At 43.1% G+C, this 143,359-nt stretch overlaps 5 protein-coding genes across 11 annotated transcripts in view; 3 read left to right on the top strand and 2 right to left on the bottom strand.

Annotated features, from left to right (window-relative positions):
* NMT2 (N-myristoyltransferase 2) overlaps nt 1-51,289 on the top strand; it is a 53,492-nt gene extending 2,203 nt beyond the window's left edge. The window contains exons 2-13 of one of the 5 annotated variants that reach the window (XM_075922441.1): nt 132-204; nt 13,212-13,347; nt 29,602-29,746; nt 33,118-33,236; nt 33,333-33,424; nt 33,509-33,625; nt 34,989-35,159; nt 36,506-36,614; nt 41,027-41,197; nt 44,011-44,178; nt 50,304-50,441; nt 50,622-51,289. In XM_075922441.1, coding sequence (XP_075778556.1) covers nt 197-204; nt 13,212-13,347; nt 29,602-29,746; nt 33,118-33,236; nt 33,333-33,424; nt 33,509-33,625; nt 34,989-35,159; nt 36,506-36,614; nt 41,027-41,197; nt 44,011-44,178; nt 50,304-50,441; nt 50,622-50,642 — 1,395 coding nt within the window. In that variant the 5' untranslated portion in view covers nt 132-196 and the 3' untranslated portion in view covers nt 50,643-51,289. Of the gene's footprint in view, nt 1-131; nt 205-2,504; nt 2,632-13,211; nt 13,348-29,601; nt 29,747-33,117; nt 33,237-33,332; nt 33,425-33,508; nt 33,626-34,988; nt 35,160-36,505; nt 36,615-41,026; nt 41,198-44,010; nt 44,179-50,303; nt 50,442-50,621 lie in introns of all 5 variants that reach the window. The other 4 variants (XM_075922440.1, XM_075922437.1, XM_075922443.1 and 1 more) reach the window with 4 other exon arrangements.
* Nucleotides 51,290-55,880: 4,591 nt separating this feature from the next.
* RPP38 (ribonuclease P/MRP subunit p38) lies at nt 55,881-58,950 on the bottom strand. The gene is made up of 3 exons (XM_075922444.1): nt 58,771-58,950; nt 58,390-58,471; nt 55,881-56,970 (listed from the first exon to the last, which is right to left on the bottom strand). Exon 3 carries the CDS (start codon nt 56,935-56,937, stop codon nt 56,089-56,091), a length of 849 nt encoding a protein of 282 aa, XP_075778559.1. The 5' UTR covers nt 56,938-56,970; nt 58,390-58,471; nt 58,771-58,950; the 3' UTR covers nt 55,881-56,088.
* Nucleotides 58,951-59,229: 279 nt separating this feature from the next.
* ACBD7 (acyl-CoA binding domain containing 7) lies at nt 59,230-78,741 on the top strand. 2 transcript variants are annotated; one of them, XM_025182825.2, is made up of 4 exons: nt 59,230-59,515; nt 78,062-78,179; nt 78,302-78,364; nt 78,454-78,741. In XM_025182825.2, exons 1-4 carry the CDS (start codon nt 59,483-59,485, stop codon nt 78,525-78,527), a joined length of 288 nt encoding a protein of 95 aa, XP_025038610.1. In that variant the 5' UTR covers nt 59,230-59,482; the 3' UTR covers nt 78,528-78,741. The 2 variants fall into 2 exon arrangements, with proteins under 2 accessions (XP_025038610.1, XP_006119543.1); XM_006119481.4 differs by lacking the exon at nt 59,230-59,515 and adding an exon at nt 66,815-66,964.
* A 2,078-nt stretch (nt 78,742-80,819) lies between these two features.
* Nucleotides 80,820-102,531, bottom strand: OLAH (oleoyl-ACP hydrolase). Its single transcript, XM_075922436.1, is given in 9 exon segments — nt 80,820-82,297; nt 82,719-82,799; nt 83,188-83,364; nt 85,281-85,376; nt 89,686-89,823; nt 91,917-91,969; nt 95,103-95,237; nt 101,253-101,917; nt 102,188-102,531. Coding segments are annotated over 7 exon segments (780 nt in total). The 5' UTR covers nt 95,204-95,237; nt 101,253-101,917; nt 102,188-102,531; the 3' UTR covers nt 80,820-82,163.
* Nucleotides 102,532-111,690: 9,159 nt separating this feature from the next.
* On the top strand, nt 111,691-141,569 carry CROT (carnitine O-octanoyltransferase). Of its 2 annotated transcripts, XM_075922435.1 has the most exons (17): nt 111,691-111,853; nt 112,542-112,665; nt 118,360-118,484; nt 121,651-121,832; nt 122,038-122,162; nt 125,879-125,987; nt 129,040-129,133; nt 129,224-129,349; nt 129,972-130,073; nt 131,167-131,250; nt 131,339-131,446; nt 131,721-131,851; nt 133,798-133,921; nt 138,592-138,670; nt 139,987-140,080; nt 140,265-140,384; nt 140,860-141,569. In XM_075922435.1, the coding sequence occupies exons 2-17, from the start codon at nt 112,551-112,553 to the stop codon at nt 140,978-140,980; spliced, it is 1,839 nt and encodes a 612-aa protein (XP_075778550.1). In that variant the 5' UTR covers nt 111,691-111,853; nt 112,542-112,550; the 3' UTR covers nt 140,981-141,569. The 2 variants fall into 2 exon arrangements, with proteins under 2 accessions (XP_075778550.1, XP_006119542.2); XM_006119480.3 differs by lacking the exons at nt 111,691-111,853; nt 118,360-118,484.
* The last annotated feature ends 1,790 nt before the right edge of the window (nt 141,570-143,359 follow it).

Below are 143,359 nucleotides of genomic sequence, written 5' to 3'. Positions count from 1 at the left end.
TATTGTCACCAGTGGATCACGCTGACATTCGGAGCCAGTTCAGTAGCCTGCTAATGCTTATTTAGAATTCATGCTTGGTAACTTAATGTCTGTGGTCCAAGTTCTCTTCTTGTCTTCTGTTTTTACTACAGGTTGGACCTCCTTGGTCTAGCACCCTTGGGCCCTGAACTGTGCCAAACCAGAGAGTTTGCTGGACATGGGGAGGTCAGTGCTCCCCTGCTGGCTGCCCCGCTCCTGGGCTCTTCTTCCTGGGGCTTCCTGCCTTGCCACAGCCCTGCTAACACTGGCCCAGGAGGTGCTCTCCATCCTGCTGCCTCCCGCTGCCCCAGGGTCCCCGGGATTCCTGGCTGGGGGCATCCCGCTGCCGCTGGGGATCCCCCAACCGGGAAAACTTGGCAGCCCTGCTGCCAAAAGGGGTTTCCTGGGGTTCCTTGGCCAGGTCACCTGCCGCTGGCAGCCCTGCTGCAGCTGGGGGTTCGCTGGCTCAGGCTGGGACTCCCTGGCCCAGCTGACATCAGGTTTCCCCAGGGAGTGTGGGAGCTCCCCAGTTGGCATCTAGCCCCTTTGATACCAGAGGTTCCTCAGCCAGATTGGGAGTTCCCCATCTACTGTTTGGCCCAGCTGCTGCTGGCCCAGCCGGGGCTCCCCAGTGCCCCCACTTCTCTCAGCTGGCTCCTGCTCCTACCTTCAGGGCTCTTTGGTCCAGCAACATCCATGGCCCTGCCAGACCATGGATGTTGCTGGACGGGAGAGTCCCAGATATGGATGGTTCAGCCTTGATTGATCTGTATCAGCCCTATAGTAGAAGCCTAGCCTTCCAAGCCATTTAACTAGGCATTTAATAGGTATACTGAGTGCAAGAACCAACGTTTAAGTAGGAGCAAGGATAGGATTACATACCCCTATGTGTTGATACTTAACTTGCAGCGGTACTTCCAGTCTTTAATTGAGAAGTAATATGGCCCTCCATGATTCTCTACACAGTCTGTTAGGTATTATGAATTTTCCACAGAAGCTAGTTTTTAATGGGTGAGCAATAGATGAAAAATAGCATACTTTCACATACTAGAAAGGATAACAAAAAGTGAGTGACTGGATCACTTCTGTATAACAAACAAATGATGGATGTCATTAACTTCATAGGACTTACAATACAATAAAGTCAGGTATGAAATTCTGATTTACTGCTGTGTTTTCACATCATTTTTAGCACAGTATCTGCTAATAATGGGAAATATTGTGTAAGGTTGGCCCTTTTGTCAATTGAGGTATACAGTCAAATATTCCAACAGATATTATAGTGAAAAGCCATTTCAGAAACTAGTAACTGAAAGCCCATGCTATTGCCTAGGTGTAATTTTTTAAGTTATGTATGTAAAAACTGAAAATTGCTCAGAACTTAACAATTGGATTGTATTAGAAAGTGATAATTAAACCTGAAGATACTCTAAACAGAGTTCTCAGCCAAGCTTGTAGTTATTTTCTTTGCCTCCTTTGCCTCTGTGATTCAATAGGCATTCTAGGCTTCAAAGCAATGTTTAGGGTAGTTGTGTTGATTTGTATATAGGTTGTGTTGTGCTGGGTGATTTATGTGGGTGGTGAATGACGGGTGTATGTTGTGAGGTTCTGCATACATTTTGGGGTTATTGTGTATGCTGATTGTGCTTGCTGTTGTGTGGGTCGTTTTGAAGAATTGTGGCAGTTGAGCCAAGTAATTCACCATCTGTGCAATGTCACTCAGCCAATGACAGTGCTACTCTACACCTTATTTGAATGTATGGGTGATGGTTGGTTGATTTACCTCAGATATCACAAAGGTCCAGGATTCCTGGCATGACATAGATACATGCCTTACTGTCCCTTGAATGTAATTTGTAAAGTCAACATGGCTGAGAACTGAAAAATTGGACAGTAAATACCATGAATCCCAGTGATTGAAGCTGGTGATATTCTGAACAAAATGGGCTAACAGCCATGCTTGTAGCTGTTTCCATAGTGTCACACTGACTCTACAGAATTTATAGGATTCTAAATGACAATCCTGGAATCTCATTATCTAGATTACAGCAAAACATAACTGCATCTTAGCATTCTGCTCCAGAACTGGAAAATTCAATATTCCCACACACATACCCTCCTTCCTCCTATTATGATGTTTTTTTCTTTTGATTTTACTCTAAATTTGCTTTAAGATTTCAGATTAGTTATTATTACACAGCTGTGCTCTAGAGTATTTACAAGCTAGCTTGGTGCTTTAAAATATGGTCAAGTGTCTTGCTGAGTTTGGAATAGTCTGCATTAGTGGTAATGAATATTTTATTCTGTCTCAGGCTTCACTTTTCTAATAGGGAGGGGTATTGTTTATCATGTGGCAGTCTTTGGTGTGAATGCTATGTAAATTAAATGACTTCTTCAAACTGTAGCTTGACATTTTACATTGGATCATATACTGTTGACCATAAACAACTCTGTGGCATGGTGACAGTGGTTTTTTTGTGTTTTAGTGTGCTGTGGACAGCAGAAGACAGTATAAATATTCAATGGAAAATAATACAGCACTCTCTGGGATTCAAGTGTCTGTGCCCTACACATCTGGTCCCATTTTCAGGATGCAAGATTTATGTATATTGTGTGAGTCATATGTGCTTGTCTCCTTACTCTCCTCATCTCTGAAATTTGTTCCTGTTAGTTTGCTGTCTGCTGCACTCTGTTCCACTTCATAGGAAAAGAGTGTTTATATAAAACGGCTCCATTAAGACATATAGTTTAAAATGGGAATAAATAAATTAAGGTTGTGTTTTTCAAATAATGTATTTGACCCCACCCTCTCATTGCCCTTTCTCTGTAAGGCTTTTTAGTCTATTATCAATGGCTCTTTGCATAGGAATTCTGTATAAAGGGCACAGAGATTTTTCAATAGAGAAGTTCACAAAGATTGTAAATTTCAATATTGAAATGCTTTTCAGATTTTTTTAAACACTCTAATAAAGGGGTGGGGAACCCAAGGTGTGTATGGGGGTGGGGCAGATGCAGGACCCTGCTTGCCTGAATCCAGCCCCCAAAGCTTGGGGCTTCCTCCCAGCATTGGGGAGCTGCCAATGGCACTCCAGCCCCTCTGCTGTCCTCCCACAGGGCTGGAACACACAACTTCTACTAACCTGGGCCCCCCGGTCTCTGGTGTGCAAGGGAAACATGGGGAGTGTCTTTTTCCTCCTCAGTCAGGGACCATACCAGTGAGGCTTTTGTTTAATTTTGTTTTGCTTCTCACAGTAAACATTAAAGGAGGGTTTCTGATTCAAAATATTTTCTCTCTTGAAATAGTTATGATTAGGGATGTTAGCATATAGTTAATTACACGATTAACCAATAAGCCTGGGCTTTTGATTAATCATATTGACTACATGCACTCCCCGGCCCCAGAGGTAGTGGGTGGTGGGGTGGGGGGACATATGGCTCTCACAGAGCCAGCATGTGTGGAGAGCCAGCTTTTAAGGCTCCCCACGTGTACTGGTTTCCGAAGAGTCGTCTCCCCCTCCACAGAAGCAGCAGCACAGGGAGGAGCAGGCAGGAGCCGGTGTTGGGGAGAATTGACTTAAAAGCAGGCTCCCCACAAGCACTGTCTCTCGCCGGCTCCTCATGCATGTAAATGTGTAACCACTAGAATTTCCAGCGGTTACACATTTACATGTAAATGATAGTTAACATCCCTAGTTATGGGAAAAGGGAAAGTCCAAGAATCTTTATTTTTTTTCAAATATATAAACTCTAAATCAAATATAGTTCTGGTATAAATATTATAAATCTTCAGTTCCATGAAATCACATCCATTTGCATATGATCTGAATTTAGGCTTATATAATGAGATTAAAAAAATTTGCAGCCCCCTCAAAAAATGATTTTGTACCCTATTATTGGCTGATGCAGAGCCCAAAACCACTGTTTGGAAAAGCAATGCAGGTATAGACCTCAGCAGTGAAAATGACTGTCAACATTTGGAAGATGGGCTTGTTTCTGAAGTTCAGATATTTTAAACATAAATTTATGAATAGTGGCAATTTTTAAATAGAGTTGGTTTTATTGAAGCGAGAATGGGGGTTCAGCAATATCATTTAAAATAACATTCAATGATGTGATTTGGGAAAGATCCATTCAGACAAGAGGGAAACAGAAATTGTCTCACTGGGAATATTCTGTAAAAATACTTAGCACTTCTATATCCTCTTCCATCTGAGAATCTGAAAGCTTTCATGAATTAAGCTTCTCAACAGCAACTTAAGGAAAGTAAATATCCCCGTTTCTCAGAGAATGGATGAAACAGAAGCTCAGAGAAGCTAAGACCCACTCTTTTAAAAATGTATACACTTTTTTACACTCATGCAAAACAGCAGATGTGCATGTACAAGTAGAAAGGAATGCATGGGTGGAATTAGATTTGTATGTGTAACTGTTGTAGACATTTGTAAAAAAGTAGGCATAAATAACTTATCCAAGGTCATACATGGAGTCTGTTTTTATGGCAAAGTTAGTCTGTTTTGGGTCAGAGCCAGATCTCTTAACTCTGCTTTTACCTTAAATAAGGCCTCATCTACATATTATTTTTGTAGCAGTATAAATATTTTGGTCATGGACAGTGTTCCCTCTAAGCTGCACAGCTTCACAGGTGATTAATCAGCCCCATCCAGTCAGAGGCTCAGGGCTCAGTGCACAGAGCTGACTGCCAGGGTGGGATGGATTTCACCTGTGAAGCTGTGCTGCCCTGCAGCTTAGAGGGAACACTAGTTTATAGATACCATTTTTCTAAACTGATATGCTGGTACATCCCCATATGTGGATGTAGTTAAAGGTGTCTTACACCAGAATTATTTATTCCCCTTCCTGTGTGGGAATACACTTTATATATGCACTTTCCCACGCAGTTATATCTTGTTTTTGACTATGCAGGTGTAGGATGGAGAGGCACCTAGATCAAATTCCACTTCTGTTGCAACTATGTAGTGGGAACAGTGCTCTGATGGACAGGACCACTGCTTGAGTAGGCTGCCTGGCTCTGTAGCCTATGGAACTTCAAGCAAGTGCAAAAACCTTGGAAGGGTGTATCTGTCCCCTGCAGCCCATCCTAATTGATGTCTCAGTTGAATGGTTCAGAATTAAACCTTGGGAGACTACAGAAATTGGATAGGTACACATGATTTGTAAATAACCAACTGTTCATGTTAGGGAATAACTGATCAACTAAGGAGCAAAAGCTTATTGGTTAATGCTATAGATTACATGCATTCCCTCCCTCTGCCCAATCCAGAAAATTTGTTAGCAGGCTGGCCAGCAGCCAGGCTCAGTTCTGTCTCGGGCCAGATCCAGGACTTGCACTTTAAATGCAGAGCTGCAGTGAGGGTATTAGGAATCAGGTGGATAGGCAGCCTGGCTCAGTTCTGGCTCGCACCAGTTCCGGGAGCTCAGTTGTCGTTCCCCCTCCCCCCCCTCCGGACAGGGGCTGCTGCCACCCTATGCTATTGCCTCTGTATCCGAGGCAGTAGCATGGGGAAACAGGGAGCCAGTCCGTGATGGGAGCTGGTTTTTAAACTGGCTCCCCTCGCGGACCCGTTCTTGCCTGGCATCGTGTGCTGATGCCTCTGATACAGCTCGCAGGCTGCCTGTCCACCTGGCTCCTAATACACTTTAAATGCAGAGCCACAGTGGGAGTTACGGAGACAGCAGCATGGAGTGGCAGGGGACTACTTGGGAGTGGGGCAAGAGACTATAGAGAAATCGAATAACAGATAAGAATTCATGAGGTTAATCAACTATTCAATTAACTGATATTTAACATGCCTAGTTCATGTACAAGCATGTTGTGTGTGTAGCATGCCATTTGAACTTCTACCTTTTAGGAAATTCTTCTTTCTTATGCCTATACATAATTACTACAATGTGAATGTGATTTGGATGCTGGACTTGTTGAAGGTGGATGCTTGTCTGGGATTGCTTTTGCCCTCAATTCTGCATAGTCACTGTTTCTAACTTGTCTCCATAGTCAACACATGTTGCTGACCACTGCTGGATTTTTCTGCTGAAAACATGCCTAAAGAAAAGTGATGTGAAGGACAAATAGATTTGTCTTTTAAAATGTTTCATATTCTGTGAAATGTAACAGCAATGAAAGGCTGATATAAGCTGCTGACTCTACAGGGCATCCCTGCTTTTGAATATTTCTGTTGCCTGGACACGTTGTCAAAGAGGAAAAAAATATTTCTTTTGTAACAAGTATTGTGAACATCTAAAATTGAAGGTTGTGATTCTGTAACTGAGATTTGAGAAGAGGCATACTTTAAAAATGGTAAGAGGGGAATTATTCAAACAAAATATGTTAGCACTTTTAATGTTGCTGATCAGCTGAAATAATAAACAAAATGAAAAGAATTTTTGAAAACATGGTTCTGAACTCCACTAAAATGTAAGGTATTATTCTCAGCTGTCTATCTTTTCATACAGAGTCACACATGCGTAAGACGGAAAAAAAAGCAAGCTTCTCCTGGCCAAAAAACAATTTGAATATCCTGGCATAAAAATGGTTTCACAGGGAGAACATTAGTAAGACTTAGCAAAGTTCCAGTTTTTTCCCCATTATTATCAAAGTGACATTTTTTTGAAGTGTAGTCATTTCATTGTTTAGCTAAACTAAATAAAACATTGACCTTTAAGGATGTAAGAGTGTCACCTTGTAAACAGGTAATCGATAACCCAAACTACCACATGGCTACACCTGGCTCTTGGGAAGTTGCTTGCCATCCCACACTGCTGCCTCTGTATCAGTCTTTCCCCATCTGTACCAGTTTATTTAGCTCTAATTTACCCCTAAGGCTATGTCTACACTGCCCTTTTTTGAGCAAGAAAATATGCAAATGAGGTGAAGCGGTGAATATCGCCACACCTCATTTGCATACGTAATGAACTGCCATTTTTGCACAAGGGGCTTTCGCGCAAAAAGGAGCTGGTTTTTTTTCCAGGAAAGATGGCTCTTGCGCAAGAGGGGGTTTTGTGCAAAAAGGAGCCGTCTACCCAGCTCCTTTTCGCGCAAAAGCCCCTTGCGCAAAATAGCAGCTCATTAAGCATGCAGATGAGGTGTGGCGATATTCACCGCTTCACCTTATTTGCATTTTTTCTTGTGCAAGAGAGGACAGTCTAGAAGTATCCTAAATGTTTTCTAAGAACCCAGTAAGCAGTGGAAGTGTTGGTAATGCTGCTAGACAATATTGACCTCCCATGATCCGGCAAATTCCCTGGTTTGGAACCAGTCAAGTCCTGAGGGTGCTGGACTAGAGAGGTTCCACATGTAGCATCATTCTTCTGTGTTAAGTAAGAAACTGTGTAAAAGATCAATCCAATAGAAACAAGATTTAGTTAAATGTGTTTCTTCACATAAACAATACAGAAAATGACTTAATTTTTTTAAACTGTAAGACACTCACATCTTTTGCTTTTGCTATAGTTTGTGAAGTCATTGAAAAGTTAGGTCTACTTGCACATATTTCATCTGACTCATTATAATTTCTGTGTGGTGCTTTGGGACTGTTCTTGCATTATATCATACACATATCAGCAGGGCTTGACAAACAGCGGCAAAGCCTACTTGCCAGCCCCACACTGCGCATGTGCAAGACCCGCATTGCGCATTTGCGCACTGCCAGTGAACGGGGTGACTGGCTGAAATCTACTTGCCACGGGCGAGTAGATTCAGTGATTTGTCGAGCCCTGTATATCAGCAACTAAGCACCCAGGCCTATTAAATAATTTTAAGCGGGATTCTTTTAAACAAGTACATCTCTTAACCTGCAACAGTCTAGACAATTATAAGCACGATTCAAGAACTAAAAATTCTCTGTGCCTCACATATCCAGCTCAAACTAGTGCTGCTTCTTTGAGTAGATGCAGGTGTGTATTACATTGTATGTGTGCATGGTCAGGACACTGTTGATGGAGAATTTTTCCTAGGAGTACCTGTAAAGGGGCTGGGCTAGTACCTTGTGGCCGTAGCCTCTCCCCTGGCTTCCTGTGGTGAGGGTGCTGCCCTGACCTGGGTCAGTTCCTTCTTACCACCTGTAACTGGAGTCAAAGCTCTGTGTGATCTTTAACTTCATAACCTCTCGCTATTTTAGTTTGTTTTTCTAATTGCATATAATTAATAGGCCCTTAGTGTTAAGTTAATGTTAGTTGCACTTAGTTAAGTATCTTCTCTGGGATTTACATTGTATGTTATATGGCAAAGCAGTCCTCAGCAGCGATCCCCTCACATGGTACTTGCTGTGCTTGATGAGGCCCAAATCAAGGAATGGTGTATTACCTGTAGATTGTTCATGAAATGAGCTCAGATGGCTAGGGACCTTCATGCAAACCTCCATAGCCTGCTTCAGCCCTGAGGCCCTTGCTGGATCAGAGGTCACCCTCAGGTTCTGAGAGTGCTGCCACTTTGTACTCTGAAGTAGGTACTTCTCCAAAGAGATTGGAGGAACCGCTCCCTATTAAGTGTGCTAAGGAAAAGGTTTCATAAGACCAAGTGGACTGTTCCAGGTCTTGTGGGGACTCTTCCATCTCCCCTAGGAAGAGTGTGAGCCAGCACAAGGCTAGTCCAGTTTCTCAGTATGTGCCTAGCAGGGAGGCAGAGACCCTGCACCATTGACTTCGTTTCTGGCCTTGAGACATCCATTGAGTCTTGTACTAACAAGGCTGATGCCGACACCAGCTTTTTTTATACTGGTGAACTGCAGCCAATGGGATCCATGAGGCTCCATGGCTGTGAATCCAATAAGTGAACAAATCAAAGCAACCTGCAGCTTTCTCAGATTGAGTCCACGGGCCACTTTGAGAAACATTGATTTAAACCTTTCACCCAGCATATTCTGGCATAAAATGTAGTACATTCAGCTAATTTCAGTGGCAGGATTTTTTTATACAAAATTTGGTATCTATAAGTAATCGCAAAGTGCGACTTTTATTTTGTACAAACAAACAAACTCTTCAAAATATATAGTAGTTTTGCGGGGTTGTCACGTGGTCATTCATAAACCATTATGCAATAAAAGTCTGAGGGGTAGCTGTGTTAGTCTGTAACTTTAAAAACAACAAATAGTCCTGTGGCACCTTAGAAACTAACAAAAACAAATATATAGTATCATGAGCTTTTGTGGGCAAAGCCCACTTCCTCAGATGTCCTTGTTGAGCCTGTCTTGAAGAAGCAGATACCTGGGTACTAATCTAGCTCTGTCAATCGGCTTACCCACATAGGGAAGTGAAGATTTAATTTTTAAGAATGCTTGATAAAGGTCCTGTGGGTGTTGGTGTCTGTCTATGGGATTGTAGTAAATCCAGTTGCATCTTAGGGCCTGGCTGTAAACAATTGTTTGTGTGATATGTCCTGGATGGAAGCTAGAGGTATGTTGGTAATAATAACAGTTGGTAGGTGTCCACTATAAGGTGGTGGTAATCTAAGTAACTGAGAAAGCTCATGATACTATTTATCTATTTATTAGGGATATAAGTGACTAATCAACTAGGCTGTGTCTAGACTGGCAAGTTGATTTTGCGGAAAAACTTGCCAGCTGTCTACACTGGCCGCTTGAATTTCCGGAAAAGCACGGACGATCTCATGTAAGATCGTTAGTGATTTTCCGGAAATACTATGCTGCTCCTGTTTGGGCAAAAGTCTTTTTCCGAAAGACTTTTGCGCAAAAGGGCCAGTGTAAACAGCACAGTAGTGTTTTCTGCAAAAAAGCCCCGATCGCGAAAATGGCGATCGGGGCTTTTTTGCGAAAAACCGCGTCTAGATTTGCCACAGACACTTTTCCGCAAAAAGTGCTTTTTTCCGTTAAAAAGTTTTCCGTTAAAAGCATTTTTGGAAAATCATGCCAGTGTAGACGTAGCCCTAGTGATTTGACTAGTTGCTTCCCCCTCCTCCCCACTGCCTCTATCAGAGAGAGGCAGCAAGGTGGGGGGAGAGCAGGAGCTGGTGCTGGGGGGAGGTTAGCTTAAAAGCCAGTTTCCCCCCCCCCCCCCCAGCACTGTCTCCATGGGTGGAGGCAGGAGTGCAGCGAGGAACTGGCGGTGCTTTCACCTTTGAAATGTTGCAAGAACAGGGCTCTTGCTACATTTCAAAAGCAGAAGCACCTCAGGAAGCACAGGGCAAGCGGGGGACTGAAGCAGGAGCCCCTGCTTGAGTCCCTTGCTCGCCCCGTGCTCCCTGTGGTGCTTCCACCTTTGAAATGTAGCAAGAGCCAGCAGGGCTCTTGCTACATTTCAAAGGTGGAGGTGCCCTTATTAACTAATCAAGTAATAAATGGAAATTCCATCGACTATTCGATAAATTTAGATTAATCAGCTGAACATCCCTATCTATATCCCTATACTATCTATATGTATATATAAATTAGTCTCTAAGGTGCTACAGGACTACTAATTTTTAAACCATTATACAGTTTCTGTGGCATTCAAAGCAGATGCTTCCCAAAGTTTGGTAGTCCTGCAGTCCTTGTTTAAATAAACTCTGAACCCCACCTCCTCAGGGTACTGCTACTGAGTGACCTATGTGGAATACACAGCTACATCTACTTGAAGAAAAAGAAATGGTTACTTACTGTAACTGGTTCTTTGAGATGTGATGCAGACATGTATTCCAAGACCTGCCCTCTGTTCCCTCTGCATCAGTCTCTGGGTGTTTGGTGCAAAGGGATTGAGGGGGGTCAGTGTGATGCAGCCTCAGGGGAAGGAGTTATAGTCATAAAATGCAAGCTCTGCCCCTCTATAAGTTCTGCTATGCAAAATTTTCCAATCATGGTGCTCTGGACATGCATGTACCTAAGAGGAATATACATCTGCATCACATCTCAGACAGCCACAGTTAAGGTAAATAATTATTTCTTATGTAGAGCTCAAGGAAACATTCCACATTTTCTCATCCCCTCTCTTTACTCCTAGTTCTCCATTCCTGTGTCTTTCAGATAGTTGTTGGGATGTGAATCATAGAAATGCTGAGCACTGCTCCAGCATTCCTTCCTTCTCTTTTTGCAACTTCCACTGAACTCCAGTGAAGTTGGGGGGTTCAGTGCTTCTCAAGATTGATCTTTTATACAAGGATGGATTTAGAGAACAATGATATTACAATGCAGATGGGTGTTTACCGTAACTGGTTGGTATTTTCTTAAACATAGGCTTTCAGCATTCAGTTTAGACATGTGGAGCTTTCTCAGTGACTCAAGCAGTGATGAGCAATACAATTGCTGTGGACTGTGGGTACTATAACCTTTTAAATGAGAGTGCAATAGAGATGACAATGGATTTTACAGATATACTTTTCATAAGCATTCGTGATGATTGCAACACACATGCTAATCCACTTGTTCTCCACTCTGCTAGTATGTGTGCTGATGTCCCTCATGATCAAAGCTGTTTCTCTTGTAAAAATAAAATAAGTACAGTTTTTCTTTTGCCCAGTACAAAAAAGCATGTAACATCTGCTGTGGTGTCCATGACGTAGATGGGGTTTTGCCTGACTGTTAACATCTCTTGAAGAGTAATCAATTTGCGTTCTATGATCTTCTTTGTTTTTCCCATTTGTCTACTGTTACTACCATCCACTGGTAGGCTCTCCCTAAGGCTGTGTCCAGACTCAGGGTTTTTTTCGAAAAAAGTAGCCTTTTTTCGAAAAAACTTCACCAGCGTCTAGACTACAGCCACGTTCTTTCGAAATTAAATCAAAAGAACGTGGCTTTTCTTTCGACGGCGGTAAACCTCATTTCACGAGGAAGAACGCCTTTTTTCGAAAGTGCTCTTTCGAAAAAAGGCATTCTTGAATGCCAACAGGGCTTTTTAGAAAGAGAGCATCCAGACTCACTCGCCGCTTTCTTTTGAAAAAGCGGCTTGCTTTTTCGAAAGTTCCGCTTGCAGTCTAGACGCTCTTTTTCGAAAGAGGCTTTTTCGAAAGTATCTTTCGAAAAAGCCTCTTTCGAAAGAGGCTTGCAGTCTAGATATAGCCTAAGTGTCTACAGACGCTACTCTTGTATTTGGTCATTTTGTTAATTTATTGTTTTCTCTACTTAAGGGGGGAAAAGGCAATCATGGTGTCATCAGCTAAAATACTTGGCGTCAGCAAGCGTAGGTTGCAGTTTGTGGTGTTTCTTGTGTTTTCCATTAAACTATACCCAGTAATAGTAATTCTCCTTTTACTCAATTACTATCAGAGATTTGAGCAAGGTATATATCATGTGTTAGGAATGAAGTTCCCTGAAAAATTGCTCAGTGTTTTCTGGTTGGATCCTTTCTTTTTAATGCATTCTTCCCAAATCCTTTAATGGACCATTGATAAACATCAAGAGTATCTACAATTTTTCAAAAGCACTTAAGGTATTTAGGAGGAGGAGTCCCTTTAACTTTCACTTGAGCCTGTGCTCCTAAATCCCAAAGGTATTTTTGAAAATCCCACCCATAATTCCTTGCTGGAAATATTAGAAATGTTCATCTAATGTTTGTCATTATAGTGTTTGTAGTCCGATGCAGAGTTCTGTTTTGAAACTTAAATTATTATGTTTGCAGATGTACATAAGCCAAGTTTTAGCTCTAGTACATAAGAACGAACATACTGGGTCAGACCAAAGGTCCATCTAGCCCAGTATACTGTCTGCTGACAGTGGCCAATACCAGATGCCTCAGAGGGAGGGATCACAATATGTAATCCTCACGTGATCCCTCCCTTGTCACCCACCTCCAGAGAAACAAAGACTAGAGACACCATTCCTACCCATCCTGGCTAGGGCATATTGCAGTACTCTATTTCTCTTCCCTCTCTGAAGTTTCCGGCCCCTTTTTTCTGCCAAAAGGTTCCTGCTAAATAAAATTGTTCAGCAAGACATTAAAACTTCTGCTCTATGTGTAGAAATTGCCACTTCATATTTCTGCTAAATAAAAGTCTTGCAGATGAATGAAATTGAGGCCCCAAATGCCTTATAAATTAGGGTACTTAATGGAAAGCAAATGATTAAGTTAACATAGAAAATGTTTCTGCCATTTACTCCTTTATCCTGAATTTCCCCCCTTGTATCATATCTTTACTACTGTATTATTAGTTTTCAAATGTAGAAGTGGTGGTTTTCTAAATTTACTGTCATGTACTTCAAGTTTTGTGGTATTGGTCTTTTTCATTTCACCATCTCTGAATTTCCTGACAGAAGTCCTGGAGGGGATTTGGGAGCTAAAAAGAAGAAAAAGAAACAGAAGAGAAAAAAGGAGAAACCAAACTCCGGTGGCACCAAATCAGATTCTGCATCTGACTCCCAAGAGATTAAAATTCAGCAGCCTTCAAAAGTGAGAGCCTTGTTTTATTTTAACTTCTGTGGTTTCCTGTGATAGTGGGTAGTGCTGCCTTAACACTCATTTAAATCAGGCATGATTAGTTTGAGTTATTGTCATGATTAAAAACAAAAGGACAAGGAACTATGTAAGAAGGTAAGTAAGTACAATAGTTGGCAGCCTTTAAAAAGCTGTATCCTTTGGAGGCAGGAGGTGGCAGGCTTTTTCAGTCTCCTAATATTCAAGTTGGTTGTATCAGATAATTTTAATCTACATTGGTAATATTTTGTTGCATATTTTATGTTTGGTAAATTGCCTCTACTTTAGCCTCATCCTAACTTGTCCTGATGTATATCCAGTTTCTTGAACCGTACAATCCCATCTAGTAGTGATTTTAGTATCAAGGAGGCCAGTCTGTGCTGACTGCTGCACTTAGAATTAGATCTGTCTTCAGTTGCTGCTGCTCCCATTTTATTTTTGAGGAAAAATACCATATGAAGTGTCCAAGAAAGCGTCTGTATCATGGGCATTCATCCTTTGATTATGCAAGCCTCAGTTGGGGAAACAAGTAGCCCGTTGCCTTGAAGTCCACACCTAAGTTCCATAAAATGAAGCCAGTTGCAGCTGTCCTCTTCAGTACTGAAATACAGTCAGGAGATGCTGTAGACTAGCCATCTAGATCTGTATCCAAGGGCCAGTTTGGGTTCCTCCGTCCCCTGCAGGAGTGTGGTAACAGAAGTAGAAGGGGGGACGGACGGACCAGTAATGGAACAGTGACCCTGCCCCCTGTTCCTCCTCTTCCCTGGGGATCCTTCACCTGGCCAGACCAGAAGTCAGAGCCTTCCAGAGAGCCTGGGCCACTGTAGAAGGAGCTCTGGACCCTTCGCTTACTCTGAGCAGAGGCTGGGATACTCAAGAGCAGCTCCCAGCCCATGTCCCTGCCCCCTATGGCATGCTGCTGCCATTGTGACAGAGGGAGAGGAATCTGGTCTGATCTCCTGCCCTGTCCCTTCTGTCTGTGGACACACTGTGGGGGGCGGGGGAGGCCCTGCACCAGCTGGAAGTTTGAGGGGAGCTTTGGGAAGGTCACAGGTAGTAAGCAGCTGGGCGGGGAGGGTTACTCTGGTGCATCTTCCCCAGATATTGGTGCAGCCTCAGCAGTCACCGCACTCCGCCTGAGTTTGCTCAGTGCCTGCCCTGCCATGTCCCGCTTCTGCCAGGCTGACCCTGTTGGGTGTCTCCTGCTGGTAGGCACCTGCTGCTGCCTTGAGTACAAAGCCCAGGCTGCAGTCACACACCGCACCACTCCTCCTGTAGCCTCTGGCCTGAAACTTGCTGTTTGGTGGGGAGAAGGAAGGGGCAATGCCTTCGTGACCTACCCAAACTGTGCTCATGCTGCTGTAGCTAAGTGCCTGTCTGAGCCTACTGTGTCCATGTTAAAAAGTGGGAGAGTATGGCCCTCTAATTTTCAAAAGAGGAGGGGCATGGCCTGCCCAATCTGGCAGAGCCCACAGGATAAGGGGGACCAAATGTTAAGGACTAGTCGACTATCCGATGAGCAAATGCTTATCAGATAGTCAACGGGATAGTTGACTAGTTGCTCCCCACCCCTTGCTGCCTCTATATGATAGAGGCAGCAAGGGGAGAAAGTGGGAGATACTTCAAAGCAAAAGCACCGTAGGGAGCCCGGGCTCTGTGTGGCACTACCGCTTTGAAACACCACAGTGGCGTTTCAAAGGGGCAGTGCCTCAGGGAGCCTGGCATGAGCTGGAGTCCCCAGATGACTCCAGGCTCCATGCGGTGTTAAGCCTAGAATCAGCTGTGAAGTTCTGCCCCTTTGAAACACCGCAGCGGCATTTCAGAGGGGCAGCGCTGTGGAGCCAGGTTTAGCTAGGGGGTCCTTTTTGCATTGACTATTCGATTAGTGAAATACCCGATACTTAACATCCTTACTTTGTACCCAGGGACCGAATAAATCTTAATCTGTTTCTGATGTGATGGTCCTTTTTCTCCTGAATAGCTTCTGCTTTAAATCAGAATGTTCCATTACTGAATGGGATATATATCTTCCACAGGTTCTGTGTTAAATATGATGTTGGTTCTGAGGCACGTTTGCGGTATGGGTCTATGGTTTGACCACTTTATTCTAAGTAAATAAAGAAACACAAGACTTTTAAGAGTATGTAATTTCAATTAAAAAGTACAAGTGATACAACAGAGAAAGCTTATGCTGAGGAGTGAGCTTCATAGCAGGATTATATGATTGTGCCTGAGTAGGGATTGTCCAGTTGTCCCATCTGATTAATGCAAGAAACTCATCCTTGTGCCATTAGTCCACCTATAAGATTTGTCAAGTGTAATAGTGATATCAATTTATTTCATGGGAAAAATTGTGTTCTGTTTTTCTGGCATAGTGAAACATTATACATTGTCCACTCTCTAGGGCTTTTTCAATGTCACCACTAATGCTGTATATTTGCTGGTTTTGCGTTAGGTGACATTTTTAAATCAAGAGTGATCACTTTTTAGATTCTTCATGCTCTCTGATTTTCTATAAAGAATGTGGGCTATTTATCATGGCTCTGCAAAATAATATGACTAAGTAGAACAATAATAGTAAACAGATTTAAGGATAGTTGTTTATAGTAAAGACAGCTAGAAGGATGTTGGAATTTGTATTACTTAGTGAAGTACAGATGCAGTTCCTTAACTATTGTGGTTTGAACTATGTATTTTAAAATACATAGGTGAGATCCCTTTATGGTGAGTTACAATAATTATTTGTTAATCCAAATGAATGTATTGACATTTTTTCCCCTCCAGAAAGAGACTGTCTAGCCAATCATTAATACTTCTATTTTGTAATTCTCCCCACAGTTAATTTTTCAGCTACCCCAAACAGGGTGTGATGGTGGCTGTAATATGAAAATGCTTTCTTTCTCTTTTTTTTTTTTTTTTTTTTTTTGTTCAGATTGATTCTTCCCGGTGCATTTTCCTTTAGAACTATTTTAAGTATACAGAACATAAGCATATAGAACACTTTTTAAATGTCAACTAGTAAAATTTGCTCCCTATCTCTAATGAGGAAATGGATACTACAAAATTAATTGAGACGTTTCACAGTGATATAGGGAAAGTTATGTGGTTCAAAAACAGGTATTATGAGCTGCCATTGAAACTAGCTCATGGTCAGAATTCATTAGTTAAAGATTCTGTGAATTCAGTAATCTTGACATCTCCAGTTTTAGGATGTCAGGAAGTAGTTGGCCTTTGACCTCATGTTACATAGATCCTCTACACTTTTTACAGAAAATAACTCACCCATCTGACTAGTCAGATGCTAGGTTTCCATCAAGTCTGTAGCACCATGTTTCACAAATTGGTTTATATCAATAGCACAGTTAAGCCCTGTGTGTGCTGGTCAGGGAAAGTGGATAATTGTCTTTCTGACAAGAATTATGTTTGTTCACTATTCATCAGAGAGCTGGATGGATCATGTTGTGTTGATAAATGCCCTCCATTTCTGTTGAAGGCCATGGGGATTGAGGATGCTCAGCACTTGCAGTTTTGTATCCATACTTTCTCTGGCTAGTATAGACAGGTCACATTATGCTGCCAGTGTTATATGCACATTTCCGTTATAGGTTGTTTACTTATGCTGACTGACAAACACCAGATGATATGACAGTCACCACAGGGACAATGCCTCACTAATTCCACAGTTTGTATCCATTTTTATTGTGGATAGTATGGGAGATTTAATTTTTATTTAAATATATATGCTAATAAAAAGCCTGTCTCCCAAGCTCTAGTGATTAAAACAAGAGGCCTGAATTTCAGATCCCATATATAGGTACTCAGTTCACTTGCCTTTGCAAGTGCTCCCTTCCTAACCACTCAAGTAGTAAGTAAATGGAAATGTTCTAGCTAAATTTCTGAGCTGTTTTCTACCATCAATTTCATGAATTGCTGAGCCATATGAATTTTCTTTATTAGTCATGGAAAATACGTGTTTGCCCTTATCAGTGATTCTTGAGTTTTATAAATTATACTGTGGCCTTGAGTATTTGTTTCACTCTTATATGAAGGGAGTTTGCAGGTATTTTAGCTGAGATAGATCTGGTGTGCCTTTCTTCTTACATAAACATACAGAACCATCTTAGGTTGTTGTGTCCTGTGAGCATGGGGGCTGATGGAGGATGATGAGGTGGAACAGTATTGTAAGCAGCTTCAGCACTCAGGAGGCTAGAGGAATATAAGACTTAAGAAACTCCTATGACTTCCCCCCTCCCCCCCCTTTTTTTTTCCAGACCAGCTAACCTGGGGCCTGTTCTTTCTCCCCCCTCCCAGGCAACCTTTCCCCCCCCCCCCAGCTACCAGGGGCCTGTTCATTCTCCCCGCCCCCATCCTCCAATGCTGCAGGCAAGTGCTCGGAGGGGAGGAAGGGCTTTGGGATATGGGGGCTATTTCCTCAGTGTGTTGGCAGGCAAGATGGTGGATCTCCAGCCCTGCCGGCCACTCCCTTGATGGTATGGCTTCCCTCAGTGGACACTGAAGTATAGTTCTCTCTTGTGTGCTCACTGCTCCCATGGCCACTCTCATATCATGTCCCTAGGAACAGCAGCCCCTCCTTTTACATGTTATTGAAAACTGTCCTTTTCACACGGATTCCAGTTGCCTTGGCACAACCAAACCCTGACCTTGCTTTTAAGTTAAGAGGAGAGGAAGCTGCATATCAAATTTGGTGGTCTTACCTCTTACTGTTTAGGACAAGGGTGGGCAATAATTTTTGAAGGGGGGGCCACTTCGGGAATTTAAGTGATTGATTGCAGGCACTGCCCCGAAAGAGGTGAGGCCTTGGCAGAAGGGGCGGGACCAGGACACTTCACTGCCCATAGACCCTGATTGGGCTAGGGCAGTGTTTCCCAAATAGTAAAAGTAGGGGTTCTGCGAGAACCCGATCACTTGTCCCCCTCTTTTCCCCCAGAGCCAGTCTTAGGGTGGCCTGGCGTGATTTTTTTTTTTTTTTTTTGGTCGACCAGTTCCCCACAGCGTTTTTTTTTTTTTTTAAAGGGTTCTGTGGCCAAATAAAATTGGGAAACAGTGGCCTAGGGGTTTGGGGAGTATGTGAAATCTTAGCACTCCCACTCTGCCAGGGGCGTGTAGCACCTAGAGAGAACCACCAGCTGTTTTGAACAGCTAGCAGTTCCCTCTGATGCCACCTGTTTGATGGGGGGAGGAGACTTTGCATGCTCCCCCCGCCCCCAGGTCTTGATTAGCCTGAAGGTGAGGGAATACAGCAGGGCAGCCCCAGGCCAGGAGCCCTTTCAATTGCTGTTATTTAAAGGGCTCCTGGCTCCAGCACAAGGAGCTGTGAGCCCTTTAAATAGCGTCAATTTAAAGGGCTAGCACCTGCTGGGTAGCTGCCACCACATTGCCTGGCACACACCTGGCAGGCGTGAACCCTTTACATTTAGCAGGAATTGAATGGGCTCATGCTTCCCCAGCAGCTCCTGGGCAACACGTTAGTGGTAGAGCTGGGAGCCCTTTCAGTTGCTTCTATTTCAAGGGCTCGTGCCTTCTCCACAGCTGCTAATACTCATTGAATAGAAGCAACTGAAAGGGCTTGCAGGTCCCGGACCCTGCTGCTAACATGTTGCCTAGCAGCCTACTGGCAGGCACAAGAAATAGAAGCAAGTGAAAGGGCTCACGCCTCTCTGGAGGCTCTCAGACAATGCATTAGAGGGCTGGGCTCGGAGCAGTCATGGGCCGGATGAAAGTGTGAGGTGGGCTGGATCCAGCCCGCTGATAGCCTCTTTCCCAGCCCTGGTTTAGGAGGAGTCCTTGAACAAATGAACTCACAGACAGACACACTCTAAAATATAGATAGATTTATAAATATTCCAGTGAACTTCAGAAGTTAAAAGGGATCAGAGATATGATTGGCTACAGTTTTAATATGGTACTTAAAAATTGCAGGTTAGCATGCAGATTTGTCCTCTTGATTTGTGCAAGGGCTACATCAAAGTCTATGTTTAGAAATTAGATGGATGGGTGAAACTAGTAAAAACAACAACAACAACCCATTTTCTCCCCATTCCCAGCCCTGTTGTATTACTTTTTTGCAGGATGGATTGAATTAAATCAAGAGGATTTAAATAATTGATATAAATCACCTCAAAAACTGATTTAAATAGTTTCCCACTGATACTACTTCACACATTTATTAAATAATGGTGCAAATCTAATCACTAAAACATGTTAATTTATAATACAGCATTTTACAATATGTAGGAGGGCATTCTTTGTGTAATATTTTTAGATAACTTGATTTTTATTAATTTAGAAAATAGTACATAATACTCATTCTCTGTGCTAGGTGCAGCTGTAGTAGCAATACATAAGGGCAACGTCTAGACTGGCATGATTTTCCGCAAATGCTTTTGAAAAAGCATTTGCGGAAAAGAGCGTCTAGATTGGCACGGACGCTTTTCCACAAAAGCACTTTTTGGAAGCACTTTTTGTGGAAAAGCATCCGTGCCAATCTAGACGCGTTTTTGAGCAAAAAAGCCCCGATCGCCATTTTCGCGATCGTGGCTTTTTTGCGCAAAACAATACCGCATTGTCTACACTGGCCCTCTTGCGCAAAAGCATTTGTGCAAGAGGGCTTTTGCCCGAACAGGAGCAGCATAGTATTTCTGCAAGAAGCACTGATTTCAGACAGTAGGAAGTCAGTGTTCTTGCAGAAATTCAAGCGGCCAGTGTAGACAGCTGGCAAGTTTTTCTGCGGAAAAACTTGCCAGTCTAAACGCAGCCCAGGAGTACTAAGAAATAAATCTCTCGCACAAAAATAATAGCGCTTACATTTTAGTAAACTACATCTTAAATGTAACACAAATGTTTCACATTTCCTTTAGCAGCAGTCTCCTGAATTGTCAGCTGACACTGCCTTTCAACTTTTTTTTAATTTTCAAAAATTAACTGTAACAGACAAGTCTTTAGAATTCTAAATGCACATTGTCCTTAAAACTTCTATAACTAGCTCTCATCTTCTCCACTTCCACTGTCATTTTGATTCATAGACTGAAACAGAAATATGAGTTTTCCTGCTTTTTCAACTCCCCGCCGATTTCTTAAGTTTGAGTTAATAACACCAAACAATTAAAATATTCTCTCTGTGCCTGCAGAAAAAGTTACTGCTGTAAAAAGTTGGCTTAGCAACTAAAGGAACTCTGTTTCAAGGTGTCTGGCTAATCATTTCTACCAATTTAGGGGACTGACTTTGTTACTGATGATGTTTTGAACATGTACTGATATTAAATGGTTTTGCTCCAGCCCTGAAATTTATTTTGACATTCATAACTTAGGAGTGATTTTTGAGATACCCATGCGATGGCAGTATCGTCATCTTCAGAAGTCAACTACTTTTATATCTGGGGTTAAGAATATTTGCAAGAAAATGAAGTGGAATTAGTGTTTGAATCATAGAATACTAGGACTGGAAGGGACCTCGAGAGGTCATTGAGTCCAGTCTCCTGCCCTCATGGTAGGACCAAATACTGTCTAGACCATCCCTGATAGACATTTATCTAACCTACTCTTAAATATCTCCAGAGATGGGGATTGCACAACCTCCCTGGGCAATTTATTCCAGTGTTTCACTACCCTGACAGTTAGGAACTTTTTCCTAATGTCCAACCTAAACCTCCCTTGCTGCAGTTTAAGCCCATTGCTTCTTGTTCTATCCTCAGAGGCCAAGATGAACAAGTTTTCTCCCTCCTCTTTATGACACCCTTTTAGATACCTGAAAACGGCTATCATGTCCCCTCTCAATCTTTTCTATTCCAAACTAAACACACACAATTCTTTCAGCCTTCCATCATAGGTCATGTTCTCTAGACCTTTAATCATTCTTGTTGCTCTTCTCTGGACCTCTCCAATTCCTCCACATCTTTCTTGAAATGCGGTGCCCGGAACTGGACACAATACTCCAACTGAGGCCTAACCAGCGCAGAGTAGAGCAGAAGAATGACTTCTTGCGTCTTGCTCACAACACACCTGTTAATGAATCCCAGAATCATGTTTGCTTTTTTTGCAACAGCATCACACTGCTGACTCATATTCAGCTTGTGGTCCACTTATAACCCCTAGATCCCTTTCTGCCATACTCCTTCCTAGACAGTCGCTTCCCATTCTGTTTGTGTGAAAATGATTGTTCCTTCCTAAGTGGAGCACTTTACATTTGTCTTTATTAAACTTCATTGTTTGTGTAAGGCTATGTGTAATAGGCTTCTGTATACTGAGCATATCCTCTATATTACTCTTTAATCTGATGATTAGATACTTTGGATGAGATACTTCCATGAATTTAATCATGGTTTTTGTCAGGAAGTTTTATGAGAATAGGCCAATTCTTAATCAGTTGTTCAAAACAGTCAACCACAGAATTCCATCAAACATTTTGAGGGAAAATTAGTCTGGATGCTATTTTTCTCTTCAGTGAAGCTGAAAGAAAATGGTTGTTATGCAAGTACTGTATGACTTCAACATTTTCTTTTATTTCTGGAGAAGGTGTACTTAAGTCTTTGGCTAAAAGATTAATTAAATGGGCACTGCAGCCATCTGTTAAGAGGCATACTTCTGTTTCTTCTTCAAAGTATCTTCTCAAGTTTGCAGAATTATCTGTGGCAAAACTGCACACAACAGTTGAATTTTTGTTCACAATTGATTACAGCTTTCATTGCCACGTCCTTTAAATATTCTGTCGTGTGGGCGTTTCCTGATGCATCTGTTGTTTCTGAAAGACATGCAACCCTATTGCTTGTTGGCACACAGGCATATACTACTGGATCATTGTGTACAGTGCTCCACCCATCCCATCTTATACTGACAAATGTCCCCTTTGTATTTCTTGCGTACTGTTCAAGTTCCTTCTCACACACAGTGTTTAGCAACCTTCCACCAATGTCTGCTCAGCTAGGTGGAGGGTAGCCTGGTTTTAAGGAAATTAAAAAAACAAGGGTCCTGTAGCACCTTAGAGACTAACAAAAATATATGAATAGTGTCATGAGTAAGGACTCAACCATGTCAGTGAAGGTGTTCATTGTTAACAGTGTAAAATGGAGAATTTGTGGCATAAATAAATGTCTTTTCATCTATGGTATTTTGTTGGTATTTGCTGGTCCTTAATAGAAACCAATTCATGGTGGGGTTTTATGGGATGATTGAAATCTTTTGCTTGCTATTGATACTTTGTGGCCTGACATATGTTTAGCTGAAAGTACCAATGGATGCCTCTGAAGTTGTTGCAGATAGCTTAAGTCTCTTAAATGGGATCCTGACACAACATTCAGAAATGATTTTGAAAAGTCATCGTTCTCAGTTCTTCTCACTCTATTATGTATTCAGTTAATCATTTACATTTGTTTCAGCAAGCATGCAGATCTGACTGCACTTAGAGTGCACTTAATTATGGAGTAAGCCCCTTTGAACTCACTGGCACTTGTTTTCTCCAAAAAAAAAAAAAAAAAAAGTATAGAATGGGATTTCCTTGATACAGTTAAATTATGCTGAAGTAAAATAGGGAATAGATTTATGGCATCACCATGGTGTTCCAAAATAAGGGAAATGTATTATGTAATATAAAATAAGAAAATTACACTTAGTGGTAGGGTTGTAAAATCCCGTTTAATCAGTTAAATGATTAAGCGGGATCCTCTGCCATGCTTAGCCAACATCTACCACCACATAAACATAGAACAAAAACAGTCCTATCCATCTTGTGCCTTTCTTTGCACGTGTTACTTTTTAGTCTACTAAGAAACAGAAATTGAAAGCCCAGAATTTTCAAAAAGCAATAGCTGGTAGTTAAACTGGACAGACTAAAGCCATTAATTCATTTTTATGACATTTTAAGTGCAGTGTGTTTGTGATGAGATTAAATTGTAACTGTTATTTTTAAATGAGAAATGTAGTATTTTATTGATTAAAAAATCAATGTAACTAAAAAAAATCTGATTTTTTTTTAATTAAAAAATAATTGCTTTTTATGTACCCAGGTTTAATCAGAGCAATCTAGATTACATTTGACAGAGACAAAGATGTTACTGCCAGTTTTTTTCCCAAAATCAGAATTTTTTTCCTGGTTCTGTATATAATTAGGATTAAGTTTCTGAAATCTGAACTGATCTTGCATAGCTAAGATGAAACTCAGACTGGTTTTAGTTGGGGATTTGCCTGTGTAAAATGTATTAGATCTGGCAGTATATTATTTCACTGAAACTTTGGGACTCTTAGGGCATGTCTAACTATATCCCTCTTTCGAAAGAGGGATGTAAATTAGACAGATGGAAATTGCAAATTAAGCTGGGATTTGAATTTCCTGCTCTTCATTTGCATAATGGCAGCCATGCGTTCTTTCGAAAACGGCACTTTGAAAGTGAAACCGCTGTCTAGACACAGTTCTTTCAGAAAAAAACAACCCTTTTTCGAAAGATCCTGTACTCCTTAGGATCCCGCCATTATGCAAAGCATGGGAAATTCAAATCCCGGCTTCATTTGCAATTTTGATCTAATTTACATCCCTCTTTCGAAAGAGGGATGTAGTCTAGACATAACCTTAGGAATGTCTGCACTGTGCGTGCATGCACACACATACACACACTGTCTGTAGCATCAAGTCTCAGACAATAGCATAATTTTTGCAGCACTTTTCTGCACCCTTTCTAGTTTTTCAACACCCTTCTGAAGATATAAGTATCAGAAATATGAAGTTTTGCATGATCAGTCTCACCAGTGATATAAACGGAAGTAATATAACCTCCCTGTCTCTGCTTAGTAGTTCACTGATTATAGACCTAAAGATTACATTAGCCCTTTTTGTACAGCATCACACTGGGAGCTCATGTTAAGTTGCATGTCCACTGTGATCTCTAAAGCCTATGGACTGCATTCCTTGTTCTAGATGTATAAATTTGTATTTGAGTATATTCGTAGATTCCAATGCCAAAAGGGACCATTGTGATCATATTGTCAGACTTCCTATATAACACAAAGCCATAGAACCCCTTAACAGAATTTCTATACAAATTAATAATGTATTTTGCATAATTTGCAGAGCACACTTAAGCACTGCGTATGACTGGCTTTTCCTCATCCTTAATTACAACTTCTCCAATCTATGCCTCATCCACAAATATTAATCAGCAGTGATTTTTATTTACTTCCAGATCATTATTGAAAATGTTGACTAGGAAGGTATAAAATCATTCTAACTAGGTAATTAAGCAATAACATGACTTTGGAGTTAGTTTCTTCTTAACCTCACGCAGATAATGACTGAATCTTGAACTTTGAATCAATTAATGTACATATTTTTGAATGCTCTGGTCTCTCACTTGTAGTCTGAATGAATTGTGTTAATAACTATGTGACATGGAAAATATCTTTTTAAATATTTTATTGATGCAAATAAATATATAGGTAAGAGGCATATTTTCATGAAACTCAGTTTTCAAACTTTCTGTATTGACAGAATATTGTCCTCAAAGAAGTTTCCATCTGGGAACTTTTGTACAGCAGACAATGTTGACTTCCCAGCTATTGCCGTCTAGGTGCATATGTAGCAGTCCTTATGCCGGTTGCCTTTACTTTCTGAAATTCCATGTCTGCTTTTTACCTGTCCAGCCTGTGAACAGTCTGCCTATTCTTGCACTCTGATGCAGACTATAGGTTGAACCTCCCAAATCCGGGATTCTCTGGTCTGGTAGGGCAGTTGGGCTGGCAGCAGCTAGGTGACCTCGGCAGCGGAACCCTGGCTGGCAACAGACAGTCCCCAGCCAGAACCCCAAGGAACTCTGGTGACAGCAAGCAGGGTAGAAGCCCCAAGGAGAGGAGCCCAGGTGTGGGGCAGTCAGCTGGGGAGTATTGACCTCCCCTGGTCCAGCAAACTTCCTGGTTTAAGACCACTCAGGGCCCGAGAGTGCAAGACCAGGGAGGTCCAACCTGTACAATATGAAATTTTCTTTGTAGTATTTTACTTTTTTAGGCTTCAATATGTATAAACATAACAAAAAAGCAGCAGGAGGAAACGTCATATAACACATACAAGGAGCATGGCAAAGGCAAGTCTTTTCCCCTCCCATAGACATATGGAGAACCATAAAGAACTAATACATGTGTGAGCAAAGACAAAAACCAAATGTAAACATATAGGCTACATCTAGACTGGCATGATTTTCCGCAAATGCTTTTAAGGGAAAAGTTTTTCCGTTAAAAGCATTTGCGAAAAAGAGCGTCTAGATTGGTACGGATGCTTTTCCACAAAAGCACTTTTTGCGGAAAAGTGTCCGTGCCAATCTAGATGCAGTTTTGTGCAAGAAAGCCCCGATCGCCATTTTCGCGATCGGGGCTTTTTTGCGCAAAACAATACCGCGTTGTCTACACTGGCCCTCTTGCGCAAAAGCATTTGTGCAAGAGGGCTTTTGCCTGAATGGGAGCAGCATAGTATTTCCGCAAGAACACTGGCAATCTTACATGAGATCGTCAGTGTTCTTGCGGAAATTCAAACGGCCAGTGTAGACAGCTGGCAAGCTTTTCTGCAAAAGCAGCTGCTTTTGCGGAAAAACTTGCCAGTCTAGACGCAGCCATAGGGTGTATATTCATAATTAGTAATTTCCATGGTCAACATTTTTATTCTGTCTTCCTTGCCAAGCAAAATTGAACATAGTCTCTTTACTGTAAGTAATTAATCCCTGTCCACGATCTAGTCCAGAATGATCTTTGTTTTACAGACATTTCCACAACCGTTTTCTGTGTTTTTAAAATGTCAAACTTGAAGATAATGACATTTAATAACTATCTGGATAATAAGTAGTATTTAATTAGAGACATTTTCTGAATGATGGAACGAATTAAATTCAATAGTTAGATCATTGAACTTATTGTTACAGTGGCCTTCTAGTAGCCTTCTTTCAGTTTTGGCCTAGTTATTCCATCAATGACAGGTGACTTCTTGGATTTTGAAAAATGCATAAACCACTCCCTGGTAACAGTCTCACATGCAAAAAAATAGGAATCAAAGGGAAGTGTGATATCAAAATGCTTTAAAATGTCACTGATTCCCTATTCTTTCCAACTAGTCCCTCATCTGTTCAGCATATCTGCACATATAACAGAATGAACCTCCTCCACAACTCCTCCCATGGCACGAAGGAAGACTCTAGCAAAGCTCTGACAAAGCTCCACTTTATGCAGAAAAGGGCACCAGCTCCCCCTATACATCAGATTCATTTCCTTTGGATCACAAAACATTGCACATTTTGCTTTATTTTTTCAGTCTTTGTGCCATCCCTCTTAACTGCAATAAGTTGCTCAAATTGGGGAAGCAGATATTACCTTCCATCTTGTGTGTTTCTTCAGAAAATTTTCCTCCTCTCTTTGGAGAAACTGAAAACAAATGCTTACCTATCTCTGAATTTGTTGCCATGAATGAAGAACCCCTCTCTCTGGGGAAGAAGACCCATGATCCATAGCTAGTCATGGTTAATGTCAAAATGATATATACCATTTCCCGTTCTCTTCTATATTTTGTGGATAGGCACCCAATTTATATTGGTCATTTGTTACTGGCTTAGAAATAGAACAATATTGTGATTCCCCCCCCCCCCCCCCCCCCCCCCCCCGGCTAGCCTGTCAAGGGGAGTTGGGTTCAGCTTTGCCTGTGATTACGAGTAGACCCCTCGCTGATCCTGATCTTGTGGATCAGTTACCATTAGTGATCTAAGATGTGAAAGGATTAGCAAGAACTACATAGAAAGGGGTGAGAACTCAGTGAAAGAAGAAACCCAGGAGAAAGGAGCTCAAGGAACCCTCTCTGGGAAGGGCCTAGTGAAGGGAGGCTGGAGAAAACCATAGGGAGCAGCTTGTAAGAAGGAGGAAAGACCCTGAAAGAAGTTGCCAGAGTAGAAGGGGAGGCAAAGGGGAAATCTGTTGGGGAAAAAGAGCTTTCAGGGGAAAAAACAGGAAGGTAGTTCTCAGCCAAAAGAGCAAAGTAAAAACTCTGCAGTCACCAAGAATAGGGGTGAAAAATAGGGAACTTCTTTGTAGCCTAAAAGGGGCAAGAGTATCTTTTGCTTGAATAACCGTGTTGATTCTGTAGTTGGACTTTGCTGTCCCAGGGCAGAACTGAACTTAAGAGGTCACCTGGCCAGAGAGCTAGGCCCTAGGAGACTACTACAGAGAAAGGCCATCACAACTTCGCATGGCTAAAGAAGTAATCAAGAAGGAACTTCAGAAATGGACACCTTGGCCCCTGCACATAGTTTCAGAAAGTTGTACAGTGGTGAGTGTTACTGCTTAGACTACTAAACTAAAAACATCCTAAGTATTGGCACATCAGAATTAATATTTGATTAGTCAGTGTACTGGTAAGCATAAAAATCTCTCTAATTCCTTAGAAACCTTCATATTAGCCTACAGGAACTGGATATATTGGTTTTTAGTTGGGAACACTGACCCATGTCACTATGTTTTGGCTCTACATAATGTTAAGAAAATAAAAATATATATTAAATAAGACAAGACATGAAGCTTCTTTGAAGTTGGAGATACTTAAACTATATGCAGTAGATCTGCCTTTGAAATGGACTGTACTGAAGCCTACTACTTGTCCATATTAGTTGTTGTCTGTGGTGTTTTCTCTATATGGGTCCTAGAAAAGAAGTGAAATAATGAAAAAACAACACATTAATATAGAGGGCAGGGGGCTTGTATATTTGACAGTTGGGACAGAACACTTTAAATAGTGCATGTAATATAATCTACTTTAAAGGATGTATATATTGCCTTGCACAAAACTTGGGGTGAAATCCTGGCTCTCGGAAAGTTGATGACAAAACTCCCAAATCTGTTCAGGATCAGACCTTTCTTAAGGAAAAAAAAATAGAAATGTCCCTTCTGATTTATAACTCACTATGACTATCTGTGATTTGCAGTGGGTATACGCCACATAAGCAACATTCTCATTGAAGATGAGAGTGCTCAGCTGTGTCTGAAAATGAGGGTTAAATGCCTTGTTTTAGCTACCAAAGTTAGAAAAATTTAGCCCTAAGTTGGTGTGGAGATAGTACTGTACATTTTTCTTTCCTCTTTAAGTACAATTTTAGCTTATTTTATCTTTACTTTTAAATGCTCCCGTTTGGATCTTTGTTAAACAATGTTAGTGGTAGTAGAACTAGTCATTGGCAGAATGGACTTACAACACATGCATTTTCTGTACACTGAAAAGTAAAGCAAAAATTAATGAAAATAACATCTGATAGAGTTTCAGTAAATATTGAAATATGTAGCAATATAGCATAACATTAATATGGAAGAGAGCTGATATATTGCAAAATGCATTTTATAATATAGATAGAAGATAAGCTTTAATTGCCCTTATGTGCCTTAGATTGTCAAACGTGAAGGAATTTTAAAAAGTCACAGCAGTTTTATCATTTTAACTTTGTTCAGCCGGCGCTGTGGAAAAAAAGACTGGTTAGCTTCATACTGTGGTTCTCCTACTGTAACACAGTGCTACAATATTTGTGATCCAAACACTGCAAGTTCATTATTAAATGTAAACAAACCATTGTGAGGAAAGTGAAAAATTATTAAACTACTTTTAAAAGAATAAAAGATTATAAAACTGATTTTCCCCCAGTGAAACCTACATGTTGGACCAGAACTCCCTTGGCAGTGCCTTACTTAAGGTAGTAACAAATATATACATTCTATCTATATAATTGCAACAAGTGATGTGAATATGGTGTATACAAGGCATGGGAGTAGGCCACATAAATGGCCTTCCTTCATCTCAGTGAACTGCAAGATTGTCGTAACCAAGATGGTCTCCCAGGATAAAGTCATTTTGCTAACTGCGCGTGCGTACCTAGAATTTGCAGGGTGTGCTGATTGAATCATGGCTGTGCTTTGATTGGATGCAGGGGGAGCACATGGCTCTCATAGTCAGTGTTGGTTGCAATCAGCACACACCCTGTTTCGCGTGCTCTTGCTTTGTGTATGTCACTTTAGTAATACTGGTAGGAAAAAAATGATGTGGACAGAATCCAATGGAATCTGGTAACCCTGCACATGGGCAACGGTAAACAAAATGTCTCATGGGCCACACATAAAACCCTGATGGGCCGCATATTGTTCACAGGCCGCAGGTTGCCCAGCACTGGTGTATGTAGTAAATAAGCCTCTCTTCCCACTTGTCTCTCCATACAGAATCCAGCCATTCCAATGCAGAAGCTGCAAGATATTCAGAGAGCTATGGAGCTGCTCTCTGCATGCCAGGGACCAGCAAAGAACATTGATGAAGCGACCAAACGTAAATACCAGTTTTGGGATACACAACCTGTACCGAAACTAAGTAAGTTTATTTGGGCCTATGTACAACATTTTTCCTTAGCAGCTAGAAGAAAATATGTTGAAATGTTACAGAGTGTTCTGTAAAATAGATATAAAATTGGACTGCTAGGAGCTATTCTTTATCAAAAAGGATTAGGATTCAGAAGTCACTTCTGCTTTTTGTAGCTATCTAAAATTACTGATAATACTAGTGTGGATGGTTTGGAGAACAAAAATTTCATGAAATATCAGAATGAATTTCATATATGAAAACAGGAAATGTGGTATTATTATAATCCCACTTGGGCAAATTTGGGCTTGAACCTGAAAACTACAAGGAAGAATGATCTCTACCACTTCAGTGAAAGGAATAACTTGGTTACTTAGTAACAGTAGTAGATTTTTGAACTGTTATGAACCCAAGTATAGAGAGGAACAAAAACCCCCACTATGTTATCTAGCTATATATTTTAGAAATGTGCATCTGTCTGCCTGTCTGTATGTGAGTCTGTTTGTTCAAGAGCTCCTTCTAAACGGTAAGAGCTAGGACCACCAAATTTGGTATGCAGCTTCCTCTTAGCCAATTCTTGACCATGCTTTAAGTTAGGATATGCCAGGAAAATGAAAAGTGCTAGGAATGGGACTGTTTTCTGTTACATGGAAAGTGGCACGGCACAGCCCACTCATTCCCATTGGTTGGGAATGGCAAACTGCAGTTCCTCGGAGGTACGGCACTCCGTGCCTGCTCATGCTCAGGTAAACAAACCATCTGGCGGCCCATCAGCAGCTCACCCTGATGACCTGCAGGCAGATGATTCCCTATCCCCGGTGTACACCTTTACATTTTTCAGCATCTTCCTCAGGTGTTGAGTGAATGGGCTGGGGAAGAAAGCTCTTTGTTCAGTGTGTTGAAGATTATGACTTCAGATGGAGGCATTAGTCTTTCTGCTTCAAGGAATGGTTACAGGAATATTTTTTTTATAAACTTCAGAGTTTTCCCTCCTTTTGCTGTTATGAGACTTCCACCAGCTGTCCTATAAATAGTACAGGTTGAACCTCCCTCAACCGGGACTCCCTGGTCCGGCAACATCCATGGTTGTTGCTGGACCAGAGAGACCCAGTGGTGGGCCAGAGGCAGGAGTCCTTCTGGGTCTGGGAACCCAGCCAGGCTGGCTGCAGGGAGGACAGTGGCAGTGAGTCCTGCCACGAGAGACCAGCTGAGCTTGTGGCAGGGCATCTGGAACACCAGCGAGGTTCAGTGAGAGAGCTGTCTACTGCCGTGGGGTCAGAAGCCCTGGCAGTGGGATCACAGGGCTGCCGCAGAAGGGCTGGCAGAGTAAGGAGCCTCGGTAGCTAGTAGGGTCAGGAACCCTGGTGGCTGAGCAGCAGTCTGCCATTGGGTGGGGGGGTGCAGGAGTCCTGGCAACAAGACTGCGGGCTAGTGGGACTGGTGCTACTGTGGCAGGACTTGTAGGGCCTGGAGAACTGGCAATAGGGCAGTGGTCTGCCACGGCAAAGCTGAGAGACCCAGCAGTGGGACCGTGGGCTGCTGTGGTAGGGCTACTCGTATTTGGGGATCCCACCAGGAGGGCAGGCTAGGAGCAGAGCCGAGCTGGGGGTCGGTGGTGGGAGGGCAGAAATTACCTCCCCTGGTCCAGCAAAATCCCTCCTTCGGGACCACTCAGGTCCTGAGGGTGGTGCACCAGGGAGGTCCAACCTGTATATGATAGTTAGACAGTACCAAGTTCACAGCCATGCAAACCATCATGGACTGTGAAATCTGGTGTCCTTCCTTGAAATCTGGCTTTTTATGTGCTTTTACACTATACTATATATATTTCATGAGAGAGACCAGTGTTTCTCAAATTGGGGGTCCTGACTTAAAAGGGCTTGGAGTTGCAAGGAGATCACAATGTTATTTTAGAAGGGTCACGGTATTGCCACCCTTACTTCTGCACTGCCTTCAGAGCCAGGCAATTGGAGAGCAGTGTTTGTAATGTTGGCCATGTGCCCAGCTCTGAAAACAGCACCCTGCCAGCAGCAGGGCAGAAGTAAGGGTGGAAATACCATAACCATACCATACCATCCTTACTTCTGTGCTGCTGCTGGCACTAGAAGCTCTGCCTTCAGTCTGCCAGCCAGCCTGTCTCTTCTAAAGGCAGTGCCACTGTCAACAGCAGCACAGAAGTTAACATGCATGGTTACACACAGTCCTGCCCCCCATGGTGCCGCCTCTCCCTCCTTCCCTGTGTCTCCTTGTAGCAGCTGAAATTTTCAGCAGTTATATGTTTACTTTAATAAACCTTCTTTGTGCGTGCAGACCCTTGCAATTACAATATTGTGAAATTTCAGATTAAAATATCACAAATAATGAAATTTACTGGTTTTTAAATCTTGTGACCATGAAATTGATCAAAATTGACAGAGAATTTGGTAGGACCCTAGCTATAGTGGATCAAGACTGTCATTTTGTAGCGGTGGTATCTGATGGGTTCTCTGTACCCAGAGCTGCTGGTGATTCTGGTCTTCTAACCTGCACAGCAGGCAAAACCAACTTAGTATTATTGGGCAATCTCCTGACAAGCTCTTTCTGCAAAGAAGCAACCTAGTACCTCCTACTGGTCATTCAGATGCATTAATGAGAACTAAGATCACAACAGTCACATGCACGTTATCAATAATTTGTGCAAACATGATCAACATATCTATATTTCCTAATGTTGTTCAGCTTTAGAAGCCTTCCTTGGAGCTGGTTGGGCGATGTACAATAGCTGTCCAATAGAGGAAAGGCAGCTCCTGTTTATATTTTAAAAAATATCTTTAACCTAATTGCCTGAGAAGTTCTGAAGGAAGACAAGATTACCCTGCAGGAAGTCCTTAACTCTCGATGTAATCACAATTTTAATTTGCAATTTACAAATGAAAACTTTTCTGCTTCATCAGCAGGCATTCTGTCAAAAGCCCTGGTCCTGCAAACATTGGTGCATGTGAGTAGCGCCATTGAGTCAGTATTTGCAAGATCAGGACCATAGCTTATGAATCTCACTGTCGAACTGCAAAATTCCACCTCAGAGATAGCTTTCAGTAGTTGACTAAGTGATACATAAATGCTGATCATTCGCTATTCAGTTGTGCTCTGTTATGAAATGTTATAAATTGCAGTAGAATAGCTCTGAGACTTTGTACCGTAACTGCTGGAGTATTAGCTGACATAAGTGAGATGTTTAAACCGAAATCATGTAAGCAAACAAAACTTTATTTTTAACATTTTTAAATGGCTTCACATTCTGATTACATAATTGTACATTACATCTTGTGTAAAGTGACTTCAAAAATTATTAATTTTCAAATTAGCTAGTAGTATATCTTTTTTCCCCTTTCTTTCTATAACAGATGAAGTTATAACTTCTCATGGTGCAATTGAACCAGATAAGGACAATGTCCGTCTAGAGCCATACTCTTTGCCACAGGGTTTTATGTGGGACACTTTGGACCTGAGCAATGCTGAAGTTGTAAGTAAAGCCATGTGTACACACACACAGTTCTTGATTAAACATTCTGGCTGATGTGTAAGATAATTTTCTTTCTTTTTTTATATGTGTTTTTAGCTAAAGGAACTATATACCTTACTAAATGAGAATTACGTAGAAGATGATGATAACATGTTTAGGTTTGACTACTCACCTGAATTTCTTCTGTGGTGAGTAGCAATTTCTGCACTGGGTTGCAAAGGAGGAAGTTTTGATCACATTCTTTTGGGCACTAATCTGTAACTGTGTTCTAGGGCATTACGTCCTCCAGGCTGGTTACCCCAATGGCACTGTGGAGTTAGAGTATCATCAAACAAAAAATTAGTAGGCTTCATAAGTGCCATCCCTGCACACATTCGAATTTATGACAGGTAAATATAAATTTTACAATATATTTTAGAAATGTCTGTAAGTCCATTTGTTTAGGAATTCCTCCTAAGCGGTAAGAACTGGGACCATCGTATTTGGTATGCAGCTTCCTCTTATTATAATTTAAAGGAGTGTAAGGGTTTGATTGTGCCAGGATAATGGGATGTGCCTGGAATTCAGTTATTTCTCATAAAATGGAAAGGGAGGGAAAGGGACTGGTAAAAGGGAGTTATACTCTGGAATGACCACAAGGGGGCAGCAAGGGGCCAGAGATGGGGACTGGGACAGCTATAATAACCCAATTAGGCCAGAATAGGGCAGAGGTAGAGAAATGGACAGCTATCTAATATTTGTTTGAGAGTTTGTGTGTCTGTTTGTCCCCCAGCTGGAGGACATGCACCTGTCCCCCAGCTATACCCACTGCAGCAGTCATAGACAGGCACTTCTCACCTGGCCCCAACTGCTATGGTGAGAGAAGACTGGGGTAGTCCTCTCTCCCTGGACAGCCTGCATATGAAACTCCTCAGGCCCTGCCCCACCCCAGAACAATGATTTAAATGAAGAAAAACAAAACTTATTTGAATTAAGGAGCCAAGTAATACTGGGTAAATCTTTTAGTAAACAAATAAAAACAAATGATAAATCTTGAACAGTCTTTCATGGTGGAGATTGTCTGATTGAGGAGCTGAGTGGTAAGACTCATTGACGGTAGAAGCCGAAAAAACATCATAGTCTGAAATTTTTCAAAAGCCTTTTGCAAGTTTCCAATTAAAACTAATAGCAAGCCAATGACCACCTCAGAAGCATTCTACTGATGGAACATTGGAGAGATGCTTGGTGTTTTCTGACCTTTTGGAAAGTGTAAGGTGGATGTTCAGTTAGTTAGACTTACAGGTTCTCTCTGTAGGATTGGCCACTGGAAAGATTAACTAGAGAATATGAACTGTGGATTCTTTTGACATCTCTTTCCTCTTTGATTGCTTTCTGGGCACTTAAATCCAGGATGCTGTTCAGGTCTGGGTATAGTTCTAAAAGTTATTACACGCAAATTCTCCAATTTTGGCATCTTGTAAGATGCAGTTACAGAATATTGACATTTGTTGTATACTTTCAGGATGCAACTTAAGGCAGCCAAATTAAAAATACCAAGAATATATAAGAAATTTTAATGATTCTTCAGAATTCTTTGTTGCATGGTTGAGTTTTTTCTGTTGTGGATTTTAAAATGAGCATTATTTGTTTTTAAGAAGCTACATAGTATAACCTGAAATTCTACTATCATCATGGAAAATAAAACTATATAAATAAGACTGTACTATGTTTTAGTGGGCTTTGTAACCATTTTGTTATTTAAATTGCTTTTAGTGTGAAGAAAATGGTAGAAATCAATTTTCTTTGTGTCCATAAGAAATTGAGATCTAAACGAGTAGCACCTGTGCTGATTCGGGAAATAACAAGAAGAGTAAACCTGGAAGGGATTTTTCAGGCAGTTTACACTGCAGGAGTGGTACTCCCCAAGCCTGTGGCCACATGCAGGTAACCTAGGTGGTGTTCATAGTAACATTGCTCCCAAAAATAATCATGTTAAAGATTGATTATTGATTCCTTGTCAATTTTCACAAAGTAGCTAATAAAAATTCATTTTTCTTCAATAAATTCTGATAAACACTGTGGACTTGGCTATGTCCTCTAGATTAGAATCAACTTCTTTGTGATGCCTTGGGCAAAGCCTCTTGGAGTAAAATCTAGTAAAGGCTGGATTACCCAATAGACAGACTAAACACGTGCTTAGAGCACCAGCAAAGGCACCAAAAAAAATGAGATTTTACGGTACAGTACTGTTTTTATTTTGAATTAATTATGGGGGGGGCACCATAATCTTTTCAATGCTTAGGGCCTCTAAAGGTTTTAATCCGGCCCTGAATCTAGTCCCTATTTTAATCTATTTGAGGTACTGCCTTCACTGTGATAGAAAGTTCATCATTGAACTAGCAATGATGGGGTTGTATACTTCAGCACATAAATTTTACATGACCTTTTTCTTAACTGGTGGTTCAGTGGAGTTTCTGAAAAGAATATTGTACTATGTTTTAAACACATTCCTGCATGGTCTCCAGTGGAGAAATGGCAGTTTGGTGTGCATCTTATAGTGATAGAAAAAATATACAGTCAGAAAAGTTTTGTGTGACGTTCGGTATAACTTTGTTGGTGTGGAATGGATCCTGTATTGCTTATGCTGCCACAAGTTCAATCACGGTAGGGATGGCTCAGCCCTTAACCCTTCTGGTAGATAATCAAGATCTGTGTGGTTCTTTGGATCATCAGGATGAAATCATAAAAGCTGAAATCTTATTTGCAGTTTATGGACATCAAAGAGACCATGAATCTTTTTTGGGGACAAGTAGGTAGAAGGCTTTGCTATCTGTGGTCTGAATTTTCCCTCCTTTGATGCTGGATATTCAAGTATGTTCTGTCACAGAGACAGCTGGCAGGAGAAGCATCCCCAAAAATACACAGACAAGCAGAGGGTCTTATCCATACAGCAAAATAAGAATTGTAAAGAAAACCAAGGCTATGACTAGGATAAGGCTATGACTGGGTCTGGCTATGACCAGAACTCCTGGTTAATAATCTCAATATTAAAAATCTATGTAGATACAAGCTATGATAGCCAACTATACCATGGTCATTAAGTGGTTTAAATGGTGTAGTACTGACACTTTATTGGCCCATTTAGTTACTACGTAAGCTCCCTGTACATAGCAGGACAAGAATGCACCTTAAATGCAATTGTTCATTGGGAGGCTAATGGATGAAATATATATATAAAACATATTTGAATTAGTAATTATATTAACATGTATTTTAAAATATATTTCCAGGTACTGGCATCGATCACTAAACCCCAGAAAATTGGTAGAGGTGAAATTTTCACATTTGAGTAGAAATATGACTTTACAAAGAACAATGAAGCTCTACAGACTTCCCGATGTAAGCAATGTGTCTACCTACAGAACCCTCATAGTACCCTTCCCTCTGTCTCTTCTCATTTTTGATGAAAGGCTTTTACACCATGTAGAAACACATTTGTTGATTGGGTAGGGGATTACAAGAGTGTAGATCAGTGGTTCCTAACCACTGGGCTACAGCCTGCTGCCAGGCCGCAGACCTCTGGATGCCAGGCTGCACTGGGGGTGGTGGGAAGGGTGGGGGGTTCTGCAGGCTGGGGCTGGGATGTACTGCTGTTGCCATGGCTGTTTGAAAAGGCATGTCCTGCCCCACCTCTCAGCCAACCAATGCTGGGCAGGGGTGAGGTCTCCTCCTAGCCATGAAGAGCTTTTCCTTGCACTCTGGGAGGCTACGCAGCTCTCCCACCACACAGGGAAGCATTCTTCCGTGGCCAAGAAGAGACGCTGCACCATGCAGCCCTCCTGCCATGCAGGAATGCGCTCTTCCATGGCCAGAGGAGACCCCACCCCTGCCCGGTTGGCTGAAGCAGGGCAGGAGGCACTGAGCCATGTTCCCGAGTCCTGGCCCCCAGAGTCGCTGCAACGCAGGCAGAAGTGCAGAGCTAGGTGAGTTGGGCAGGGTGGGCTCTGGGAATGGGGCTGATATTAGCGGCTGGCACTGGGGGGAAGATCTGAGGAGGGTTGGTTGCAGTGGGGCTATGGAAACAGGATGCTGGTACTGGGGGCACTCTTAAGGGGCAGGGACTGGCACTAAAGCATTTGGGATAGGAGCTGGGACTGGGGGGCGCTGAGGGCAAGAGGCTGGCATAGGCTGGCACTGGGGAATAGTGGAGGGCTCTAGGGGTTAGAGCTGGCTGTGAGGGCTGGGCTTTTGGCGGACCAGTAACGTTTTATTTGTATATTTGCATAATGAATATTCAGCTATGCAATTAAAATGTTACTGGTCCACCAAAAGTTTGTGTATGGGTTGCCAGTCCCTGGTATCAAAAAGGTTGGGAACTACGGATGTAGATGAGTTTATTTAGAAATACCAGAGACCTTAAAGACTCACAAAGCCCCCAAAATAAACTTCAGCTCAATCCCATTCAACAAGTCTGAAGACACACACTTTTTACACTTATGTACAGTTAATTTTTCAACTAATTAATGTATCACTTTAAATGGAGTAGGAAATTCACAGTTTATGGCTTAAATTTCTTACAAAGAAGGCATCCTAAAATGTTGATAAGGCAAAGCTGAGAAGCATTGTAATCGAGTTTGTCAGAATGTTTTCCCTACAACAGAAAATGTAGAAATGGCAAAGACGCTTAATGACTTTGCTTTCATCAAGAAGGTTGGTGATCATTGTACATCTGACATAGTGAATGCCAGTGAAAATGAGGTGAGATCAGAGGCTAAAACAGTAATTTAACAATTACTTAAACAAATTGGATGTCATAGGGCATGATGAAATTAATCTTGGGAAACTGGAGGAGCTGAGTGAGGAGATATCTGAACCATTAGCTATCATATTTGAAAAGTCCTGGAAGATGGGAGAGACTCCAGAAGACTGGAAAAGGGAAAAGATAGTGCCAGTCTATAAAAATGGAAATAAGGACAACCTGGGGAATTACAGACCAGTCATCTTAATTTCTGTACCCAAAAAGATAATGTAGTAAATAATTAAGCAATCAGTTTGTAACTATCTAGAAAATAATAAGGTAATTAGTAACTCAGCATGGATTTGCCAAAAACAAATTGTGTCAAACCAACCTATATAGCTCTCTTTGTTTGTTGACAGATTAACAAAACTTGGGGATAAGGGGGAAGAAGCAGAAGTGGTATATCTTGACTTTACTAAAGCTTTTGATGCTGTCATAGAAGGTTAGGGCTGGAAGAGACCTCAGGAGTTCGTCTGGTCCAACCCCCTGCTCAAAGCATGACCAATCCCAATTAAACCATTCCAGCCAGGGCTTTGTCAGACCTAGTCTTAAAAACCTCTAAGGATGGAGATTCCACCAGCTCCTTATGAAATCTATCCCATTGCTTCACCACTCCCTTAGTGAAGTAGTTTTTCCTAATAACCAACCCACTGCAACTTGAGATCATTGCTTCTTGTACTGTCATCTGCCACTACTGAGAATAGCCTGGCTTCTTCCTCCTTGTGAGTCCTCTTTATGTAGTTGAAGCTTGCTATCAAATCCACCCCACTTCTTCTCTTCTGCAGATTAAATGAGCCCAGTTCCCTCAGCCTCTCCTAAGTCATGTGCCCCAACCCCCTAATAAGTTCCTTTCAATAGTGGGGGTCCCAAAACTGAACTCAGTACTCCAGATATGGCCTTATCAGTGCTGAATGGAGGGGAATCATCATTTCCCTTGATCTGCTGGCAACACTCCTGCTAGTTCAGCCCAATTTGCCATTAGACTTCTTAGCAACAAGGGTACACTGTTAATTCCTATCTGGCTTCTTGTCTACTGGAATCCCCAACTTCTTTTCCGCAGAATTGCTGCTTAGCTAGTTGGTCCCCAGCCTGTAGCAGTGCATGGGACTCCTCCATCCTGAGTGCAAAACTTTACACTTCTTGGTAAAGTCGAGGTATTTCACAGTGATTACTTTCCCAATATTTGCAAAGCCGGTTATCTCACCTTAGAAGGTAATCAGGTTGGTCAGACATGACTTGCCCTTGGTGAATCCATGTTGCCTGCTCTTGATCACCTTCCTCTCCTCCAAATGTTTCAAAATGGATTTCTTGAGGACCTACTCCATGATTTTTCTAGGGACTGAGGTTAGAATGATCAGTCTGAAGTTTCCCAGATCCTCATTGTTCCCTTTTTAAAAGATAGGCTCTATATTTGACTTTTTCCAATCATCCAGCACCTCCAGTCGACACGAGTTTTCAAAGATAACAGCCAGTAGTTCTACAATCCCATCAGCCAACTCTTTCAGCAGCCTTAGGTCTGACCCCATGGACTTGTATATATCCAGGTTTTCTAAATAGTAATTAACACATTCTTTCTCTATTGAGGGATGCTCACCTCCTTACTATACAGTTCTGCCCAGTGCAGCAATCTGGGATCTGACCTTGTTTGTGAAGACCGAGGATAAAAAAGCTTTGAATACTTCATTTTTTCCCCACATCATCTGTTACTAGGTTGCCTTTCCCATTTAACAAGGGTTCTACTCTATTCCTGACCTCCTCCTGAAGAAACCCTTCTTGTTATCCTTCTCATTCCTTGATAGCTGCAACTCCAATTGCACTTTGGTCTTCTTGATTACATCCCTCCATGCTTGAGCAATGTTTTATATTCTTCCCTAGTCATCTATCCAAGTTTCCACTTCTTGTAAGCTTCCATTTAAGCTCACCAAAGATTTCTCTGTTAAGCCAAGCTAGTTGCCTGCCGTATTTACTATTATTTCTGCACATTTGGGATAGTTTGTTCCTGTGCCATCAAAAAGGCTTCTCTAAAATGCTGCCATCTCTCCTGGATTCTTTCCCCCTTATCTTAGGCTCCCAAGGGATCTGCCCATCAGTTCCCTGAGGGAATCAAAGTCTTGCATGACCTCCTCATAAACAAACTAGGGAAATTCAACTTAAAGGGGTACTAAAAGCTGTATTCAAAACTAGTTGGAAAACCATTTCCAGAGAGTAGTTATTAATGGTTCACAGTCCTGCTGGAACGCTATTATGTGTGGGGTCCCACACAGATCAGTGTTGGCGCCAGTGCTGTTCAATATCTTTATCAATGATGTAGAGAATGCCACAGAGCAGGGATGAGCAAACTTCTTGGTCTGAGGGCTACATCGGGGTATGGAAATTCTGTGGAAGGCCATGAATGCTCATTACATTGAATTTGGGATGTGTGAGCGGCAGGAGTGAAGGCTCTGGCTGGAGGTGTGGGTTCTGGGCAAGGGTAGGGGGTAGACAAGAAGGGCTTTCTTCTGAGTGGAAAAATGTTTGTCTGCATAGAATATTTAGACAAGCAGCTAGTTTGGAGGGGTAAAAGTATCTGGAAATGGTCATGTTAAATATAAACATGCATGAAAAAGTGAGTTTTAGTTGGTATCCAACATTTTTCCTTTTGATCAGTTTCTGATAATCAGGGTTATTCTGGGCCCTAAATAATTTAAAAGAAAAGGAACAGTGATCTAAAAAGGAAAATACAATGTTTGAAGTTTAGGCTAACAACAATAGTGTTGGTTCCCTGAAGTAATGAAGTAGTGTTAGTAATAGTATGTAATGATTAAAGGGTCCCAGACTATCTCAGTAAGTAGAAGGTGCAGAATATTGATTGAATGCAGTTTATAAAATGGCATAATGAATTAGAACACTAAAGTAGGCTAATAATAAATATTCTATAGCAAATTGCATACACATTGCCCTGTAACCTACTTTCACATCTTTTGTAACTTAATTCCACCTTTCAACATCTTTTTTTTTCTTTTATTATAAAAAGGCCACAAAGACTTCAGGTTTGAGACCAATGGAACAAAAAGATATTAAAGCAGTGCAAGAATTAATCAACAGTTATTTGAAGCAATTTAATCTTGCTCCTGTAATGGATGAAGAAGAGGTAGCCCACTGGTTCCTGCCTCAGGATCATATTATTGACACCTTTGTAGTTGAGGTAAAAACATTGGTTAACAATGTAAATGGGGTATATGTAAACTCCATCCTTGCTGTCCCAGTAATATTACACAGGTAAATCAATACAAGGCTATATTGACATTAATGTTCTGATGGCATCAAATTACTGCCATGGGAAACACTGTAGCTTTCCACTGTATTCAGAGACATGAGCTATACTTAACTTTTAATTTGTGGAGCTTGACATAATAGTTTTTTAGTTTTCTTCTTTATATTAAACAGAGAACAGTAAACATTATTGTATGTGCCGATTCTAATTGCATGATAAGAAAATGCTTATTTTTGGAGGCTGTATGGACGGCAGGGTAATATAACAGGTTGTTTTTACCACCCTTTTGGGGGGAAAAAAACCCAATTTGATTGTAAGTAATAATATTTTAACTTGCTTTTCCAGAAAGAAGGAAGCTGCTAAAATGATTGAGATAAGTACAGCCAGTCCCCAAGTTGCGAACGGTCAACTTACAACCATTCGCAGTTACGACCAAAGCTGTAGTAAATGGCAGACCCCGAGTTACGAACGTGATCCGTGCTTACGAACAGCGCAGTCGCGTGTAACTCAATGGGGTCCGACTTACGAACAAACTGAGTTACGACCAATTGCTTGGTCCATAACCGGTTTGTAAGTCGAAGAGAGGCTGTAAATGGGAATCTGAGATCAGATGTCATTCCTTGAGATGTCATATAGGAACTCCACAGTAAGCCAGCATAAAATTTAAATCTTGCTTATCTGATTTCAGGTGCACCTATTTATGTGGCGAGTCCTAGAACCTGATAAATCTGCCTCAAATGTAATCTGATACTCAAAGTCACACCTCCTGATGCTATTATTTGTGTGGGTAAAATTTTCAAAATGGCCCATGTAGCTTGAGAAACTAAGTCCCATTGAAAGATGTCCTTTAAAAAAATACTTCTCTCTTATAACACTTCATGTGCCCCTTTTGAGCTACAATGCTGCAATTTAATATACTTATTCAATGTGAATCCCTAAAGCTGATTCAAATATGATACATATTTTTCCCAAAACAGTGTCAAAAATCAAAAAAAAAAAAACCTTTTTCCAAAGAACGGGAAAATTTTTGAGAAAAGACAGGAGACAGATATATGAATACTTATGTTATGAGTTCTTAAAAAAGAGGACAGTGATCAGTTGTTTATAGGAAAGTAGCAGAAGAAGTAATTGTCTTTATTTGCTGCAGATAATATTTAGGTTAGTTACTAGAAAAAACTTGCTAGTTACAAGGAGTGTTAAGTACTGGAACAGATTATGACAAGGAGCAATGGGTTTACATAGGGGCTACGTCTAGAGGTTTACTGGAGCAGTCAACAAAGGCTTCCCTTGTCGACCGTGCCACGTCTAGACTGCCACGCTGTGCTGGATCAGCTGATCGTCAGCACAGCACAGCGGCCATTTTTATTTTATTGAAGCAAGGATTATTTAAATCCCCGCTTCTTTGACTATGCCGAATAAACTATTTTACATGGCTGTGTCAACGGAGCCATGTAGTCTAGATGTAGCCTGAGGCAAGGGAGGTTTAGGTTGGACATTAGGCAAAAATTCCTATCTGTCAGGGTGGTTAAACACTGGAAAAAATTGACTAAGAAGGTTGTGGAATCTCCATTATTGGAGCTATTTAAGAGCAAGTTAGACAGACATCTATCAAGGATGATTTAGATGGTGCTTGGTCCGATGAGAGCAGGAGACTGGACTTGATGACCTCTTGAGGTCCTTCCAGTTTTAGTATTCTATGATTCTTTGATTACCGAGGGAGGTTGTGGAATCCCCATCATTGAAGGTTTTTAAGAACAAGTTAGGTCTTCCCTGACAGATGTTTGTCTTGGTATACTTAGTCAGCTCTGCCTTATCATGGGGGCATGGAATAGAGGACTTCTCAAGGTCCTCCACTCCAGCTCTGCCTTTCTGTTTATTAAATTAAGATTTTATGAGGGCACCAATTCTGTGCACTTGATTTTAATGAAGAGAATTTTTGAAGTTGTCATGTAGAGACCAGTGCTGATAACCATGTCCACTATACCTCTGGCAACTAGGACAGTAAACTTCCGATAATCTGGCACCTTTAGGACCCAGGGGGTGCCGGATTATCAGATATGCCAGACTATCGGGGGGGAGGAGGGGATGGTGGGGTGTGGTGAGGTGGGGAGTGGCGGCACTGTGGGGCCAACCCGACAGCACCCCAGCTGCTCTGTCCCACACGTTCCCGAGTCAGCCGCTGCTGAAACTGACCAGCGGCTGACTCCGGGAAGCTGGGGGCAGAGCTGCTCTGCCCTGGGCTTCCCGGAATCAGCCACTGGTCAGTTTCAGCAGCGGCTGAATAGGAGCACCTGGGGCAGAGCAGCTGGGGTGCTGCCGGGTTGGTCCTGTAGCGCCGCCCCTTGGCGCTGCGGGACCAATCCGGCAGCACTCCGGCTGCTCTGTTCCAAGCATCCCCAAGAGCAGCTGGGGTGCTGCCGGGTTGGTCCCACAGCCCCGAGAGGCAGCGCTACGGGACCAACCCATCAGCACCCCAGCTGCTCTGCCCCCGGCTTCCCTAATTCAGCTGCTGGTCAGTTTCAGCAGCGACTGAATGAAGGAAGCTGGGTGCAGAGCAGCTCCAATTGTCTGGCTGCTCCAAGCACTTCCGGGTTCCTGATGGTGCTGGACCATCAGGAGTGCCGGAGCATTGGATGCCGGACTAATGGAGATTTACTGTATTTGTAATTTTCAAAAGAATGGCTAGAAATGTAATCAGTTAATTACAAGTTGATTCTTCATTAGATTACTTTTTTTCTTCCCAGAGCTCAAATGGTATTTTAACTGATTTCCTCAGTTTCTACACATTACCTTCAACAGTTATGCATCATCCAGTTCATAAAAGCCTCAAAGCTGCCTATTCCTTCTACAATATTCATACAGAAACTCCTCTCTTGGATTTAATGAATGATGCACTTATTATAGCTAAATTGGTAAGTAACTTACTTTCCTTGTCTACTTTTCTCAGAAAAGAGGGGTAATTTTTAAAACATGAAAGGAAGTATTTAATGTGTAATGTAATTTCTTGTATTTAAAGATTTTTAATGTACTTTCAGAACTTTAAAAATACACAAGTTTGAACCTCTCTTAACCAGGACCAGAATGTCCCATGGAGGGCTGGTGGCTGGGAGCCCTGCATTGGGGCTGGAAACCAGTAGCAGGGCTGCCCTCTGGAAGAGAAACCAGGAGCCCTGCAACAGGGTTGTTGCCCAGTGGCAACAGTGTGGGGCGAGAGTGATGGGGGGCTGGGAGGCAGCGGGCCTGCCCAGCAGGTTGGAGCCCAGTGGCAGAGACTGCCGCCTGGCAGCGAAACTGCCCAGCAAGACTGGAAGGCAGCAGAGTTGCCAGGCAGTGGAGCTGGGAACCCAGCAGTGGCGCTGCCTTGCAGCACAACTAGGAGTCTGGCATCCACATTGCTGCCCAGGGGTGCAGCTGTGCAACAGGAGTGGGAGGCAGCAGGGCTGCCCTGTGGGGCTAGGAGCCCAACTGCGGGGCCAGGAACCTGAGAGTGGGGCTGTCGAGCCTTGCTGCCGCCCAGTGGAGCTGCCCATTGAGGCTGGGAGGCAGCAAGGCTGAAGCTCAAGCGGGACTGCCGCCTGCGGCACACCTGCACTCCAGCAGAGGGACTGCCTCACTGGGTTGGGAGCCCAGCAGCAGGGCTGTGATTGTGGTGATGGGGGTACCTCAGTCCTGTGCTGAGGGGCTGGTGGCAGGGGGAGGTTAGCTAGAAGGCTGGCGGCTAGGCTCTGGCAGGGGAAAGAAGGGAGTCTCACAAATGACCTTCCCTGCTCCAGTAAAGTTCCTCATCTGGGGCCAGTCGGGTCCTGAAAAGTGCCAGACCAGGGAGGTCCAACCTGTACTAGGTTTTCTGTCCTCTTTGCACAAGAAAAAGGGAAAATTTCCATAACCCCTTACTTATGGAAGAGACTGGCCGCACTTTTACAAAATAATATATTTTGAACAATGTTCTGTTAACAATAAGTTCAAAGCGAGTGGTTTATTACCTTCTGGTAATGTGGAAACTAAAACCCACAGTTTGAGTCTGCTTTGTGTGGCTAGAACTGTATAGACATCTGGAGCATAAGGTGAAAATCTGGCCCTCAGTGTCCAAATTAACAGTAAGAACTGGATGTTCACTGTTAGAAGAATATCAGAGGGGTAGCCGTGTTAGTCTGAATCTGCAAAAGCGACGAGGAGTCCTGTGGCACCTTATAGACTAACTGAAGTGTAGGAGCATAAGCTTTCGTGGGCAAAGACCCACTTTGTCACATGCATCTGACGAAGTGGGTCTTTGCCCATGAAAGCTTATGCTCCTACACTTCAGTTAGTCTATAAGGTGCCACCGGACTCCTCGTCGCTTTTGTTAGAAGAATGAACAGGATAATTAAAATAGTTATTTACTGATGAGCTTGGACAATTTATTGAGGTTTGCAGAAATAATTGTTCAGCTTTAATGTTTTTTTAACTTAATTCTGATGAAATTTCTGCAGAAAACACTTGACTTGTCATCCACCAATTGATGTTATATTTACTAGTTTATGGCCCATGGCCTAGCAGATCGCTTATGGTCAGAGAAGCGGGGGTCTATCAGCCTGGACCAATGCTCCAGTCTTGGCAGGATGTCCCCAAAGTTTCACGGCAAAGCAGTTCCTCTTTATAGTAGGATTATTTGTATTGGGATTAGTAAGATTTGTATTATTATGCTGGGTTTTTTTCATGGATGTTTGTTATTTTAGGGGAGGATTGACTTTCTTGTTTTTCTTGCTATGCTAAGCTGGTTTTGATTATAAATATTTTGTTTTTATTGATAAATGCTTGTCTTTTTTAAGAGACATTTGCCTACAGTTTACATTTTGATGGGGTTACACAATTTTTGGCATTTTTACATCTGTTCTTGGCTTTTTTTAGACCATCTGGTCTGGTGGCCTTTCTAATTTTTGTTATACATGTCTTACTTTTTTACATATAGCAAGGTTGATTTCTTTGTTATAGAGAAGCAGCCTTTGTTACAGAGTTGCAATATGCATATTTGAACAAGGACATTTAATTACAATTAAAAAAACTATACATGTATTTTTGCTTTGAAATTAGCTTTAGACACAATATTCTCACTGGTTCACCGTTACCAATGGTAAGGTAAGGGACCTTTCTGCTTTTAGAAAGGGTGGCTGGCAGGGTATACTGAGGCACATTAGCATAAATAGCTAATAGCACTTAGCATAAATAGCTACATTTTAGCTACGTGACTACAGTGTAACCTCAGCTAGCAGTTATATGGTTACAAAAATGCTTCTTCCCTGGGGGAGGGGCCAGCGTGCTCTCAACTCCTGGCCCTGCTCCCAGGAAGCCCCTTGCCCCTGTGCTGCTGCCTCTGTATCGGAGGCAGCAGTGTAGGGTGGCACTCCGGAGCTGGTCTATTCAGGGAGCCAGTTTAAAAATCTCTGGTACAGGCAGTCCCCGACTTACATGGATCCGACTTACGTCGGATCCCTAGATACGAACGGGGTGAGGCAACTCCCGCACATGCGCAGCAGCATTCCCGGGGCTCGCTCACCTGGGTCCTAGGATCCTCCTCCTCCTCGGGCCGGCTCCGACTGGGGTCCCGCAGAGCCGGGCAGAGGAAAAGTGCCTCCCCACGCCCGCTGCCCCCCCCCCCACCCCCTGCCAGCAACAGGCTGCCCCCTCCCCTGAGCAACAGGCTGCCGAACAGACAAAAGCAGCCTCTCTGCCCCTCCTCCCTTCTATACATGCCGGGCTCGGGCTCCCGGAGCGCAGCAGCGTCCCCGGGGCTCGCTCACCTGGGTCCTAGAATCCACCTCCTCCTCCTCTTCGGCCGGCTCCAACTGGCCTCTGCCTGCAGCAGCTGGCCACAGGGACAGGGATCCCGCAGAGCTGCCGGGCAGAGGAAAAGTGCCTCCCCACGCCCGCTGCCCCCCCCCCACCCCCCGCGGCCTCGCATCCTGCACGCCTCCCCCCTCCCCTCTGCCAGCAACAGGCTGCCCCCTCCCCTGAGCAACAGGCTGCCGAACAGCAGACAAAAGCAGCCTCTCCGCCCCTCCTCCCCCTATACATGCTGGGCTCCCTGGGCAAACAAAGACGCCACCAAAACAAACAAAGTGCTGGCCTCATTGTGTTAGCAAAAAAAGGACCCTCCTCCTAGAACCCTGGGTGGTGTGTGGAAATAAAGCTATTAGCTCAAAGCATGGTGCAGAGCTGTTTGGTATTTGATGAGTTACTCCTTTAGTCCTGAGTTTGTCACAGGGACAGAAATAGATGTGAAATCTTCTGAACAGGGGAACAGACAGCAAAACAAACATTAGAGGGGAGTTAACCTTTCCCTATGCTATCCAAAACTAAAAAAAAATGTTTGGCTAGAGTTTCCCCTACAATATGTACCAGTTCCGACTTACATACAAATTCAACTTAAGAACAAACCTACAGTCCCTATCTTGTACATAACCCGGGGACTGCCTGTATACTGGAGCAGCCTCTGTCCACAAGGAACTCAGGCCCCCTGCAGACTGGGGCTGCTGCTGACTTGCACTGCTACTTCTGTATCTAAGGTAGCAGCACAGGGTGGGCAGGCGGATACTCTCTATGCTCTTCATTTAAAACTTGGACTAGTGGGCAATCGCTTATCGGTTAAACTGTTAGCCTACTAGTTGCTAACATCCTAGTTTTTAATTGCATTTTTTAAACGAGGAAAGTGGGTGGGGGTTCAGTCTTCTCTTGTTCAAACAGCTGGATATTATTGTTGCTTTATTGATAATGTGTAGTTATAGTTTTGCCTAAAAGCTTTAAGTGGGGCCCTATATATGGAGATTTGTACAGGCCCCACAAATTTACAGTCTAAACCACAATCTTGCAGTTGATTATTCAGAAGTGATATGCTGCACTTGCACATAGGAGAACATGAATTTAGTGGAACATGACAAAAATACACCAAGTGTTTGACAAATTGCAATATCAGAGCCTAATTAAAGACTAAGGCTCCTAGGCACTACAGTAACACAGATAATGAGTTTAACAAAAAGTGGAAGGGAATCAGAGGTAAGTAATAGTGTGTAATTGCCAGGTTTACAGTAAAAACTCAGGATTGCTCCATTTCTGTGGCATTTTGATGATTAAGAGTAATGTGATGGTAATGGATTTGGGGGAAGGGAGGGAAGAGGACAAGTAAGTGGGAAAGACATGCAATCAAGACAGAGGAAGATCAAATTTATTACATCACTTTTAGGAAGGGACCAAACTTGAAAAACCCTGCACATTTATACATGACTGAAAACAGGTTAGGATTGAGATGTATGTGTAACCTCAACTATCCTGTGCCTGCTCAAATGCGGTTTGATTTTAGTTTAGTCTACATTACTCTTGAGGACTAGTATGCAAAGAAACAAACATAAAACTATTACATTTATTTTGATGTGTTATCCTTGAATGTTATCTGACAAGTGTCCTGCTTCCTAGAGCAGAGGTTCTCATCTTGCAAGCCACTTGCAGCCCAATCACTGCAGCCATGTTGTGATATTCTTATGGACATAACTATGGTGGGGTAAAAGGAGAACCCTGTCTCAGGCACAGAGCCAGCAGTGGGGTACAAAAATGGAGCAGCATGGGATTGGGCTTAGCAGCATTAGCAGGAGACCAGGGTGATCTTTGCCCTCCTCCTTCATCCCATGGGTCTTAAATATCAGCGGGGTAGCTATGTTAGTCTGAATCTGCAAAAGCGGCGAGGAGTCCTGTGACACCTTATAGACTAACCGACATGTTGGAGCATAAGCTTTCATGGGAAAAGACCCACTTTATCAGATGCATGTAGTGGAAATTTCCAGAGGCAGGTATAAATATGCAGGCCAGAATCAGGCTAGAGATGACGAGGTGGATCCAGTCAGGGAGGATGAGGCCCACTTCTGGTAGCTGATCTGGAGGTGTGAATACCAAGAGAGGAGAAGCTGCTTTTGTAGTTAGCAAGCCATTCACAGTCTTTGTTTAATCCAGAGCTGATTGTGTCAAACTTGAAGATGAACTGTAGCTCAGCAGTATGGGTCTTGTAAGCAGCAGTAAGGGTTTTGTGACCCTAGACGTAACAGGTTCCCTGGCACTAGGACTGCAGTGGCAGGCAAACAGGATGAGTTGTATGGCTAAGTTGCTTATAGCCAAGGTAAGAGACCAGTGAGTGTGGGCTGGGGCGTTCAGGGGCTAGGGCGCCAGGCGTGTGTGAGGGAGCTGTGATGTGAGGGGGGAGGGGTGCAACCAGTGCCTGGAGAACAAACAGTAGGTATCACTGGGGGGCAGTCCCTGAATAGGAGGCTAGATAGCCACAATCCCTGGATGAAGGGGCTGGGAGGGTCAGACCCTGTGTGGGGGCTGGGTGCATAGGGGGCAGTCCCTGGGTCTGTTCTGCCCTGGCCTGGGCACATTGTCTCTGTAGGGTGATGGAGGGCATTTCTGGGGGCAGGGGGAGATTGAGTACATGGGGGACAGTCTCTGACTGAGGTGCAAACCATGCATTTAGCAGGCTCCCCATCTTTGTAGGCAGATTTTGCAGCCAGGTGCCCAGCCCAGCCACACTGCTTTGCCACCCTCACAGTAAATAAATTAATTTTAACAGTTAACATTTTGACTTATTTTGTTAATTTAAAATACTCTTGGTCAATATTTGCCAGTGTTGGGATGCATTGATTCGACTTGTATTGCTGAGAGACAACAGGTACTTTTTTTGGGGGGAGGGTGGGGAGGCGGAATAAGTATATTGAGTGGATGGGGCCCACATTGCGAGCTATATATGGCTGACAGTGGTAAATAGGTTAATAACCACTGTTTTACAGGTATAATCTAAACTCCTCTGTGTGACATGCAGACAGCATTCATTTCTATTGGGAAATCTGCTATTCTGGGCGCATATTAAAATGTAGGATCAAATCTAATGTCTATTTAATAAAAATGGTTCTTAGAAACCTGGAAAAATTTATATTCATTTTGTGCATATATTTTGTGCATATATAAAGGATCATTTTAAAATTAAAATTAAATTTCAAAAATGTTTATATATTTCCAGAAGGGATTTGATGTGTTCAATGCACTAGACTTGATGGAAAACAAAACATTCCTGGAAAAGCTCAAGTTTGGGATAGGAGATGGCAACTTGCAGTATTATTTATACAACTGGCGATGTCCTGGCATGGAATCTGAAAAGGTAAGAGGAAAAAGTGCTTCTGTACACAGTTAGCCATAAAAAATAGATCTATTTAGGAATGTAAAAACAGACAAAAATTTTGAATAAAAATGTATACATTGAAAATCTAAGATATTTAAGAACAAAAAGCCAATATTTGTCATACTTGTTTTAACTACTGCATTTTACTCCTCCTTTTAGGTTGGCCTTGTATTACAATAAGAAGAACTCTCGTGTTTCTAGAACTCTGAAGTTGTCATTTGGATTGATTTAATCTACATAACAGTTCTTGGAACAGTATTGTTCAAGAGGAGTAAAAGCACAACATCAGTAAAATTGAAATAATTCATCAAATCTAAAATAATGAAGAAAACCATATCTGACCTATTTTACACATTTTGAAATAGAATGGAAAGTTCATGAAACTCTTATTGCCCATAAAAAGAATAAAAGCACATTCATTAAATTTACAAAGCTTAGCTCGCACCTTGATAAAAAGAGGGTATTTTTTTTCCACTCTGTAGAAAAGACTGTTTTGTACAAACTGAACTGCAGTGGTGGATTAGGGTATGAAAATCTTTGCTATTATGTGAATGAACTGCTGCATTTCTATTTATTAAGTGGTGTGTGTTTGTCAGTGTAACAGAATGAAGGATCCAAACTGAGTATCTTTGCTTATTAAATTCATATGGATGTCATCATTTGGGGTAAAATAATGGAGTATGATACATTTGTAACTAATATGAAAGTCTTGGATGTTTTTGTAACTGGAGCAGTATGAAAATGTGCTGGTTTGACTAGTACATTTGTTTCTCCGTAAGCAACGCTGCCAAATCAATAAAAATACAGATTTGTACTTTGATCTTCAATAGATCAGTGGATTGATTCAGTAGTATTGCACTGTTCAGTGCAGATATTATCTATGTTGCCAGAATGATTATAAATTACTGTACTTAATTTATAGTTGTGGCACAAAACCTTAGTTTTTCCTCAGTAGATCAACATCAGCCTGTGTGTAAAACTAAGAATTTTGGTAGTGCTATCAAAATATTTATAGTTTTGAATGTTTTCAATGCTTCTGCAAAATTGCACATTCCTTTGTCTACTTTGAAATCTGTAATTCTAATGAAGTATCTTGTGTAAATAAGTATTCATAAGTTGTTACTGGTAGTGTTTTTATCCTGAATTTTGAACTAAAGATTTCACTGTGTGTAGTGCCAGTAACCAAGACACATGGGCTTCTTCCTATCCCTGGAAAGACTCTGTACTGGCCTTAACTTAAATGCAGCCACCTGATTTTTATTTCCTCATGAATGCTTCTTCAACCAGAAGCATGTGTTATACATTCCATGTCATCAAACTCCTAGTTTAAACTGTGATACCTAAACTCTTAAAAATTGCTATCCTACAGTCATATGAGCAGCAAAAGTTACAATTCTAGCTGAAAGTGCCAAATAGTGGTGGAGGTTATATGCTGTACAGGTATTTTGGACATTACTTGAATATCTGGTAATATATTTATGGATAAACTTGGCTTTAACGCCCGTCATTCTAAATGTGAGTGCAATTTTTGCTTAGCATTAGGATTGCTGTCTGAAATTAGCAATGTAGGTTTACATTTAGCTTTTTGTCTTGAGCACTGGACTTAATGCATCTTGTATAGCAGCTTATCTCTCAAAAGTCATTCTTTAATAACGGAAGGGGCAATATCCCATATGTACAGGGGACAAGCTCTTGGACTCTATCTAGACTAGGATTTAAAGCAGGGGTGGGTAAAATCAGGCCCAGGGGGCCAGCCCAGCTGATTAGCAGAGTGAGCATACTTACAGCCAGCAGCTTGTGTTCAGCTGCCCCTTCCCCCATCTTGCTCCATCCTGCAGCAGAGCTGCTCCCAGTTTTCTCCTGCAAGCTGTGCAGAGTGGGAGGAAGGAGAGGAGATGGAAGTGCTTAAGTTAGAGTATTCCCCTATCTCTTCATCCCCTCTCTGCAGAGGGAGACACACAGTTATGCTCCAGTCTGAACCATAGATGCTTAAGTGACTTGGGGTGCAGAGCAGGGGAGGGGAAGACAACACAGAAGGACAGATTTCCCTTAGAGACAGAGCATGGCTTCGCTCAGAACCTTGCCTAGCAGCAGCCATCACACACCTCCAGTCTGTGGCACACACACACGCACAATCACATACACACTGCTGTGCCCATTCACTCTGTCACAAAGTCTGTCTCTTTCACACTCACACTCTGTCTCTCTCTCTAGCCTCCCGACCGACTCCTTCTGCCGGGGTGCTGGCCATGACCATGTACCAAAATTTGTGAAGTGCGCCCCCCCTCCATGAAAATTATTGCCCACTTCTGATTTAAAGGCATATTATTAGGTAAATGTGTCTTAACCCATATTAATACATAGGTAGACTATCAGGCAAGGTGCAATCTGTGCTTCAATATGTATTCAAGTTAAAGCATATATGGACTGGTCCAACACCCTCAGGACCTGATTTGTCCCAGCTGAGGGTATTTGTCAAATCAGGGACGGTCCTCTCTCTAGTCCTGCTGCTGCTTGGCTGGCCGTGGTTCCCTGGGCTGGAGCTCCTTGGCTGCTGCCAGAGCTCCATGGCCATTACCAGCCCCCCCACTACTGCCCAGAATTCCCTGCTGTGCCCCTGCCCACCTCCCCAACACAGGGCTCCCAGCTGAATCATTGGCCCCTCCCTGCCATGCTCCTGCCCCATGGCCAGTCCTCCCTATACCTGGGCTCTTTGGTCCAGGAACATCTGTGGTCCTGCTGGACCCTGGATGTTGCCAGACCAGACTGTCCTGGTTAAGGGAAGTACAATCTGTACTGCCCTTGTCCATTAGACTTTCCAAGATAGTACATTCCAAAACCCCATAGCTTCCAATTAACTATTAGGAGTTAATTGGCACTTATGTAATTAAAGCCAAATGATTTGTACCTTAAAGTCAATGAGGGTCTATTGCTGGCCTGGACACAAAGCTGTGTACACACAGGCACACCTAGGAAAGTTATAACAAATCAACTTAGCATAACCTTGATGTGCATCTGTTAAGGCCCATTAACCACTCATAAGGATGCTTATAAAAGAGTTTAATTTGCTGCCAAAGATTGAGGATGAAACCAGTCATTCTTGAACTTACTGTGATTCACAAACTGCATGCTGGCTCTCTCTCTCCCCCCCCCCCTCCCATGCTACCATTTTCTATATGAATCCTCATCCCCAACACTCAGTACCCTCTTGGTCCAGAAGAGGTATAGAGGAGGGTTTGGAGAGCTCAGCACACTCCATTAGTGGCAGCTCCTGTCCAGAGGGAGGGTTGGGCCTAGCTCTCTGGGCTGTGCAAGCAGGTGTATGAAGGTGCAGCACCACTCAGATTTCCCTCCCTCTCAAGTTTGGTTACACAGGCCAAATTTGAGTAACGTGCATTGCAATTCACTTCAACAGCCAAACAAATTTCTGTTTGACCAAACAAGTGACAGTGTGATCCAAAGAAACAAGCTGCAACACCCAGCCTGGGGAACTGGACTAAGTCCCACAGGACAAGTGTAGCTGTTATTGGGTGGGAGCTGTGCAAGCTTTCTTTCCAATATCCTCTACCCTATTGGACCTCCATTTCCACTGGGATGGGAAATGTTTGCTTAAGTCTGGGTTTAGCACTGGCTTATTCAGGCCTCAGACATGGCAACTCATCTAGAACCTTCCCATAATTCACTGTTTGGAAAACTGTCTTAAACTACAAGCCATTTAAGGCTATTTTATTCCTGAATAAGAACTGCTATTCAGGGATGGGTGATAATTTGTGTTTTTACCTTTTTAGTTAATTTAGAGTTTCCCAAGTGACATACAGTACTAATTTTTAGCCTTACGCTTGGGGTATCTACATTTTTTTCCCCCAGGCAGAGCCAGGGGGCATTTTGCCTCTGCTGCAGTTTAACCTTCAGATATCCTCATTAGTATGCAATCTCTACTGTTTACCCTTTTTAACTTGTGTATGATGAGGGGGAATCCAAAACACAGGCAGCCTAGGTAATCATTGATCTGGAACATGGAAATTCCTCCCTTATTTAAAAACAAAACAGGCTCACTCATGTTTTTACTAGTTTTCTTCCTGCAGGACAGAAGAGGCTTTTGAGTAAAATGTGAGAGCTAAGTAAACTATTTTGTTGAGATTAGTTATGCACTTTTTTATTGCAGTCTGAGTTGCTTCTCTGTTCTCTTCTAAAATTCCATAAGACAGTTTCCTGTAAAATAAATAGTGCATGCTGTCATATTAAATTCTACTTCTTACTTTGGCAGTTTCTTAAAGTGCATTTCCTTTCAAGAGTTAAGTGTCATACCATTTTCAGCTGCTTGGGATGATTACAATTAGTACCTACTATTTAACATACTACAGTACAGAAAATATATCTGAAGTTATTGGAAATTGTTTCTCAATTCTCCATTTATGGAATAATTGGCACTTAACTTTGTATTATGTAGATCCAGTTTGTGTACAGCAGTCTTTTTAAAATGCATTTTCCTGCAACAGAAGTATTTAATAATTCATATGTTGATCAAGATTGTTGTTTTCCTTAGCATATCAGAGACCAAATATATCTGGAAACCAGTTTAATATGCATCTTATCACCAAAAACAACCTAGCAGAGCTAAGTACTAACATCCAAAAACAAAGCCTGAGCACGTACTACCAGTTACAGATGTTTGCTTGAAGCATCTTATAGATGACCAGATTTAAAAAAAAAAAAAAAAAGTTTATACCAGCATGGACACTTGTTTGAATAAACTTTCAATTTTGATATTCATTTGTTTGAACAGTTACATTTAATTTTAGAGTTTTATTCTAAGTATATACATTCCCGCAAAAGAATTTGCTTGATGCTTTTCCTTAACAGCAAATGCACATTCTAGAACAGGAGTTGCCTGGATCCAACCCCCAAGGCTCAGGCTCCTCCTTCGCACTCCCGCCCCAGAATTGAGGAGCTGGCACTGGTGCTCCAGCCCCATGTTCCCCCCACAGGGCTGGAGCACTAGCTCCCCGCTGTAGGAGGAGGAGTCCCAAGCCTTGTTGGCCAGAGTCAGATCCAATACATGGGCTCTGCCTGGCAGTGGGAGGAAGCTACTCTGTGCACTGCCACTCCCCCTTCCTCTGGCTGGTACTGCCTGGAGGCTTCCCCCCCCCCCCCCCCCGCAAAATCTACTAGCCCAGGCCCACATAAGGTTTGGTGTTGAGGGGAATGTATGGGAGTATTTTTCTGCTTCTCAGTCGGGGGCTATGTCAGTGAGGTTTGTTGACTGCTTGCTTTTGTTTCTCACTTTTGTGTGGGCCCCGACTGGTTTTTCTGTGGATCAGTGGCCCCCACCCTTTCTAGAACTACACCACACACCCTTTTAAACCGAGGCTTTCTAAACACTAAGTATGTCTTAAGAAAGCAATTAACACTTATGCACAATTTTAAAGGTTGTATGCTTTAATGTCAGAACAAAAATTTCATAAGAGAATGTAACATATTAGTAGAGTTCATCTTCTATTGGTCAAATGGCTTTACATCTGAAGTCATGACATTTAAAAGTATTATAACTTAGTTACATGGGGCAGTTTCCAATACTGCATACAAGTTACTTTACTCCCACTGTAAAGACCAGTACCGAAGTAAGTTATTTTGAAGCAGCTTTTTTATTTTTGGGGGGTTTCCGTATCTTGTTTGGATTTGGAACCAGCTTTTTAATTCTGAGAGCTTGTAAAGTTACATTTGAAGAATCCAACTTACTGCTTTCAGTATGCTTATACTTATGGCTTTGGGAGAACTCCTGCACTGATGTCTCCATAAGATTTGCATCTTCAATTTCCAAAGGATCAGTATATGCCTCTGCCATAAGCTGCTCACTTCTATGGTGAATCCAGGGCACATCCAAGCTAGGTATCCGTGGAATTATAGCTTCTACTTCTTCAGAAAAAGTGACAGAATTCTTTTTAAAACCTAGTGCTAGAACAGATGTTAAGCCAAGAATAGGTGCTATGCTTTCACTAAGACGTGGAACCTGGCCAGCTGGGACTGCTCGACTTGCACTGAGCTGAATAAGGTGCATGGTGATCAGAGTAGGTTTTGCAGATTTACACACCAGCATCAGAAGTAGTTCATTTTTTTCCAAAGATCTAGTAACCTCATTGATTCCAATAGCAAGCTGTTTCCTGATGTTTAAGTCAGTCCATCCTTGTTCTTGTTGAATATGGTCCGTTTCCTTCTCCTTCGGAAGTTCACTACAACTAGCATCACATTTTTCTTTAATTTTCCTTTTTGCAATAGAACGCTTTTTCCTTCTTGGAGTCTCAATCTTTTTAAATCCAATGTGCTTAATCCTTTCTACCAACGTCTGGAGTATAAAGTACATATCATCTCCTTCTAGAGTATTCCACCTGATATCATATGGATTATTTAAAGATGTTTTTACCGTAATTTTCTTTGCTTTACGGACAGATCCACCCCCAGTGTGAACTACAGACATGTTGATGCTTTCCTTTGCATTTTGACACTTTAGCTATGAACAAGAGAAAAGAGGAAACCACTAGTTAATATTTTAAAGATACCCAAATTGAACAATCTATAAAAAGTGCCTCCCTTGGGCATCCAATAGTCAAACTCTTTCTATTGCAATAGGTTTGCACTTCTCGGTATCTTTCCTAAACTTAAAGGGATTTATTCTCAGTCTCTCATCAGCTCAGTACCAGTTTGTTAGTTTTAAACTTGACAAGCACATTCAGAATCACCAAATGAAATTAATAGGCAGCAGCTTTAAATAAAAGTATTTTTTCACACAACATAGTCAACCTATGCCAGAGCTCCTTGCCAGAGAATACTGTGAAGACCAAATTAATAATGGGGTTTAATAAAGGAGTTAGACAAGTTCATGGAGAACAGGTCAGTCAATATTAGCCAAGATGGTCAGGTATGTAACTCCACGCTTTAAGTGTCCTTAGCCTCTGACTGCCAGAAGAGATGAGTGGATGACAGGAGATGATTGCTTGTTCTCACCATTGTCACTGTGGTTGTGTCTACACAGCAACGTTATTTCGAAATAACATAGTCCATATCTACGCAGCAAGCAGTTATTTTGATATAACTTCTTACTCCAACTCCTGTAACCCTCATTTTACAAGGATTAAGGAAAGTTGGAGGAAGAGTGTTCTAACTTGGACTTACTGCTATGTAGACAGCGCCAAAAGCCCAAATAAGCTATTTCGACTTAAGCTACACAATTGACATAGCTCAAGTTGTATAGCTTATTTCAGCTCTGCTGTGTAGACGTACCCTATCAAAAGGCAAGATACTGGACTAGCTGTATCAGCAGACTGACCCAATGTGGTTTTCATGTAGTATTAGAGTTCAGTAATTACTTGGTAACATAGTACCTGCTTCATTCATTAATGAAAAAGCAACAGGTTAAGACTTGTGCAAAAAATGATACACCAAACCATACAGAGGCTGCTAGAGGTTCTATAGATTAAAAAACTAGATGTCAAAGTAAAATGTTGAAGTTATAGGAGACACACTTAATATTTACTATTGCACATCTACGTTACGGAAACTTTATAAAGAGAACAATCTGAATTATACTAGTTCAACTGTGGCAAACTATTTTATATCCTTTATTTTGATTATAAGTTATCTGTGTTCCCCCTTTTATGATGTAATTCACACTAGCGAGTGTTCTTGTTTATTGGCATTTAAAAGATACAAATTGGCCACTGTCAGCAGACAGGATACTGGGTTGGATGGCCGTTGCACTGAAGGTTATTCCCTAGATAAGGAGATGGAAAAAATGAAGGTAGGCTGACTGGCTGAGTAGCCCCGTGCTCTAGGTTAAGAAGGGAAAGAGTAGTCACAGACGAGCGGTACATCTCTGGATTAATCTGGCTGAGACAGACCCTGACAGATCATCTATAGCTTTTATATTTACCTCATGCTAGTAGGTTTAGTTCTTCGAACGGAGCTGTTCTGGTCAATAGCAGAAGCGCTGTGGACAGCTCAGCACCTCAACCCTAAGACAGAGCGGGAAACTGCGATGATTATGGGCAAAATAGCAACATTTCGCCCGGTTTACCCGCTCCTCGTGGCCGAATGTTTACAGCCTCCCGCTTCGCTAGTCAGAGACTGAGAAATTCCAAAGCCCGCTTCCGGTGACAGACGCGCAGCAGGAGCCCGAGCCCCCTCCCCGCCTGAGCCGGAACCTCCCAGCCCCCAGGGACCGCCGGGCCCTGTTCACCCTGAGCCAGAACTAAACCCCACCCCCTCCTGCCGGGCCCTAACCCAGCTCCCAGCCCCCGCCTCGCTCTCACACCTCAGCCGCGGCCTGATCGACGCTCCTACAGCCCCGCCCAGCACAACGCCACGAGACTGGCCTCCCGCGGCGCGCCCGGCAACTGAGAGACTCGCAGGCCGCGCCCGCGTGAGCTGCCAGGGGCCGCTGCTGCGCTGCGTGAGCCGGAGCCCGCGCCGGCCCCGCCCCCTGCAGAACAGCTCCTCCTCCTCCCCGAACCCCAGCCCGGCCCCGCCCCCTGCAGAACAGCTCCTCCTCCTCCTCCCCGAGCCCCAGCCCGGCCCCGCCCCCTGCAGAACTGCTCCTCCTCCTCCCCGAGCCCCAGCCCGGCCCCGCCCCCTGCAGAACAGCTCCTCCTCCTCCTCCTCCCCGAGCCCCAGCCCGGCCCCGCCCCCTGCAGAACAGCTCCTCCTCCTCCTCCCCGAGCCCCAGCCCGGCCCCGCCCCCTGCAGAACTGCTCCTCCTCCCCCCAGCGCCGGAAACCGGCCTGGCCCCCCTTTGCCGAGCTACTCCTCTTCCGCATGCGCGGGAACACAGCCCAGCCTCGCCCCCTACCGACCTGCCGCGGACCCAGCCGGCCAACCGCAGCTCAGCTCCCTCCGCCCGCTGACTGAGTCCAGACCCGGTTCTGCCCGCGCTCCCGCACACGCCAGCCAGACGCGGACCCGTCCGCCCTCGTGCAGCGCCGCCTCGTCCCCAGCTTGTACGTGGGGAGGGACCCAGTGCCCCGAGTATGGGCACGCACCCCCCAGCTTACGCTAGCCAGGTCTGTTTCCCCAGCACCTGGCTAAAGTTACAGTCACTGGTGCCTCTTATTCAGCCCTTTGGGCAGTTGCATTGGGACAGCACCTTCCCTTCCTTAAGGCACGGGTGGGAACCCCTTTTGGGCCGGGGGCCACTAGCCCACAAAACAATCAGTGGGGGGGGGGGGGGCGCCTCACACACGTGAGAAGAGGGGAGAAGCTCTCACTGTGACCCCTGACTGAGTAGGAGAAACAGAGGCGTAGCGAGGGTATTAAGCGCCCTGATGCAAAAGCAAAATGTGTGCCCCTGTCCCCACATGACAGGGCCCTCGCATCTGGTGCGGGGGGGGGGGGAGGAAGGGGCTGGGAGGGGTGGAGAGGAGCTTGTACTGTGTCTTCCCCCCCCTTCCAGTTTGAGGGGGCGCTATCCCACTGTTGAAGTGGGAGGACGGTCAGGCTGGGGGTGCAGAGGCAAGGAGGAGGCTTCAGCAGGCGGTGGTGGATGGAGGAGGAGCAGGGAGCAGAGTTATGATAAGGGGAAAAGAAAGGCAGTTACCCTCCCCACACACCTCCTTTGCTATGTCAGTGAATGTAAAAGATTAATTTACCTGTTAAAATAACACTCAGAAAAAACTTTTAAATAAATCTAACACACAACACGAGAATCACCCTCACTTTCTTGAAGCAATAAGTAGCCTAAGGCTGTGGATACACTGCAAGCAAGGCTTTCAGTCTGCCATGAGGACTTTTTCCTTCAGGCTGCTGAGATTCTATCCTTAAGTAAAGGAGAGAGGTCTCTCTGAGCTGCTCTTCCTATTTCACACAAGCCATTCAACTGAAGCCATAGATATCAAGATTTAAGGCCAGTCTTGCCTTTGGCAAACTGCCTTGCCAGCTATTCACAATCACCGTGTCCAAACATGTAGACGACTTTTAGTTGAAAAAGCCATGTTTAATCCCAAGTCTCTGCTATGACTGGGAGATGTGGGTGACCTATAGAAAACACCAGCATTTTATTTGGAAAATCCACAACAAAACGTGGGAGGATTGATCAACTCAGTAATGCCAACTCCTTTAGAATTGAGGCTCTGATTATCTAGCGCCAGCTGAGGTAGAGCAGGTACTGCGTGCACATGTCTGATATATTTTTACCAATACTGCTACCTTCCCAACTTGTCAAAAGAGAAAGGAAATGGAGGCCAAAAGGGATGGTTTAGAGCAGTGTTTCTCAACCTTTTTTTAATAAAGTATCCCTTTTAAAAAATGTATAAGTACCCCCAGGACCTACAGTTTTCTCACACACAAATTTTTTTCTACAATTACAAGATATTTGTTTAAACAACTTCATAATATCCCCATCACTCCTTACAAGGTACATTGCCCATGGAGATCAATAGGGCTGGGCTATTTTATATGTAAAGGTACTGAGAAATGTATATGTCAATACCAAAATGGCAATATGCATATTATATAAATAATATTGAATAGTAATTACCAAATTAGACTACTTCCCAACGTGCTTACAAAAGGCCTAATACAATTTACATTTTAATCTAGGATTGAGCCCAAAACAATTTGTTGATATGACCCAAAAAGATCCAGATAACATTGTCACCCTTCAAACATATAAGGGACCAGTCAGGAAAAGCCCTACTGCCTGGTAGAGGTGATCTTTGAAGAAAATTGGAGAGACTTTGAATATACTGTTTCTAACAGCAGCAATTTCTCTCACTGAATGTGGGGTCTTCAGCACCGATTTCACTTTATGTGTCAGAAGAATACAGAAATGCATTGTCACAGCTAACTCCATTCAGGTCAAAGCAACATGCATCCCAAAGACAGAAGAACAAATCTCTTGAAGCTAGAAGTGAAAACATCTTACCTCTTCACAGAGCTCACAAAGGATCTTGTTCACCCAGAGACACAAGTCATGATAACTCTCTCTGGAGAGACAAAACATCCTGCCTCTTGGTGGACTTACCAAATGTTTTCATGTGGCATCTTACCATGCTGTTTAAATCAACTGCTTAGATGAGGAAGACTCACAAAGAGTCTGTCCATCATCCACTCTGGAGCAATATGGTGATTTACCACCATGGTAACAGTCCTGATCTCTCTGTGGGGTCTTGTGGAGCAGCAGGGAGCCTGCAGTGGTCTCTCTGGAGGGAGAGGCCAGGGGTGCCTCTATTCCAGTGGTTCTCAAGCTTTTTGGCCTGTGGACCACATGACTCAATGTAAACCTTTCCGCAGATGGCCAGTTACTAATGGAAACCCACCTTTAATTACACAATTATGACCAAGCCATTTTGCTAGTGCTGCAGCTGGAGAGAATGGTTTAATTTAAATTATTAAAAAGATTAAATGTTAACTTTCTCATGTTATTTTATCAAACTTCATTTTAAATAAAGTAAAACCCCAAAACCATCCCCACAATCCAAGGGAGTGCAGCACCAGTTCCCAGAAGCCCCTTAAAGCCCCGCTGAGCTGCCCTTCTGTTCCCTATGCCTTCCCCCATCCACCTCATCCCAGTTGAGCCCTGCACTGGCTCCCTGCATGCCTCCCCCACAGCACAGTTGAGCCCGGCTTCTTTTCACCTCCCCCCAAGCCCTGCAGAACTGCTGAGCCCAATGATTTCCTGCCCCTCCCTCCCATTGAGTCTAGCCCCGGTTCCCAGCACCTCCCTCCTCCTGCAGCCAAACTGAGTTCTGAGCTCTGCACCGTGTGCCTTCCCCCCTGCAGCCCAGTCCAGCACCCCGCACTTCTTCACTCTGCAACCCAGCTGAGCTCCGTTTCCCTGCATCTCCCCCCAAACAGTGCAGACATGCTGAGCCCAGTGCTAATTCCCTGCCCCTCCGTCCTTCCCCTTGAGTCCAGTGCCGGGTTCCCAGCACCTCCCTCCTCCTGCAGCTCAGGTGAGCCTAGCGCCCCACACCTCCCCCCGTAGCCCAGCCCAGGCCCCCTTAGCGTGGCGCCCAGGGGCAACTGCCCCCCCTTCTCCCTCGCTACGCGTCTGAGGAGAAAGGCACTCTCCACATTCCCCTCATACACCAGAGCCTATAGGGCACAGACCAGTCAATTTTGTGTGCTCCAGCCTCCAGGGTGGCAGCAGGGAAGCTGTAGCACCAGCGCAGGGCACCTCAATGCTGGGAGAGGGGGCTGAGCCTCAGGCTGGATCTATGCAAGCTGAGGGCTGCATCTGGCCACTGGGCCTGAGTTTCCCCTCCCCTGTTGTAAGCTCGTAAACTATTTCTGCAGACTCAGATCCACAATAAGGATGTTAAGGACTAGTTGACTATCCGATAAGCAAATGCTTATCGAATAGTCAAGTCAACTAGTCAGTCCCCCCCCCCCCCCCCCCCACACACACACACACACTTACTAGAGTTGTCAGGATTCCGGTTTTGACCCGGACAGTCCAGTATTTTCGATTCCTGTCTGGTAAAAAAAATTCAGAAAATACAGGACATCTGAAATGTCTGGTATTTTCTTATTTTTTTCCCAGCCAGGAGGTAAAAATACTGGACACTTGGAAAACCTACAACACACTCGGCAACTGGGCCCCCCAGTGGGCCCCAGCCTCCCCAGGACCCCCTGGTTCTGCAGGGAAGCTGCATTCTGGCTCCATCAAGAAAACAAAATGGCCACCAGCAAAAAAGCCTAAAGAACTGAAGCCAGGGGGAAGCAGTGCCTTCCCTGGGTCTTAGTGCGCAACCGCTCCACTCTTGCTATCAAAATTCTGACTCTGCACATACTTAAAGCTGTTTTAATGCTGTTTTTTTTTTATTATTTTTTTTTGCTTAACTCTCACAGTCCTTTTTTTTCTCAACAACTTTGGTCTCCCCCTCTTTTTTTCCCCTCAACAGAATTTTTTCCCTGGTGTTTTTTTGGGGGACGGGATCAGTATTTTGTATTAAACCAGCTGGCAACCCTACACCTTGCTGCTTCGCTCAGATATCTTCACCCCTCTCACTCCCTCCGGCATCCCACCTCCCATACAGATCCTGCACCCATATCCTTATCCCACTTACTGGCAGCCTTGTCCCACACACTGAATCCCTGATTTTTGTCCACACCCCAGACCCTATGGGGTCCACAAAATCCATTAACTCCGGAACCCTTGAAAAGTAAATCTGGCCCATGGGAAGCCCTGAACCTCAGTCCTCCCTGTCCCTCCCCCTCATCCTGTGGGGCTGGTGCGCCAGAGAGGTAAGGTATCTCAATTGGGCGCCACATCAGTGAGGGTTGGTGGTTTGGGGAGGAGTTTTTTTGCTTCTCAGTTGTGTGGTTCCCCAACTGATTTTTCTGTGGGTCAGTGGCCCCTGAACCAAAAAATGTTCTCCACCTGTGCCATAAATAAATAAAACATTGAAACCTTTTGTGTTTGACATCAAATTAATATTTTATTTTATTTAAAGTAGGCTTTTAATAAATTTAAAAAGCAGAGGTGCAGCGTCTGGGACTGGGTGCGAGCCGAGAATGAGGTGATTCCTGACTTGCACCTGGTTCCCCTACCCTTCTGCCTCCTCTGCCCCCTATGAAGACGGTGCTTTTAAGCCCGCTGCTCCCAGCACCAGCTCCTGCTCTGCCCCCTTACTGCCTCTGATGGGGGGGAGGAGTGATTAGTGGGGGGAAGTGACTAGTTGAGGGATTACTTGACTATCCAATAAGCTTTTGCTTATTGAACAGTCAACTAGTCTCATCCCTACACCAAATGAAATTAATAGATAGCAGGTTTAAAACAAAAGGAAGCATGTTTTCATACAAAGCAGAGTCAATCTATGGAGATCCTTGCCAGAGAATGTTTTGAGGACCAGGACTTTAACAGGGTTCAAAAAAGAACTAAATAAATTAATGGAGAATAGGTCCATCAGTGGCTGTTAGCCAGGATGGGCAAGAATGGTGTTCCCTAGCCTGTTTGTTAGAGGCTGGAATGGGTGAGAGGGAGGAATCATTTGATGATTACCTGCTCTGTTCATTCCCTTTGGGGCATCTGGCATTGGCCACTGTCAGAGGACAGGACACCAGTCTGCCCCAGTATATTTATTCAGTGGCTGGTTCCAACTGGCTCTGCCTGATAAGCTTCACAGTGCCCCACACAGACTCTTTGAGGCTTTATCAACGTTAATTTAGTACTTGAGATGTCTTGGGCTGTCACATGGACCCATAGGGTCTCCCTGGAACATCAGCACGATTACAGTCAAGAGGTTGCAAGTCCACTTGCTGAGTGTTCCATGTTTTGAGACTCTGTAGTCTCTAACTGCTGTGATTATGCTTTTTGAGACCCTCCTGAGCAAAATATCAGACTCCATGCTTCTTTTCTCCCGCCTTTCTGCAACCCATGCAACAACCACAAGGTAGCTACTTGGGACACCATTGCTATTTGTGAGCATTATATTCCATCAGAGAGAGACACAACATCATTTTCATGAAATGGTGGCAACTCCCCACTTTCCCACTTTGTTTTGCCTTATTTATCTCTTTTAATATTTCGGATTATCAATCTTGTACAGTGTTCTCCCTCCACAATCTTCATTCTGGACTAGGTGACTTCTGTTGCTTGGCAAATTCTAAATGCTTTGTCAAGGTTTAATTCTGGGCCTTCCATTAGTCTTGCTCTTTGTATTTTGTTTCAAATTCCATTTGTAATCTGGTCTTTTATTAAAGACTCTTAACCTCCTCAAAATGTCAAGTTTGGCTCTTCAGCCTCAGATAAGTCTTTTGTCTTTAATTTCACCCCTTTTTTGTGTGCCCTACTGTTGATTAACATTTTGATCAGGGTATGGCTACATTACAAAGCTTTTAGTGACAAGGCTGTGTCGATAAGTGCAAGTGTAAACATAGACTCAGATTGTAACTGTGGGAGTATATTGTGAATCATGTAGTACATAATTTGTATATGGCCAGCCAGAGTGAGATAATTATCTCTTTCCCTTTACCTACTAAGAGTATGTGAATCAACTTTTGGCGACTTGTCTTAACTCACAGATGTAAGGAGCATTATACTTAGCATATATGCATAACTCTTTGCATATTTTCTCTGTACAAACATCTCTCAATGCTTATGATGACCTGTGTGACATTTGGGACCTTACATGACATTATTTGGCAGACAAATATTCAGATATTAGGCCCAGGGGATCGCTGTAACACAGGAGTGAGCAAAGGGCCCTCTATGGGCCAGATTTGGCCCACCAAGCTGGTGGATCTGGCCCGTGGCCGGGCTGCTGCTGCTTCTCCCCTATTCCAAGGCCAATCAGGGAGTGGGGGCAGGGGAGCATGCGAAGTCTCCTCGTCCCTGCAAGAGCGCACAGCGGCTAGAGACACACTGACCGGCTGTTTTAAAACAGCCGGTGTTTTATCTTTAGGTGCCACAAAACTTTGGCAGGGGCAGGGAAAGCTTTGTGCACTCCCCACCCCCAGGCCAATCAAGGCCTGGGGGCAGAGAGCGCACAAAGTCTCTCATGTCCTGTCAGGGGCATGCAGCAGCTAGAGAGACATGCCATGTGTTTTAAAACAACCAGCGCTTCTCTCTAGCCGCTGCGTGCTCTTTCAGGGGTGAGGAGATTTCACGCGCCCTCACCCCCCTTATTGGCCTGGGGGCAGGCGGTATGCATAAGGTCTTTCTCCTGCTAGGAGTCTAGAGGGAACCGCCAGCTATTTTAAAACAGCTGGCATTTCTCTTTAGGGATGTGGAAGGGAGGGGGAAGACTTCTCATGCTCCTCTACCCCAGGCCAATCAGAGTTGGGGGGAAGCACAAGAAGTCTCCTGGTCTCACCCCTTCCACCCAAGGCCCCTCCTCTTCTGGGGTGGCCCCCCCTTTTAAAAATGATTGTCCACTCTTGCTGTAAAACTTATATACCCCTGTTCTTTTTTGCCAGTTGGTAACAAGATGTCCTTGGGCCACCTGAAGGATAGCAGCAAACACGGAGCTTTTAATACAAATTAGATTCACAACAGGCAGCAAGGCAAAAGTGTTGGTTTCATAGAATAAGTTGTTAAATGCTGCAGTGTCCTTTTTCCTGTAGCCTATAATCCATCACACATTCTGAGGAGGAATTTCAGAAAGGATACTGCTTTGGGCTTTGTTTCCAAAGAGTTGTAATAACAGGAGAAAAAAAATATTACTATTGTCCTGTCCAGGCATCCTTGTTCAAGTGCATTCTATAGAAAAATGAGTGATTAGCAGCTGCTGTCTGCATTCAGCTCCTTCTGTAACCAATCTGCTTTAGCTTGGCTATTCAGACAGTCTCTGCTCAGACACAGAAGCCAGGGGCCTGCTGAGGGAGAAGTGCAGCTGATGTCATTGCAGTCCTGGTCCAATGAGGTAAGTGAAGTGCAGCCTCTTTTGTGTGGCCTTGGACTATAACTGGAGCTGCAAGGAAGCATTGGGAGGGCTGAGCACATAAGTGCTGCATCTCTGCTTTGGGAGATATTCATTGCTGCTGCTATCATCATCGTCATGACTCTCCAGGTAAAAGGGGAGTCTGTTGCTAGGTGTAGTAAAAGGAAGCTCAGTGCAAGGAACAAGGGATAAAGATAAGAATGTACTGTAACATCCTTAGGCAGGACCAGCCCTGGCAACACAATGTTTTGAGAGAGCAAGGCTTATCATAATATGAGCTCTCTCTCAGTACAGTGAATCATTTTTTTAGTGTATGATGCTTAGTTGGTGCATACATTTTCAGAGGGAGCAAAAGTTTGCCTCTTTGAAGTCTTGGATAAGTACCTGCTTTGAGGGATGGCATTTTTATTAGGCATATGTATTATTTTGCTTTGTATGTGGTTGTAGCTGTACTATTATTGGGTCCCTTCCTTTGGGAGGATGCATGCATTTTTTTTTTTACTGTTGGATTAATTAATGAGTTAATTTAGATTGATATAAAAAGAGCACCTTTCCTGGGATCTAGATTATTGGTGCATACATTTTTGAGGCCATGAGGGAACAGCTAATGTATGTTGTAGTTGTGGTGCATCATTATTTTCTAGGGAGCTTGTGTTTTGAAGATGGTGCATTTTGATGGCATCCAACTGTGTATGGACTGCTAGAGAGAAACTATTTGCCTCCTCTCCGTATTGAGTTTGAAACATTGCCCCTGCTGCTGGTTTTGAGCTCTATATGCTTGCAGCAAGGTGGATATAGAACTTTCCCTCTTATATCACAAACAACTTAGCCAGTCTTCTCCACTATAGTCACATTAAAGCTTGTTTTTAATTTTCTCTCCCCCCCCCTCCTTATAAGATATGCAAGTCTGTTCCATTGCTCTGCTCTCTGAGGGCTTGGTGCCTGTTTTGTGCAGGGAAGTGCAGAGTGCTACTGAGTGATATTGGAGGGGAGGGGAGGGGAGGGGAGGGGAAGGTGATGGCAATGCCAGCTCTCTTAATTCCTGAGTAACTCAGATGTTGGGAGTGTATTGCCAGTAACTGTATCTTCCCCAGAGAGAGGGTTAACCTCTTCTATAGCTTGATCTCCAGAGAGGCATAAGTTGCTATGCAACTATAATTTAACAGCAGAAGTTAGCCTATGTCACTTTGCATACAAAATTCAGACAATCCTCAAAGGGGTAAGGAACAGAACAGCCAAATCCCAGCTCTTTCTCCAATTTTAATTCAAAGTTTTTTAAATGTCCAGTGGGCTCTTAAATTTGTTTTATCTGCTTTTTTTTTTTTAATTTCACTGTTGAATGTGCAAAGTTGGAGTATCTTTTGTTGTTGACTTTTGTCAGCTTTGAGATTTAAAAACAGCAACCAATCTGAATTAAATTAGTTGTGGAAAAATACTGCACATTTGCAACCTGATAAACCACCTTCACAAAAACACCTCTCAGAATCAAGTTGGAGAGGAGTAACAAGAGACTGAGGGGACATAATAGCAAAAAAATCGGTTTTGCAAAGCATTGAAACGTGACACGAGGAGAATAACTGAGCATGCATAGGCCAGAAATAAATGGGAACTTATTTTCATTTGTTATATGGTGGCTGCATCGCTATTTTTTTTTTACATTGGTCATTTAATATAAATGTGAATGTTCCTAACAGCATAGACACAAATGTGCATTTGCATGCATTCAAGACTGTTTTTAAGAATCTTGAAAAAATTTCCATTACATAGGCTTACAATGTGCAGAGAACCCACCTGAGCATATTCAATTTACTCTGTACTAGCAGGTGGTTGGCAGTGTAGCCTAAATGATAGCCCAATGCACTGGAATGCTCGCAATCTGGGTTTTGTTCTTGCTACTGCCTTGTAACTAACCTTGGTATGTCAGTTCACTCTTCTGTGCCTACTTCCCCATCTGAAGAATAATTACCTCCTGGGTAAAGAGTGATGAGCAGTTGGGATGCAAAAACTAGGTATTATAGAACTAGATGTGTTACGTTATCTGACTTGTTTGATCATTTGATGAATGTTCTAATTGCTCCAACAGAAGAATGAAGAATAATGTGGGGTTTTTTTTAAAGAAAAGAAATAAAAGCTCCAAAGTTATCAAGAAAAAGATTAGTTGTCAAATACAGAAATATTATGAACTACTTCTGTGAGCAATATAATATAAACAATGATTATGGCTAATAATTAGTACACTCTTTTCTACCATAGATTTTTTCCCATTACTAACATTTAGGGTAGATGAATATTGGACAGGACCATCAATACAAACAAAAGGGTTTATATTATACTTGAAGGTTTTTTTTCTCACACCCATTTTTTTTCCTACCAAGGGAGACTATCGAACATGTCACTTCTGGATAAATAAAATATGACTTGTATTTTATCAGTGTGCCAAATTTTAAAGTAAAGTGTTTGGTCTCATGGCACTAAGAACAAGCAGTTGTGGCATATGAGTAGCTTGCACATTAACCTAGCTACTGGTCCCAAGGGCGAGTTCTCTTACAATCTGTGCTGTAAGCTTTTTGAAGTTCTGCCAGCTGGTTTAGGAAATTGCACTGTCTAAGCACTCAGAAAGGAAAAAAAAAAGTTCAATTATGCTTTGTTGTACCATTCCTTGCCTCTAATTACTTATTGAAGCTGCTGATCAGCAGATTATTCAAAAAAAAAGCACCAAATCACTGGCTTTTCCCCATTGCAAATGATGTGAAGCATCTGGGCCACCATTAAAAAAAAAATTAATACTATCCTCGTCCCTGGCAAAATTCCAGTGTCTTAACAAAGGATGAATTTGTTCTATGGTGATGATGATTAAAATCTGGTCAGCCAGTATAAGATTTTTTTGAAGTCCTAGCATTTGTTCAGCAGTATTAGAATCTAAAGATTTTTTTTGTCCCTTTGTTGCTTAAATTAATTATAGATTATTATCTGAATAAATCTCACTTCAACAATGGTTACTTGTTTCATTTTAATGTGGTCTGATAAGACAGCTCCTGGAAAGGATATAGATGAAATAACTTTTGCATGATGTGGCAAATACTGTAGCCATTTTTCCAGCGGTGAAAAAAACTTAACATTTCGTACAGATACTGCCCTATTGCAACCCAGGTCCCTGCCAGCCCTTTAAATAGCTTCCCTGCTGGCTTTTGCTGCAGCTCAGCTGGCTCTTGCTGGAGCTCTGCACCAGGATGCTCCTGCTTACTTCCACCTCTGTCTTTGTCCTGATGAAATAGGTTAAATGGCCTTAAAATACTTTTAAGATTTGTATCAGTGATTAGTACATGTACCACAGTGGCATCACAGAATTAAAGTTTACACAGTGATTTGATGTATAACGTGTTAGTATTTAGTTTAAATAAGATGAGAAAATGCTCCCAGTTGCACTTTGATGCTTGCTTTCTAAAGCATCTTCTAAAACATGTCAATGCTACCACTGCTCCCCACCCTGTTGCAGATGATAGATACTACATCAGTCATTGTTGTGGTACTTGCCCTTGTAAATAACAGGCAAATTCAGTAAGAGTCAGTCAGTCATATACTGGATTAAAGAATTTTGAGGCCCTGTGCACTATGGAAATTGAGGTCCCCTTCCACATCCTCCCCATTACAACAGAGGGGCAAATGGGTCAAATCTAAGCAGCAGCACAACTCTGTGCACCAGGTCGCAACATCACTCTCTCAAATGTGCGCTGGTCACCTATCATAAAGGACGGGTGGCAGGGCCAAATTTGAGCGGTACTATAATCCCATGTAGCAGGTTCCAATTGTGCCCACTCAGATCAAGGAGTTAGGGGCCTCTTTAAAATGGGAGCCCTGTGCCAACTGCACCAAGTGCACATTTTGTTAATCTGGACCTGCATGCTGGGACTTTCATGTAATTCATTAGTTTCCTAGTTAAATTAAACTGATTTTTTTTTTTTTTAAAGAAAAGTCCCTCAGCTCTTTTAGGTGCTATCCAGACATATAGGGAGATGCAGGTCTTGTTCCTAAGATCCTAGTGCTCTAAAAAAATCTGTATAGTCAAACTTCAGTCAAACCTTCTCTTTCCGTTAGTGAAAATACTATGCAATGGCTTTTAAACTGCAAACTCACCTGCCACATACAGAGCAAAGAGTTTTCTTCCTTCACCTTTCAATTACAGGCTCTCGCCATTATGTAGGTAACCTCTACATTCAAGCTAAATGCACTGTTGAGCCACCATCCATTATCCAAGATGGACGCCTCCCTGTAACCTGTTCACCATTACAGTATGGGCCATATTTCTTCCTTCCAGCTACAGATCATAGATTAAATTCATGCTAATATACAGTATACTACTTAGTGGCTCCATACCTTCACGGTATGCTTCATATACCTTCCTAGTACAGCCCTGGAATAAGAACATAACATAAGAATGGCCATACTGGGTCAGACCAAAGGTCCATCTAGCCTTTTTGTGTGCCTCGACGCAATAAACAGGATAGTGTTAGTAGTGGGTGATTCGATCATTAGAAACATAGATAGCTGGGTTTGTGATGACCAGGAGAACCATATGGTGACTTGCCTGCCTGGTGCGAAGGTTGCAGATCTCTCGAGGCATCTATATAGACTTATGTGTAGTGCTGGGGAGAAGCCGGTGGTCATGGTACATGTAGGTACCAGTGACGTAGGGAAGGGTAGGCGAGATGTCCTGGAGGCCAAATTTAGGCTGCTAGGAAGGAAACTGAAATTCGGGACTTCTATGGTGGCATTTTCAGAAATGCTTCCTGTTCCATGCGCAGGGCCAGGTAGGCAGGCAGAACTTCAGAGTCTCAATGTGTTGATGAGACGATGGTGTAGGGAGGAGGGTTTAAATTTATTAGGAACTGGGGACAGTTTTGGGAGAGGGAGAGCCTATACGGGAAGGATGGGCACCACCTAAACCAAGGTGGATCCAGACTGCAGGCACTAAACATTAAAAAGGTCATAGAGCAGTTTTTAAATTAAGATGGGGGAAAGCCAATTGGTGCGGAGGAGCATGTGGGCCGGACGGAGACTTCTCTAGGTTTGGTTTTGTTTTGTTGTTGGAAGGGGCAGGGCCATAACACTTTCGTACTTCCCTGCCCTTAGACCCTAATTGGTCTGGGAGTGGGGGAGCTTGCAAAGTCCTTCCCTCCGCCCCTCCCCCTGAGAGAACCACAAACTGCTTTGAACAGCTGGCAGTTCCCTCTAGGTACCTGTGCCTTTGGAAGTGGGAAGAGACTTTGCGTGCTCCCCCCAGCTGCCCCCAGGTCAATCAGGGCCTGGGGACGTGGAGCATGTGAAGTCTCTCACTCCCTGCCCCTGCCCTACAAGGGAGCACTGCGCTTAGAGTCAATTGCCAGCTGAGCAGCAGCTGGTGGTTGACTTTAAGTGCTAAGCCCCTTACAGGGTAGAAGGAGACTTTCCACGCTTCCCCCTGCCCCCAGCCCTGATTGGCTTGGGGGTAGGCGGGAGCAGCAAGGCCTCCGTGGGCCAGATCAACTCACTTGGTGGGCTGCATCCGGCCCATGGATGCCCTTTTGTCCACCCAGCTATAGTCCTTTGACATTCATAATGCTTCCATGTGTTCAAATCCCATTTGCCCCACAGGGAGCGGTTACATGCAGTCCTGGCCCACAATAATACATAACATTTGCATTTAGTACGCTGGACTCCAAAGACTTAATTCAATTAGGATTTTCAAATTCTCTGTGTCCCATTAACACACTTCAAAATTGAAAGCAAATGAGTGACAGCTGGTTTCTAGTTAATCCTTAACATTGTATTTGGGACAGAATGAAATCCATTACACATAACAACTGTAGTTATATCCATAATAGAAACATTTTGCAATCCTACCCATAGTGGGTGTTTCCTGTATTTGTTACCATGCAGCTGAGCCTGCAGTATGTTGGTGGGGAGTGCTTTATAGTCTGCTGATTTAATGAGTCCGTCCTAAGCTTCTTATTGAACAAAATGATAACTTTCTGCACCACAGAGATTCATTTCCTTTTCTAATACCAAGGAAGATACCAGCTGGAGGGTGGTTTCTCTGGAGTTGAGTGACAAGGGGAGGGATCACATGAGGATTACCTGTTGTGATCCCTCCCTCTGGGGCATCTGGGGCACTGTTGGCAGACAGGATACTGGGCTAGATGGACCTTTGGTCTGACCCATAAGACCGTTCTTATGTTCTTACTGCATTTTAAAGGGACGTAGCCCGTGTTATGGAGGAGACCAGATTAGATGATCATAAAGGTTCTTCTGTCCTTAAAATATATGAACTGCAATGTAAAGAGACACTCATTGTGAGATTATCTTTCATTACTATCCAGTAGAATTAAACTCTGTTATTGTGTAACCCACACACTTATTCGGGTTCACTGTCCCATACAGTGGCAGCTAGACCACAGCAACAGATAAGAACAAGAGACCTCTACAGCATGGGCTGAGAGAGAGTTATCTTTTAGCACAATGGGTAGCGGCTCCTATGCTAAGCTTTAGAGGTCCCAGGTTCAAATATCCCCCTTCCCCCAGTGGTGGTTACAGGTTAAATAGCATGTCTTTAAAACATTACTTTGAAAAACTTGTAAGGGCCTAAGAACAGCACAAACAAATAAGCTTCCTCCTTTTCTGCGCATTCATGTGCCTGCTATCTCTTCTGTTTCAACTTTGCTGCTGTGGGCATATTACAGATTTATGTAGTGGCATGTGATTATTTTCTGTTTTATTATATCACTTTCCTAAAGATTACTAGCATTGTTTGCTTTTTTGGCTGCTGTTGCACATTGAGTGGATGATTTCTGGGAACTATCGAAGATGACTCTAAGAGCTCTGGCTTGCACGGTAACAGCTAATTAGACCCCACATCATTTTGTATATATCTGAGATCAAGGCCCTCACATAGTGCGAGAGGGAGGGAAGTATACACTTTACCAGGCTCAGAGGCCTTGAGGAGGGAGGTCCAGCCAAGGCTTCACATTATTGGTTTGGGGGGGAGCGGGGGGGAGACAGCATGTTACAAGTTTGCTGGGCTTGAAAAAATTATGGTTGGGTCCTAGCTGGTATTATTTTTTCCTATGTACATTACTTTTCATTTAACAACACTGAGTTTCATCTGCCATTTTGTTCTCCAGTCACCCAAGTTTTGTGAGCCCTTTCCAACTCTTTGCAGTCAACTGTGGATTTAACTGTCTTGAGTAATTGAGGATCATTTGAAAAATTTACCACCTCACTGTTTTCCCTTAAGTATGAACAGTGTCAGAACAAGCATGGCTCAATTAATATTTTTGAGCACTTGAATAATGAGGGTTGATGTTATTGATGAATAATGCTGGTCTATATGGTGGTTCAACAGATTCTATGTATATACTTTCTTATCTTTTTAGGAATGTTATGGTAGAATCTTAAACCAATACTAAGGCCTTGAGGGTTAGCTGTCAAAACACTTTTTCATGGAGACTTGTGTCTAAATTTACACAAATCAAATTCAGTGTCCCAACTTGGCCCCTACTAGTGTGCCACCATAACTTCAGATCAGAATTTTGCATAACTTCACATCACGAGGTTAAAAACCTCATTGCTGACAGCTCCTGCCTGTCTGACCCAGTCAAAATGAAGATTGTTTCCAGTTTCTGGCCACCTTCTTAAAAATCCAATTGGCATGAGCCAGCCCAATCAGCATTTCTAGCTAGTAGACTTCCTGGGCTTGGCCTCCCAAATGTGTTTTTTTTCTTCTAGCCAAAACAAGTGTAAACACCTCCAAAATAATAAAATGTATCATGCTACCCAGGGTACATTAGTATTTGAGTGCAACTGAGCTCTGAGACTCTCCCACCTCACAAGGTGCTAGAGCCCAGTCTCCAACCAGAGCCCAAATATGTACACTGGAATTAAACAGCCTCTTGGCACAAGCCCCATAAGCTGAGTCAGCTGGCACAGGCCAGCAGTGGGTTTTTAACTGCAGTGTAAATATACCCTAAGTTTGTCTCACCCAGATTCCTCAAAACAGTCTCCTAGGTATCAGCTCTCCACCCTCTTGGCATCCATCCATCCATAAATCCATTTCCAGAAAAAAAAAAAACACCCTAAATAATCACCACTTCCTGAAGGAGAAAGAACTTGCTAACTGGAAAGGGGCCAGGGCTCTCTGGATAAACACTGCAATGCAGCTACCTAACTGTCCTTTCATACTTGTACATGAAGTTACTGCCTGACTGTGCAAGCATCAGCTGATGCATCGTTAAGTTGATGAGTGCTCAGTTTTGTGATCCCATGATGGGTCCTTTGAAAGGAAAGAATGGGACAAGAATGCAGCCTCTCATTAATTCTTTTTTATTTCCCTCTCCCTCCTTTTTAGACACCGTAATCTGTTCCTTTTACTCCTTGTTCTGCAGTCCCCACATGAACACTTATGTCGGTGACAAACCACAAAACATCAGATGTTGCTCCTAAGTTTATTTCTGGGGCCTGTTCCAGCCAGTGTAGTCACTCTCTCATGGCGTTTTAAGGGTTAAGACACAGATATATATATATATATATATATACACACACACACACACACACATGGTAGGCTGTGTTCTAAGTATGGGGGGCTGATTTCTGTCATTGGGAAGGAAGCCTTCACCTGCGTAATGAGCATTGCCAACCAGGCTAGCTAGGGCAGCACACCATCTTCAACCTGGTGGCTGCATTCTGCTTGGGTGGAGCGAAAAGGCAATTCCACAATCCATGGAAGACAAATTGACAGCTAAAGGAATAATGCGTGACTTTACTGAATACATAGCATATTATTGCACAAACGCGTCGGGAATATATTTCTGTTTACAAATACCGAACATATGTATAACATACACTCTCTAGTGTTTCTACAGTCATTCTTACAAATGTGGCACATTTTTGGATGGCTCTTACAAAAAAGGCATGCAATAATTTTGCATAGTTATAGGAAACGTTGTATACCCTTGTTTTACAAATGCTTGAAACTAGCAGATTATGTATTGTGTTATCTGGATGTTTGCACTAACGCGGTGTGATGGACTGGAGGTTCTGAGGTCACAGAACACATGTAGGTGGTCATGGACAGGCAAAGAGGAGAGAATTCTGCAGCTGACAGGGACCAGTAACATGGGGACAGATTGCAGCTAGCTCAGCGTGGTTAAGGTTAAAAGAGACTTTCAAACCCAAATCACCACATTATGTCTATATAATGGGTACAGGGCGTCCTTGCTATAAGTCCAAGATACGTTCCAAAAAACATGGACTTATAGAGGAACAACTTCAATCAGGGAATAAGTCCCGTGTCTGACTTCCATTTAAGCAAATTGGGGGGAGTGTTTTGCACGACTTATAGTGGGGAATGGGAGGACTTATAATGCATCAGTTCCTACAATGACTTTAGTGTGGAATGGATGTATACGAGGGAAACTTATAGCAGGGACCCCTTGTACAGGCAGTCCCCGACTTACGCAGATCCGACTTACGTCGGATCCGCACTTACGAACGGGGCTTTCTTGCCCCGGAGGTTGAGGTGGCGGATTGCTACCTGCGAGCTCCGGGGCGAGAAAGCCCCGTTCGTAAGCTGCTCTGGTGCCCCTTGTCTGCTGGAGACCGTCTCCAGCAGACCAGGGGCACTGGGCGGGTTCCCGCGCTTCTGAGGCTTTGCCAGAGCAAAGCCTCAGAAGCGCGGGAACCCGCCGCGGCTGCGGCTTCAGTCCCGGTGCCTGTGGTCTGCTGGGGACAGTCTGCTGGAGACCGTCTCCAGCAGACCAGGGGCACCGGGCGGGTTCCCGCGCTTCTGAGGCTTTGCCAGAGCAAAGCCTCAGAAGCGCAGGGAACCGCCGCTGCTGCGGCTTCAGTCCCGGTGCCTGTGGTCTGCTAGGGACCGTCCCCAGCAGACCACAGGCACCCGGACTGAAGCCGCAGCCGCGGCAGGGTCCCGCGCCTCTGAGACTTTGCCAGAGCAAAGCCTCAGAGGCGCGGCACCCCGCTGCCGCTGCGGCTCTGCTCCCTGTGTCCCTGGTCTGCTGGGGGGGGGGGGGGGCGCGGCTAGTGTGCCCCCCCCCCAGCAGACCAGGCTTTTGTTTTGGACCCTGGGGCAGAGCAGCTGGGGCGCTGCCGATTGGTCCTGCAGCGCCGCCCTGGGCACTACTGGACCAACCCAGCAGCACCCCAGCTGCTCTGCCCCAGGTCCTGATTCAGCAGCGGCTGAATCAGGGTGCCTGGGGCAGAGCAGATGGGGTGCTGCTGGGTTAGTCCAGTAGCTCCAAGGAGCGGGGCTACTGGAGCAACCCAGCAGCACCCCAGTTGCTCTGCCCCAGGCGTCCCCAAGTCAGCTTCTGCTGAAACTGACCAGCGCTGACTACAGGAAGCCCGAGGCAGAGTTGCTCTGCCCTGGGCTTCCTGGAATCAGCTGCTGATCAGTTTCAGCAGCAGCTGACTTGGGGGACGCCTGGGGTTCTTAAGTTGATTCTGTATGTAAGTCAGAACTGGCGGTCAGTTTCAGCAGCGGCTGAATCTGGACGCCAGTTCCGACTTACATACAGATTCAACTTAAGAACAAACCTACAGTCCCTATCTTGTACGTAACCCAGGGACTGCCTGTACTATATGCGTCCTTGCATTTCTGGCATGTAAGAGAGATGCATCAGTTCAGATTAACTTTTGCATTAAACCCCCATATACAGTTTCATCATCACTGCCATACACCCACACACATTGCACCGACATGAGAGAACTGAAAACAGAGGGAGTATAGTCAGCATCTTTTCAATGGGCACTACAGTTCCAGGAACTACTTCTGGGCTGTAGTTTATCTGCATCCCTGCCCTCAACTCAGACTGGCTGTGAACAACCTACAGTTCATGGAATTTTTATAAGCATCTTGCATAATCATACCTATGACATTTCATTACACCAATCATGATATATATGGTTCCAATTATTTAGCTGGAAAAAATATGTATTCTCTTTTGGGAGAAAGTGTTTTGCTTCTTTTAACAATGTCGATTTATCAGCCAAGCTGGTCAAATTTCTGGCCAACTATAATTTGATTAGGAAAGTATCGGGAAAGATTTACCTTTAAATATCACTGATAGGGAAGTAGTTAGGTTTTATAGCATCCTCATAGATTCACTAATTTAAACAGATAAGAGTTAAAATATCTAACTCTCTTCATTGTTTGATTCTCCCACCCCCCCTTTTTAGGCTGATTTCGACAGTGCTGCAGAAGATGTAAAAAAATTAAAAACGAGGCCAAGTGATGATGAACTGAAAGAACTATATGGACTCTACAAACAGTCTACAATTGGAGATATTGATACTGGTACTTTGTGTGTGCACATGCATGCCCCTTACACGTACATTTAATTATGTAAATGTAATGAGACTAGATAATCTGTAGGTGAAATGGTATAATAACCACAAATGTATGCCCTTTTTTGGCAGAGTGTCCAGGAATGCTAGATTTGAAAGCCAAAGCCAAATGGGAAGCTTGGAACCTTAAAAAAGGTCTTTTTACTATAAAGTTTACACTAATTTTAATTAACTTTATTGAATACCAAATAAGGAACGGTAATGACCACTGCTTTCCTTTGCAGGTTTGTCAAAGGAGGATGCTATGACTGCCTATATTTCTAAAGCAAGAGAGATGATAGAAAAATATGGGATCTAGGAAACTCCACAATAATACTCATTAATAATTCAATAACTCTTCAGTAGCTAATGAACTAACTCTTTTGAGGAAAAAATGCAATACTAACAATTTCATGTTTAATTAGACACGAAGAATTATTTACCTATACAGGAGTATTTACACATGCACTGTACTTAAGACACTAAATTGTACTTATTTTAAATAAATTGTTACCTACAAGATTTATTTGGGATTTTAAATAGTGTCGTCTCTTTCTTATTTTTGAGGCAGTAGAAAGATCACATTCCTCCTCCTGTCCAGCCGAACTCAATTCAGAAGACAAAACTACTTATCCCTTCCTGTGTCCCAAAGACGTAATAGGCTACAGGGGGATTTTAAAAGAGAGGAGAAAAAAGAGTAAGTTTTAAGATAGAAGGTTCAGATTAAAGAGGTTTTAAATAATTCAGATTTAAGGAAACATTACTTACTTCCTGGCTTTAGTGGTGGATAAAAATACGTGCACAAATATCTCTGCCTTCTGTTATAGTCACAAAAATACTGGTTTAGAAAACCCACAATTTGAAATTGAAGTATCAGAGGGGCAGCTGTATTAGCCTGCAAGGGTATGTCTACACAGCGGTGCTATTTCAGGATAACGATTCGGGATTCTGCACATCTTAACAGCACGCCCATTATTTCAAAATAACAGGCTTTTTATTCCGGCTTCCTGTAAAACTTGTTGCACAAGGATTAAGGAAGATACCAGAATAGAGATTTATTTTGAAATTAGTACTGTGTAGACTTCAAATTGCATAGCTTATTTCGAGGTATGCTCTACTATGTAGACATACCCCCACTGAATAAACTTAAACAACAAATAGTCTCTAAGGTGCTGCAAGAGTATTGTGCAGAGGACAAATAAATAGCAGAGAAAGAGAGGGGATGCCTGAAAAAAAGCAGCAGAATGTCTCTTGCACAAGAGGGGGGATTTTGCGCAAAAAGGAGACTTGTAGACAGTTTTTTGCGCAAAAGCCCCTTGCTCAAAAATGACTGCTCATTAAGTATGCAAATGAGGCATAGCGATATTCATCGCTTTGCCTCATTTGCACATTCTCTTGTGCAAGAGGAGGCAGTTTAGACGTAACCATAGAATGCGTTCAGAGTACTTTACGTATCTGGTGTTTGGCTTTTTATGTCATTAGGGTGTGATATATCACCCCTATAGTTGGCAACTTAAACCAACCTATCCTGGAAAATGACACCTCTCACAGGCCTTAGGGGACAAGCCAATCCTCACCTACAGACAGCCCCCTAACCCAAAACACATTCCTTCCTGCAACCATGCACCACATCTTGAACACACTCACCCAGGAACCCACCCCTACAGTCAACTCCGGTACCAACTCTGTCTGCACATCTATACAAGTGACATCACAGGATCTAACCACATAAGCTACCACATCAAAGACTCATAACTGTGCTGTCTGCCATCACGTGCCAGCAATGCCCCTCGGCCATGTGTATTGGTCAAACTGGACAGTCTCTGTATTACAAAGTATTAATCAACCCAAATCAGATATTCAAAATGGTAACACACAGAAATCTGTTGGAACATTTTACCTTGCCTGGACACACATTAAAGCAGTGGTCTCCAACCTTTTTAAGCATGAGATCACTTTTTTAATTTAAGTGCAATTCAAGATCTACCTCAAACTCAAATATCCTTGTCCTGCCTCCTTCCCGCTGGCCCCACCGCTGCTCGCTCACGCCATCCCTCCCTCACTTTCATCAGGCAGGGATGCAGGCTCTAGTCTTGGATTAAGGGATTTGGAGTGTAAGAGGAGCTCTGAGCTGAGCATGGGACAGACAGGGTGCCAGAGGGGGCTCTAGGGGCAGGCTCTGGTAGGGTGTTAGGATGCAGGAGTGCTTGGGGCTTGGGCAGGGACCTGGGGTGCAAGAGGGGTTTCATAACTGGGGTAGGGTTTCAGGATGTGGGCTCTGACTGGGCACTACTTACCTAAGGTGGCTACTGGATGATGGTGCAGTGAGGCTATGTGATAGCACGTTGGGGTTTCCCCTCTCCTGCACCCCCGTAGTGGCATAAACCGACTCCACCAGCTAGTAGGATTGAGGGAGTTTATTGCTTCTCCAAGATACAGCACGGATGCAATCTGGTTACAGGAACTGGAGCTATGAGGCTTCAGGGCCCCCCCCCCTTGAGATGGGGGGTAGCTGGGCCCTACAATCCCAGCCCCTCTCCCTAGCCCTTTTTCCCCCTGCTTCCCAGACAGAAACTGACTCTCCTAAAGCCCTGCCCCCCAGACAGGGTTTGGTCTCCGCCTTCCTCCCTTTGTCTTTCTCCCTGGGAGGCAACCTGTGGGACAGGTTGTGAGACCCTTGCCTAGTGACTCATCTGCTGTCCTGTTGGGCCGTGCTACAAATAGCCGCCAGTGGAGGTCACCCACTGCCCAAGCCCAGCAACCAGCAAGGCACCACCATACCACACTGGGTTATACAGCAGACAGCACGCCCCTACTACGTCACAGGCTAAGGCAGGCTCACCCCGCCCTGACCCTGCACCACTCCCAAAAGCAGCCAGCAAACTCCATCCCAAGACCTGTTGTGTCCCCTCTCTGCTCTGGGGAGATAGGATGGGAGAGGGGGCATCTTAACATCAGCACCTCTCCTCTCCCTTCCCTGCCCTGCCCTGCACAGAAAGCAGGGAGGCTCCTAAGGTGTGAGAGGAGGCAGCTCCAAGGCAAAGGACAAGAGGTGCGCAGCCGTAGGGGGCGGGGCGTACTTGATCGCCTCTTGGCCAAACCAGTCAGGATCACCTGTCAGAGTCTCCAAGATCTACCAGTAGATCCCGATCAACTGGTTTGTGACCACTGCATTAATAGATCTTAAGGTGACAATATTATTACAAGGCGATTTCAAAAAACAGCTGGAGAGAGAAGCTGCATAACTTGATTTAATTTACAAGTTTGACACCTGCAATAGAGTTTTAAACAAAGACCTTCGCTGGATGGCCCGCTACATTCCACACCCTAATGACATAAAAAGCCAAGCACCAGGTACTTAGAACCCACTGACAATATATTTTTCCCTTCTTTCCCTCACCATCCCTCCTGGAGCCCTTAACTCCAGTCATCTGAAAAAGTGAGTTGTGCCCACAGAAGCTCATGATACTATCTACATTTTCTGTTAGTCTCTAAAGTGCTGCAAGACTATTTGTTTTTAAGTTTATTCAATTTAAATGGAAATAACTTTGGATCCCCTTACTTCCCACAGAGCTGATTTTTTGTTTCCATGCTTTGTTGAGCTAGTTCAAGCTATAGGTAAAGGCAGAGGGAAGCCACTGAAATCAGACATAAATATCTTTACAGTGCTCTTAGCCTACTATCCTTCCACCATCCTAAAACTCTATCCACTATAGGGAAGCAAGTTAATTCATTGGCTGCTTATTGTTAGGAATCAGAATTTTCCTAAGTATCACAATGAATTATATCCTGGAGAAACCTTTGGCTGTAGGATGCATGCAGCAGTATAAATGCATCAACTGTTTGCTCTGTCCTGTTGCATAACTTATATCATGGTAGTAGTAAAATTGTATAGAAAATGTCCCATATTATTTACTGCTTTGGATAAATCTTTGACTCCTCTACCGACAAATACTCAGAGATCAGCAGTTTCTATACATTTTGTCATATAGTTTGCCATGAAAGTTTCATTAGCAGGGTTCATCAGATATAAGTGTCCTCCAAGAAGCTTGTGAATAGTGGTATCTCTATTTGTTACATCCTTTCATGCTGAAAGATAATTAAACATGTAAAGCACAAGAGAAATATCAGCTTGTGTAATTTATGTTATGTAACTTGTTTCAATATTATTGAACTCTTCCTAATTCTCTGATTCATTTTGACTCATATTGCAAGAGTCCTTCATATTTCCATATAAATTAAAATGAGATTATGTGCAGAACTGATCATTAATCTAGTGCAGTGTTTCTCAAACTGTGCTCTGCAGAGTCCTGGACATCTCCAGGGGCACCGCGAGGTTGACAAACTGGAAACGTGGATAGGTACAACACATACAATCAGTGGACCGCTGGGGCTCCGCATAAATTTTTACACATGTAAAGGGCTCCAGAGCCCAAAAAGTTTGAGAACCGCTGATTAGTGCAACAGAAGTATAGCTAAATATTAGAGGCAAAGCGCACTAGCTAGTTACCTTCTAAATCAAATGGCCAATCTTCAGACCCAGCAAAGCATGTAATGTCACAAGAGAGACCATCTATTACCAGTTCCTCAAGGTTGTGAATATAAAGAAGAGCTTTGTCATATTGAATCTTTCCACTTTAGGTTTCCTCTCCAGACACAATATCTTTCTTGTCCTCGCTCAAACATAATAAAACGCTTTGCCAACCTACTCTTTAGTACAGAATGCAACCTACCATTTACATACTATAAGTGTGGTGGGGAAGAACTAAAGGAGAAGTTGTTTTATCTTTAAGATTCTAGGCTGGATCTTTTAAAATGCTGTTGTTTTTATTACATAAATGCTTTTATCGTGAAAACAAAGATTCAGGGACAAAAATCAGAGAGCCTTGTGTGATAGGTCTCAGTACAGGTGAATGTTCTATTTCAGGCTATTAATGAATAGTTCTAGTGTCAGAACCTAATGTAAAATGGTGCTACTTACAAAAAGGACTGAATAACTGCAAGTTCTGCTCTTAAGGTAAGAATGAATTGTTTTATAGCACTTTTGTCCGGCAGGAGCTCAGAAGGAATATTTCCAAAAGATTGTACCTCCTTGATAATTTCTTCATCGTCTTTGTCTTTTACTGTGTAGAGAGGATTAAAAAAAATGTTTTCTGAAAGCATCATACAAATAAGTTAAAGGTTTCATAAAATGCACTATAAATCAGGGGTGGACAATAATTTCTGATGGGGGGTGCTCACTTCAACATTTTGGTAAGTGGTCAAGGGTCACACTTTTCTACAGAGGGAGTGGAAGGCCTAGAATAGAGGTTGGGTGAAGAAGGGAGCTCAGGGTACTGGAGGGGGTGCAAAAGAGGGTATGGGGTCTGTGAGGAAGTTTGGCTGAAGGAAGGGTTTGTGACCTGGGATTGGGGTGCAGAGTCCAGAGGGAGGTATGGGTGCAAGAGAGGATTTTGGTCTGGGGGACAGGTGCAGAAGGGATGTAGAGGGTTTGGGTTATGACCTGGGACAGAGAATAGCAAGGGGAGCAGGGTCGGGGAGGGAGCATGAATACAGAAATGGCCTGGGGAGGAATATAGCAGGGTCGCAGAGGAAGTTGTAACTGGGGGGGAGGGGAGGACTCCAGAGGATTTATATAGTGACCTGGGGCAGTGAGTTGGGGCATGCGGGGGGTGGGGGAAGGTGCCAGATACAAGCTTGGGTTGGTATGAGCTTACCTAGGCGTTTGCATTCAGGCCAGCAGCCTAGCAGGATCCTCAGACAGACTCCCAGTCTGCTGCCAACCGAGGCCCCTTAAAGCTGTTGGCTGTGGGAGCCATGTGCCTCTCTGGGCCATGCGCCCCTTACAGGCGTGTGTGTGGAGACTTCATATGCTGCCCTGCTCCCAGCTTAATCATTGCTGCTCCTATTGGCTGGCTTCCAGCTAATGGAATCTGCAATGATTATGCGGGAGGCAGGAGCAGCATGCAAAGTCTCCCCACACCCCTTGCAATGGGCACATGCACCTAGAAGCACATGGCACCAGCAGATGGCCACTTTGTGCAGCCTGGGACTCTGATAGGCAGGGAGCCTGCCATTTAGCCCACTCCTGATCTAACCTATAGTATTTTCCCCTGTAGCATAGACGTTGCATTATGGTTTAGTGGCTGGCTGATTGTGTGAGTTTTGAAATCTTATTGGGATGATAATTTTGGAGTAAAACACAGGTTGCCCTAACACTGCTGTAGAACACACTGTACCGGTTATTCAGGGGTAATAACAAAAGACATTGCTAAAGCTTTGTGTCTCTCTTGCAGCAAGACAATAGTTTCTGAAAATGTAGCTTGTGAAATAGACAAGCACATTCAAGAGCTGGAATTCTTCAGAAATATAAAGTCTATTCAATTTGTGCTGTGAATTCTTTATTTTAAGTGCTGAGAGCAAACTACCAAAATAATGTCTTTATCAGAAAGTGAAGCATTACTGTGGACCTAAATTCAGCTGCAATGGTGTTTGAGGAACCCACCATGCAGAAACCTTGTTCCATGGACAGATGAGATGTCATCCAAATACACAGTTTCTCAATGGTGCAGAGGGAGAAGCAGTAGCTGTTGCATGAGAAGCAGCAGGATGGGGAAAATGGCCAAATCCCTGCTGGTCCCCTGAGAAGCACTCAGGAGAGGTGAGGAAAGAGGAAAAGCCACCAAACAAGGGGTTTAGAAATTAAGGAGAGGGCAAAGGTACCAGGACTGAGCAGGAAGTCCAGGAGAGGGCTTTATGTGTTAGGAGGGTAAGGTATGCTTCCATTTCTGGGAAGAAGGTAGTCTGGGTTTTGCCTACATGCCTATCTGAATTATAACTACATCACCATAACAGAGAAGAGGAAATGCTCTTGCTACCTCAAACTAAGCTCCCCCACAGATAATGGAATATATCTGTGGTTGCCTTTTTTTCTATACACTTTACTAAACTCTGCATATTAAGGTAGCATCACCTGCACTTTGGAAGGCCAAAGCAAGTACTTTACACATGATGGTTTATTCGTAAATCCTATGTTAGTTCATATTATCAAAGATGGTATCATTCATATGTAGGGGACCTATACTTGATATAAAAAGATGTACCGGTTGTAGTCCATATTTTTCTTTCAAGTGTACTGCAGCTGCAAAACTAACATATGATCCAAAACAGCATTGAAAAGAGAAGGCAAATTCATCTAAAAACTAGGGCTGTCAAGCAATTAAAAAATGAATTGCTGTTAATCACATTAATTGCACTGTTAAACAGTAATAGAATGTCAATTACTAGAAGTAAATTGATTGGAAAACAATTTAAAGAGCAATGATGTTAATCAATTCACATGCTTACACCTAAGAGTGAAATTAGATTGCTGATTAGGCCTAATAAAGCACTTTTGCTTCTTTCGTTTATTGTTCCACTTTGCTTACAGCATAAATGAATGTTTTGAATATTCTTTGAAAACTAAAGCTTCAGAGGGGTAGCTGAGTTAGTCTGTAACAAGAAAAACTTAAACAACAAATAGTCTGGCAGCACTTTAAAGACTAACAAAACATAGATGGTATCATGAGCTTTTGTGGGTACAGCCATTTGAAAACTAAGTAACTTTCAAAATCCATGTTGTTTTTCTGTTATTAGTGTGAGCAGCAATATCACTATTAGGCATAAACAATCATAATCGAAGTAATTATTCCTATACTAATGTACTTATTTAGAAAGTATCTGTACTAGGGATGTTAAAATGAGGTTAATTCACTAATCAAGCAGTCAATCGAATTTTTCAACTAATCAATTAGTTGATAGGCAGGTGGCTCAGTCCGGGCTTGTGTCAGGTGGGAGACCAAACCCTACTGCAGCTCTCCAATTTAAAACTCAGTAGGAGCTGGGAGCAGGCTGCCTGGCTTCTACTGCCTTTTAAATTGCAGAGCCTCAGCGAGGTTTGGTCCTGGACCCGGTGCAAGTCGGGACTGAGTCGGGCTGACTGACCAGCCACCAGTAGCCTCTTCCCCATCCCCAGTGTCTCTGACAGAGGCAGCAGTGGGAGTGGGAGGGACAGGCAGCACCAACCAGATGGTGCTGAGGAGAACTGGCATTTAAACTGGCTCCTTCCAGCACCAGCTCCTGCTTCCTCCCTCCCCCCCTCCCCCCCGCCTCTGATACAGTAGGCTTATCAGGTAGTCAGCAACTCCTTTACGTCCCTAATCTGTAGCTGAAAGACTCTAACCTTGACCGCTATACATAAACTACAACAATTTCACCTGCGTCCCATCCTGGGTCCTGCTCCCTGGGAAGACAAGGCTACTCCATTGCCTTGGCACCTTCCCCTGCTGAGCCATCTATCTGGCCAGGGTCACTGAGTCACTGCAGTCAGGTCCCTGAGGCCTGGTGCACAATGTGTCCTTAGGGCTTAACACCTTCCTACCTTCATTGTAGCCACAGGACAAGAAGCCTCTGGGATATATTACTGGCCAGCAGCAGCTTGTATGTATTAGTGCTTTTGGAAACTGTGTAGGCAGGAAGGGAGAAGTTACTTCCAGCCACAGAGAATTGGACCAGGGGTCGGGGACAGGAGGAGGGGAGAGAAGAGCTTTGCAAAGACACAGGCCAGATTATCCTTTCCCCTCTCTTTTTCCTGGTAGTTAGAAGCAGCTCCTGTCCCGTCCCTCCCACACAGTGCCGAAAGTCAGCTGCTGGCCACATTCTGCTGTGAACCCTGGCAGAAATCTGGGGGGTGGTGTGATCCTGTGTGCCCCCTCTCTCTCCACACACAAATGTTGCCTCAGGAAGGTGCAGTGCCAAGTACCACAAGGGGCAGGTCCATCGCAGGGGCCCAGGAAGGCATGGAGGGTAGAGAGCACTGGAGCGGGACAGTAGGGTTGGTTGGTCTCACTCCATGTGAGAGAGGTGTACGGGAGTGCATAAGCGTCACCTCTCTTCCTGTATGTGCGTGGGAGGGTAAGGATGAATGCCATCTCTCCTTGGGTGAACCCTACAGCCTTAAAGATAAGAAGGTAAATAAAAAGGATCCAAATATGCAGTATTTCTTTTTAACAAGGTCTCAATAAACTTAATGTTCATTTGAACGTTTGTTTGATTGATTGACCTTTGCTTGAATAAGTATAATTTTTCCAGGTGTCCCATATTTTACATAGGGAAATATGGTCACTCTAACCAGAAGTTTTCCACGATCCATAAGCAATCTGCCCTGAGCCTCAGTCACTTCTCCTACACCCATACTTGCAAACTGAGCTAAGCAGGAAGGGAACTGCTGTGTTGTAGGGACACTACAACAAATCTGGGAGTACTGCAGCTATCTCAGGGCGAGTATCATATCTATTATATCAGTTCTGAGAGACGCCATTTATACACTGGATAACAAAGATGACATGATCACCACCAAAAATCAATATATAGAAGTGATCTCAGTGTAATTCAAGTCTCATATCTGCAAGTAGCTCTACCCTGGAAAAACCCTATCCTCTGTTATTCCACACAGTAGCATAAACAGTTCCTTGCAGTTGATTGTTTCCAAATACTCAGCTGATTTTCTCCTGGTAATATCAGACTATTGCCACAGAAATGACAGACATTCTATATCTCAGCCCAAACCAGATTGGTTTATATCAAATAGTCCTATTCCATGCATACGCTCATAAAGTACATCTAGTTCAGCCACCATTCCTTATCATAAAAGGGAGGTCAGAGTCTAGATAATAACTAAACAGGGTTCTTAGTTTCAACATCTGGATATTGAAAAAATACATAATGGAGAATAAGGGGCTAGATGGTTACACTCCAGAAAAGAATCTCCAGGCTATAGTGGATCACAAATAGGAGCCAATAGTGTGATGCAGTTGCAAACAAGGCTAATATCATCCTGGGGTACATTAATGGGAATGTCATAAGTACAACATAGGGAGGTAATTGTCCCATCAAATTCATCACTGATGAGGCCTTAGTTGAAGTACTGTTTCTGGTTCCGGGCTGCATACTTGAAGAAAGGCATTGAGAAATTGAAGAGTCCAAAGGAGAGCAATCAAAGTGATAAAAAGTTTTAAAAACTTGACTTATGAGGAAAGATCTTCAAAACTGTTCATTCTTGAGAAAAGAAGACTGAGAAGGGACATAAAAACAGCCATACTGGGTCAGACCAATGGTCCACCTGTCTTCCAAAAGTGGCCAATGGTGCCTCCAGAGGGAAGGAACAGAACTAGTAATCATCAAATGATTGATTCTCCCTGTCACCCATGTCTAGCATCTGGCAAACAGAAGCTATGGACATTTCAGAGCATGGTTTTGCATCCCTGCTCATCCTGGCTAATAGCCATTGATAGACTTATCTGCCAGGAACTTATCTAGCTCTTCGTGGAATCCTGTTATATTTTGGGCCTTCATAAAAACCTTTGGCAAGCAGTTCCACAGGTTGACTATGTGTTGTGTGACAAATTGTTTATTTGTTTTAAACCCGCTAACTATTAATTTATTTTGGTGAACTTAGTTCTTGTCTTCTGAAAAAGAGTAAATAACACTTCCTTGTTTACTTTTTCTACATCAATCAATATTTTATAGCCCTCTATAATATCTCCTCTTAGTTGTCTCTTTTCCAAGCTGAAAGGCTCCAACCTTATCTTTCTCCACATATGGAAGCTATTCCATACCTCTAATCATTTTTGTAACCATTTTCAATACCTTTTCAAATTCCAATGTGTCTTTTTTGAGATGGGGCAACCACATCTGCAAACAGTATTCAATATGTGGATGTACTATAGAATTACATAGAGGTGCTATGATATTTTCTGTCTTATTATGTATCCCTTTCTTAATGATTCCTAACTTTCTGTTTCATTTTTTTGACTACTGCTGTGCACTGAGTGAATGTTTTCTGAGAATTATTCACAGTGATTTCAGGGTGTCTTTCCTGAGTGATAACAGCTGATAAAAAGTATTCAATAATGTTCAGGGCTCTTACAATGAAGATATTGAACAATTGTTCTTTATTTCAATTGAAGGTAGGATAAGAAGTAATTGGCTTAATTTGCAGCAAGGGAGATTTAGGTTAGATATTGGGAAAGTGTTTTGGCTCTAGAATATGCTTTCAAGAGAGTTTGTGCAATCCCTGTAATTGAAGGTTTTAAAGAACAGGTTGGACAAACACCTGTTAGGGAAGGTCTAGCTATACTTGAGCCTGCCTCAGAACTGGGGGATGGACTAGATGACCTTTTGAAGTCCCTTCAAGCCCTATGTTTTATGTTTCTATAGCCTGGTCTACACCTAAAATTTAGGTAAAACTAACTACTTCACTCAGGGATGTGAAAAATGTCTGGATTTACACTATCAGAATGGAAAATACCCTTTCATAGCTTTACTCTGCCTAGAGCTGTGCTGCTACTTGTAGATCTACTCTATGATACTCTGCCTTGGGGAAAGCAACCAAAGATTTTAGGCTCCCTTACCACATATTTTAAAAGATGATTTTTACCTGTGACCAAAAAATGCAAAAGGCTTCTCTTGCAAGTCTTGAAGCAAAACACTAGTAGTTTAATTAACAATAGTTTTCATGTCTTTTGCAAAAGGGTCATTAACCCAAGATTCTCTTCCAGGAAGCCTTATAGAGCATACTAGGGAGGAAAAGAAAATTATAGTCATTTCAGGGTACTCTAAAATTCATCTCTTTACATTACCAAAACAGAGATTAACCACACATTTTAAAATTTATTTTGCAGAAAGCAAATACAGGTTGAATCCCTTTGTTCTGGCACCCTCGGGACCTGACTGGTTCCGAATGAGGGAATTTGCCAGACCAGGAGAGGTCCACTGCTACCAGCCCCCCAGCCACCTCCCCTCCCTGCTGCTGGCCCTAGCTGCCCCACCTGCCAGGCTGCTGTGACCCTGGTAGCCTGGACTGCCACATATCTGGGTCCAGCTCCATTACCAGGGTTTCCAGGGCTGCCGCAGCCCTGGCGCCAGCTCAGCTACCAGGGCCCCAGCCCCAGCCCCACCAGGCTCCAAGCTTCCAGCTCTCTTGCCACTGGGGCTCTCAGCCAGGATTCCCTGGTCCAGGACGAGAGAGTCCTGGTTTTGGGAGGTCTAACCTGTATTAACAACCAGTTATGTAAAGGAAGGTTTTTACATTAGCGACGACAATGATTAGATGAAGTTTCAACTCGGTGTGCGAAAAGTAAAGGGGAGCATGGGCTTCTGTCAAGAGCTTGGCATTAACTTTTGTTTCCCCAACTTTTTTACTGTCCAGTTTATTAGGAATGTAAAATCTTTGGGGCAAGGACTATCTCGTTCTAGCGGTCTTGACAGTACTCCTAGCACATGAGCCCCTGATTGCATTTGGGGCTTCTAAGTAATAATCAACATTTTAGTTGAAGAATAACTATATGTATGTTCTCTATAAAATACTTTCTTGTTAAAATCCTAAACTCTAATGGTAACTCTTTATCGTGCCCTTTATTGTAATCTTTTTTCTTTGCAGCCATTTTACTTATTACCCAAAGTAGAACTTGGAAACATGTATTTATTGACATGATTGTATGTCCCTTTCAGTTGCTTGGTCTTCAAAGGACCATCCTCGGATTTTTACCCCACTGTTGTGTAGGGCAATAGAACAATGGGATAGCTGTAAAAAGGTGTTACTGTTTTTCATTCTCCTTTTCACAGGACATGTTCTTCAAAGGTCACATAGAAGCCAGATCATACACGCCAAGAAAAAAAGACTGTATTTGAAATAAACCAGGTAGCAGGACAAAAATATATGGTCAGGCTTTTTATAACATTTTTGAGCACAGTTAAGACAGTTCTGAAAGCGCATGCTGCTCTCTGAATTTTACTCAACAGTAGCTGCAATTGTTCTAAGGCCTCCCTCTCCCAGTAGCTTTGCTGGAAGTATTTCCGTCTAAACAGAAGACTTTTTTTTTCACTTCAAGGAAAATTGGATGTGACTGGCACAGCAATTCACTGGAGGTATTCAGAGTTGAGTGGACTGGTTTTATTTCAATGCTAATGTTCTTATGTAATGCCAGATTATTCTTTTCTTTGTGAAAGGTCTGGAAAATAGCCATGGCTTCTCCCCTTCAAAAAGTGCAAGTATGAATCTTTTCCAGGGCTGATATAACACGATAGCCATGGGAATTACTTCACTCTGTAGCAAAATGCCATTTTACTGTTACAAAGCCATTGTGTGACATTGGTTTTGATACAGGGAATATAGGATCATGCAGAGAAGTGTAGCCAACTGCAGTTCATTCTGCACAGGAAAAGGCTCTGCAGATACCCAGCATACTAAAATGGATTTGTAAATATTCCTTTTTGAGCAGTTTGTTGCATGTACTTTTTAAAATATAACCAAACATATTATTGTGTTGCTGCTGCCCAATTAAACAGATCTGTTTCTGAAACAGCCAAGACTGTATTAGCTTTGAGAAGGAAATTGAGTTGAAGGTGGATATATTCATGTATTGAATCCAAGTACTGTACTTAGGACCTGGTTTGGGGTGGCATAGGAGCTAAGGAAGCTCAACATCCCAATGGAGGTATTAAGCACCTTGAAGGGAAGAGCCATGGCCAGAACACTATTAGAAAGATAACTCAGCAGTCTTTACTAGTGCTGACATATTCTGTTTAAGGTCTGACCCCTCTGTACATTAGTATCCTGTCTAGATGGCCATCTTTATTAAACTATACTTTCATACACAAAATTACTGACCTTCTATTGCGTTGTCAAAGAGTTTACCCCATTTTGCAAAATGAGTAGCTCCATTCGGCTTCCTTGATCACGGGGTGCTCTTCCAGGAAGGACTGCTTGGCAGAGATGGAGTTCACCTTTCCAGGAGCGGGAAGGCCTTGTTTGGACACAGACTGGCTAACCTAGTGAGGAGGGCTTTAAACTAGATTCGACGGGGACAGGTGAGCAAAGTCCACAGGTAAGTGCTGAATGTACAGGACTGGGAGATGGATTGGAAATGGGGGGGACTACGGCCTATAATGGCAAGGAAAAAGGAGGGTCAGGGCACAACAGGGAGGCAAGATCAAATCAGTATCTTAGATGCCTATATACAAATGCAAGAAGTATGGGTAATAAGCAGGAAGAACTGGAATTGCTAACCAATAAATATGACTATGATATCATTGGTATTACAGAAACCTGGTGGGATGGGACGCACGATTGGAATGTTGGTATGGAAGGGTACGGCTTGCTCAGGAAGGACAGACAGGGAAAAAAGGGAGGAGGGGTTGCCTTGTATATTAAAAATGTACACACTTGGACTGAAGTGGAGATGAACGTAGGAGATAGCTGTGTAGAGAGTCTCTGGGTTAAGCTAAAAGGGGTAAAAAACGAGGGTGATATCATGCTAGGAGTCTACTACAGGCCACCTAGCCAGGTGGAAGAGGTGGATGAGGCCTTTTTTAAACAATTAACAAAACTATCCAAAGCCCAAGATTTGGTGGTGATGGGGGACTTCAACTATCCAGACATATGTTGGGAAACTAACACAGCGGGGCACAGGCTATCCAATAAGTTTCTGGACTGCATTGGAGACAACTTTCTGTTTCAGAAGGTTGAAAAAGCTACCAGAGGAGAAGCTGTTCTGGATTTGGTTTTAACAAATAGGGAGGAACTAGTTGAGAACTTGAAAGTGGAAGACAGTATAGGGGACAGTGATCATGAAATAATAGAGTTCATGATCTTAAGGAAAGGTAGAAGGGAGACCAGCACAATTGAGGTAATGGATTTCAGGAAGGCAGATTTTGATAAGCTCAGAGAACTTGTAGGTAAGGTCCCATGGGAAGCAAGACTGAAGGGAAAAACAACTGAGGAGAGTTGGAAGTATTTCAAAGGGACGTTGTTAAGGGCCCAAAAGCAAACAATTCCGCTGTGTAGGAAAGATAGAAAATATGGCAAAAGACCAGCTTGGCTTAACAAGGAGATCTTGCATGATCTCAAAATAAAAAAAGGAATCATATAAAAAATGGAAACTAGGACAAATAACAAAGGATGAATATAGGCAAGCAACACGGGAATGCAGGGGCAAGATTAGAAAGGCAAAGGCACAAAATGAGATCAAACTAGCTATAGGCATAAAGGGAAACAAGAAGACCTTTTATAAATACATTAAAAGCAAGAGGAAGACCAAGGACAGGGTAGGCCCACTGCTTAGTGAGGAGGGAGAAGCAGTAACAGGAAACTTGGAAATGGCAGAGATGCTCAATGACTTCTTTGTTTCGGTCTTCACCGAGAAGTCTGGAGGTGTGCCTAACGTAGTGAATACAAGCAGAGAGAGGGTAAGTTTAGAAGCTAGGATACACAAAGAACAAGTTAAAAATCACTTAGGAAAGTTAGATATCAACAAGTCACCAGGTCCTGATGAAATGCATCCCAGGATACTCAAGGAGCTGATAGAGGAGGTATCTGAGCCTTTAGCTATGATTTTTGAAAAATCATGGCAGACAGGAGAGATTCCAGAAGACTGGAAAAGGGCAAATATTGTGCCCATCTATAAAAAGGGGAATAAGAACAACCCAGGAAACTACAGACAGGTCAGTTTAACGTCTGTCCCAGGGAAGATAATGGAGCATGTAATTAAGGAAATCATATGCACACACTTGGAAGGTAATAAAGTGATAGGGAATAGCCAGCATGGGTTTGTGAAGAACAAGTCATGCCAAACTAATCTGATAGCTTTCTTTGATAGGATAACGAGCCTTGTGGATAAGGGAGAAGCGGTGGATATCAAATACCTAGACTTTAGTAAGGCATTTGATACGGTCTCGCATTATAGTCTTATTGATAAACTAGGCAAATATAACTTAGATAGGGCCACGATAAGGTGGGTGCATAATTGGCTGGATAACCATAGTTAGAGAGTTGTTGTTAACGGTTCTAAATCCTGCTAGAAAGGGATAACAAGTGGAGTTCCTCAAGGGTCTGTTTTGGGACCCGTACTGTTCAATATCTTCATCAATGATGTAGATATTGGGATAGAGAGTACGCTTATTAAGTTTGCAGATGATACCAAACTGGGTGGGGTTGCGACTTCTTTGGAGGATAGGGACATAATTCAAAATGACCTTAGCAAATTAGAGAAATGGTCAGAGGTAAACAGGATGAGGTTTAATAAAGAGAAATGCAAAGTGCTCCACTTAGGAAGGAACAATCAGTTCCATACATACAAGATGGGAAGCGACTGTCTAGGAAGGAGCATGGCGGAAAGGGATCTAGGGGTCATAGTGGACCACAAGTTGAATATGAGTCAACAGTGTGATGCTGTTGCAAAAAAGCAAATATGATTCTAGGTTGTATCAACAGGTGTGTTGTAAGCAAAACTCGTGAAGTCATTCTGCCACTCTACTCTGCACTAGTTAGGCCTCAGCTGGAGTACTGTGTCCAGTTCTGGGCGCCACATTTCAAGAAAGATGTGGAGAAATTGGAAAGGGTACAGAGAAGAGCGACAAGAATGATTAAAGGTTTAGAGAACATGACCTATGAAGCCAGGCTTCATGAACTGGGCTTGTTTAGTTTGGAAAAAAGAAGATTAAGGGGGGACATGATAGCGGTTTTCAAATATCTAAAAGGGTGTCACAAGGAGGAAGGAGAAAATTTGTTCCTCTTGGTTTCTGAGGACAGGACAAGGAGTAATGGGCTTAAAGTGCAGCAGGGGAGGTTTAGATTGGACATTAGGAAAAAATTCCTAACTGTCAGGGTGGTCAAATATTGGAATAAATTGCCAAGGGAGGTGGTGGAATCTCCCTCTCTGGAGATATTTAAGAACAGGTTAGATAGACATCCGTCAGGGATGGTGTAGACGGAGCTTGGTCCTGCCTTGAGGGCGGGGGGCTGGACTCGATGACCTCTTGAGGTCCCTTCCAGTCCTATTATTCTATGATTCTATGACTTCCAGCCCAGGGGAAGCAAATCAGCCTAAAAAGTGCATTAGGCCTTCTATATAGACAAGCAACAATCTTCTCCATAGCTGATGAAAAACAGATCTGCATTCAAGCTGTCAAAACTGCTAACACTGTCACCTGCCTGTTGGGAAAAAAATCATTTATTTATTTATTTATTTATTTAAAATCCCAGCAGGCTGGTCCTAAAGCATTTGTCAAAGTGCAAGGGAGAGGAGACCATCTTAATTATTTGCTTGCTTGTTTTCACACAAAGCTGTGTCTAACCCGTAAAATTGGTTAAAAAGAAAAATAGCATTGATACAAACTGGATATCTAAATTTTAATTGCTGAAACAATATTGGAAAGCCCAAGTTAATACATTTGCAAGCTCCCATTCTTTAGGGATGGATACAGATGAACCTCTAATAGAAGTGAAATCAACATCATCATTTTTCCCCCTCTTAGTCCACTGGGGGGGGGGAAGCAACAAAGGTTATGTTTTCTATTCCAGATCTTGCTAACATGATGAAAGTGGTACTGGAGGAAGTTTTAGTTGAATCATTTCTACTAGTTGACCCACTGGTCAGCTTTATAATATTTTTTTCAGGAGTTGATGATTGTTCTAAAGTTGTTGTCAGTTGCAAGTCTCAGATAAAATTAATTTAATAACTACAGACGTTTTGGCATCCCCAAGGAATGAACCAGGGGAGGTCAATGCTGGCCCCTCTGTTTCTTGCCTCTGGGCTCTTCTGGGAGGTGCCAGCCTCTCCGCCATCAGGTTCCAATCCTGGCTTCCACCCCCTGCTCCCCTACTGGCCACTGACTCCATTCCCAGCCCTGTCCAGGCTCACTACAACTGGGCTCCCAATCGCTAGCCCCAGCTCTGCTCCCGAGCCTGGCCAGGCTCCCAGCTGCTAGTTCCCCCGCTGATGGCTGGGATTCCCACCTGCCCTGGCTCCATTCCTGGCCCCAGCCTGGCTCCTGGTCATCAACTCTGCTTTGCTCCTGCCCTGCCAGTCCCCATCCACCAGCCCAGTTGCACTCCTGACCAAGCTGGGCTCCTGGTTGTCAGCCCTTTTGCTGCCATCCCAGCTCCGCTCCTGGCCCCAGCTAGGCTCCTGGCTGCTCCTATCCCCCTGCTGCAAGACTCCTAACCAGCCCCCACTCCCAGCCACTAGGGCTCTCTGGTCAAGCAACTTCTGTGATGTTCCCAGATCAGAAAGTCACATATTAGAGAGGTTCATCTTGTACAGTGAGTGACAACAAGTGTTTGTTTATTACCCTATCTTATGGAAGGGGAAAACAAATACATTTATTGCCTTTCACAGTCCAAAGTCTGCTAATCCGGCCCATGCTTAGCAAATACCAAAAGGTGGTAAAGATTAACTTACACTCAAAACACACTGATGAACCCGATCTACCTGCAAACTAAGCACAACCTGGAAGAATATTTGTTTTCAGTATTTCCTGTATTATTGAGAAGAAAATTAGCTGATTTTAGGACTGAATGTAAAGACCATAGGAACAATTGTTACTCTTGTTTCCTGATTTCTTTGTCTCTACTCTTGAGGTTCAGGTTTTGCAGATATCACGAATGAGGATAATGTGCACTAGTTACAGAGTACAAGGGAAATGTTCCATTAGTATGTTATTAATTCTCTCAATTTGATACTTCTAATTCTACCAATATTCAAGCACAGGGATGTATCACTAAATGAAAGGACTGTTTACAGCCACATGCGCAGCTTTTTAAAAAGGAGAAATAGATTAGAAGCTATCCTGCTGAAAGAACACAGTTATTGTTGTGGAGGCCAAATATAGGGACCAATTTTTTTCTTTTTTTGTCACCAATTTTGTAACAACATATGTCCATTTTATTCGGTGGAGTTACTCACAATTTACACAGGTATCAACAGAAGACAAACCAGGATTTTTTTTTTCACCCTTTCTTCCACCAAAGATCAATGTTTGAAAAAAAATGTTCTGGCTCCCAAAGTATTTATACTGGTCTTTTAGTCTATTTATAGTTTAGGTGAGTAATGAGATGTTAAACTGAAAAAAAATCGCCAAATAAAAAAATTGCAGACATATATTTTTTGTTATGTTTCATTATGGTAAAATGTTGAATTTGTTTTTTTGTTTTTTTTTCTATGTTTTTGATTGGTTGGGATTTTGGGGAAAAGGCTTTTAAACATTTTCTGCTGGACTTTGTCTGCTCTGAATCTGTATGGAAGAATGAAGAACTGGTGAATTACACTATCACACAAAACAATTAAATGAAAGACAAACAATGGAACTAGAAAGTGATTTTAGTAAGATTATTTAAAACTTGGCTTTTTGTTGCCTTTCTTAACATTTATTCACTTCTATTTATTCACTTCTATCACTTAACATTTATCCACTCCAGGGGAGGAGCCAGAATGCTCACAAATGGCACTACAGATGGGAAAGCAACAAGAAGTGGAAATGCTGGTAAACAATTGTGGAGTATCTCACATAACACAAAGCACTTGACAAGGGTATGCAGAGGTCAGAATCACGTTCAATCTTACGCCAAGCTATTTTAAAAGTGCACCAGACTCACACAAAGACAATCATATAGCGGAATATCATAGGATTTAAGCCAAATAATATCCCTGCGACAAACCCCATTGCCAACTCCATCCACACATCTACCCTAGGGACATCATCACAGGACCTAACCACATCCATTATACCGTCAAAGGCTCGTTCACATGCACATCTACTAATGTAATATATGCCATCATGTGCCAGCAATGCCCCTCTGCCAGGTACATTGGACAAATTGGATTGTGTCTATGCAAAAAATAAATGGACACAAATCAGACATCATGTATGGAAACATACAAAAACCAGTGAGGGAGCACTTTATCGTCCCTAGACACACAGTTACTGACTCACAAGTTGCCATTCTCAAGCAAAAAAAAAAAAACCCTTAAAAAACAGATTGCCATGAGAAACTGCTGAACTAGAATTCATATGCAAATTTGAAACATTAAAGGAGGTTTAAATAGAAACATGGAATGGCTCTCTCATTACATTAAGTAATTTTCCCTTCTCATACTCTCACCTTCTCATCACTTTTGGAAGAGAGCCATATCTACCCTGATCTAATTAGCAATGATATCACTGTTTCTTTTCTTTTCTTTTCTTTTCTTTTCTTTTCTTTTCTTTTCTTTTCTTTTCTTTTCTTTTCTTTTCTTTTCTTTTCTTTTCTTTTCTTTTCTTTTTCTCTGAAGAAGTGAGTTGTATTTCACAGAAGCATATGCCCGAATAAATTTGTTAGTCTTTAAAGTGCCATCAGACTCCTTGTTTTTTTCATTTAGGAGGGTAAGCTGTTGTATATGGTTCCACTAGAGGGACAGACTTAATATATCTGGATTGGCCAGGAGTAGACTGGACAATGTAGAACATATTGGGGCCAAGGGTGACTGGGAGTGTATTGGGTCACCCTGTAAATGGTAAATCAGGCTTCTAGAAGCCAGAGGGTTTGCAGTGCATGCTGACAGACTGCTGGGTTCAGAGCTGCTGGATCAGAGTCATAGCTTTACATAGACACATCTCGGTGTGACCTTCATGCTGACAGGCTGTTTATGAATAGTCCAGGTTGGGAGCTACAGAAGCAAGGCACTGCAAGGCACTCCAGATTGCAGGGCAGGGATGACACTGCCTCTCAAGTCTGACTTGCACCCTCAAGTGTTACAGATGCCAAAACCCATTATTTACATCTGAAACAATAAAGATTCTGGCTTTGGAAAGTTCAGGTAAGTTGTCATCAGTTTTGAGTGGTGGCCAGTGGAATCTTTTCACTTGGTTCAGTGGCTTTAGGTCTATGCTGATGCACAATTTGACTAATGGCTTCTTTACCATCTCCATGCTGCAGACAGGTGCTATGATAACCATGCTCTACACATTTCAAGCTCCTGGTGTAATGGATTACTTAGTAATTGGATTACTTAGTGCCACTGGAAAGTTCCTTTGTGGTGAGTCCAAAAGTTTCACTGTAGATGGAATCTGAGACCTATGCAAATGTCTGTAATAATGTCAGCCTCTATGGTCCACTCTTGTATCCTTTGACAGGCTTGCCAGATTGACGCATTGATGAAACTTGAGTGTCATAGTGAGAGTCTGCACAATCTGAGGTCTTGCCTTGGAAAGCGTTGGCTATTATAGGTATATACTGTACCACTGTTCTAGTGGAGTTGCAGCCTTTATTGGCACAATTTTTCTTTGCTGGTATAGTTTATACCAGGCAGCTCCCAAAATAACATAAGCCATGCCAGTAAAAGGACTTTTCTGCCAGTATAACAATGTCTATACTACAACTTTCACAAATATAGCTTTATCAGTTAGAAGAGTGATTTTTGTCACATTCCTAACTAACATAGGACTATCTCCAAAACATCTTGGGTGTGTCTAGACTGGCCAAGCTGTCTACACTGTCTACACTGGCTGCTTGAATTTGCGCAAGAGCACTGACTTTGTAATGTACAAAATCAGTGCTTCTTGCGCAAATACTTTCACGCTTCTGCTCAGGAAAAAGCCCTCTTGCGCAAGAATACTTGTGTAAGAGGGCCAGTGTAAACAGGGAAGAACTGTTTTGCGCAAAAAAGCCCCAATGGCGAAAATGGTGATCGGGGCTTTCTTGCGCAAAATCGCGTCTAGACTGGCCATGGATGCTTTGCTCAGCGTCTCTCTGGTCTGCTGGCTCCCCAGCTGATCTGGAAGCGCCGCGGGTCCAGCCCCGGGTCCTCCGCCGCTTTGCTCCACGTCTCCCTGGTCTGCTGGGGGGAGACGCAGCTAGTGCCCCCCAGCAGACCAGGGAGACGTGGAGCAAAGCCGGGGGCCTGTGGTAGAGCAGGTGGGGCACTGCCGGTTGGTCCTGCAGCACCACTCCTTGGTGCAACTGGACCAACCCGGCAGCACCCCAGCTGCTCTGCCCCAGGCGTCCTGATTCAGCCGCTGCTGATCAGTTTCAGCAGTGGCTGAATCAGGATGCCTGGGGCAGAGCAGCTGGGGTGCTGCTGGGTTGGTCCAGTAGCGCCGAGGAACGGCCGCGCTACTGGACCAACCCAGCAGCACCCGAGCTGCTCTGCCCCAGGCGTCCCCAAGTCAGCCGCTGCTGAAACTGACCAGCGGCTGACTACAGGAAGCCCGAGGCAGAGTTACTCTGCCCTGGGCTTCCTGGATCAGCTGCTGATCAGTTTCAGCACCAGCTGACTTGGGGACGCCTGGGGTTCTTAAGTTGAATCTGTATGTAAGTGGAACTGGTGTCCAGATTCAGCCGCTGTTGAAATTGATCAGTTTCAGCAGCGGCTGATGCCAGTTCCAACTTACATACAGATTCAACTTAAGAACAAACCTACAGTCCCTATCTTGTACGTAACCCGGGGACTGCCTGTAACTGTCAAGTGTTATGTCCCTAGGAGACATCTACTAGAACTAACAACTGACTTGGGTTCTTAGAATGAATCTGGCCATCAAGAGACCACACAAGCGATATGACACTGCCATTTTCGGCATTCCTGATCTTGTCATCCACACAACATATATTACCAATAATAATAACTCTGAACTTCTAATTGGTGGCATTTCCTCTAAAGCTATGCCTATGCAAATAGTTCAGATTCACTAGCACACTGTCGCATTCTGAAGTGTAATCCAGAGCAGTGATGGGTTATGTCACCACCTGCCACGCAGCCTTGCTATTGTAGCTCTCAATTCAGGCTGCTCACAAACAGCCTACCAGCATGCAGGCCACACCCTGCGTGCTGTGCAACTCTGACAGCAGCAGCCTGTCAGCAGTGGAACTGATAACCACCACAGGGCCTGGGGCAAGGTGAGTTTTGGGGTGCGTGTGCCTCTGCACCCCGGAAGGGGCAGGCCCTTGGGTGGAAGGAGCAGAGGCCAATGGGCAGTTAGCCCTCAGCACTGCCCACACTGCAGTGCCTACCCCATAGTCCTCAGAGCTGTGTGGAGCAGTGCTCCGGCAGCAATTCAGAGGGAGTGGGAGCTCTGTATCCCGTAGGATTGCTGGGCCCTGAGGCAATTGTCCCCCTTTATCCTCTCCCCCATAAGCAGGCCTGCCTATCAACAACATACCATTCACACACTAGCTTCCTGCAGCTTTGCTTACCACTTGCAGAGTAAATCCAACACGCTCCCTGTCATAATCATGACACTCCCAGTCTCCAATTTTCCCCAAAACATATGTTCTGTACTGTCAGGCTCTTTTCTGGGCAGTTCACATATGAGAGGTCCATTGTCCCTGTAAAGAGTCAATATTCAACAGTTTGTTACTGTAACTGGAGTTATCAAACAAATCAATTTAAACTCAGCACTGTGTTTTTAACATTAAAATATTAAACAAGTTTATAAACACAAGCTGAAAGGTAGGGTTGCCAGATGGTTTAACCAAAAGTACCGAATACCAACCCCCCACCCAAAAGAAAACCACCGGGGGAAAAATTCTGTTGAGGGGGAAGAAAAAAGGATCCCGAGAGTTAAGCCAAAAAAAATTTTTTTAACAATAAAACAGCATTAAAACAGCTTTAAGTGCATGCAGAGTCAGAATAGGGATAGCAAGAGCGAGAAGTTGAGCGCTAAGACCCAGGAAAGGCATTGCTTCCCCTTGCTTCAGTTCTTTAGGCTTTTTGCTTCATTTTGTTTTCTTGATGGAGCCAGAACGCAGCTTCTCTGCGGAACCAAGTAAGCAGGGGGTCCTGGGACGGCTGAGGTCTGGGGGAAGGGGCCCAGTTGTGTGGTAGGTTTGCCAGGTGTCCAGTATTTTTCACCTCCTGGCTAGGAAAAAAATAAGAAAATACTAGATAGTTCAGGTGTCCGGATTTTCTGAATTTTTTACCTGTCAGGAGGCGAAAATACTGGAATATCCGGGTCAATACCGGACACCAGGAAACCCTATGAAAAGATATTAAATGATTTCAGGTAAAAGAGATAAAGTTAGAAATACCTGCAGGAAAACAAGAGTGACAACACACATTTAAAATTTAAACAAATATTGGTTCAAGATAGCCTTTCTCACCGCAATCTTCTAGCAAAATGGTGACTTACCCTTTCTTTGCTCAGGATTCCTCTGAGGCTCAAAAATGCTTGTGCCCTTTTTATTTTAAATGAAAGCAAGAATGTGGGGTGCTCTGCTCCCTTCTTATTTAGAACCTTTGAAGATACTTCTAAGAGTTATTGGCAGTGAAGGAGGTTCCAGGCTCTCTTTCCTCTTCCCGGACTTTTTTAAATGCAAATTTGTTCTGTCTTTTGCCATCTTCTCCCCCTGCTGCCCTGCTTACTACTTATATGTAAGTTGAGCTGTGATACTGGGGGCATGTCTACACTTGGAAATTATATTGAAATAACTTATTTCAAGATAATAACTCACAAAATAACTATTTTGAAATAGGCTTATTCCCCAAAGAAAGCAGGATTTATTATTTCAAAATAACCAGGCCCTTATTTTGAAATAGGGAGAGTTATTTCAAAATAACTCCCTAATGTAGACATGCCCTGGCAGACCAGGTGTCAGCTCATGCCAAAGCCCCAAGGCCTTACTGAACACTGACAAATGCATAGCTAGAAACTAGTCTGGCTTACCTGTGTATTAGTATTATTAAAATTGATGTTACATGTATAAGAGCGTGTTTAGACTATATGACCTACTTGTAGGATGCTGCATGTATTGATCTTATTTATATAGTCTGTATCCTATATTATAAAGTTATATTAAGTGTTTACAGTACAGTCTTCTGTACTTATGAAAGTTAATGGGAAAGAACTATTAATTAATGTAGAAATGCTATCTTCCTAAGGAAGAAGCTGGATCCTGCTTACCAAGAAGCCCTATTGAAAACAAATGAGTCATTGTGTAACATCAAAGAACAAAGCTGTGGTGAATGGAATGAGGGGAGAGTAAATTTTCTGGACATTTCAGTCATTCAGTTAGCTAAAGTCTTTTCTCCATAGTTAACTCTTTAAACCTAACCCTAATTGCCTTGCCTATAAGGGTTAAAACCATAGACAGTGGGAGAAAGTCCCCAGGAATGCTAGGCAAGCAGGAAGTGAGTTGGCAGAAGGCCAGAAGATCCAATGAAAACAGAATGTGGGTTTTTGAATTGGAAGCAGTGGCCCTTACTGTTCTTGCTTTGGGAGCCCTATAAGGAGCAAGAGAGCCAGGCATGGAGAATTCAGCAACATCCATGCCTAGGAAGGACTAAGTCTTGAAAAACAGATATGTGAGCACAACAGGGAATCTTCAGTCAGACATGATCAAGTTATTTTCTTTATTTTTGGATTTGTTGGACTTTACTGTGTTGAGCAAATGTAGTCTCCCTCCCCCCGCCCCGCACCTTACACTGTAACCACCTGAGCTGAATCCTAGGGAATTATCTATGCTTTTTAATCCTTTTTTTAGTTGTCCTGTAACTTCTGGTAACCAAGTAATATTTAATCACGTGTGTTTTTTCCTTAAAAAAAATAGAAATCATCCTTTTAAGACCGTGATCTGATTCCTGCGTCCTAGAATTCAGGAGATTCTGTGTGCTCATGCCTAAGACTGCATAACCAAACTACTAAGAGAAATTAAAGTCCCATTTTCAGCTGACCTCAGCAACTAGATGTTCAAGCTCTCTCCAGAGGGCAGGTTAAAAAAGCCTGAGGGTACCTTACAGGAAGGAATTCGTAAGTGCATCTTCCTGGGTTTTCAAAGGGGTCCTTACATTTGGATGGTAGCAGCAATCTGTGACCTTGGGGAGTTTTAATTCAAGCCTTTAGTGGCAAGTTATTTTACAATCTCTTAAGGGCTCCCATCTTTTACACTTGGGCTACGTCTACACTGGCCCCTTTTCCGGAAGGGGCATGTAAATTTCACCAGTCGTAGTAGGGAAATGCGCGGGGGATTTAAATATCCCCCGCGGCATTTAAATAAAAATGTCCGCCGCTTTTTCCCGGCTTTTAAAAAAGCCGGAAAAGAGCGTCTACACTGGCCCCGATCCTCCGGAAAAAGCGCCCTTTTCTGGAGGCTCTTATTCCTACTTTGAAGTAGCCTTGAAGTGCCAGAGTGGGGAACAAACTTAACAAAAGTCTTTGTTGTTTTCACTCATTCACACACCCATAAAGAAAAAATGTGCAGCTAGATTCATCCAGTGGTGACATGTGGCAGGGGACAGTGGAGCTGTCCCCACTCTTGATCTCCCCCGACTCTCCCACCTCTTCCCAGCACTCCCCAGAGCTGCATGACCAGGGAGTGGTATCACGTGGGCTGGGGCACCCTGGCTTGTGCCTTCCCCTCTGCTAGTGCCATTGAATGTGAGGGGTGTCACGTTGCACCTGGGCCTCCTGCTGCCGAGGCTGGCCCTCCTGCTGACTGCTGGCAGCCCCTTCCATTTTGGGAGTGCACATGACCCTGCGTGTACCACCATGTGTTTACCCATGGACTTATCCCATAAGCCTGATCTCTGGGGAAAGGGATTACAAATCCCTGACAAAAAAGGAAAGATTTTTAAACATAAGCCAGAGCTCTCCAGTGCTTGGCTTGGGGTAGCCCTAAAGGATACATGCAGCTTCCACATTACTTCCGCTTCTATTACTCCTTGGAACCTAAGATTTTAACTCGTGTGTGTGTGTGTTTGTGTTTATCTGCTTTAACTTTCTAACTAACTCTCATTCTTTTCTTAGTTAATAAGTCTTTAGTTAGTTTATTATAAAGTTATCTGCAAGTGTCTTTAGTGTATGAGCTGAGGTACAACTGAATGGGGTAAGATACTGGTCTTTTGGGATCCTGAATATTGTTGTGATTTTTGGTATAAGGGACTATCTATCACAAAGGCAAGCTTGCCTGGTTGGCAAGTTAGATTAGAGTACCCAAGGGCTTAGGTGCTGGAACTAGAGGTACGGAGGGGGGGGGGGGGGGGGGGAGAAGGGTGCTGCAATCTCTTAGTTTGAAGTGGTTTCCATTACATCCAAGGTTTATAGTTTGCTTCAATGGCTCTCAGCACCCCCATTATACAAATTGTTCCAGCCCCATGCCCTAAGGGACTGACTGTGACATGTTAAAGCTGTTATAGAGCATGAGGAGGGCACACTAGATAGTTTGTGGATGAAATCTAAATGTAGATCTCACAATCAGTTTGGGGTTTGTGCCCTACTTTTTAAGTCTGCCCTGTGGTTGGTACTCATTCTCTATACAGCTTGACATGAAGCAAACATAGATTCCTTTGCTTAGGATAGACCTGTTTAACAACTTTTGCCTAGGCAGGGCTGTGTGGTTTTGAACATGTATTAATAATAGCATGCAGGGGGATTTCATAATTTTGCATATTAATATTGCGGCATATATTTCACCATGATATTATTGACCAATGATATATTAGTTTTCAAATGATATCTCTTCAAGCATATTTTGTACAAAATTATTACAACATTATGAATGTAGGGGTACTTTTGACCATGACTACATAGTTCTGAACATGACAAAATGCCAGTGATCACTTTAACCAGTCACAGCATCAAATGGGGTTGTGGGGTAACTGATGAAAATAGTGGACTAACTGAATTGTTAGAAATGGCAGAAGCACACAACTTAATCTTAATTCACAAACCTACACTCCCCAGTTATTTCAACAAGAGCAGATAGATATAGGATTACAATGCTGATGAGGCATTTGACAGCAATAACATCTGTATCTGTGTAACAAACTTAGTTTGGGATGAAAGATCAAACCAATACCAGAAAATTATAGCCAATCTGTCAATGTAGTGTGCACTGTTTTGAAGTATGTTCCACAAGGCTGCAGAACAAATTACATGCCAGGAATAACATCAGAGATATTGGACTGGGATGCACAATACAAGCTAACGTTCAAAGCAGACCCATTCACTGAGGACCATTGCCTCCAGGCAAATAAGTAGTCTCTGCACTAACAGAGGAAAAACAGAAGACATGGAAGAATCTTATTGGGAGTGTGGACATGACCTATAGTAGTAAGAACGCATGAATAATCAACTGGAAACTTAACAACATCTCCAGAACATCAGCAAACACTATAATGCCTGCAGATGAAGTCACAAACTTATTCCTAGAAAATGACAGATAAGCAAACCAACCAACCATGACTTGGTTATATGTCAAGAAATCAGGAGACATGTAATTTTGGGGCACAGTATTCAATGACCAAATTAACTTCCAGAATCAGCAACTTTGAGAATGGCAAAGCTACTGGTCCAGATGACATTTATACTTTCAAAAATCAAATTAATCAGACCAGCAATAAAGAACTCGTTACTCAAGTTGTTTAACACATGCTCAGGCACTTACAAAGTACTCAAGATCCAGTCACTGTCACAGACTCACAAGTTATGCCCACACTTGGCCCGTACAGTCCCTGGGGAAAACCCCCTTCACTGTGGCAGCCCTTCTCTCGTGGGGCTTAAGCTCCTCCACCTGTCACCTCACTGAGCCTTCAGCATACCTGTCACCAGCATGGGCCCAGTTAGGGAGTCCTCTTTCTCTGGAACCTGGGAGTCTCCACTCCCTGAAGAAATAATGCAACCTTGTTCTCTAGACTGGAGTGTTTATTGAGCATATGAACACAGCACAGGAACTCTCAGAGCCTGTATGTCGGCCCTCCTTCAGCACAGCACATCCAAGTGTCCCCCACATCTAGATGGGCCCTTCTTGCTCCTGCTGCCCAATCCAGAAAACTCCCTCCTTTCAGCTGAGCCTCCAATATTCCAGCAGCTCCTCCCTTGTCCTTTGTCTTCTGTTCAGGTAAACAAGGTCACTTGGTCCCCTCTACTCTTCCTTTCCTCTCCTCTGTCTTTTGTTCCAGTGTGAATGGAACCAGCTGGTCAAGTCACCAGGGTCCTCCCTCCACAGCCTATTGTCCTCCCATTAGTGAGAACTGGCTATGCCACCTGAACTGAGTCTCCTGGTCACCGGGTCACCAGTTGTTGGGGTCTCCATTCTCCAGGCCACTGGTGGGGGTCCCCAATTCTGTGCTTGTCCCTGTAGCAACAAATTCCCTTTCCCCTCATCTTGTTAAACCTGTAACACTCAAGAACACTAAGGCCTACCCCCTCTGCATGCAACCCTTTTGAAAATCCAGCAAATTCTTCACTGCCTCTCTCTGCCCCTCTCAAGTCTGAATTATGCAGGATCACTTAGCCAGTGACCGAGAGAAGTTCAGGGCCCCTGCTCCGTGATTAAGCATTGACTATAACATTGGTACTCTCCTTAACATGGACCACCTCCATGTCATAATCCTGTGGGAACAGACTCCACCTCAGGAGCTTGGTATTGGTCCCTTTCATTTGGTGTAGCCACGTTAGAGGAGAGTGGTCAGTATAAGCAACACTCAGATAGATATAGCTGCAGCTTTTTAAGGGCCCACAGGGACAGGTATTCTTTCTCTATGGCAGCACAGTGCTGCTCCGAGGGCAGCAGCTTCTTGCTCAAGTATACAATGGGGTGTCCTCCTCATTAAAGTCAGTTTGCATCAGCACCATACCCAGTCCATTATCTCAGGCATCACTGAACACCAGGAAGGGTTTGTTAAAATTCAGGTTGACAACCATCGGGCCTTGAACAAGTGTCCTCTTGAGTGCACAGAGCACTGCTTGGTCCAGACTATCCTGGCTTACCCTTCCTACAAAGCACCATCGGGAAGCTGCCATGGATTTAAGTGGGGCACAAACCTCCGGTAGTACTCTGCCATCCCAATGAAAGCCTGGGCCTGCTGCTTAGTCTGGGGAGTGGGTCAATCCTTGATGCTGGCTCCAGCATCAGGAGGCTGCTCCCCATCTTGTGGCCCATATATGACAAGTCTGCCATCCAGCTTTGATAGGCAATCTGGCATTTTGGAGGTGATGCAGCATCCTTTTCACCTGGGACACATGATCCCCCCAGGTCTGGCTAAAGACATAGATAGCATCAATATATGCCAGAACAAAGAAATCCATCCCCCTCAGTAACTGATCCACCAGGCACCGGAAGGGGGCAAGTGCTCCCTTGAGGCCAAAAGGCAGGACCAGGAACTCGAAGAGACCTATTGGGATGGTGAAGGCAGACTTTGCTTGGGCCTCTGAGTCCAAAGGCACCTGCCACTACCCATTGGGGAGATCCACAGCAGTGCCCTCTCCAACTTATCTAGGCATAGGGTAGCTGTTGGACACAGTAATGGTATTGAGCTTCCAACAGTCCACACAGAACCAGATTGTCCCATCCCTCTTGAAGACCAACACCACAGAAAAGGCCCACGGACTGGAGGACAGCTGGATTACCCTGTTGTTTTTCCAATCTCTCTCCAAGTCCTGGGCAGCTTTCTGTGGTTCAGAATGGGGTACACCTGATGGGGAAATGGCTCCCATATTCAGGGAGTGGATAGCCAGGTTAGTGAGCTCATGCTGGTTGGAAAACAGCTGCTTTTGCAAACACAGCAGCTCTCTGATCTCTGTCTTCAGTGCAGGAGTTAGCTGGTCAGAAAGGGGAATTGATTCCAGTGAGATATCACCCCAGCTTCTGGGAGGAGACCCACTAAGGGATCCTCTCTCCCCACTGCCCACATACAGCCAGCACCAACATTTTTCTGTACCAGTATGGCTTCATCATGTTGACATAGTATATCTGCTAGCTGTGAGCCTGGTTGGACAATTCCACCACATAGTTCACCTCATTTATCTGTCTGATGACCTTGAAAGGGCTGTCCCAGGATGCCTGCAGCTTGTTCTTTCTCATGGGGATGAGAAGCATCACTTGGTCCCCAGTGGCATAAAAGTGAGCACATGTACCAGAGTTTCTGCTTCTTTTGTGCCCTGGCTAGATTCTCAGTGAGCTCTTTCTGGAAGGTCAGTACATACTCCATCACTGATTTTCCAGCAGGAGAGGTCTCCACCTCCCATTCATCCCTCATTAGGTCTAGGAACCCCCTTACTTTCCTTCCCTATAGAAACTCAAGTGAGGAGAACCCTGTGGATTTCTGGGGCATCCCTGTATGTGACTAGCAGATGGGGTAAGTACTTGCCCAAGAATAATCCTTTATCTTCACAGCATGGATATTTTACAGGACCTTAGCATTGTTTGATTCTGGCCCAACCTACCATGCCCATATTTTGTTCCTCACCCTAAAAAAATTATGGGTACACTTATTTTATAGGTTAGTAGATTATGACACTTATCACTACATATTAATAAGGATTATCTCATGCCCAAAACTATTTCCTTTGGCCTTTCTAGCAGCTTCTCTGCCCTGCTGTCCATGTTGTGATTACCGACCAGTTCTGGCACCAGATGAACTGGCACAGCTTTAGGTTTAGTTCCCCTATTTCATTCCTCATAGCTGAGGGGCAGCTGAGTGAGCATGTTATCGAGAACACAGGTTACTTGCTATCTTATTCTACTATGCTTTAGCTGTTCATACAGGATACAGGCTGGCATGTCCCTGCAGCCCCTGATAATGTTAGAGCAGGGGGGTCTCCACATGCTGTCCTTGCCAGCTGACACCACTCCTGCAGCTCCCATTAATCAATAATGGAGAACAGTGGCCAGTGGAGGCTGTGGGGTCGGTGCCTGTAGATGAGGGGCAGCACATGGAGCCACTGCTGAACATGCCAGCTGCTTTTGGGGGTATTACAGCTTAATACTATGGTTAACTATGAATACCTACAATGAATACCTTATAATGAATACATACTGCGTTTATATGCTGGAAATAATAATGAATTATTATGACTCAACCCAAGCAAAGCATGTTATCTAGTATGGCAGGACAGCAGCAGAGCCCCGGATGGCAGCAGGGCGACTGGGGAGAATGCGGAACCATGGACAGCAGGGGGGCCACTGGGAGAGCATGAAGCTTTGGGCAGCAGCAGAGCCTCCTGAGTGACAGCAGAGCCACTGGGGAGAGACTGTTGGTGGGAGCACAGCCATTGGTGGGAGCACAGAGCCCCAAGTGGCAGTGAAGCCACCATGGGGAGAGCAAAGTCCTAGGCAGCATCAGGGCTGCCAGGAGGGTAAGCAGAGTCCCAAGCAGCAGCGGAGCATCCAAGGGGAGGAAAGAGCTCCCAGAGAGTGGAGCTCCAGGTGGCAGCAGAGCCATGCGAGAAGAAGCGGAGTTCCCCACTTCTGTGGGGAGAGCAGAATCCTGGGTGGCAGTGGAACCACTAGGGGAAAGGCAGAGCCCCTGACTATAGGGGAAAAGCAAAGCCCCCAGGTGGCTGGGGGAAAGCAGAGTTCCCACTGCATTGACCTCTCCTGGTCTCACAAATTCCCAGGTTTCAGACAAGTCAGTGGTTATACATTTACACCCACTGCCTCTCCCTCGTTACAGAGATTTATCATTTGGGGGAAATTACAGACTTATTTTGTTGCGGAGCCAAGTGAAACCCAGCTTTTTATTTCATACTTAACAAATAATTAGATAAATAAGGTGAGTGAAGTAATAACTTTTATTAGTCCAACTTCCCTTACTGCAAGATAACTTTTGAGCCATACAAAGCTCTTCAGACCTGGGTAAAACCACAGTGCATACAAATAGGCTGCGTCTACATTGGCACGATCTTGCTCCAAAGCGGCCGCTTTTGTGCAAAAACATGCTGCCTGTCTACACTGGCGGGGAGTTCTTGTGCAAGAACACTGATGTTCTAATGTGAGAAATCAGTGCTTCTTGTGCAAGAACTATGATGCTCCCGTTCAGGAATAAACCCTCTTGTGCAACTGTTCTTGCGCAAATCGCCAGTGTAGACAGGCAACATGAATTTCTTGCGCAAGAAAGCCCGATGGCTAAAATGGCACGGATGCTCTTGCGCAAAAGCACATCTCGTGCGCAAAGGCACGTGCCAGTGCAGACGCTCTCTTGAGCAAATACTTTAACGCAAGAACTCTTGCGTTAAAGCGTATTTGCACAAGATCATGCCAATGTAGACGTAGCCATAATGAATTACATTTTTAACAGGTTCCAAATGGATTATTTTGATTACATTTCCAAAGCTTTACTCTTCCATTGAGGAATTTTTAAAATCAGTTTGGCCTTAAATAAAGAGCTGGGCATAAGGAACCCATTGCAGCTCCCTTCTGGAGGCTGAGAGTCTCACACATTGACCATGGTCTTTGGGCAGGGTTCCATGCCCTGCCTGTGTATGGGCCAGGGAAGTGTGTGTGCAGGAGTCCCTGTGGCGTAAGTAAGTAGAGCTGGTGTGTATATGGGGGGGCTGTCTATGGGGGAAGGACGGGGGTGAGCAGGGCGTAAGTGTCCCCCTTAGGGTGAGCCGGACTGTGGTGTGTGTGTGTGTGTGTGCGCAGAGGTCCCCATGCAGTGAGCAGGGCCACCAGGCGTTGAGTGGGGCTGTGATGACACATTCCTCTTGCCCATACGGTGCGGGGAGGGGGGGGGAGCTGGAGTGTACGTGCGGGAGGCTCCCTGTGCGGTGAGCGGGGCAGTGATGACAGGTTCCCCGGGCGGTGAGCGGCTCTGTGCATGTGGGGGGAGGGGTTCAGCGCCAGGGGGCGGTCTGCGCCTGCGGGGTTCAGCGGGGCCGGGAGCCGAGCGGGGCTGTGGCCCCTTCCCGTTCCCCAGCGCGTGCGGCGTTTCTCGCCGGGGGTGGGTCGGTCTGTGGGCGCGCAGCTCCCCGCCGCTGCGGAGTGACGCGACTCCGGCCTGACGCGGCCCCGCCCGCCGCGGAGCAGGGCGAGACCTCGGCGGCGCTTGCTGCTGCTGCTGCGGCGGGCGCGCGAGGGTGAGCTGGGCTGGGCTGGGCTGGGCTGGGCGAGTCCGGGGCCTGCGGCGCGAACCGGGCAGCGCCTACAGCCCCGGCCGCTGTCCCCGCTGGGCTGTCCCGAGCCGCGGTCGCTGCGAGGGGGGGGCCAGGCAGACCCTCCCCCGGCCAAGGCTGCCAGCTGCAGCGCGGGGGGGGGGCCCGGGCCTGGGCTCGGGCTCAGCGAGCTGCCTGCGCCCCTCAACCGTCACCGCTTTGTGCCTGGGCCGGGCGCGCCCCGGTGTGACACAGGCTGCCCCCCGCCCCCAGTGCGCTCTCCCACCACCGTGCCCGCAGCTGCCCCGCTAACCGGCCGCCGGGCCGGGCATGGGAACGGGTGACAGGAATGCCCCCAGCCACCGAGAGATGGGAAGTCTGCATAGCCGCCTCCCCCCGCCCTCTGTGGCCTGGCTTGGCAGAGTTAATGAGACCTAACCCCAGAACTGTAAACAGATAGTTGACTAGTTCACATCCCTATTGCCTTGTATAGTTTCTCTATTGGACATAATAGCCTTAGCCGGGCTTGATGATCTCTTCTAGGTCTTTACATTTCAGAGACTATTTGTTTTATAATATGAGAGGCAGAGATCCAAGCAAAATAGGTAAAAGTGGAGTGGGGAGACATAAGTATTTATCTAATTCAGGCTGCATAATTACTATTTTGCTTCAGATCCACATCATGGAAAATCAAGTATTAGAATCCTCTGAAGAGAGAACATTCCAGTACCAGAGTTCTCTTCCTTCGCTACCAGTTCCTGCGCTTGATGAATCTTTGAGGAAATACCTTGATGCAGGTATAGCTGTTATAATTGCTTTAATACACTTTGTGTTTTTGAGAGGTCTAAATAGGAAATAGGTGCTTGGTTGCTTGTGGCTGCTTTTGTTTGTCTAATGTCCCCATGTAAATAAAGACACTTTATTTTTAAATACACTGAATTTCCAACACTCCGGTCATCTGAAGAAGTGGGCTGTGCCCACAAAAGCTCATGATACCATCTACATGTTTTGTTAGTCTTTAAAGTGCAACTAGACTAGTTGTTGTTTTTTTAAGTTTTTCCTCTTACAGACTGACTTGGCTGTCCCTATGAAGCTTTTTAAATTTGTATTCCTGTTATTTATACAGCTTCAAAAGCCTGCTTGTGTCTTTTGAGCTATCTGATTTGGCAGGGCTCCTGCACTAAAGAACTTACTAACTATTAAAATATCAGGAACAGATGATAGGGACAAATCAAACAAAATAGATTTGAAATACAGGTGACCCCTGAATTGCGACCGTCCGGCCTGCAACACTCGCATTTATGACAAACCTGCTCTGGCCCAGCCAGCTCAGGGTGCTGTTTGCGCCTGGCCAAGCCCCTGGCCTACCAGTTCATGGCACTGTTTGCACCACAGGGCCACCTACTGCCCGGCCTAGCTCCTGGCTGGCTCAGGGTGCTGTTTGCACCATGCTGTGGGGCTGCCTACTGTCCTGCAGAGCCCCGTGGCTCCAGGAGACTACAACTCCCAAGAGGCAAAGTGGATCAGGAACGGAACCCGCATTCATAACATTGCCCCTATGGGCAATAAGGGTTCAAGTTATAACATCTCGACTTATGATGGTTCTCCAGGAATCAATTAGGTTGTAAATGTGGGGATCACCTGTACGATACGCAATTTGTGTAGCACAATTTGTGTATCTTATTTTGATTTTAGGGTGCTGTGTAGACATGCCCTAAGTTACAACTCATAAGCTACAAATGCAATCATTCTACTAATCAAATCACTCTGAATAACTCAAATGTCGCCCTGACTTGAGCTAGAGTAGCTTGAGTGCACTAACTCAAGCTGTCTGTTGCTGTGAAGACAAGCCTTATATTGGTATGGTTAACTGAGGGTATGACTATATCTAAAAATCCTACAGCAGCAGTGAGGTGGCTGTCATGTATGTAGATACCTTAGCATTGGAAGGATTTTGCCCATTACTATAGTAAATGTACTGTATTGAGAGGTGATATTGAGTGAACAAAAGATCTCTCCATTGACCTTGTTTAGTCTACATTTGGGGTGAGGGAGGTAGGTTAGCTTAAATGCATCACACAGAGCATAATATTTAGCTAGGTCTACCAAAAGTGTAGGTGAAGAGCAGACCTATGGCTTTTATGCTACTCCTTTTGATTCACAGCGCTAAATTAATGATCATATTGTTGAAAAAAATAGTAAAATGTCTCAAACATTTTTGTTGCAAAAACAAACCCATTTTATTTTCTCCCTGTAGTGCAGGCAGTTCACTAGAATTAAAGATGTGCTGTTATTGTGGATAGATTGTAACATGGTAGAGTGGGATACTAAAAATGAAGTTTGTAAATCAAACCTGCCTCTCCCAATTAATAAATAAACTACATCTGAATGAATTAAAGCTCTTTCAGATCATTTACATGCTTTTGCTCTTGAATTGCTGCATACAGCCCAGAGTTTAACTTGGCAGATCTCAGCATTATTAATAAGGTTAATTCAACTGTTTACTATCCTACCCAGTCACCCACATAAATCCCAAAAGGTCAAACAAGATAAGTATATTTATCAGTGTAGTACAATAAAACTTTGAGACAGAGATGCAGCTTAGGGTCCTGATTCTGCAATGAACTCCATGCAGGTACAGATCATGTGCCAATATGTGTAGTGTTCCTTTCTGTGCTGGAGCCCCACAAAATGTGTGTCTGTTACAACTCTGAGCTTGCAGTCCTGACTGTTTAGCACAACTATAGAGCCTTATGCTTTCAGCTCTGGAGGCAGGGTGAATAAAAATTTTATTTTAAAAATATTTACACTTTTGTATGTAATTTATTTCTTTTAAATAATAAACCTGTTTATAATTAACTCTAAATTGAATGCACAGTATGATGCCTGCAGTACTTATAAACTCTTAATATATTTTAAATATAAATATATGCTGAATCTGTAAGCCCCTGTCAAAAACTTTGACTTAAAAATGTGTTTTTTTTATTTTTAAAGAAAAAAATCAAGGGAAAAAAAATCTAACTTTTGAGATCAAGCTTTATGAATATGGCATGTTTGGTCATGTGCTTCATTAGAGGCTTGTTTTGTTACCATCTTAATATAGCTTGATAGAAATCATGAGCAAAAAGTTTTCTAGTAAATAATCTTTTCTTCTCCATTTTCTAAAATACTAAAATGTACAGTAATTTTAATCTGTTAAGAATCTGAAAATATTAAGCTAAATCACGACTTCGGAAATGTATATAGGTATGAGTACCCTTTTAGGTGTTTAGTGGTTAGATCAACCAATGAAGATGCATCTGTATTTAAAAAAAATAACTGAAGTACAATTGGAGAAGTTGATTAGAATTGATTATTTAAATTTAGGCTTTCTACATAATGATTTAAATCCGTCTACCCTGCCTGGAAGTCCTCCATTCAGTGCTTGGTATGTTGGTTGTGTGTGGAAAAAATACCCCCCCCCCCCCATCATGTACAGTATGTGGAAAAAATACCCTCCCCCAATTGACATAAATTTCACTGATTTCAAGACACTCTTCTGCCAAAATAGCTACCACTGCTTGTTGGGGGTGGTTTCTGTACCGTGTATTGAGTAATATATGGAAGATCTTACAGTGGTGCAGCTCTAATGATACAGCTGTGCCACTGTACGGTTCATTGTAGATATAACATTGTAAACAAGAAGTTATGTTGGCAATGGCAGCACTGTAAGAAATATATATATATATATAAACAGCACAGGCTCATGGGTAGCCAAATGAGATACCTCAGGCTTGGATAGTGTAGAACTAGTTTCTGAGAGAAATTCTGGCTATGTTGCATTAATGAAAAATTACCTTCTTAGATGTAGGGATGATTACTAATGAGAGATAAGTTGTTACATTGGTGAGCTGTCAGAATCCATGCCGATCGCAAGATACACAAAATATGATTGTGCAATATAATTCAGCAACCCATCCAGATAGATGTTTTGGAGAAAGACTTCATTAGAACAAAATCCTGCCTTCTATTCACACACAAAAATTCCCTCCCCTCCTCCCGCCTCCACTGGTAGAAACATAGTAGAAAATTCATTTTATTCACCCAAATAGATAAGTGTCAGCAGACCATTATCCAGTGTTCTGTTCTCTAGAGTAACTTGTTCCTGAGACTATGAGGAATGAGCACTATGCTCATTTGTTCTTTTCTGAAAACATCAATTGACAAACCAGTTAAAGGAATTTCTGGTATGGAAAGCATCCAAAATACAAATGTATGCTTTTTTATATGAAGATGTAGTCCTTGCATTGGCAATTTGAAAGCACAAAAATGGATGCAAAATTACCCAATGCTAAGAGAATGTCACGATATATATTGGGCTCATTGAATCATTACAACTGGACTTAGTTTTTTAAAAGACCCATTATAATTGTATTTCCATTAAACATGTCTTATGAGCATATATGAAAACGTAGAGTATTAGCCAATATAAATTATCATGCAATCTTAAGGATAATACAGGGGTCTTACTTACAAAACTAGTAGCCATGCCCAAAGTATTTCAGAAGTATTGTGCTACTAAATTAAGATAGCAGAGTGTGACATCTACTTTCCATTCACATCCTGCAGATGTATATGGCTACCAAAGATGCAAGGTTAGAGAATCAGGTCCTTAGATTTTAACCAAAGAGGTTTTGTGAGGAGCAGGACACCCTCAGGAACCTAAAGGGGTTATCTAATTTAATTAATGATAAAGCCTACCTATGACTATCCAGAGATGATGATCTAAAAAGATAGTCTTTACCCCAGTGAACTTACTATCAAAGTATAAGAGACAACACATCTAGAAGAGTACAAGAAAACAGCAAGATACAATTGGTCAGTAGGATAGGCAGCGGTCTCAGCGTTAGGGATGTAAGTGACTAGGCATATTGGGTAGTTGAGTCACAACTCAATTAGTCACTTCTCCCCCCCTCTCTCTTCCCTTGCTGCCTGTATTAGATAACACTATTAGAGGCAACAAGTGGGGGAGAGCTGGAACCTGTGCTGGGGGGAGCCGACTTAAAAGCTGGTTCCACCCAGCACCATTTCCATTGGGGGGCAAGGGAGGCAGAGGCACAGCAGGGGACTGCGTCTGGCTGCTCTTACTACATTCAAAAAGCAGAGCCACAGTGGGGGACTGGGTGTATCTGGAACACACACACAAGCTTGTCTTCAAAGGCTTATGGACAGTTTTTTTCAAAGCTTGACAAGACTTTGGACTTACTATAAGCCTAAAAGAAGTTAACAATACGCCAAGCAGTTGAGGAAGCACTTTTCATCAGGATCAACACCTAAGAACTTGTAGTGGTGAACAAATTCACGTACCTGGGGTACTTTATCACAATCAACCTTTCACTAAAAATAGAACTCAGAATTTGTAATGTCTAGACTGAGAGAGAGGGTATGGCAACAAACAAAACAAAATCCCCAAACCTAACAGAACACACAAAGATCTGTGTGTATTGTGCATGTGTTATCAACACACATTTGTATAGGAGCAAGAAATGGATGTCATACTCTTCATCAGGAAAAGAGGCTCAACAGCTTTTATAAGCATTTCCTCAATTTGAATCGTTGGAATCTCCTGGAGGGACAGAGTCACTGATACTGAGGTTCTCAAATGGGCCAGCAAACCCAGTACGCAAACACTCCTCAGAGATGCTTCCACTGGCTTGGGCATGTGTTCCAAATGAATTATGGGCACGTCCCAAAGGACATTCTCTATGGCAAATTGGCATTTGGAAAAAGACACAAGACATTTTAAGGATATGTGCAAGGAAGACCTCAAAAAATGGATATGAATGTGGACAAACAGGGAGATCACACTCAAGACCGTAGCTTTTGGAAACAAGAACTTAACCGAGACCTCCCAGAGTTAGGAGAGAAAGCAGTCCATTTTAGCAGAGGAGAAAAGAGTCTGCTGAAGGCAACCATGTTCGCAGCTACCATTACATCAACTGAGTAAAGTTTTTACCTGTCGGGGCAGATACGTATGGCCTCTTAAGACTGAAGGATGCCTACTATGTGTTTCTCAAATGTGTGGACTCATTCAGTGTGTTAGTCTGGTACTGTGCCCACCAAGTAGACACACGTTTAATTAGCAAACATGTTCCTTGGGAACTCCATAATGTTAGAACTCCATAATATCTGCTAGCATAGACCTTAGATATTTCTGTTTTCAGTCTCTTGATTCACTTTTCTTTGATATTGCAGACCTTTTGCATCCACTTCTTCCTGCTTTTATTTTATAGGTGTGATAATCTTGATTAACTTATATTTTAAAAAATATATTTTTACATTAGTTTCCTAGCTCCTATTCTGGCCTTTTAAAAATATCATATTTTCTTCTAGCAAAGACTTGATTGATTTGTTTATTTTAAACATTACTCTTGGGTTCTTTCAGCTTTAGTGTCCCCATGGGGTAGAGGCGATATGAATCTGTATTCATATACATTTTCCTTTATTTACAGTAAAACCATTCTTAAATCAAGAAGAATATCAAAGAACTGAGGAAATAGTTAAAAAGTTTGAACATGGGATTGGAAAAGAGTTGCAGCATAAATTACTGGAAAGGGCTAAAACAAAGAAGAATTGGGTATGTTTTGAACTATGATTTTATAAGGTTATAAAATATTTCCTGGGTGTCTTGATAAATCTAGTTTTTGGTTTTGCTGCATAAATGAGCCAACACTATATTGTAATAAAAGTGAGTGCAATTCATGCTTACAATTAAATGTGCACACTCCATCGTAGCAGACAGATTAATGTGCAGTGCCACTTTGCATAATGTTATGCCATTTTAATAGATATCGTTCAGATTACACAATACCATCAGAGGCCCTCATAGCTCTGAAGGAATCAGCTTTGCTAGTTCATTGCTGTGGGTAAAATGTGTGCAGCAAGTCCTCCCCTCTGCCCCCAAAATATCATTCTGTCCATAATATAATCTGCACACCCCTTGCCTCCTCCCCATTTGAGAACCTCTGGTTTATCTTCATCTATCAGTTACTCAATTATATTACAGGCAGTCCCCGGGTTACGTACAAGATAGGGACTGTAGGTTTGTACTTAAGTCGGAGCTGGCATCCAGATTCAGCCGCTGCTGAAACTGACCAGCGGCTGACTGCAGGAAGCCTGAGGCAGAGTTGCTCTGCCCCGGGCTTCCTGGAATCAGCTGCTGATCAGTTTTAACAGCAGCTGAATCTGGACACCTGGGACAGAGCAGCTGGGGCGCTGCCGGGTAGGTTCCCGCAGCGCCACACCTCAGCCGAGGAGCGGCGCTACTGGACCAACTCAGCAGCACCCCAGCTGCTCTGCCCCAGGCGTCTCCAAGTTAGCCGCTGCTGAAACTGACCAGCGGCTGACTACAGGAAGCCCGAGGCAGAGTTGCTGTGCCCCGGGCTTCCTGGAATCAGCCGCTGATCAGTTTCAGCAGCAGCTGACTTGGGGACACCTGGGATAGAGCACCTGGGGTGCTGCCGGGTTGGTCCCCGCAGCGCTGAGGTGTGGCGCTGCGGGGACCTACCCGGCAGCGCCCCAGCTGCTCTGTCCCAGGCGTCCAGATTCAGCTGCTGCTGAAACAGATCAGCAGCGGCTGAATCAGGACTCCTGGGGCAGAGCAGCTGGGGTGCTGCCAGGTTGGTACAGTAGCGCCAAGGAGCGACGCTGCGGGACCGAGCGGCACTGCGGGACCAACCGGCAGCGCCCCAGCTGTTCTGCACCAGGAGTCCCGAGAAAAGCCTGGTCTGCTGGGGGGGGTGGGGGGTGGACTAGCTGCACACCCCCCCCCCCCCCCAGCAGACCATGGAGATGCAGGTGGTGGGACCGAGACGCGCCGCGGTCCCACCGCCCGGGTCCTCCGCGGCTTTGCTCTGCGTCTCCCTGGTCTGCAGACCAGGGAGACGCGGAGCAAAGCCGCGGAGGACCCGGGCGGGACCGCGGCGTGTCTGGGCGCTCCAGCCGCCCGGGTCCTCCGCGGCTTTGCTCCCTGGTCTGCTGGGCCCCACCCCCCTCTCCCCGCAGCAGACCAGGGAGATGCGGAGCAGCTTTTCTCACCCCGGAGGATGAGGGCGGCGGGACCTCGGCGCGTCTGGGCAGTCCCACTGCCCACATCCTCCGGGGCGAGAAAAGCCCGGTTCATAAGTGCGGATCCGACTTAAGTCGGATCCGCGTAACTTGGGGACTGCCTGTATACCTTTCTCTGATAAATCGAGGAGCCCATTATCAATTTTTTTGTTCTCTGTGTAGCTACATATAGTTAGCCCCTTAAACTTTTCTTTGTTGAGAGAAAGAATTTCCACTCCTTGAACCTTTGACTATAGGGCATGCTTTCCAGTCCTTTAATCATTCTAATGACTCTTCAATTTATCATCATTCTTCTTGAAGTGTGAATGCTAGAACTGGAAATGTATTCCAGGAGTAGTCATACCTGTGCCAGATAGAAGTAATAATATACTCCCTACTCCCACTCAGTGTTGCCGTGTTTATTCATTAACCCTTTAGTATCACACTGGGAACTCATACTCAACTGATAGGCTTTGGCCCACAATATTTTTAAATTGTCTTTTTCCCAGAATACAGCCCCTCATCCCTGTAACTAAACCTATATTCTTTGTTTTTGGAAGTATACATTTACTTTTGGTCTTCTTCAAATGCACATTGTTTACTTGTTCCAGTTTACATGGGACCCATATTGCTCTGTATTAGTGACCTGTCTGCACTATTTACCAATCTTTGTCATCTGTAAATATATTTTCTTCCTAATCATGCCCCCAATATTCATTTTTCTGTGCCCCCATTTGGGATGCACCTCACCATTTGGGGACCATTGGTGTAGGGTAAAGAACCGATCCCTGAGGGATCCTACAAGAAACACTCTTGCTCAGTGATTATAGCCCATTTACAATCATATGGTGGAAGCTAGATAGAAGAGATGGGAGAGGTAATGTCTTTCATTGGATCAGTGTCTGTTGGTGAGAGAGATGAGCTTTCAAGCTTATTCAGAGCTGTTCAGGTTTTCTTGAGACCTGTCAATTAGCCAGGTTTTAATCCATATTATTTGCACCATATTAATTTTGTATTGTTCTAGGCTTTTTTTAAATAAAAACATTGTGGTGTACCAAATTGGGTATCTTACAGAAGTCTGTTACATTAATTCCTAGCTTTGTCAGCTAAACTTTTAATTTCAACAGCAAATAACATCTCTGGGAATTGCAACAGTCATCAGCTACAACAACTGGTTACAAAGTAAGTAATTTAGCACCTGGAAATGTAATGTAGCTGTCTCAGCACACTCAGCAAGTGCTTTGCGGATTGCTGGTCTGCCTTTCACATTTCAGGAACTGTTTCATAGTATTAAAAAAAAATAGATGGGTACAATAAAACTCTCAAGTGATTATTATAGAGCAGGGGCTCTCAAACTTCACTGCACTGCACATCTCACAAAATAAATTGCTACATATCCCCAGAAGTGGGAACCAAAGCCTGAGCCACAATGCCCCTGGTGGGGTGGGGTCAAAGCCAAAGCCAAAGAGCTTCAGCTCCACGCAGGGGGCCTGTAATATAAGCTGCACTGGTAAGGGCAGAAGCCCTTGAGTTTTGGCTTTGGTTCTGGGGCAGTGGGGCCCTGGAACTCATCAAGTCTAAGCCAGCCTGGTGATCCCATTAAGATGGGGCCACAACTCACATTGGGAGAAAGTGCAACCACTTATATAGACCTATGCCTAAAATATATTGTGATGCTTATCTCTGTTCCTTTTCAGCTGGAAGAATGGTGGTTGAATGTGGCTTATCTTGATGCCCGCATACCAACACAAATATATTACAACTTTGGAGGCCCAGGCCCTTACCTTGAACACTACTGGCCACCCAAAGAAGGAACTCAAATAGAAAGAGGATGCATAGCTACATGGCATACCTTGAAATACTGGGAGCTAATAAGAACGTAAGAAATAAAAAAAATGTAATTGTTTCTAAATATCAGTGTACTATGCACGCTTACAATCATGAACAAAATGGGCCAAGTTCTTTCTAGATGTAACTCCACTATACTTGGATGAATTTTGCCATTTTGATTTGTTGATGTAATTTTCTCCCCATGTTTAAAAGTTAATCAGAAACTATGCTTTTGTATATTCTGTTTACTGCAGGGAAAAACTGGCTGTGCATAGACATGGAAATATGCCTTTGGACATGAACCAGTTCCGAATGCTGTTCTGTACTTGCAAGATTCCAGGGATTACTAGAGATTCTTTAAGCAGCTATTTTAGAACTGGTAAACATATGCAGCTTTGCTGGGGTAACAGATAACTGATTTATGTTACAGGACTAAAGTGTGGTCATGTTAACAATGAAACAAAAACTGTATTCTTTGCCTGTTTAAAAACTTGCTCTAGCCAGAGAGAATTTTGATTAGTCATATATTGGTGTCACAGGTTACCTCATCTTTGTACTGTGTACGTCCCACAGCTGAGTTGATTTTTGTTGTACCTTCTAAATTGGAATTTATCTTTATAATTTGGTTGGATACTGACAAAGATAAAGGAGTCAGGTCAGATCAAATAAAGGGTTAGAGCATCAGGAATGGACACATTGGAGAACGTGCAACAGAGGGCGACAAAAATGATTAGGGGGCTGGAGCACATGACTTATGAGGAGGGGTTGAGGGATTTGGACTTAACCACATATGCTCAATCATAAACTAATTTTGGGGGGGAGGGGGTTAAAAAAAAGACACAGTAAAGAGTGGCAGTCAGCTTATGAATGGGTCATTTTGTTTTACCAAATTTTTTTTTTAAACTTGGCGGGAGCGGAAGGATTTGGCAAACTTCAGTTCCCAGCCTAGCAGGGCAAACTGCTGGCAGACAGCACATTTTATGTATCTGGTGCATTTGTAGGTACGGAGTCCCTTAGCTCCCATTGGCTGCTGTTTGTTGTTCCCAGCCAATGGGAGCTGCAGGAAGCCATGAGAGCTGAGGTACTAGCTGCCAGTTCCAGCGCTCCTATTGGCCAGAAATGGGGAATCAGACACTAGGAGCTTCAGGACTCCATGCCTGCAGACACTCCAGGTAAACAAAATATCCTGACATGCCAGTGGCTTACACTGATGAGCAGGGACCAGTAGTTTGCAAACCGCTGATACAGTGTTAGCTTATGAACGGGTCATGTGATTTTTAGCTTGGGGGATCAACTTATGAATGAACGGGCTTGTGACTGAGTATATATGGTGTGTTTAGTATACAGAAGAGTGAGGGGGGATTTGATAGCAGCCTTTAACTACCTGAAGGGGCATTCCAAAGAGAATGGAGAGAAGCAGTTCTCAGTGGTGACAGATGACAGAACGAGGAGCGATGTTTTCAAGTTGCAGTGGGGGAAGTCTAAGTTGGAATAGGATGAACTATTTTACTAGGAGGGTGGTGAAGCACTGGAATGGGTTACCTTGGGAGGAGGTGGAATCTCCATCTCTAGAAGTTTTTAAGTCCTGTCTTGACAAAGCCCTGGCTGGGATGATTTATTTTGGATTGGTTCTGCTTTTAGCAGGGGGTTGGATTCCAAGTCTTTTCCAACCCTATGATTCTATTTTTACCCTCACCTCGTGTCCCTTTTGGTATAGAATGTAGTGCTTACTTCTTGCTGTTGAATAAACTGGGTTATATCAAATTATTTTTTTGCAACTATCGCACTTGTTTATGCCAGTAGTAAATATGCATGCCCTGAAAATTATAATATGGACTTGTAATTCCCTCCATATTTCTGTCCCCATAATCTCCTTTTAAGGAACATGCTCCCCATGTGTTTTGTTTCTCCCTCCTCCAAATTTTCAGCTTCCCTCCATCTCACTTCTGTCTTGTCAAAAGTTTTACTTGCCAAGTGTCCTCTGTAATCTGTCCCTTTAAGCTCCTGGGGCTTTTGTGGATACTACAAGCATAAGAACCATGGGAAGACTAGAGTGAGGCGGGGGTACCTAATAAGCTTTGTAAAGATTGGGGATTTCTCCAACAAATCTCATATGGCTCAGTAAGATGTTGATGCACTTACTTCAGTACACTCCTGTATAACTCCTAAGGTTCTTGGAGTGGAATCCCCCTTCTCTCTCCCCCCCCCTCCCCCCCATAGACCGTAAGGTGTGTGGATTAGTGAGCTCAGGAAGTCAAGAGAACATGGGGAATGCATTCCCTATTCTCCTTTCCTCCACAATTCCTTGTTAGGACTGTAATAAACATTTGAATATGGGAATTTCTTTTATTGTTAAAGAAAAGTTAAGTTTGCATACACTAGCAATGGTTTGAATGTGCATGACCTTTCAAGAACATTGATTAAAAAAGAAAATCCAAGCAATAGAAACCATAGCACCCAAAGAACCTCAGTTATGTCGCTGTGAAGATGCAAGCCTGTGATCTCGCTTCTTGGCATGTAGTGTATTTCATATGTTTCTGACAGCACTTTTTGTGCTACTTTATCACTCCACTAGTTTTTGCTGTTTTCACATAAGTGCTGTAATTTCATCTCCAATGATGAGATTTACATGTAGAGACATTCTAGAGGAGGGACAATGTCTTAATTTTGCTATACATCTAAAACAGGAATTTATAAATTTTGAAGTATTATAAAGAAGGATATAAAGCAAACCAATTAGTATATTAATAAGATCAATGCATTTTTATGGGCATTCATTAAATGGAGCTCTATATATATCATATACATAATAGTTTAGTACATTTCTCATTTTTCTAAAGCAAAGATATGAGGCAGAGTTAAAGTTTGAAGAGACCTAATTTCAGAAGTGCAACTTTAGCTTTGTGTTTTATGCGTTTCTAACTTTTTTGTCTTCAACTTGGTCAAACCTTAACTGTATGTTGTTAATTTTTGTGTGGCATAATTAATAATATTGTCTAAGTAATTACTGGCAAGACTTCCAGTGGTGAGTGCAATAACTGCATCTGTGCATAGTATTAAACATTCATGTACCAGTGTTCAAATACTCAGATTTGCCTATTCAAATTGAGTACTAGTTGATCCATTTTTGCATTAATTCCTGATTTGTATAGCAAAACATTATAGCATGTGCTACAAAGTGTTTTTGCTTATCTTTACAGCAGTGTTTCTCAAAGTGGTCCCCAAAACCATTTTGAGAAACCTGCTAACTGGCCACTCCGGTGTGTTTATTTACCGGCTCTGCGGCCACAGAGCTTTGCAGCCTGGCCCAAACCGCTTCCCACAACTCCCTTTGGCTGCAAACAGTGAACTGTAGCCAATAGGAGCTGGTAAATTAAACACACCAGAGTGACCAGTCAGCAGGTTTCTCCGAATGGTTTTGTAGGACACTTTGAGAAATTGCTTTACAGCCACTTGCTATGCCTACCTTCTTGAACTTCACCCAGTGTCATCCTTTTTCTTTCATCAGTATGGAAGTAATTTTGCATGTAGCATTTTTACTCCCTGATGTGAGAATAGTTTCCTCACTTATAAATTTGTTAGTTATGAAAAAGGCAATAAACATTAGGGGTGTGAATAGTTAACTGGTGGGCTAGAGAAGCCCCTATCCACAGCGAACCCAGTCTAGCCGGAGCAGTGCACTATGGGTTGAGGCACTCTAGCCTGGCCTTGGCAGGTTTGCGGGGGTCCGTCCCCATGGTTTAAATGGTTAACCAGTAATGACTAACTAGTTAACTGATTAAACGGGATTTTACATCCCTAATAAACATTGGTGGTGGTTAATAATAAAGTTTGCATGCCTCTGTGGATTCTGTCAGTCTTTCAGATGCAGCCTTTGAGATTTACTGTCAGATTTCAAAAACAGAATTACTCTGAAAATAGATGGCAAGTTTGGTTTTGGTTGCTGTTTTTAAATTTACAAAGCCTTAAATGCTAAAGGCCAAAATAACGTCTGGTATTTGTACATTTTTGTACATGGGTCACTTAAGTGTCTATAACTTGTCTCCTCTCTTATGCCTTTATCTAAAAATTGTTGTGTTTTTATCTTCCTTTCAGAGAGTGAAGGTGAATGCCCATCCCACTTAATAGTCTTGTGTCGAGGTCGTGTGTTTGCCTTTGATGCAGTACATGAAGATCATATACTGAGTCCTCCAGAGATTTTCAGGTTTTCAAATTACTTCATATTTATTAAAGTGCACAACAAAATGGATTGGGCCTTGTTTGCTAAACAGTTTATAAGTTTAAAGTGTTTTGGAAGGTGAAGGAATGCTTATAATAGGCATGAAACATGAGCTTGTATATAGTATTGCAAAATATGGTAAGATGCCTTGAAAAACAAGCAAATGTGGTATTCTAAAAGTATCTCATGAAGGTGTTTGAGTAGCAAATATCAATTATGTGTTGGAGTTCTTGGCATGAAATTGTGTTAGGATTATCTGTGAGATCTGAGAATCAATCTATGTTGCAATGAGATATTCACCATAATCATTAACAAAAAGCTAACCAAACAAAATCCACCACCGCACTTTCACTCTGCTCCCTCTTGAACACATTTTAAACATAATCAAAGCTAGCTGTGCATGTGAAGTCACATTTAGCAGTGATATATTGACCTTTTTTCCTGCTTCTGATTTCACCAGAGACATGATTGAGCCATAACATATGTTGTTTGATAACATGTGTAAGGGCCTTTCTGCCAGCTGGGGATTACTGGAAACCAGCTACATTTCTTACCCCTGCATGAAGGCCTGGAAAGTCTGTCTTTTTTTTTCTTTTTTTTTTTTGCCACTAAGGAAGTACAAATAAGTTGAATTAGAACTAAGAGAGGTGCAGAGAGAGAATTTGACACTATATACTGTAGACCTTGTGTTAGCGCACACTGCTATGCATTTATTGCTGCTTCAGATGCTCTCTCTAAGGAATTGGCATAGGTATTCTTCCTCTGAGCATATGAGATTTATGAATTTCCTTAATAATTATGATTATCACTATTATAATAGTTATGTTTTCCCAAAAGTGTTTTAATTAATTAAAAAAGAAGTGAAGATGCTAACTTTCCAGACCACAGTATTAAACTGTGCACAGGTTGGCTTGTTTTATAGGTCATATTCTGCTGATGTAGACTTAGACCAGTGGTCTCCGACTTTTTATGCTCAAGATCACTTTTTGAATTTAAGGGCAAACCAGGATCTGCCCTACCCACTCCACCTTCCCCACTTTCACTCACATTCATCTGGTTGGGCAGAATGTTGGGGTGCAGGAGTTGAAGGATGCAGGCTCTGGGAGGCAGTTTGGATGCAGGAGGCTTCAGGCAGGGGCAGAGTTTTTGGGTGCAGGAGTGAGGAATGCAAGCTTTGGGAGGGAGTTTGCTCCAGCCTGGATCCCCCACATATATCCACACTCCTCCCTGAGTTCACAAACTCCCCTCCTGCATCAGAACACTCTGGGTGGAGGACAGGGCTCCAGGCTGGGGCAGAGTATTGGCTACAGGGTGGGATGAAGGGTACAGGCTCTAGGAAGAAGTTTGGGTGCAGACTCAGAGTTGGCACAGGGGTTAGGGTTGCAGGCTGCAGCTGAGGGGCTTACCACTGGCAATTCCCAGTTGGTAGCTCAGCAGGGCTCAGTCAAGCTCTCTCTGCCAGGCCCCATGTGCCACTCCTGGAAACAGCTAGCTGGCTGAGTGCAGACACCCTTGGGCTATGTCTACATTGCATCCCTTTTGTGCAAAAGCCTATGCAAATGAAGCACAGATTAGCATATTCATGATGATGTTGTAATGATACAGCATACTGAGAATTGTGATGGATCAAGCAAACACTAAAGAAAGGAACAAATGAAAATCGAACAAGTTCCTAGCAGAAATGCCAGATACAGATTAGCTCAATGATGCACACAAACTTGCTGCTACTTATGGGTATTGCCGTTCTGCTTTTTGCCACTAAGGAAGTACATAGGTAACGTGATCTTGAGGGTGATATATCTTTACAGGTAATGTGATTTTGAGAGTGGTATATCTCGTTCACTTCAGTTGCTATATATGAATACATCTATATTAATGTTGTTTAACCGATTAGTTAGTAGGTGGAAGTGCCAAATACAAAGTGTCAACTGCATCTTAAAACTTGTGCTTAAAAATTCAGAAAGATATCGTCTTAAAGGGTTAACATGGTAGAGAGGGAACACCAAATACAGTATGTTCAGAGTCATGTTCACAGGTAGACCTCTTGGCTGTATCTAGACTGCCAGTTTTTCTGGAAAATCAGCCACTTTTCCAGAAAAACTTGCCAGCTGTCTACACTGGCCGCTTGAATTTTCGCAAAAGCTCTGACGATCTCATGTAAGATTGTCAGTGTTCTTGTGGAAATACTATGCTGCTCCTGTTCGGGCAAAAGTCCTTTTGCGCAAAACTTTTGCACAAAAGGGCCAGTGTAGACAGCCCAGATTTGTTTTCCGCAAAAAAGCCCCGATCGCGAAAATGGCAATCAGGGCTTTTTAGATGAAAAGTGCATCTAGATTGACACGGACGCTTTTCTGCAACAGGTGCTTTTGCGGAAAAGCATCCATGCCAATCTAGACGCTCTGTTCCGAAAATGCTTTTAATGGAAAACTTTTCTGTTAAAAGCATTTCTGGAAAATCATGCCAGTCTAGACATAGCCCTTAAGTACCAAACTTTGAATAAACAGTTTTTTGAAGTGCTGGGTATGCAATGGTGAAGAAGAGAAAGTTGCTACATTGTTTAAGGTTTGGTGTGTGATACAATCTGGATCGAGTATGTTTCTCTCCTATGATTCTCAGGCCTTGCATGGATTGGAGATTTGCCCTTCAGCCATTTATAACTAGTTACCAATATGACTGTCTCATTGCACTGTCCTAGTGTTTTTTATGGATAGTGTGACTTGAACCATTAGAGGTATCCCATGTTTGAAACTAAGTTAAGTGTCACTGGTGCAAGTTGTGGTTTTCTTCGCCTAACTATGGGTTTGCATTGGTGCAGCAATCTCCAGAGGTTGAAATCAGAGCAAGTCTCCAGTGCAGACAAGGCATTAAACTATCATTTATCCTCATCAGGGGTGACACACTCCTTATATTCACTTAATCTGATAATTAGATATGAAATAAGAAATAATAATTAGATTTTGGGCTTACTAAAGTGAAAACTTTAATCCAGTCTCCATGTCTTCATTCTATTTTACTAATTTTCAAAATCTTCTTCAAGGCAACTTGCATACATCCAAAAGAGGTGCCATAATGAACCTGATGGACCAGGGCTGGCAGCCTTAACAAGTGGGGAGAGAACCAAGTGGGCAGAGGTTGGAAAATTTCAGTGGTCTTTCAGAACAGTGTTGATTAACTGGATTTGCAATATTTCAATGGTTTAACTATTTTTAATTGTCTTATAGACACGTGAATATTTAATTAATCTCAATCCAAAGAATTTACATCTACTGGAAAAAATTCAGAGCAGCTTGTTTGTGATCTCCCTTGATGATTCCAGTCCTGATGGAACCCCTGAGGATTATACTCCGGTAGTTCCAGATTTCAGAATAATTTTACTTCTTTCTTTAAGCAGCTTTTGTTTGTGCATCTGTGACTGTGCATATGATTTGTTTGTATAAAATATTGTGGAAAGCCATTTTAACCATCTACCTGAAGATTTACAGTCTAACAGCTCCATTGTGTCCTTGCCTCTATAGCATAGGAAAATTGACATGGCCAGGATTCATTGCCTCTTCTTGATGGCCAGGACTGGACCAATATCTGATAGATCTTCCATCTTGGAGGTGTAAATGTGGTGTAAATTTACCCTCTGTGTCTTGCTGAATTCTGTAAGCCACAGAAGCCCTGATCACCATAATCTAGCCTTTTATTTTTAAACTACAAATACCAGGCTTGTACAGATGATTTTTCTTCAGATGGATATATTTGTTCCATTTTTGACATGTCTACTGTCATGAAGAGAGCCACCTTAGTCATAGTTCATCTAAAATCTCCTTAGGGCAGTACAGTGCAGTAAATAATAGCTGCTTTCAAGTGTGGAGTTGGTTACTCATTAAAAAAGGATCTACATACGTCCAGTGTAATTAATGAGACAAGATTCTGGTGCACATTCAGTATTTCTAAATCCCATTATATTAATTTTTGATTTAGATCACCAAGTTGGCTATAACAGGAGATCCAACTGTATGCTGGGGAGACAAATCCTACAACTGCATAATATTTTCCAATGGGACATTTGCGTCAAACTGTGATGTAAGTAAAAAATACCATTCCCTTTTTCCTAGCAGATTTACAGCAGGCTCTTGTATCAGTTTTTCCCCTTCTGAAACTGAATATTTTTATAGGTTTTAAATTTGTCGGTCTTTTAGTGCAGTTTCATGTATAGGACACCTTATCTTGCAAACATCCAAGGGCAGGTGGTATATACATCTGAAGAAGAGATTATGCAGTGCAGTTTTGACTGAATACAAGATTTTGAAAGTCTAAATCTTACTTTTAAGAATGTTTTGAGGAGGGAGTTTCTTGAATTTGATGACTAGTTAAGAGAAGGGGAATATTATGTAAAAAAAAAAAATTGCAAGTTAATAGTAGTATTATTTTCTTGTATGACATTAGTTCTCAAAACATGCTAAGTACTGCTCTTACACATTGTTTCTGCCAGGTTTGTTCATCACCCTGGTGCCATATTGTGCTAGTCTTCTTGGCTGCAGTGCTGTTAAGAGAATAGATGGATACTGTATGTGGCTATATCTGTACAGGAAGAAGGGCTAGACATGTAATCTCTTAGGCTGTGTCCAGACTCCATGCCTCCGTCGACGGAGGCATGTAGATTAGCCAGATCGGAAGAGGGAAATGAAGCCGCGATTAAAATAATCGCGGCTTCATTTAAATTTAAATGGCTGCCCCGATCTGCCGATCAGCTGTTTGTCGGCAGATCGGGAGAGTCTGGACGCGATGCCCCGACAAAGAAGCCTTTCTTCATCGACACAGGTAAACCTGGTTTCACGAGGCTTACCTGTGTCGATGAAGAAAGGCTTCTTTGTCGGGGCATCGCGTCCAGACTCTCCCGATCTGCCGACAAACAGCTGATCGGCAGATCGGGGCAGCCATTTAAATTTAAATGAAGCCGCGATTATTTTAATCGCGGCTTCATTTCCCTCTTCCGATCTGGCTAATCTACATGCCTCCGTCGACGGAGGCATGGAGTCTGGACACAGCCAAAATGAATTCTACACAGAACAGGAAAATCTTCAGCATAACTAAGAAGGAATGGGGGTGGAAATTAGGAGGTTCGATCAACTTCTAACTATGTAAGCATTATGGTATATTGTTTTGTGTGTTTTAGCATTCTCCTTTTGATGCCATGGCTTTGGTAGTCATGTGCTCTTCTCTTGATCAGAAGATTATTGAAAGTGAGGGAAGGTGGAAGGTATGGATCCATTAAGTTCCCATTCTGATTAATTAACATTTTCACTCTTATGGATATTGATTCTTTTTTTATTTAAAAATCAAAACAGGGATCAGATAAAGTGCGGGACATTCCATGGCCAGAAGAACTTGTTTTCACATTGAACCAGAAAGTGCTAAATGACATTGGACGAGCTAAAGAACTGTATGCTCAGCAGGTGAGGTTTCTCTATCTGTTTCTTAGGGATCACTGAGGCTTTCTTTTTTTTCTAAACATTTGTAATGGCCTTGCCTCAGGCCAGAGAACAAAGACAACTGGTCCATATTCAATCCTGTGGTTAACTCCTGTGGCTTCAGTGGAGTTTTCAGAGATAAACCTGTTCCATTGTTTTGTGAGGTGAATGCGCAGTTCATTATATTTGAATTGAAGCAGGCTGTGATTGGAACACTTGTTGAATTCTCCTGTGGTAACCTAAATTCTTTATTTGTTAGGTATCTGACTTGCAGCTCGTGAATTATGCCTTTACAGCCTTTGGCAAAGCACTGACCAAGAAGAACCGGCTTCATCCTGATACATTTGTTCAGCTTGCTGTCCAGCTGGCCTATTATAAACTTCATGGACAGTAAGAAAAGTTTATTACCCAGGCTAGCAATTAAATGGATCGTGGAACAAACTGATAAATCTGGGCAAATTCAAAGGGCTTTGCATTCCACTGTGTTGTGCTGCATTCATAGAAGAATGAAGAAATAAGTCATAATGTTTTATATAGTTGTACAGGACCTGATCCTCTCCCATTGAAAACAGTGGGACTTCTGCCACTGACTTCAAAAGGTGCAGGACAAAGTCCTTTATGTCACAGTGTGATAGATGCTATACTACTATGTACTGAGATGGAGGGTAGGGAGTAAATGAATAGTCAAGTATACGATTGGCTTATCGGTAATCTTCTCGACTATTTGCATTCCCCCCACTGCCTCTGTATCAGAAGCAGCGGAGTGGGGAGCAGGAGCTGGTGCTAGGGGAAGCTGGCTTAAAAGCCAGTTCCCCCCAGCACCTACTCTGCGGTGCATCTGCCCTCATCCCCTGCCTGCCGCAGCCTCTATCAGAGGCAGTGTGGGGGCCAGGGGAGGCTGCTTCTCAGCAGCAGCCTTTGCTCACTCCCCCAGAAGCTTGTGTCCATGGGGAGCTCAGACCCTGCTGTCACCCCGTGCGACAGCCTCTGGATCAGAGGCAGCAGCATGGGGTGGTAGGCAGCCGGTCCGCAAAGGGAGCTGGTTTTTAAACTGGCTTCCCTCGCGGACTGGCTCCTGCCTAGCACCCCCTGATACAGAGGAAGCAGCACAAGGTGGCAGGGAGCCCCCCAGGAGTGGGGCCAGAGTGCACTGGCTGTCAGCTCTGCCCCCGGGGACTATAGAATAGGCGAGTAACCGCTATCTAACAGCTCTAATGGATAGTAGCCAGTCAGAGCTTTATTAGCATTCCATAAAACATACACATGAGCAGTACTAGATAAACAGTAAGGCTAGGAGTTGGCCCACAAAGATCTGTATTTATTATCTCACTAGAGGAGGGATAAAGTAGGTGAACTAAGATCTTTTAGTGAACAAACAGAAATTAATCTAGTAGAAGATATTACCTCACTCTCTGTGTGTCTCTAATATCCTGGGGTCAACCCGGCATGCTTCACTAGTTGCTTATTCCCATTCTTTTGGCCCAAGTGCGAAGAAAAGCTTATAGTTAAACATTATTCTTTGATAATAAATCTCTCTTCCAAAATCCCTACCCTGTAGAAGACTTAGCAAACTCACTATTATCATCCAGTCCCTATCACCAACAAATGCCATCTGTCAAAGATATAACAACATAATGAAAAAATAGTGTACTACCTGTTCTTACACCCGAAGCAAGTGGCTAAGGAAAGTTTTATTTTGTTATCCCAGCCAAAAGTTACTGGAGAGACTCTCTTTGTTTGTGGTTATGTTCCTCTCCTACCGGTGCCTTTACCGCCATCCGCTAGCAATTAAAATAGCTTAAATGTGAGTCATCACCAAGCTGGCAGATGGTTGCCTGACTCTGTCATCTGGAGAAAGGCCATTGAACACTGGGTTATATTAATTGCTGAACAAAAACAATCTGGGTAAGAACTCTTCTTAAACTTGTTCGTAGATGCCCCTTGTTACTAGTGGATCCCCCAATATGTGGGTTTTGCGTGGGACACATGTCTTAACCTTGATGGAAGAATATATAGGAAATTAAAGCTTGCTTATTTTTAACTCGTCTATGTAGGGGAAAATGGAAGCCTTAGAAATTGCAAACAGCAGCTCTTGAAACAGTTCAGATTTTTTATGATTTTATAATGGCACCTGTATTTTCTTAGCCATAACTCACCTCTTGAAAACTTTCTTATGGTTGTATTACATTTCAGATGTTTAAAAGAAAATGAGTGGCTTATTCTTACTTGTAACTGGGTGTAAAGGATAGAATAAATGTTATATTACATTTTTCCTTTAGAAAGAAGAAAAGATTTATTATTGTAGTGAAACATTCTGTCCTAATTTTGCTATTAAGCCCAGGCTGCTGTTATGAAACTGCCTCGACCAGACGTTTCTTCCATGGACGCACAGAGACTATGAGACCATGTACAATGGAAGCAGTGGAGTGGTGCAGATCTATGCTGGATCCATCTTGCAGTGTATGTATTGAAAATCCTTTTCTGCTGTAACATTTTTAAAAGTCCTGCCATTTGATCTACTTTGGATAAGAGAATATGCCATTATTTGGGTCAGTAACTAGAGAAGTCGTCTTCCTCTGGTGTAATTAAAGGGGGAGTGTCACCTAAAGCCTGGCTGTCAACATTTTCTCTCTTAGGTGAACTGCCGTATACGACCCTACTCTTTCTGCTTGATGTTGTACTCTCCCCACACATATACCTCCCCCTCCCATTTCCTTTCTAACAACAGAAAAAAATTATTTGCTTGTCTTTTTTTTATATGTGGTCCATAAATAAATAAATAGAATATAGTATCAACGCAGAAGCTTGTATTTTAGTGTTTGGAGCAATTTGCTGATTTATACATTACCAGGAAAATACATCAACTATTAGGACTTACCTCGCTATCAAATCTAAGGTTAAATATGATCACAAAACTCTTAGGCTGTGTCTACATTGGCATGATCTTGCGCCAAAGCGGCCACTTTTGCGCAAAAGCATACTGCCTGTCTACGCTGGCGGGGAGTTCTTGTGCAAGAACACTGACGTTCTAATGTGTGAAATCAGTGCTTCTTGCGCAAGAACTATGATGCTCCCGCTCAGGAATAAGCCCTCTTGCGCAACTGTTATTACGCAAGAGGCCAGTGTAGACAGGCAACATGAATTTCTTGCGCAAGAAAGCCCTATGGCTAAAATGGCCATCGAAGCTTTCTTGCGCAAGAGAGCGTCAACACTGGCACAGATGCTCTTGCACAAAAGCACATTTCTTGCGCAAAGGTACGTGCCAGTGTAGATGCTCTCTTGCGCAAATACTTTAACGCAAGAACTCTTGCGTTAAAGAGTATTTGCGCAAGATCATGCCAATGTAGCCACAGCCTTACACTTTTAAAACCGTGTAATGGGTAACACTTCTTGGCAAGCAAAAATATAGCTTGGTAGAGGAAGAAGCAGTTATTTTAAAATAATTGAATATTTCTAGCTCCTTGATTTACCCGTAATTTCATATAATCCATAAAAGTAATCGTTCATTTTACATGACAATTAATAGCTGTTTCCATTGCTTAAATGAACCTTAGTTTTTCCAGTTTTTCTCATTAGTAGGCAACATATACATCAGTCAGTGGTTTTAAATCAAAAAAGTAGTTCATTACCCAACATACAGTCAACCTATGGATGTAGATAAGTTCCTAGGGGAGAGGTCCACCTATAGCTATTGATCAGAGATGCAGTGCCATGCTCTGAATGTTTGTAGCCTTTGTCTGCAACAAGCTGGGAGTGGATGATGGGGACGAATCACTTGATGATTGCATGTTCTTTTCATTCCCTCCGAAGGACCTGGCATTGGCCACTCAGAAGATAAAGGGCTAGATGGACCATTGCTCTGACCCAGTATGACCATTGTTATGGATACATTGCCAGTGTTTTGGTGATCCAAAGAAATCATTATTTTTCAATAACCAAGTTATCCTTGCTTTGCTATCATGTTAATGGGCCCATCGATTCTCTTACTTTTCTATGCTCTGTTGTAATTTGATAGTATTCTTTCTTAAAACACTTTTTAAAATCTCTAGCTATTTCTTCTTACTGCTTTCTCTTCTTTCAGTACATTCATTCTACTAATGCTGTTGTCTTTTGCCTCCTGTTTTTTATTATAGTTCTAGATTTACTTGTTACTAATAAGGCTACATTTTAGTTGAGGGTACTTTTAGCAAAAGTCATAGGCAGTAAACAAAAATTCACAATCTGTGACCTATCCATGATTTATATGTGGGAGCTGTAGGGTGTTGCTGTCATTTGGAGGCAGTGTGCAAAGCTTCCTGGCCATGCCTTTGCCTAGGAGCTGAGGTAAAGGGATGTTGCTGATTCAGTGGAGCCCCCTGAAATAAGCACTGTCCAGAACCCTCACACCCTCCCACACCCTGAGCTCCCTCCCATACTCAAATTTCTGCTGCTGCTGGGAGTGGGGAGGATAGCAGCCTGAGATTACCTCAGTAGCAGCCAATGTGGCTGGCCATAGGGCTGCCTGAACTGCTCAGGCAGCCCCTGGGGCAGTTGCACTGGCCACTGCAGAAGGCCACGGAATCTATGACTATCCATGACAAACTCACAGCCTTAATTATTAACTACAGCAGCTTAGATCTGGATCCTGCAGGCTAATCTTCCACTGAAGTTCACAAAGCTTTGCCTAGGGAGATTGAGTTGGGATCTAGCAGTGAGCCAGTCTATCTCAGCTTCATGGTAGCTCTTTTCAGTGTCTCACTAACCTGGATAGAGGCACCTCTGGATAGATTCTTAAGGGAGACTGAAAACTCAAAACTCTCCAATTTAGGTGCTCAGGCTCCCTCTACAGTGTGTGCGGAGAGCTAAGCACCTAAAAAGGGATTCACAGAAGCTAGCATGATGAAAGGAGAACTGCCTAAGCTACCCAGTAGGAAATGTTGAAGAGAAGGGTGTGTGTGGCCTATAAATTGCTCATCAAAGGGAGTTAGGTCTTTGTTTGGGATTCACAGCCATGAACCCTCTCCTGGAGTAAGATACCTAGGCTAGGTGAGCCCTTCTGAAGAACAAAGATGATGCCCCTCTTCTGTCAAGTCCAATGATTAGCCCACACAAAGCTAGTTGACACTCAGGTGAATAGCACCATGTGAGTGATAAAGCCCACTGCCATAGAATGGTTACTGCTGCTGGCAAACATCGCTCCACCAAGCATTCGTTGACTGGAGCAGGAATACAGACTATACCAACGTATCAACTGTCGCAGCTAACCTCTTCCCATCCAGAAATACTTTGATCAGCCACCACCATCGCATCTAAAATCCCGTAAGCCTCCCTGGCAGCAAGCGAAGAAAGTCACAGCCAATGTCAAGGAACTATGGCAAGCTGAATGGCAGCAAGTGGAGGCCCCAAACAAACATCTGGTGTTGGATCTCACCACTGAGCAGAAAGGCTTTGATCTTCCCCAGAGACTGTGGAGTGTCCTAAACCAGCTTAGGACTGGTCAGGGCAGGTGCGGTTATCTACTGCCTAAGTGGAATTTGTTGCCATCTCCACTTTGTAATTGTGGCAGTCCGCAAACTCTGCATCACATTGTTGCAAATGCCCAACATGAAAATTAACTGGCTCATTGGAGGATATCCACAATCTAACCAGCGACGACGCTCTTTGCTGGCTGGAGAGCTTGGACATCCAACGAAGAAATATAGCATTGAACACGGCATTCAGAAGAAGATTAAAGTAGTCACCACAATGTGACTTGGATTCCTGATCTGTTTGACTTGAACCCAGTTTTCCCACCACTTAGGTAAATGTCCCTAGCACTGGCCTATGGCTGTCTCCGTGTCTGTTGCTGAAGCTATTCCACTTCGTAGGAAAGACTTAAATATTAAGTGGAGCAGAGACTGAAATGTGGGATTACTAGGCTGTAGAATCATTCTGTGACTCTGGTCCAATGACAGTACCACAGTTTCAACAGCAGAAATTATAAAAGCTCACCCCAGACTATCCCATTACCCAGTGGTTAGGGCACTCGAATGGGAGAAATGAGTTCAGGTTTTCATTGTGAATCAGACAGAGTCAGGATTTGAATCCAGGTTTGCCATGTGCTGAATGAGTGCTCTTAACTATGGGGTGTTCAGGGAGATGGGCACCCTCATTGTCACTTTGCACAGGTTCGGTTAGAGTAGGCACGCTATATGATGGTCTCTGAGCATGCCTATGGGATTGGACCCTCAGCTGAGATAAGCAACAGGATGCATTGTCAGGGCCATACAGAGCCTTTGGGGGCCTGAGGCAAAATCTGAAACTAAGACCTTCCCACCCTTTCAAAATAAATAACCACTATGAGTGGTGGTTGTATAGGGTGTGGAGACCAAACAGTCACCCCACAGTGACAACTTGGCTCCTGTCCCACTAGCTTGACAGGTTCCCATCTATGGGCATTACAACCTGGCACATGGGGTCACAGCACCACTCAAATTTGGAAGGCTGCTATTGTAAGGACTTTACTGATGGAAACTTAGGCACTTACAGAATTAGGACGCAACTGAGCAATGGTTTTGTGAATGTCAGTGGTGTCCATATATCAGACTTAGCTGCCTAACTTATGCTTTTGGTGCCTAACCCCTCCTTGTGCATCTAGCTACTATGCGTGTTTAAGAGCAATGAAGTGAGACTCTTCACTATTTCTGTATGGCTTTCTCTTTTCACTTTTGCAACTTCCATGCCTATGGAAATGCAATTGTGTGTGGTACTACTGCCTGATGTATTTCTAAGGAGGTGCAAGTGTAGGAAAGACATTGTATTTAACTTCTTTATTTTAAAGTGACCATTTTTCGTTCCTTCAATTTGTTGTAAGTGGAGGGCAAAAGAAGAGAAAAGTTGTAAGTTTTAGAACTTTGTTTTGCACAGGAGGTGACTGACTAAAACCTATGAAACAAACTATCAAGAGCTCATTATGCAAGAAGTAGGATTCATGAAAAAAAATCACAGGGAATTTGAAAAAAATAGAGATATAAGGCACAAACGTAGCTTTTCCATGCTCCTAAATTTTTGTCTTTTTAAGCTCTAAAGCTTGTGGAGGAAGGAACGTGCTTATCGGCGTCTCTTGGTGTAATATTCAACTGGGTTGGTTTTGTTCTTCTTATTTAACACAGTTGCATAAACGGCAGCAGCTGATGCTAAAGGCATTTGCAAAGCACAACAAGATGATGAAAGAGTGCGAGAATGGAAAAGGTATTTTCTTTCTAACCACTAATTTACTCTGTGCCTGAAAAAAGAATTTTACTTTGTGCTAATATGATTTCATTGGCTCCTTAGTAGATCAGTTTGAGAAATCCAGAACCATGCAGGGGAACAGAAATATTATGAATTTCTGTTGGGGGGCCCTTTCCTTCTTCCACCCCTTCTAGCTTATATGTTGCTTCTTTCTTCCCTGCAGGGAGAGATGTGCAAGAGGGGGTGAGAGTGGGAGCAAGGGTTCTGTCCATGGATGTTTAAGTAACTCCAGTCCTTTGGGGCTAGAGTCACAAAGGGACTTTAGCACCTACCTGTAATGTAGAAGCATAACTCCCAAGATTTAGATCCTCAAAACCCAGCACAGCTGCTGCCTATCCCTGTAGGTGCCTAAGTTCTGTGGTAAACTCCTTTGGGTGTCTAAAAATTCACTGCTGGGTATGCACACAGCTACCTAAATCCTGATGCCATCAGACTGCTTAGTACCTAACTTCCACTGGGAGCCTCAAACTAGCTGTGCCCCCAATCTAGCTCACCTGGATGGCCTGATCTGGTTGGCATGCTCAGAGGCCACTTTAGACCATGCCTATCAGCTTAAGTCCTTTACAAAATTTAGAAGAGAAAGAGCTGGTGGTTCTGGGCACCTGACTTACTTTAAGACAAAGGGCTTGGCCAGAACCACCTCTCCTCAGCATTTCCTATCAGCTATCTTAAGTGGCTACATGCTCAGTAGCAATAACTTCATTTCCTCAGGAAGGCATCAGGCCTGAAAAGTCTTCTGATCTTGTAGCAGGAGGCCAGAGCAGATTTCTAGGGGGAGTGCAGCTCAGTAGTTTCTGCCTAGTCTGAAATATCTTCCTTTCTAGACAGCCTGTCAGTACCCAAGTTTGAGACCTTGCTGGTCTTTTCTTTCTAGTCTGTACCTGTGGTGAATTCAAATGGAGTGTTGTCACCTTCAAACCTTGCTTGCTAAATGGATGAGGGAAGTGTCAAAACAGATCATGTGAAGAAAAGCTTGTTTGTGCCCTTGATCATTTGGTCTCTTTCTAGGAAGGTTCTGATTGCATCCTGCTATGAAAGGGAAAATGTTTCACGCTGGACCTGGAAGGGGTAGTAATGAGGTAGTCTCTTTGTATTTTATCTCCATTGAAGATTGAATACAAAGGCCTCTTTGGACATCACATTAAAGACATGGCTTCTGGGTGCTTCAGGCTGGATCTCTCTTTATTTTTAGGGCTCTCCTATGTTCTGTTTTGGGTCCATCCTTTGCAATTCCCACATTCTCTCAGTGATGAAGTTTCTTGTTTGTTTGACAGGGTTTGACCGTCATCTTCTAGGTCTCCTGCTCATAGCAAAAGAGAAAGGACTCCCTGTGCCAGAACTCTTTACAGACCCTGCATTCACTAGAAGGTAATCATTAGTCTTGTTAAATACACAAGTCAAACCCCTGAAAGTTGATGGGTTCATCACAGTGGCCTTCAGCTTGCCTAGCTCTTGATCTGTGAAATCAGTGAAATCATTTTGCATTTCTTAGTTCCACTTTTTAATACTAATTAAAATCAAACAATTTGCTTTTATTTTTTTTACTTCACAGCGGGGGAGGTGGAAATTTTGTGCTCTCAACTAGCCTGACTGGCTATACTAAAGTCAGTGGAGCTATGGTCCCCATGATACATCACGGCTATGGCTTTTTCTATAGAATCAGAGATGACAGGTAAGGTTCTATATTGACCTTCTTGGGTTTGGCATTACTCAGAAGAAGACTGTAAAGCTGAACATCTTCCCAATTTTTATGTTGACCGATTATATCAGTGTTACAAAAGTAAAAGCAGTTCAAAGTTAATAAGAGGGGGAGAGAGAATATTCAGAACCTTACAGCTAATTGCAGTAAAGAAAGATTCATTTGAAAGTGTTGTCCAGTAAATGAGTAAAGTGTGGTACCAAATCCATCTAGGCACCTAAATTTACAGCAGCCTGATTTTCAGAATTGCTAAGCATATACATGTCCTACTGAGGTCAGCAGGAACTCAGAATGCTTAGGTTTTATGAAATCCAGTGCAGTGTTATTTAGGTGCCCAGTTTTAGATATCCATGTTTCAAATTTCAGCCAGTAATTTTAGTTTTTGTGGGGATGTGCTTAAAAAAATAGTTCATGATCTAAAATAACTCATTAACCTTTATTCTGATAGAATTGTTGTGACCTGCACCGCCTGGAAATCATGCCCAGAGACCGATGCAGAAATGTTGTGTAAGAATTTGTTCCAGTCATTTCAGGACATGATACAGCTAATGGCCACAGCCCATCTCTAGAGTTGATGGTGACATTACTGTGCCTTCACATAATGTGCATTATTGTATCTGGTACTAGCTGAATGAAATGCTTATCACAAGGAGCGTTAAACTCTGTGTAAAACACTTAATGATAGTTCAGAATAATTAAGCACAACTAATGCAAAACCTATGTATATTTTAAGTGATTTACTGCAGCAGCAATGCAAGTTTCATTTTGCAGCAACAATGCAAACTATGGCAAACCATCGGAGTAGAACTATGCAATATTAAACTATGCCTCAACAATGCAAATGTATCAGACTATTGTGATTTTTGGAAAATGGAGAATTTGAGATGTCTTGTTTTTATAATCTTTGTAATGGTATCTGATAGAGTATATAATAATTTGGTGAAGCTTATTTCTGTGGTGTACTTATTTGTAGTTCTGTGCTAATATGCTATGGTGCTTTCTTGATGGACATTGGTAACAATTTTTATTCATTTTTATTTGTGAAAGAATCAAGAAGAAGAAATACTAAATAACAGGCTCTTCAAGTAATATGATTTGTATTACTAGCTATCTTCCATTTTCACCATTGGGATTATTTCTAGTGAAAGGCTTATTTGTCTAATTTCTCAGGTGAGTACTGAGGTCACTATAGTTTGGAAATACTTTTTAAAATTCAAGATGCTTCCCTTTCTAAATTAAGAGTGGAAACTAGGATGACTACTTGTAAATTTCCAAGGGATGACATGCTTGTGACTACAAATATCACAGCTACACCACAGAAATAAATTGCACTTTTAAACTGGCAGTAAGTATAGTCTGATAAAAAACTCAGGATTTTAAGCTTCCTTTGGATTTTAAATAAGACTTTTGTTAAAATTTGTCATTTCTTTTCTTAGAAATAAAACAGTCCAAAAAGCTTGTTTCATGTTGATTGATTGGTTTATAGTTATACTGCTTAATGCAGAGCAGCCAACTTTCTGAAAGGGGAGTTTCTTGTGTACGGATGATGAAACTGACATAGCAGAGATTCTAAAATCCCAACTCACTGTTTGTCCTTCTGGAGGTATTGGAGCCCTTGGAGAAGTCAGAATCATTCTTGTTTTATTGCTTGTATTACAGTAGAACAACTAGAATTCTCAACTGAGATCAAAACCTCATTATGCTAGATACCATAATATAATGGTGCAATTAGCTTCACTTTAATGTTCACTTTAATGTTTAATGATATTGAAAAACAATCTGAACCCAACAAGCTCAGGCTGTTGTAGACGTTCTGTGCTCATGCTAGGATATGGGACACCTCAGAAGGGTAAACAGTGAGAGCCATCAATGCTGAATGGCTTCCCCTTTCTGAAACAATGGGTTTCTATCATAAAGGCCGTTGACTTGGACACGCTACACAAGTTGTGGGGAGGAGTAGGAAATGAAGCTGGAAACCTCACTAGCCATTAGAAAAGGTGGCTGCTTTGCTAACAAAGGGCTATACCGTCCTCTTTGGAACCTCCCTTGAGGAAGTTGAAGGGTACTATCAGATCCTCCCCTCACTCTTCTCTTCTGCAAACTAAATAAACCCAAATCCCTCAGCCTCTCCTCATAGGTCATGTGCTCCAGCCCTCTAATCATTTTGGTTGCCCTCTGCTGGACCCTCTCCAGTGCGCCCACATCCTTTCTGTAGTGGGGGCCCAGAATTAGATGCAATACTTCAGATGTGGCCTCACAGTGCCAAATAAATTTATTCAGAATGAGTGCTTTATTCTGCTTTAGCTTATACTGTTCCCAAAGTGACATTCGTAGCCTTTTTTTCAAGCTAGGGTTTTTTTTTCCCCCAATAAAGAACTTTTTTTAAAAAAAAATCTCTTAGCACTCTGAAGTTGATTATTCATTGAGCATAGAGTAGAAAAGCTTGCACTATACTCATTGTGGTGTAACACAAGATTTACATTTCCAGTGATTTTAGTGCTTCTCCCTTTGTGAATAAATTCCGTTTTACGCGAGTAACTCAAGTCTGCCAGTTCTAATGATTTTATGGCAAGTTTTGTGATTGTTTTTCTTGAAGCCGCAGCTCCTGGAGAAAAGTGATTGTGAGACTCTCATCTTAAAAGTTTTTTGTTTTGGCTTTTTTAATGAAAATGTCTGGCTTCCATGGTCAGAGAAAAAAACTTGAAAACAAGATCCAAAGGCAGGTAAGCAATCAAATAGAACCTAGAATTTATTTTAAAATATGTGTAAGTCAATCTCATGATATTGAGGGAACCCTGACTCATGATCGTGGGTTGATAACTGTACCTTATTGTACTATTTATGTTGCACTACATTGGCCAAATTGTACTGATGGTGCCACAAGCACTTCAGTATATCAAAAGCTATAGCAAATTTGAATGGCAACCATGCTCATTTTGGGGGAAATA

Source organism: Pelodiscus sinensis, chromosome 2 (assembly GCF_049634645.1).
Source record: "Pelodiscus sinensis isolate JC-2024 chromosome 2, ASM4963464v1, whole genome shotgun sequence".
Taxonomy (NCBI): domain Eukaryota; kingdom Metazoa; phylum Chordata; order Testudines; family Trionychidae; genus Pelodiscus; species Pelodiscus sinensis.
The sequence above is the reverse complement of the archived record's forward strand: the minus strand, read 5'-3'. Positions and strand labels throughout refer to the sequence as shown.

What these genes read in the sequence shown, in the direction of transcription:
- RPP38 (XM_075922444.1), bottom strand. Translation starts at nt 56,937, where the DNA reads ATGTCTGTAGTTCACACTGGGGGTGGATCTGTCCGTAAAGCAAAGAAA.
- ACBD7 (XM_025182825.2), top strand. Translation starts at nt 59,483, where the DNA reads ATGGGCACGCACCCCCCAGCTTACGCTAGCCAG. An exon ending in AATTGGAGATATTGATACTG is followed by an intron (nt 78,180 to 78,301) that starts GTACTTTGTGTG and finishes CTTTTTTGGCAG; the next exon opens with AGTGTCCAGGAATGCTAGAT. An exon ending in AGCTTGGAACCTTAAAAAAG is followed by an intron (nt 78,365 to 78,453) that starts GTCTTTTTACTA and finishes TTTCCTTTGCAG; the next exon opens with GTTTGTCAAAGGAGGATGCT.
- CROT (XM_075922435.1), top strand. Translation starts at nt 112,551, where the DNA reads ATGGAAAATCAAGTATTAGAATCCTCTGAAGAGAGAACATTCCAGTAC. An exon ending in AAGAACTGTATGCTCAGCAG is followed by an intron (nt 131,447 to 131,720) that starts GTGAGGTTTCTC and finishes TTTATTTGTTAG; the next exon opens with GTATCTGACTTGCAGCTCGT. An exon ending in GACCCTGCATTCACTAGAAG is followed by an intron (nt 140,081 to 140,264) that starts GTAATCATTAGT and finishes TTTACTTCACAG; the next exon opens with CGGGGGAGGTGGAAATTTTG.